General features: G+C 42.3%; 1 protein-coding gene across 1 annotated transcript; it reads right to left on the bottom strand.

The window, feature by feature from the left end:
* Positions 1 to 51,870: 51,870 nt before the first annotated feature.
* Positions 51,871 to 112,189, bottom strand: cdh2 (cadherin 2, type 1, N-cadherin (neuronal)). The gene is made up of 16 exons (XM_061084352.1): positions 111,937 to 112,189; positions 110,098 to 110,206; positions 74,572 to 74,792; positions 71,227 to 71,394; positions 69,925 to 70,080; positions 68,502 to 68,646; positions 68,016 to 68,188; positions 66,553 to 66,690; positions 65,884 to 66,069; positions 64,605 to 64,858; positions 63,331 to 63,473; positions 62,036 to 62,269; positions 60,933 to 61,166; positions 60,541 to 60,680; positions 56,045 to 56,209; positions 51,871 to 53,433 (listed from the first exon to the last, which is right to left on the bottom strand). Exons 1-16 carry the CDS (start codon positions 111,991 to 111,993, stop codon positions 53,227 to 53,229), a joined length of 2,730 nt encoding a protein of 909 aa, XP_060940335.1. The 5' UTR covers positions 111,994 to 112,189; the 3' UTR covers positions 51,871 to 53,226.
* Between the last annotated feature and the right edge of the window lie 31,990 nt (positions 112,190 to 144,179).

Here is a 144,179-nt window from a genome sequence, read left to right as displayed (position 1 = left end):
GCAAGAGAAACAGTTCCTGTTTGTAAGGAACCAGTGAGTTATCTATTCAATTTTGCACAATCTAATCTGGGTTCCTTGCCATCAATGCCATTTCATCTACTGCTGATTTCCTGCTTTATAAGAAATTAAATTCACTCTCCAGCGGGAGTACGACACTAATGTTGCTACAAATACGAAGGGCAAACTTCTGCATTTAAATCCAACATAATTATATTTAATCACCTGCTCCCAAATGCATACAACTGGATATTCATCCTCCCTGATTCTGCTGAATAAAGAAATGCAGCGGCATTGTATTTTAATTAATTCCAGCCAGCAGGGACACATTTTCTTACTTGTTTATGATTGTGCCATAATTCTCTGAGGCCCTGTTCGAACCCCGCCGTATGTCATGTTTAATCAGCAGTTTATGCCTTGAAAAAGATGTAGGTTGGTGCTTACCTAAGACAAATGGGGCCCCTCCTACTTCCTTAAATTACACCCCCCTGTAAGTTTGGCACTCAACGCTGCCATTCTGTGCTACGCCACGTTTTCCTCTGCAGTATGCACAATTATCCTGAGGCTCTTGTTCCCTGCCATAAAGTGTCTGAAAATCTGTCCGATATCATGTTTCACACAAACGGCAATTTCTTGACAGGACTTGCCAACAGTGACAGCGATGCCGCATGAAGATCAAAGCCGCGATCAGGATTTCAGTTCTCAGTAACGCTGTTTATGCTCCGACACAGCAGGAGAAGAAAGCTCGTCACGTCGTTGCATTTTGCCGAGAGATGTGTATTAGTTTCCCCATCATAGGAAAACAACACTGGTGCTTTTCTATGTCAACAGATGCATCTCCAGCATTTTAAAACACAAAAATCCGTTGAACTGTAAAACAAAAACAGACTGCGGCTTTAAATAACTCAACAGTAGTAATCCAAGCTAATTTGCAGCCGCACCTGTGACAGTATGAAAAGCTGGGGACAAATTAAGTATGATTTAGGGAGTTGGAAAAACACTTACTATCTGCTCTACTTTCCTCAGAATGTTAGCATTGGCTGTTGTTATGCCTGAACTCCCAGTGTAACGGTACACAAGTGTTGGAGTTCTTCTGTTGTATGAGGTTCAGCTAGAAATGACCAGGAGATGCAAAATGGATGGAAAGTCAAATGTTTAGGATGTGTATCTCAACCACAGAAGAAATGTTGTCATCTGATTTGTTTGTTGGTTGTTAGTTAGGAAGATTACATAATATCCTCTGAACTACTTCCCAGGAAACAGTGTGGAGGGCTGGGGCATGACCCAAGGAACGAGCGATTTCTTAAATATTGCGAGTGTCTTTCAACATTTTCGTTTATTTCTCAGAGAATAATTCATGGATCTTGATGAGAAGAAACAGGCAGGCTTAGGATCTTTTTGATCTTTGTGCAATTTGGTGCAGGTCCCCAAACAATTTTTGGAATACATCTGGTTTAATAGATATTTTTCTAACCAAAGCACAGCATCCTCATCACTATTTAAAAAAAAGAAGAAAAGTCTCTGAAAGAATGAATTATTCTGAAGTGATATGAAAATCCTCTTTTTAAATTCATAACACGGAATCGCAGCAACAAGTGGTCATTGATTAGTCCGCACAATTTAGTGCTCGGGGCAAATTTCATATCACAATGGAATGATGCAATAAAGAGTAACGGTGTTTTCATTATCAGTAACTGCTGATATCTAATCTACTGTATGAAGGTGTCGTGATTTCTCTACTTTTCATACACGAGTGTCTGATTAGTAATCAGTACAAGTGCTCAGTGCTGGTAAAATAAAAGAAGATGATCTGCAGAAGACCTTTCATTATTTCTCAGTTTTTTCTTCTTCTTCTTCTTCCATGGCTAAAGCCGGGGCTTTCAACAAAGTGCTGCTATTTAAATCAATACATCCCTCATTACAGAATGATGAATATTTCATCAGCAAGACTATTACTTCAAATGAATAATTTAACTGTGTTATATCAGTCAGTGTTGGGGGTTCAGTGATACCCTGGTCCCTCAGCTTTTAAACTCCAACCACTCATTATGAATCTGTTTTTAAAAAAACTGTGTGACCCATCATAAAGGTCCATGACGTTGTTCTCTCGGAAAATGCCAGGGTCGCAGTTGAGCCCGGCGACAGTTAAGGTATCTTCAGCTCCAATTAGCCATGACATATGCGTTTGTATTGGAAGCATCGCTCTTTATTATAATGAGCTCCATGCATGGGTGAATCCCACGTGGATGTATGGCTTTTTGTGTTGAATTATAAATACCAAAACCCCTCACGACCTAAAACGGTAATCTATCAAATATTCAGAGGATTGAAAGGAACAACGAGTTCTGTGAATTATCAGGGCTCTTTTGGTCGTTGTTTTCAACTTGGATTGTTGTTCATTTGTTGTTGGTGTTCATACATACAAATAGCATTTCCTTCAGGAGTTGTGGCTTTTGAGCAATTAGCAACAAGAATAATAAATTTCAGTTTTATTTTTTTCACTCTCTTCAGCCTAATTAAACACGGAGCAAATGAAACGATTGATTATTTTGAAAAAAGGATCATTTAGGTATTTAGATCCACTGACTTAACATTCGATGAAAATTATTGATTTAGTTTTTTATATTTATTGGTTGGTTTAGAAACACATAATATAATGTCATGCAATCATTATTTCAAGGATTATTAGGGCCCGAGCACCTCCGGTGGGAGGCCCTGTTGAAATTGAAATGATTCTTATTATTATTCTCCGCCAAGTTAAATTGGCTTTTTGAGGGCTTTCCCATGCTCAAAAAGTTTCTAAACTTTGCAGTAAATTAGAAATGTGTGAAAATGGCCATATTCTGTAGTATTTGGAAATAGGCGTGGCAAAATAGCTCAATAGCGCCACCTACGGATAAGCCCCTCATTTAACATTCACCGATCCTCACAAAAAAAATACCTAGTTGTGTATCATAACCAGATGCACAAAAAAGCCTCTCAGTGCGTTATGAAAAAAGCAACAGGAAGTCCGCCATTTTGGATTTAGTCGCCATTTTGGCGATATTCCACGTTTTTACTTTGATGTACTTGTCGTAGGGCTTTCATCGGATCAACTTAAAATTTAGACGAGTCTCATCACAACAATATGGAGTACTAAAGTTATCAAAAAAATCAACTTTTCGTCAGAGCCTGTGACCGTGGCGTGGCGTCAAAGTTTGATTAAACGCCATCAAAACACGGGCGTCTGTATCTTGGACATATTTGGTCTAATCAAGTCCAAACTACACACAGAAGACAAAAGTCGCAACCCGAAGACAACAACACAGAAATCGTGACTTAAAATCGCAGTGCCCCCTGGTGACAGCAGGAAATGTCTTGTTTTTGGTACGTCTCACACTTGGAAGTATTTCTCCTCATCCCCTTTGCACAACCATGTGAAACTATGTCAAATGGGTCTCAAGGCATTGATAATGAAGATATAAGATTACTGTGGCTTTTCGTCAAACGCCATATTAATGGCGTGGCATCAAAGTTCATCAATTCGCCATGACACACGAAATTGCTATAACTTCGGTGTTCAAGGTTCAATCTCCCTCAAACTACATGTGTGTGTCAACAGCCCCCCCCTGAAAGCTGTCAGACGGGTTTAAGGAATGGGCGTGGCAATATAACTGACTAGCGCCCTCTAAAGGGTAGCCCCGGCACTACGATTGGCCTACAGCTACGAAAATCGACGGGGACATGTGTCTTTTCATGACAAAGAAATAAGTCTCTTGGATAGATATGCTAGAGTAAACAGGAAGCCGGCCATTTTGGATTTGGTGGCCATTTTGGCCATATTCAGCATATTTACTAGATATACTGGTCGTAGAGCTTTCATCAGATCAACTTAAAATTAAGATGAGTGTCTTCACAAGAAGATGGAGATCTAAAGTTATTTGAATTTTAACATTTCGATATACCATGTGACCCTGGCCTGGCGTCAAAGTTTGATTGCACGCCATCCAAACACGAGCTTCTGTATCTCAGGCATATTTGGTTCAATCAAGTCCAAACTAGACATGTAAGACAAGAGTCACGACCTGATGACATCTACAAAGACACCATGACTTAAAATCACAGCGCCACCTACTGGCTACAGGAAGTGAAGCATTTAATTTGTGCGCAAACGCATGCAACGCGGAGACAAGCGCTTGGTCATCGAACGCTGTCTCTTCCCCGACCGCGACAGACTTGGAACGCGCATGTGCTCGGCCCGTTAGTGCTACAACGTAGCCCTAGTTATTATTATTTTATGTTACACTGAGAGAGCATAGGCCAAGGCCCAGCGGTCCCCTATGAAGCCATTTAAATTCACTAGATCCAGATTTTTAATTGGATTTGCACTTCGTTGCACACATTCATTAATATTATTCCCTTAAATATATCTGATTTTTTCACAACTCCTTTTTTTTTTGTGGTATTCAATCAGTAGTTTGTGTGTAATCCTTCTAAATAACAGACAAAAGCAAAGGTATTAAACAGTGACCAAACCTTAAGCATACACGTGGCAGATCAGATACATTAGGCAAATTGCATATAAATTTTGAAAGACACTGACAATAATACTGTCCTTTTAGAAACACTGCCTCGTAAATGACAAAGTGCTTATATTTCACAGACATATGCTCGTTTTATGCAGCAGGTCATACGGCCTAGCAGCTTGTTGAGTGCCGTAGATTGTGTTAGGGTTTTTTCTTTTTTCATTTTATTCCCCTGTCACTTCTTTTCTGCTCTTCCCTCTTTCTAACCTTTTTCTTCGGTTTTCAGCTTACACAGTCAATTCAGTGTCAGCTCATGAGCTGGAGAAGCGCACCGGGCTGAAATGAGGATTCTAAGGATGGGAATTTGAGATTTTAATAAATATCTTTCAGAAATAATCCCGTCTCTACCATTTCAGGACCAAATTTAGCAAACCCTGGTACCTTACTATCAGACCGAGCTCTGTAACACTACAAAAAGGATAGCTTTATTACCACTGATATCAGATTCACTATCATGCATTAAATATCGAGTGAGTAGATTTTAACCTTCAGGATTTCCATGGGGGAAAATGGATGAATCCACTTCCCCTCCTCTGAACTTCATCAAAATGGAGATAAGAGTTCTTTCAAGTGTTGAGCTGTGCTGGGTATTAAGTAACACAAGGTCAAAGTCAGCGTTCATGTAAGATTATGGAAATGTCAGTCTTCTCCCTTCCTCTCAACTCTGTGGTTAAGAACACTGACACAGCGAGCACAGTGGTTAAGCGTGTTGTACACAGATAGACATGTTGATTGTATGAGGAGAACCTATTTCAGTCACATGCCTGCTCATTTGTAGTCGTTCTCTCAGACAGGTTATAATTTCTGTGTAATTACTTCCATTAGCATGAATGGCTCTTCTGAGGCTGGAGTATGTAATGACATATTGTGAATGCTGATAGTGGAGCATGGGCATCACAAGTTCTGCAATCTCCTCCTCAAAAGGCTGCGCTGCCGCTCTGCAAATAAGACATTTATCAAGTTAATTCATCTTGTGCAATGCAGAAAAATCTAATATAATGTATCTGCAGATATAACTTCGTCCTTTGGGGCAAAATGTAGGCTGAGGCGGATACAATTCCCTCGCTGCCTCAAAAGCATGAAAAGACATTCGCATCCACGCTATGTTTTATTTCGCTAATATATGTATGTGCGTGTGTAAATATATCTTTTCGTCCAAACCCTGATCGCTGCAGCGCAAACTTCAGATGCACAAAGACGGCATCGCTTGTGTCGGAAATATTCTTGCCTTAAAGAATATTTTATACTTTATACCCGCTCATTACAATATAATAAAGCCGTATGCATTCCCGTCTCATGCACAAACTTCAAACATCCAGGGACAAGAACTAAAAGAAAGGGATTCACATGCATGTTGCTAAAAAAATAAAGAGTCTTGAGTCTAATTATTGACATTTGACTAGTTTGACCACCACCACTGTCACCTCACCCACAAAAACAATGAAAGGCTTGTTATGCTGCCTTCATGTGCGAAAAGAGATGCGTCTGTTTTAAACAACGTAACAGTCACGCCTCGTTTACACACATCCAGGTCAATCAGAAGTGCATTAATTCCTATGGCTAGCTCTGTGATCTCCAATGTAGGAAGTTATTGGCATGAAAACTTATTAGCTAAGAGGCTGTATATATCAAAATAAATGTATATATAAATCGATGCCCCTGAGGACTCTAAATGTGATTGAGAGCTGTTACTAAGGAAAAGTGACATATATTTCTTCTAAAGTGAAACTCCATCCAAAAAGTTTTTGAAATGAAATGTTCTCCCCCTTGTAGTCTCGAGAGCTTGGTTTGAAAATGTGGTTGTTTCTGCCTCAACAACAGTAGCAGCTGCGTGGAGCTTGAATTCATGTCCATTATATCAGTTACAACAGCTTCCAGGTTCTTCCTGTGGAAACCGTATCAAAAGGTCATAGAGTCGTCTCAGACCTCCCCTGCAGCGAGTGCAATTCTCCACTGTCCATCTGTAAGCTGCACTGTGTGTGTGTCTGTGTGTGTGTGTGTGTGTGTGTGTGTGTGTGTGTGTGTGTGTGGCAAACCATCACAGTTTCCTCATTGGCTGGTGTGCAGTAGAAAAAAGTTCTTCACATCAAAACCTTATGTCCTTCAGAACCTACCTTTTTAATATTTTATCGCTATATGATTCTTTTGTTCATTAAAGTCATTAGTTCAGCAAGTGTTCGGAGAAGAGTCTCACTTTCCAATGGCTTCATTTGCATATCTAGTGAGCTTCAAAAGCTTTTCATAAAATTTACATCAGAGGCATTTTTCTAAATGCAGAGGAGCTTCATATCGTCTGATTCGGAAGTCTCATCCAAGCATGTGGGGAAAAGGAAAATTCAACCCAGTTTCTTTTCCATGTCCTAAATCTAGACAAAAAAGAAGCTGCGCACATTTCTTATTTAAAAAGCGATGTGTTTTTTTTTTCTTTGCTCATCTGTGCCTGCCTAGCAGTTAAGACCTTTGAGCATCCGAACCAATGAAATTTAGCATTTCTGGTCAATCTCTTTTAGCAGCGAGTCATTCCTATCCTTCCTCACAGCATGTCTTCCTATACTATCCTGATAGCGATAGCGGAAGCAACTTATCTGGATCTGTCTCTCCCCGGAGTCTCCCCCCTATCTCTCCATCCCCCTGTCCGAGCGACCTACTGAATGACAAACTGTACCGCTCTCTGTGGATCAATGGCTCATAAGTATAAACCAATTTCCTTTACAAACTGCACTCTGGGAAATAAACAGACACAGCGCCTCAGGAGCCTGACGCTATGCGAGCTTCAGCGGCGCATTATTCATTTTAATGTTGTGGAACTTTAGGAGATATATCAAACTTCAGAGATTAGGTTAAAAGTTAAGAAGGTAAAAATCACATCAGAATAATGCTGTGGCGTCAAGAGAGGATCAAATAATTTCAAGACAATTACAACTCTAATATCTCACAGGACAATATATACTGTACATATTAATATGTGACAATAGCTCTGTCTCAGTGCGGAGCTGCGTCCTTCAGAGGCTGCATTCGAAGGGCGATTGCATCACCATGTCTACCTGGTCCTAGGAGACCTTCGTGGGTCGGGTCCTTCGAAGGATGCCGTCCCTGAATTGAGAGACTCTTAATGTAGAGATAATTTGAATAATATTTTTATCCTAAATTTTGTTCTACTTGCCTTCGTAGCACAGCATGAAAAAATACAGCTTTAAAGATTTAAAACTCTGTATTTCTTTATTTATCTCGTCCAAGTTTTGACTGGGTTTTCTCTTAAGGGACCAGAAACTGTCCAGAAAACTCGGCTTGTTAGTGTGTTCAAGGACGCCCTGATATTTGACTCTCACGTTATGCCTGCTGAATCTTTCAGTATCAAGAAAAAACAAAAAACAAGGCAAATTGCATAAGCTTCTTTCACAACGGTTTGCTTGTTTAGCCTTTGAATAGGATTTTCTGACAATGTAGCTCCTCGGTGCGATGCCTTTCCGCAGATAACGACCTGTTCTTGAGAACTGAAGAGTCCTTGAATGCACCTGGCAAGGATAGTTTCTGAAAAGTCTGTTTGCGGCTGCAAGACAGAAACACTGAAGATGTCTGTGTGCGTACATCTCATTGGCACCCGAGTCCAGCTGAACCCGTTCCTAAGGCAAAATAATGAAAAAGGCCAAAACAACAAGAATAGAAAACATGCAAAAAAGAAAAGGTTTTTTGATTAGATAAAACTCTTTCTGCGATTTCAGTGAAAACTGTAATAAATAAAAGAATCATCTCGACAGTGGAGAAGCTGCGGTGCAAGGGGAGAGGGGGAGAGCTTGATGTGGTTTGTGTTTCCTCTTCTTTCATTTGATGGGAAGAAGGATTTGGTTCAGCTCATCCAAGTATCTGCTCCCCAGTCTACCAATTGTTTCTTCTGGTGTCATCACAACAGACAGCTGCTGGATGTAATTGGTGTTTCTTTTAAGAAGCCATTTTATGGCCGGGGTCTAAATTATATACCATTTGCTGCTGGGTAGACATTAAAGGAATGTCCGTGCTTTTCAAGACTGATCTATTTTTTATTTTTTTTTGTTTTGTGCTTTCCTGCAGCGTTCTCTTGAGACAAGTCCACTGATGATGCAATTATTTTGGAAGAGAACTATGGAGGAATATTAAAGATTAAAGAATGGCTGAAAGACTCTGACATGCAACAATAAGGAGCAGTCGATAACGTTGTGTACAACGGTCAGCTGTCATGTCACAATAAAGACTTTTAATCTACCATTAGTTTAGCTTTGTTGAGGCTCATTTATTATTTTACTAGTAATAATGAGCTTTAAAATAGCTTTAACGTTGACGGTTAAAGCAAATTGTTGATTTTTGATGCGTTAAAATACTACTATTGTGTAATAAAAAAACAATTGTACGTATTCTCACACATTTATTTAACTTAAATTTATATTTTATCAAAATAAATCTAGTAAAATTCACAATGGCTTAAAGGGTAGGGGTTAGGGTTAGGGTTAGGGTTAGGGTTATGTTAGGGTTAGGGTTAGGGGTTAGGGTTAGGGTTAGGGTTAGGGTTAGGGTTAGGGTTATTTATGAAATTTAGGTTAAAATTTCATAATGCAATTATGGTAACTTCCTGTGGCACAAAGAGTACACGGTCTGTCCAAGATAAGGCTATATTTTTTTAACGTTTTGAAAAACATCAGAGATTGCGGCGGTTGCCATGGGAATGAATACATTTCCGGTTTCGCATACTGAGAAAAGAACTTACTCTATACACAGTGCCTTGAGATAATGTATGTTTTGAATTGGCACTTTAAGAATGAAATTGAATTGGCCTCTATCTAAATAAAACATTTTTAGATGCATGCAAATCACTTCCTGTTCTGTTATTTGGTTCCATGCAGAAGTAGAAGACCGTTGTGCTACAAAGACGAGAATGCACACAGCCGTATAACATTGTGATGAAGGGACAATTATCAAATGTGTTTTTAAAGACCAAAATCTTACCCTTTTAAATAAAGACTGATATTCAACACCTGAGGTTGGCTTCATCAATGCTCTTTCTCTGCTTCATATTGCTTAATGACTTCCACACTAATTGACGGGGGCTCTGCAGTCTTCAACATCCACCTACACTCATTATCTCCCCTTGAAGCTTCACCGTTTCCTTTTCAGTGTTTTACAACTACTAGTATTTCATTTCTCTTCCTCCTCTTTATTCTTTTTTTTTTTTTTTTTTGCCAATACTGCAGCATCAAATGCCAACGTTGCATCTGCCAGCAGATTTACTGAAGCTTTTCGAGTCCTTTTTCTCTTCCAGCTTTTTTTTTTCTTCTTCTCACTCTCTTCTGAAGAGTTTGTTGATTGCTTTAACGGCTGTTGCTCTAGTTCTCTTGGCGCTGTTGCTCTTTTTAAGAACAAAATTATCAATAACAAAAATCCTTGCCTCGACTAAATGAAACCACTTCATCCGTGCAGAGAGTTTGGCTTAATGCTCTATCCTGAATTGACATAATCAATTCAAGTTTTCAATTACTCGACGGATCCATTGGGTGCAGAATATTTGAAAGCATACGGTGCAAACATTTCCACTGTTGCACGCTATCACCTGCTTTTCCCACAACTCCATTTACATAAATCAGAAAAATACTTCCTTCTCGTTTACCTACCGCTGCTACTGCTAAATGATAAGTGTCGTTCTAACAATGTAAACCCAGGAGCGAAAACAGCGCCATCAATCCATTTTCCACTTGTTACATGCTTCAGAGCCTCGTATCATAACTCTGTGATCTCACGTTGAGCCCTGTGGTGGGAAGCTCCTCCTGAGCCCCTGGAAAAAAAAAGAAAAACGAAAGACTGAAACGACTCTAAGGACTTTACTTATCCTCGTCTGTCTGCACACAGCGAGATGGAAGTCAGGGGCAGATTCCCCATCTTACAGATCACAGGGTTTCCAAACGTACCAAGTCTGGGGTGATTGTACTTGCAGGTTTAATTCAATTTGCTGCTTGTTGAAAAGGTTTGGATGGATCAGACAGCGTTCCTTAGAAGTGACGGTCCAGACGGGGACAGCATGGGCAGCGCAGTCATTTTACAAAGAGACAAGACTACAATGTGGTTGTCCTGATAATGTGAGGTTCCTCCTTTAGATCTTGTTTTGTAGAATCTATTCAGGCCTGTGTTAGTAGAGCAGAAAAAAGTAAGAGGAAAGACAATGTCAGTGGATAGCTGGTGAACATAGACTGTAAAGATCCACAATGTTCACCATTTTCTCCCAGTCAGCTTTATAGCAATCTGGGGATGAAGCAGTGTTTGCAATGTTCTACAAATACACAAGCTTGACCAACTGCAAGTCAATCATGACGTTTCACCCTGATTTTTATCACTAATTACAACCACACTTCTTCAGATAAACCTCTGTTTGATAAGAACTACAAAATGACAGAAGCCATCTTGGAGAAAATTCAATCTGACTTGTGCTTTGGCTTTTTTAATTTGGTCCATGTCATATCCACTAACAGCCAGATTTTTTAAAGGTTTGGCTTCACACTTTTAAACTATGAACTATTTCAACTTGCATAGTAATTATCAGTCTTTTTCAGATTTGCTAAGTCCTGCCCAACTGCAAGTCAATCCTGACGTTTCACCCTGATTTTTATAACTAATTACCACCAGACTTAATTAGAAATACTTCAGGGTGATAAGAACTACAAAATGACAGAAGCCATCTTGGAGAAAAAACTATTTGACTAAACTTTTTGCCAGACATCAGGCGGCATAAAAGGTTTGGCTTCACTCTTTTATGGGGCTGTGTTGTCATGATTTGGATATGCATCTCTCTCAATCACCCACAGAATCACTCTTCATAAACTATGAACTATTTCAACTTGCACTGTAATTATTAGTCTTTTTCAGATTTGCTAAGTCCTGCCCCCATATATAGTGTTGCTTCACCTGTCAATATTTTCCATTTTCACTCTGCATTTAATGCACTTTACAATGAGAGTGGGAGCATACTGCAGCGAGCCACTAGTTGGCGATCAAGGTACTTTGGTTTCACTTTTGGGAAACTGTCATTTTGTCCATGTTTATATACAGTTTATGGCTGAACATGGTGGAGTTAACCTGGTAAAGAGCCAAATAATTTTGTCAGAATCGACTCGAGACCATAAAACGGAGCTAAAGGATGAGATTAAATATGTGGTTTAAATAAATCAGGTGGATTAAATAAACATCTGTTTCCGCTGCAGGTCAGAATTGTTGACAAAGTTTGCTGCCATATAATTATAAAGTTTCTAACCTGTTATCCTCAACCTATCGCTTTAAAAATCCAATGACATATGTGGAATGTTTTTTACTGTGGTGCATATTTACATTGTCATCTTCGTAAAACTACACTATGTGAGTGTAGAGGCTTGTTGTTTATCTTAGCACTCTTACAACTCCCGAGGGCATCGCTGATTATCTAACTAGTTTGATGCCAGTGTTTGGTCTGAATGTTTCTGTTGAATTGTTTTTCAATGACTCACACAAAGTCACTGGATGGAGAAAAGTAGAAGGGACAGACAATCAATTGAAATTAATGTAATAAGTAGCGCGTTTTGGTATTTTTCTCAGTTTAGAAATGCCTTTCCAGACTGAAACGGAGACGTCGGGGGGGAAACCAGTTCAAACGGAACACTGAGAGGTTTTGATCTCCAGCATGAGCCATTTTCTCTGAACCTCCTACTTAATGTTTTGACACTGTTATCCATGTAAATGCTCAGCACCGTGCTTATGAATACTGAGAGCTCTCCTTTGCACATGAATTGTCAGAGTGGTTGGAGATCATTTAATTCTTCGGAGATGGTGATTAACACATGCATTCATTTCAGGTTACGTAGCTCTTTGATGCCAGCGGAGAGAGAGAGACCAAAAGAGGGAGAATTGAGAGACGGGGCGGGAGAGAGAGGAGGAGGAGGAAGAGAGCGGAAGAGAAGGGAGGGAAGCGACGAAAGAATGAAATACAAAGAGACAGACGGAAAACCACACAGGGATGGGAGAGGCAAATCCCTCATAAAAATGTATTAGTGATGTGTGGCAATGTGCATGGAGAGTGTCTTCATTAACACTGTTGATACTAAGCGCAGCCTCATACAAAAAGCACAAAGAGCACTTTGCGCTGGCAGACATTATCAACAGTGCTCTTAGCTCGACAAAGACGGGAATGAAAAGTGGCAACGGCGTATTGTACACTAAGAAGCTGCCAGTAATTGCGTCCCTGTTTTCCTCTAACGACTTTGTCTTCCACTGACGTCATGCTCATTTAAAGGCAACATTTTAGCACATTTCAATGGGATGTTTGTGGCACGTGTTTGTCTGAGCGAGGGAGGGTCCATTTTAAACGCGAATGAATAGAAACCCTCTTTTTCCTCTTTCTTTTTTAAATAAAAGTACAGAGCAGCGAATGGGGGACGACATAGCAAATGGCCGGGTCGAAACAGAACCTGCGGCTGCTGCAAGAGAACTCGGAGCCTCCGTTAGCAAGCGCCCAAGATACCAGGTGAACTATCAGGCACCCCCACTACCAAGATATTAAAGTAAAATACCCCGAACACCACCATTCGTCATCATTGGAGACAGAGTCTGCATAGTGAGGAGGTTCGAGCTGCGGTAGCGAGATGACGTCAACACACGCACTCAATAGAAGCACTGCCCTGTAACTAATTAAAACCAAAAATACCGGGAAAAACACATGAACATACATCGATGTGATAAGAACTACCTGAATGACAGAAACCACCTTTCAGGAAAAATGTTACTGTACTTTTACTTTTTCATTTGGTCCAAGTCCCATCCATTAACATGGAGAAGACTTAGTATTTAAACAAATTTTATATTTTTCTTTATTCTAGTGTTTTGTCGTTGTGGTAGTCAAGATAACATTTCTTTCACCGTTTCTTTCTTGCTTTTGTTTTTATGACTGTTTATTTATTTGTTAAGCACAGCCAGCCACCAGGTGGCGATAGAGATACTCTGGCTTTGCTTTTGGAGAGATGTCATGTCGTCCATCTTTATATACAGTCTAAGATAAACATCTACTGTGAGAAGGTAATGCTGTACAGAGAAAGATGGATATATGAAACAAAACTGTCAGCGGCTATGCATTAAAGTTGCCAGATGTAACCATTTAAAGGGTTATTGACATGGTCGTTATCCTCCTCGTAATACCTTCAGACATTATGATACTGTATGGAGATAATTTCATGGCCTCACCACTGATAATATGCCAACGCCTTCCTTTGGGTAAATATCCCATTGTTTTTAAAGGTCAGGTCCCAGGTGATTCATAGCTCACGCGAAAGGGCAGATGTCGTTGAATATAAAACGCAACTAAGGTCATTTGCACAGAGCAGCTTTCATCCTGAACGCTGAATTTGTCCTGTAATCTTCAAAGCATCCCAGAATCTTATCATCTCTGTGGATCAGCAACGAGCAGCAGGTCGTCGACCGATTCCAGCAAAAAGGTTTGAGCCATGTTTACAACTTCAGCAGACAAATGAGGACTTTATTCATTCTCTGGTCTCTTGCTCCGGATTTACACCAGTAAAAAATGTTTCTGCGCTAAGCATAATCCATGTTAATGAAAACTGTGTGAAACTGTTTATGTGCAGCTCTTAAGCTTTTCATTCTGCCATAGTGCCACGATGCAGGACGGCAAGATTAACTATTTTATTTCCTCAAATCATCCCCTGCTCTTTTTAAAACCAACATGAGGGATAATATGAGTGGGCTTCACTTACTGAGACAGCAAACTGCAACTTTAAATCAATGGTGTGGTTATCTAAGTCAGTTTGGACTGAGTTTTTACCTTTTTATAGGAAACTTTGGAGGTTATACAAAGCTTCGAATTATAAATTGAATATACTGTCTCCACTTCCTAACATTGTGCCGCCATCTTGTTTTTTTTTACATAATTTGGAGCCTGAGTAGTGAGGTCCCAACGCTATATGAGCTTGAACAATTGCTAGGCAGTCTCAGCCGTCAATCAATACGTTTCCATCTTGTGTAGCATCAAATAACACTTTGCGATAATATATTTGAAGTTTTGTCTGACTTTTTTAGGTTGGTTCATGTCCCATTTGCTAACATAGAGGAGGCAGGGTCTAAAACAAATACTGCAGCCAGGCACCAGGGGGCGATCCAGATCTTTTGTCTCTCATTTTGTCCATCTTTATACACGGTCTATGATTGTATATTCATCATTCACAATTAGACACAGTGTCACTCTCTTACTGTGATACTGTCGGATCCCAATGATTTAAACTAGGAACGATTTCATCTTGTACAAAAATCCATCAGTCTTGATTTTAGTAAGGGGCATTTAAAATGAACTGTTTATTAAGTCCCACCCATGTAGATACTGTTGCTGCACCTGTCAATCTCTCCATCCTCATTCTGCACATAATGCAGTTTACAATGAGAGTGGGAGCACAGTTACCACACACACACACACACACACACACACACACACACACACACACACACACACACACACACACACACACAGAGTCCAAGTAAAATCTGAAACAATGGGATCTCGATGTCTGACAGAGCAGAACAAAAGCAGCCTCCTCATTTCCAGCTAGTGACAGTTTATTTTTGGAAATACTACACAGTGGGTAGTAAAGTTATCGGAATATTTTCCCTACTACTACTGCATGTAGTAAGCTAATGAGCCTCCTCATTTGTGTTGTGCTCTTTGAGCTCTAGGTCCAGAAAAGTAATAAAACAGAATTATTTAAACTCTTTAAAAACATGTGTCTCTCTTGTTACAGTTTGGCCAGTACGTGACAGGAATCTATAGCTGCAGCTGTGAGGATATGACTGCTGGGGGGGAAGGGGGGAAGGGGGTTTAGTGACAGGCCTGTCAAGTCACATCTTATGATGTTTCATCAGATAGAGGTTGTAGTCTTGGAGATGTTCATACCCAGTTAATATTTCAATGACACTGAATGTTTGTTGTTCTAGCTTTGGCTTCAAACACAGAATCACACAGATAACTAGAATTACCAGCCTGCAGTTGCATGCCTCCGCCCACCAGGGCAGTTTGACTCCCTTCAGGTGTTCATGACATATTGCATTCAGAATAATGTCAACTAACTGTGACCTTGAAACTACTGAAACTTAATCAGTGATTTTTTTTTTGTCCAATTGACTAAAATTTTTGTATTAAAATCCCTAAAGACGGACTTGAGATATTATGTTCAAGAGGCCAAAAACATTGACCTTCGACCCTTGACCGACTAACTCTAATCACTGGGAAAGTGATTGGGGCCAAATTTATATTTCCGGATTATTGAAGTGTTTTGAAGATAGCATGTTCTCAAGGAAAAACAAGGATTTGTGAGGCCACCCTCACCTTTGAGCTTCGACATCCCAAATCTAAACCCTAATCAGTTCATCCTTGATTGTAGATCAACGTTTGAACCAAATTTGAACCTCAAGGCATCGTTCAGATATCATGTTTATAAGAATGGAAGAGACGGACAATCCCAAAACATATTACCTCCACCCACTGGATGTTTTCAGTAGTTCGGCATAAAAGGCTTACATATGCTGTTTATAGGTCCTGTCATCTGGATCTTACCGTTCACAATAGGTCTGTTTTTTGATTAAAGGGACTCTTACCTTTGTTGCATTTTTACACTTTTTGTGGATAAGGTTAAATTGGTATTAATAAGGTAATGACACTCTAAAATGCAAGACAGACCCACCAGGAGTTAAAACAAACAATTATTTCACTCTCGTAATATTTAGTGAAAACTTCAACCAATAAAATTCTTCGGACCGAAGGACCTTATTGGCCGACAGACCTGTCTGTTTGCTGCATGGAAACAGACAGGAAGCTCGTCTGCTTCTTGTGGTGCATTCGGGCCCGCGTCATCAAGGCGCGTCCTCAACTATAGGGTTTGTTTTGATTCCACGGCAGACAGTAGCGAGTAGCGACCGTATCGACCGTAGCGACTGACAATGGCAGACCAAAGTGGTCGACGGCGTACTGAAACAGCCGCTCCCAGGGGGAAAAACAAAAGTTTAAAACACCACGGATGGGAACGAGGGGGTGGGGCATTGAGGAAGGCGGGATGATTTGAATGTGCTGTAATTCTCAAATGCAACAAAGGTAAGAGTCCCTTTAATACTTAGTAACTTAGTCGTCAGATTTAATCCAAACCAAAGGGCTAGCAGATGAAATAAGTCATTCAAAAGTCAATAAACTCTTGAAAATGAACCGAGGTTATAGGAAATGTGGTGTAACTATATTTCATGGATATGCATTTTCAGCTCCTCCTTGTTGGGGGGGAAAAAGCTCCACCAGTTCGCAAAGTCAGCTTAACGCACCATAAAATAATGTTTTATCACAACTTCAAAAAAGTCGCCTCTAGTCGTGTTGGGATTTCAGCTCTTCTCACTGCAGCTTTTTGCCTTGAGTGACTCCCATAAGATAAATATGTTTTTCCTCTGGATTGTCACTTTGAGCAGCAACACTTGACACTGTTGTGATGTCGCTGGGATGCTTGGACGGTGCCACAGAAGATTTAATGACAGATTACTCTGTAAATAAGTGTTGGTATTCTACCTAACAGCGGACACGCACTTCCAACCTTGTACATTTTGATCACGATCAAGAAACGACATTAAAATATCAGGATACTGATGAGACATTTTGCTCTCTCCACATAAAGCTGGTTCTAATTTGTCACATTCTCTGCAGAGCATTCACCTTTGTGTGTCACCCTTTCAATGGGTTGTGTAAAGTTACAAAAAATATCCAAAAGCGAAGAGAAAATCAACAGTAAACCTTTTGGAAACCTCTTTATATATACAAGAGCACTCTGACCACAGCGGTCTTTATAAATCGAATTACAGGTGTCCTTGAATGTTGATTGTGGCTTTTACAGACGAGAGCAAGTCATATAAATGCGGAAAAAAAACAAAAAAATGCCAGAGTGTTTTAAGTGTAGGACTCATTTAAGTGTTTATTTTGTTAAAGAGGATTCCATGCTGAATATTTTCATTACTTTAGCAAAGATAGAGTGCAATTTCCTTTCATCAGCTGCGCTCTGCGGTGCCAACGCGTGGAGGAAATAAGATAGCGATCGGGGACCTGGGGAGCAGGAGAGAAAAGGTGAGGGGGGCCACTGTCATCATGAGTGGCCTGTCGCTATGTGTGGACAAACTGTGTGGCGATGATGGGGGACAAAGAAGGCGATTAGCTGGACAGAGCACTCCTAATACACTCTCCGGGGACCAGTAAGTCAGGCGGCTCGATGCTGCAGCCAGGTTCACCGAGCAATTAAGAGAGCCGGGAGAGTCAAAGTGGCTTAGCCTGATGTTCTGCAGCTCTGCGCCAGTGTTGAGAGCAGAGGGTCACTTTCCCCCCCGATCACTCCACCTGTGTGTCTTAATGCACCCGTCCACACCGGCTAGAGGAGCCGAGAACAGAGCCAAAGGGACAAGTGGGGCCAAAGAGTACATGCGAGGAATTATTCTCCCCTTTCCCCATAATTGTGTCTGATATATCCTTTGGCTTTCCTCCCAGATCACTAGCAATACATATATTTTTTCTTTATACCCCTGTTATCCCCGGCTCCTTAATGAATTATTTATAGTGGGAAGGGTGAGGGGGTAGAGAGCATTTCCCTCAGAGTAAACATACCAGTAAAAGGAGAGATGACTGCAATAAAAGGATATGGAAGGCATCATTTGCCCTTTTACCAAAATGGATTTCAAAGTGTTCTCAGCTACAGATGATTTTTTTTCTTAACTTTGATAAAAAAAATGGAGGCAACCTCTTAAGCAGCACGAACATAAGAGCTGTGAGTGATGCCGTGGAAACCTTGAATCAAAAGAGCTTGATTAGTATTGCAAGGGCCCTTTGTTCTAAACTCAATCACAATTAATTTGCGATGCACAAGCGATTGATCTGAACTGTAATAATCCTGTCTGCTGCATAAACCAAATTGATTCAATCCTCTTAAATATTCCATTTTCTAATGCAGTACGACCTTCGCGGAGGAGTAAGTGCAAACACGGTCATTAAAGGGCTCCTCGTGGTTTCAGGTTCCTCCCAATTTCAGGTGTTATTCATAGCTACTGGCCAATCAGAAACACCAATGAACCAAACAACTTTACTGGAACTATTTCACCAGTGAGGCCTCAGCGACAATCCTTAATCTGTCTCTTTTCTTTGATTACTTGCTCTTTTCTTTTCACCGTCAGTCCACACGACGTGAGATTACAAGGTAGGCAGTGATGCCTCGAGGGCGACAGTTTCCGATTTACCGGCAGCACATTCACGAGCGCTCTCCCTCTCAGTTCTCCGAGTGAACGTGCGCTTCACTTTACAGCTTTTGCGGCGATGTGACAAATAAACGTCCCCGAACGAGGAATCACTCTCTTTGTTGAATTTGAATTCCAGTTCGGAGGAGCAGTCGTCCGCTTCGTGGAAACATCACAAGGTTGAAATTAACCAGCACTCAATGGCTCTTCCTCTCCGTAGGCACGCATGAATGTTCTGAAACCTTCATTTACAGCCATCCTCACTCGGCGTTAAGCCCCGCCCTCCATGTGAAAGTGGATTATTTCTCCCTGCGTGTGTGTGAATGTGTGTGAAGTTTCTTCGCTCACTGAGACACACACGCTTGCACAGTTCCAGCGTTGGAGAGGGCAGCGATAGGTCAAAGCCGAGAGGCTGTTAATTGAAGTTGTACATAATAAAAGAAGGGAGAGAAGTGAAGGAGGGTGGGTTGGAGGAGGTGGAGGAGGTGGGGGAGCCTGTTCATTAATAATTGATCAAAGAGCCGTTAAATTGAAATGTGTTTGCATCAATTAATCATCCTCCCAGATGCCACTAATCAGCCTTTTCCATCGGAGCATCATAGCAACACTGCAGACTCCACCAGTTGTTGCCGGGCCCGGGCCCATCATTCATCATGTCTCGCTGTGCTCTTAAAACCGGCCTCAGCTCTGTGACAGAGTGATTAAAACACTATTGCCATTGAGCGCCGCCGGCTCCGCTCGCAACCGCCACTGGAAATTGGTCGCAGTCTATACTGTGTGTAGAGTGTGAAACTTGATTACCATGTTTCTACGCTTTATTGATATTCTGTGAACTTTAACAGGGCGGTGCGGCGGCCGACTGCGGTGACAGGCTCTGAGCTCCCAGTGTTTGGCTCAATCACTGTCAGGCTCGACCAACCTGATCTGTTTCGCATTAGCGTTCAAAATTAAACGTAAAGCCGTGCGATGACAGAGGACAGCTTCGTTTGAGTTCCTGGTTCGGGCTGGCGGTCCTGAGTGAAGCAAACATTAGAACTGCGCTCAGCAGGGAACAGAACCACGCCGAGCGCCCGATAATCCACTCACACTCAATCAATCTGCACCAAATCTGCACAGTCATACATGTCAGTCCTCTAAACACGCTATAGATGCTGCTGTGCACACGTCTGTGCAGAGAACCTCCCGCTGTGATGTGCATGTGTCAAAGGCAAACTCTGGGTAAACTCCGTAGCCAATTCTCTGGATTTTACCCGGAGGTCATGTCTGAATACGGCTTATGATGCTGCTCTCTGGAATAAACTGCCTGATGACCTGACCTAACGACCCTAAAGCACACTGAGTTTACATGTATGAAATGTGCTATACAAACAAAATCGACCTGGCTTGACTCGGAGAAAACGCACACGGACACGGGAGAACAAGCCAAGTCTACACAGAAAGACTCAAACCCAGAACATGCTTGATGTGAGGCAACAGTGCAAACTAGCATGAGCTGATTCATTTTATTGCAACAGTACTTAGCTACTTTCGCTTCTATGTTCAGGGAATTCATATTTGATTTGGACAAATGACTCTTTGGAGCAATTTGTAAAGCATGTAAATCAAGATGGATGACATGACAGCCCCTCAACAGTGAAGCCAAAGCGTCTTGATCACTCCCCCTTGTGTAGGTCATAGATCCTGCCCACTCCTTCTTAGTGGATGGGGCGTGAATCCCACTAAAAATTCAAAGAACAAAGTAGTTTCTGTCACTTTAGTTAGTTCTCATTACAATGATGTTAAGTTCCCCTGTAAGTTTGGTTTTGATCAGTTATTTGAAGATTGATTATTTATTTAAGCCTCGGAAAACACATTGAGGAATAAGACCCTCATTTACAATGGTGCCGAGGGTACAATGAAGAGTAAATACATTGAAAGAAAAAATAAGAATGAAATAAATATGCATATATGTATATATATACAGTAATACAAGGGAAAAGGTCATAAACAATCATTTTTAAAGAATCAATAAAATACTATGGTTAGTGATTTGAAGATGTAAAAATGGAGTGGAGCAACGAATCAGTGGAACCTTGATACCGCGGCTCCTTCCTCCGACCACCACTGTGCAGACTCCGGCCCCGAATGACCACAGAATCTCAATACGTCGGCGTCTCTATATGTAATCTATGATCCTACTATGGTCCACAGAGATAAACACGTCGAGCAGCAAAGATCAGTATCATTATTTTGCTGCTATTCTATCTTTCACACTGTGTTTTTGTTGTTTTTTTTGCTGCTGATGTAAGTTGCCTGACGAGAGGGGTGTGACAAATGTGATGTGTTCCATCGAGTCACCTCCATCTAATCTGCCTGGAATCAGGGTCCCCATCTTTAATTAAGATGAAAGTGCCGACTGATGCGTTTTCATATTTACTACATCAGTGAACATCCAGGTTAATCTGACGACAGATTATGTCGGCTGACTGCGAGTGACCAAGACTCACAGGGGAGGTGACTCAGACCCAGACGACCTGCTATGTAACACAAGGGCCCGGCTATAAGTCGTAGTAGTCCGTATACCACCAAGCCACGGTAGGAAATGTCCCCATCATCTTTATTTAAAGTTTAATATCTCCAGGCTGTGTCTCAGGGCCCGATGTTGTTGACATAAAAATGATCAATGACAGTAGATCAGCCCCATGGGAAGTGCAGGATACACATCACATGATTAATGGCTTTGTCAGCTGTCATGAACTATACTGGACCAATACAGTGAAGGCTTCATAAATCATAAGTGTTCTGACACATGAAGTTTTTGGGCACTTTATAAAAAGTCAACGTGTGGTGAGTTATCATTTTTCTCCTTTTTTTTTTGATCTTTAGCAGTTACTCTCTGGAATGTAACACAATCGATTTGGCTTCCAATTTGATCTGTTTGTAGTTTCTGCATTGTGTTGACGGCCGTGTTCCATACTGCCTCCAGTCTGATGATGAATTAAACATGAAATTTAAGCGCACGCATAACACGTCCCTGAGGAGAGTCTGTCATGTGCTGCGGTACGTTAATGAATGTCTCTTAAACCTGCTTTAAATGTTTACCACCAGAGAGGAGAGAGCGTCCAACACAAACTCACTGGTACACCTCCAGCTTATCCAGTGCTCTGGGCTAAAGTTTTCATGGAAAACTGGCAGCTCCACCACAGGCCTCCCACTGGAATCTGTTTTTTCCTACCTGTCAAATATTTTAAGCCCAATATTTGCTCACATTTCATCCCTGGTTCGGTCCATGAACCCCTGAGAACATAATACTGGGATTTGGGTCAGTTTTTAGACCTAAAAGATGTGAACAGCTACAAATATATCAAGGCAGGAGTAGATTTTTTTTCAAGGTTGTAATATTCAAGATTTATTTCAAGGCCAGTTCAGTGGCACCTGTGGTCACTGTGGTATCAGTCGATGCGCTTTGATACCACAACTCATAGTATTCAGAAGGTAGCAAACACAACTTGACACAACTTTGTCAGAAATACACCAGAAAAGTAACTTGTCTGCATTTACAGCACAAACTAAAGAATGTTTTTCTGAGTGTAAACTGTTAAGTCCATTATTAATGCAACCACAATTATATATCACACACAAAGAGACCAGTTATCCACACAACACCTTTCTCCAGAGTTGTGTTCCTGCACTTCTTCATCACTGCATCTTGTTCCTGACGTATTTCTGCCAAACAAAGACCAAAAAAGGCTTTTATCTATTTTTACAGACACATTTTTGAAGAAAGTTTGCATTTAGAGTTAACTGCGGTAACAAAGTCTTTGCATTTCCTGCAGCTGCTTCACAATAAGAGACCTTGGATGTTTCATCAGTTGAAAAGGTTTTATGGTGAAGCAGCAGAGGAAGGAAATCTCATGTCTACATTAGCATGTTAATACAGCAGATGTTATCTATTAGGTACAATTACACAAAGGCATGATGCATCATTTCCTGAGAATCCATGTGTATCTGCATATTAGCGGTCCACCAGTAGTTTCTCGGTGGCTGACGCCGATGCAAATATCAGAGATCATGTGGCTCATAATGCAGATTTATGTGGCTTTTATTTTCTGTCACTGATAGAGAATACAAGAAAAATGAATAAGCATCACCAATGAGACACACATGAACTTAAAGAAGAATAAAAGTTGACATATGCTTTTTATTTCTTTGTCTGATGCCTTTTCTTATTTACAAGCATAAGCTACAAACATATTTTATTTTCTATAAAATAATCAATACTAAACTCTCTATAAGAGTTGTAAAAACATGGAATACTGCAAAAGAAAACAGTTTTAAATTGTATCACCAGTAGAGTTTGTTTTCATGATCGCCTAAATCCTTTCAACTTTCCACTGATTAGCCGTACAAGTTAATGAAGACACCTCATCACATTACACGAGTAAAGTCCTTTGATTCAGCGTAATCAAATGTATCACTTGATAGAGATTTAAGTGTGTGTGTGTGTCTGTGTGTGTGTGTGCGTGTGCGCATGCATGTGTGTGTTTGTAAGTGCCGCTCCTCGGTGCATGTTAATAAACTGGTGATGCATTTTTACACATTTGCATTCCCCAAGAATCATTAGGGCTGCCATGTGGTCCCAATAACTCTCCTTAATGGCCATATTAGTACGACGGGTCACCGAGGGTACAACTTGGGAATGATTACATATCCGCCCACCACCCACCTACATGTATGTATGCAAAAGTTCATTATTAAAACATGTATGTGTGTGGTGCGCACAATCTGCATGGACACAGACAGTAGGAGGTGAAACAGAGCGAGGGAAGAAGTAAAACGGAGAGTAATGGAGGTCAGACTTAATAGAACACTGAACCTTTAATAACACTGTACAATGGTGAGGCCATTACCATTATAATTATGCTCATTAGCTTAATATCTCCGACATCCTGCCCAGGATGACGTGCGACTACTGAGATCCATCGGCCTCGTAGCCGCCGGGACTCTGTGAGCATATGGAGCTTTTAACAATGTGAGGCGGGTGGGGGGAAATAAATAAATAAAAACAAACAACTTCACATAAATCTAAAATAATTGTTTATCTGACCATGCCTTCGGGGATGCATGGTATTTATATTAACTCTGAGAAATGGGAGAGGATACTCATTTTGTGCTCAGCTGCTCATTCCTGCACAAACCAGCGAGCCCTGGCATCACTTTCCAATGTCTTGATTGTATATAATACATTTTCTAGCTTAAACAGTTAAATACAACATTTCTGTATCATCACTATGGACTTTGTAAGGGAAGTATAACGGGCGATTGTTTCAGTTGAGGAAGGTTTTAGGAAATGCTAACATATAAAGCATCTACAACCAATTCCATTACCGTCCGTCTGCCTGAAGGTGTAACACATCTCACAAACTGTTTATCTAATCATCAGTTCAGTGGGGGCATCAGTGGGGGGTGGGGCAGTGTCACTCCAGTATGTGGAACGAGATAATAAACTGTGGAATGAGTTTAATGAGTTGATAAACTACAGCAGTTCGACAAACAACTTCGACAAACCAAGGGTCAAAATTGCAACTTAGTCATTTTGATAATTTCAATTTCACCATATTGGACTGACACAGTATTTAAGGGATGTACTGCAGTGCTGGAGGATACTGTGAAGTCTGTGTGTTTACCATACGTTTAATATCACTGTATGTATCTCAGATGTCAGCGGCTATTTTTATTTTTGACCTGTATATATTTTTAGAGCCTTGTGATAGACCTGTCCAGGGTATATACATCACTTCAGGCCAGTGCATGCTGGGAGAGGGATCCAACTCTATCGGGACCCTAAACGTGTTAAGCTGCTGTAAAAAAAAAAAATAGATGGATGGCTGGATGCAGTGGAATCTCCCTGGAGAAATGTACACTTTCTGTTATGGGAATGACAGGTAATATGTTTTATCTGTGTGCAGGGCCCTGGTCCCTCCCAGCCAAAACGTGTGCATGCTGGTTGTTGTTAGCACAAACAGGCAGCAGTTTACGTAGAATAAACTGGGAGACATCGCCTAGGAGCAGATCTGCTGTCAGCAGTGTCGGCAGCCTGCTGAGTTTCTGTTATTGCCACACACACACACACACACACACACACACACACACTCACATACTGGAACATGGAACAGAATGACACAAGCATATTAGCCCATGCAGGCAGGAAGCAGTTTGATGACGTGAGGTGCTTGTTGATGCAAAGCACTGATCTCTGCCATCTCAGCAGAAAACCATCTGATGGAATTTGATCTCAAACTGCTACGGCACAGAACCGAAGCTGTGCGTGTTTGAGAGGCGACGGAAAGGACAACCAACACATGCACATGGAGACCTCAGCAGAAAACAAGAGGCAAACAGTATTGTGTCCTCCGCAAAGAACCATTACTCCCTCCTCAATGTCACCCTGAAACCACATGGCTGAACTCTCGGCAGCAGTGGAAGCGGCAAGTGCTCCAGCCGTCTGAGCAGATGAGCGGCGCAGCCATAGGCGGCGATTTCGTGGCACCCGCCGAGAATTCCAAGCAGCCATGTTGTGCCAGCTTTCAGCCTGGGCTCAATTTACATTGATTTGATATCAAACTCCACCATCTGTGCTACAGTGGATCAACTGCAGGAATTCTTTTTTCTATTGGACTTTTACAGTACAAGTCACATTCAACCATTCACACACACACTCTGGTTCACTGTAGGCACAGCTGTCAGGGGGCAGTTTGGGCTTCAGTATTTCTCGAGGATAATTCAGAATCCCGACTGGAGGAGCAGGGATGGGATCGAACCACTGAGTGGACGACCCTCTCCCTCCTAAGCCACAGCAGTACTCTGATGAATCCACATTTGAATTTACTAGATCCAGATTTTTATTTTGATCCACACTGAATTGCACACACTCCTTAATATCAGTCCCCTAAATATGTCAGATTTCAATCAACATTTTCCCTGAGAAAACAACAACAATATTGAAAAACAGTGTTGCAGAGAGTGATACAAAAAATCCTGCATCCGCCTCCTGATCCTGAGCCGCACCCGAAATTCTGCAGCATTGGTTCTTTCCTGATCCAAACTGCAGCCTTCCATAAGGTTTCGTGGTAATTTGTCTTGCAGTTTTCGTGTAATCTTGCTAATTAACAAACTAACTAGCCGTGGTGGAGCTGATAACCAAAGGCAGAGGTCATAAGAAATAAACCACATAGCAATTAGTGTTTTGTGTGAATGTCTATTTCAATCAGAAGAGCAGGTCGTGTATACAGTAATTGAATCTGTCTGATGTTGCTCGCTTGTTTCTGAAGTGATGTGAGTTAAATAAAAAAACGTCAGATTCTATAAGAAGACCATGTTGCTGTGGCTATTTATTGCCCATGAGTCACAAAGCCTTGCATTCTGGTTTTTAACTTTAGCTTCCATTATTGTTCCTGGTTTGATTATCATAATGATCAGTTTATCCACAGGAGGTTTGATATTTTTCGACATTTTCTTTAAAATTTGTTGTTGTATTTGTACATAAAAGACTTCTTGCACCATACGATAAATATCAAGGTGTTTGGATCCAGCAGTCTAACAATCAGACGTCTATAGCATCAGAGATCAGTGAAAACTGGGAAACAAAATGCTGTAATCAGCGCAGGGTTAGTGTGAGTGAGGCAGCCAGTGCACAACATCCTCATTAAGCGCTGTGTCTCGGGCTGTGAACAACAAGGCCTGACCCTTTGATTACACCCGAGCCGGGGACAAAGGCAATCCAACAACCCTCCCTCACCGCCGTGATTAATGCTGCAAGAGCCAGGGCTTCCCTGGGCCTTCTGATCATATCACAGAATTTCTGTCATCGCGGCTTCCAAAATAAATAAATCAATAAAACAGAAAAGGAAAATATAAAAACACTGTGAACACCATTAGGCGACATGGGAGGGAACCGAGTGCATGTCAGTTGAGATGAAACAACTCTCCACAGCAGTGGACACTCGACTGTGTGGAACCTGAAGGCAGAAAGCTGAGGCTGTCCACACATTTTATACATTAGTCATGTTTTCTAAGTGGACTCTGCATGTCAGCCGTCTTAAATAAGGAAAAAATCTTCAATGAAATGTCGAAACACTACAAGATCTATGTTCTATATTGTATTGGATCGTTATCCAACATGTTTCCAACAATGTTCACACCGTTACGTCTTTTTCAGAAACTCTCATGATCCCACGCTGCTTCATTACATGTTGAAACTAGGTCTTTGTTTATGTTTTGTTCGGCCAGAGTAAAATATTTTGTATATTTCAATTACAGCAACATAAATTCTACATTTTTATAGATTGGAAACAGATTTTACTCTGTAAAAACATCAGTTGTGAACATTGTAAGAGTTTAGGTCTTTGTTAATTTAGTTTTAGTCATGCCTTAAGTTCTGTTTTATTCTTTCATTAGGGAAGTCCTGTTTTATTTTTTACGGCCTTTCAAACCCAGGATGATAGTCAGAGGAACATTATCTAAATCTATCACATGTGTGTGTTGTAATACTTTTCTCTAAGGAAGCAGCCGTCAGAGGCAATTTAGGGTTTGGAGTTTTGCCCAAGGACACTTTGGCAGACTGTCAGGGATCCAACCAGCATCCCTCTGGTTAGTGGCCGACCTGCTCTAACGCCTGAGCCACAGCCGCTTGTTATTAACAAAACTTTAGTTATTTGAAATTGTTCTATGCTATAATAATAACATTCTTTATCCTTGATTAAAAATTGTATCACATGTGCCTGTAGTAAATCTTGGATCTTTCTTGGTGGTTTCATCGTGTTCTCATATAAAAACGAGCCGCAGCACTTTACTCACTCACTCCACTGCTGCAATTTATTATTTCTCTGTTGTCACCGGCTGAGGCCATTGTGCATCCATAACTCCCCTTTGATCATCCCCCCTCTGAACACTCCTCACAGGAGAGACGGCTGCATAGGCCGATGTCTGTATTGTCTATTCATCATTGACTCACACTGCAATTTACATTCACAGACACAGAGTGTAGGCAGGCAGCGCTGTGCGGATGTGGTCCGGTAAATTGTGTCCGCAGAGAGCGAGGGAAGAAAAGAGGCAGGCGTGAAGGAAGGAGGGGGAGACGTTCTGTTCATTGCTGTGAAAAATCATCTGAGGACCTTCTTCTGAAGGCAGACTAACACATTAGAGCGAGCTGATGGGAAAAGTGTCAAGGCTAATGCTATGGATTGTTAGCACTGCTGATTTTGGGGACCAGACCCAGCCCGCGGTCGACATGTGGCTTTGATTAGAGGAGGCCTTGTGGTTTGCAAAGGCAATGACCCAAAGTGCTTAAAAGCTGCAATGAATCAAGGGACGAGGGAATATCCTTCCCAAAATGTTTATTTTGCAATTGCTGCTCTGGCTGCTCTGAGATATCTTAATATGGTCATGGAGATGCTCTAAAAGCCACACAGCATATACAGTTACTGAACACATTAGTGCGCAGCATCTGGAATCATTAAATCTTTCTTTCTTTTTTTTTTCAAACATTTGGTGAAAGAGTTGTTAAAGTAACCAGTGTGGTGTAAAACTTGAAGTAAGTCGGCAGGTGGATGTGACATGATGTGTCGGCCCTCCGCCCGTGCAACATGAATGAATTTGAAATATTGAATATGGAGGAGTGCCATCACGCCGGCTGTTTCAGGGCGCACCTGGCCATTACGCTGCCACTCAGAGTTTCATCAAGGTGGCTCCTGTGCTGCAGCCGTCCTCGCTCTGTGCACATCACCGAGGCGCTAAAGCACATATCAACCTACGCAATCCATCTCTCAGAGACGTGTCGGCTGAGCAGCAGCAGCAGGAAGAGGAGGAGGAGGAGGAGGAGAGGCGACTTTTGTGGCTGAAATTTTTAAAAGAGGGAAAAAGGGATATGGATTTTTTTTTTACACATTTTGTTTGATTAAGTCGTCTCAGGATAGCTACTCACTACCCGTCATTAAACAGGCCTCAAACCAGCAGAGAGAGGATCTGAAGAGTTTGAATGCAGTGGTGGCATGTAACCAAGTACATTTACTACAATACTAGACAGTCAAGTTTTTTTTTTTCTAACTCCAATACTTTTTTTACAATGTTTACGTGACGTCTTCCCATTTTTTCACAGATATTTTTAATAATGATCAATAACGAGAAGGGGTGGAGAGAAGTTTGGAAACAATGCCGGGAACATTTTAACCTTTTTATTTAGGATGTAGCCTTCGCTGATTGGTCAAGCTCCCATCACATGACTCCTTTCTGGAATAAAACCGCGTACTAGTGTAGAATGCGACATGGGTTCATGAATTCCAGATGTTTCTGACCCGTTTGTCTTTGCTCACAGCTGCTGTTCCTTGTTTGTTTTCTCACTTGAGGCTCAGCTCTTTCTGCAACTGACGTCCTGTGCAAACAACATGTGCACGCACAGTGTACGTGAGTGGAATGCATTGTCAGGCAATAGTATGGACGGAGATTCAATCTGAAACCGAGCCAAAACACAGAGATCGTTTTAGTTTGAAAACGCTGTTTGAAAACTAAATCTTAGTTTTATGGATTCAGCCTCAGCCATATTTAAAAGAGGGACACTTTGTGTGTGTATTGAAAAGTGTTATTTTAAAAGCAAGCACTTACTTTTACTCAAATAGGAAAGTGAATGTGTTACATTAACTTTTAGTTGAGGACATTTGTGTGTACAGTATATATTAGTACTTCCACTAAAATGTTTGAGTACCTCCTCCCCCGCTGTTTGAATGGAAGCTGAAATGTAGGCGTAATTATCATGGTTCTGTAACTTTAAAGCTGAAGCTCAGACTTGTCAGCATCTCTCCACACTGGGGCAGGTTGCTGTGCAGGAGGTAGATGGACTTTGTGCAGTGCACTGTGCGTCCCCCCCCCCACCTTATTTACGGATTCCCATAATCTTTCCAGCACGTTAATTACTGTCTCACAGCACAGCGCTCAGGATTTTTTTTATGGGATGGGGGTTGGGGGAGTCTTTTTGATGATTTGAATTATTAATTAAGAGAAAAGCAGCCATTTTGGCCCATAGTTAAAACGCCGCAGTGTGCACGCAGCAGGACAAACGAACGTACAGATGCGTGGGAACGATCCCAAAAACAGACACGCGATGCAGACGCAGGAACTTGGCACCGCTGATGGGTCCAGATTCCCTCCTGATATTCTGTCAGGTCTGGCTCGGATGCAGGACTGCAGCATCCAGTGAGCGGTGCCCTGCAGCCGGCGCCGGGAGAGGCCCCTGCCAGCCCGGTGGATTCTGCTCCCAATCACAGCGCACTGAGTCACGGGCCAGTGGAAAATGTCAGATAAACATCACACTGCGAATGAGTTTCCTCTCTCTATCTCTCCCTCTCTCTCACTCTTTGGCTGTATACGTGGTTTAAGAATAGCACTAGAGATGGAGCTGCTTATTTCAAGTGACACCTAAAGAGTCAGAAGGTCAAATGAAATATACAAGGTTAGTGTGAGCGAGCGAGCGCGGTGCTGAGTAGATCAGATGACCGAGGTACACGCCAGGGTATGTTGTGGGTTTCGCTGTGATTCAAATGGCGGGTGTTATTCTGTCTTGCGAACATCTCCGCTGTCATTCGTTGTTATGTTCAGTGAAATAAAGGAGGAAGCAAAAGAGAACAGGGGGAGGAAGTGATACCTGAGTGAGGGCGGCGGGTTCTGTAGCAGAAAAGCTGCAATAAGACTGAACCGGAGAGCTGGCTCGCTTTCAACCATCCAATTCACACCTTCTCACAAACATTCACAAAGGCTTGTTGTAATTTCCTGTGAGACCTCAGGAAAGAATAGAACGCAGTCAGGAACAGAACAGCTCTCACTGCAGCCGCGTGCGGTAAATCACATGAGGGCAGCGCCGATATTTCATTTTCGCTGAACATTTCTCTGCTCATCGACCAGTGGGAGAAAGTGGCCTGTGAAACATCTCTTCCAGTTTCATGACGTATTACACTAACTGTGTGCTGTGCTGCAAGTGGGACTTACACTGTGTTAGATTTTTGTCAGATACAATAGCTGTGTACTTGTTAAAGTGGTGGATTAAAGAAAAGAAAAACAGGAATCAGCAGACTTCAGAGGTTTTACACACCGAGGTGGAAGCACATTTACTCAACTACTGTAATAACTCAGGAAGTTGTTCTTCACTCAATGCTTTTCCTTTGATTCTTTTTAATAGATTTATCTGTGCAAATGCAAATTAATAGAATAAATAATACAAATTGTGGGATATACTGTTGGTGACGATAACAGTGATTTTAGAAAAATGAAATAGTACCTCTTAAGTGATTTGTGTGTCTTGTAATACATTTTTGCCGAATAAGAGACAGACCAGAATGCACTCAGTGGAGTCCATTTAAAATCAAGCTGCACCGAATATAAGAAAATCATAGATATCAGTCCTCTAAAGATGCCGGATTTCTTTCTTCAAGATCCATTAATGATTCACTGAGAAATCAATGAAAATGTCGAAAACAGTGAAAGAAAGAAAGTGACATTTTCAGTATCTTGCTTACAGACAAGCAGACAGCCTCCTTGGTGGAGCTAACAAAAGATGAGTAGAGATATAAAGAGGAAATGCCCGGTCACCTTTAAACCTCTTTTACACCAAAAATATCAGGTTTTTCAAGATGCGGGTATAAACTCCATAAAAAAGGTGATTAACTCCTCTCCCATTACCAGTAGAGGAGTTTGCCTTTCTGTTTTTTTCCCCTGATGCATCACGTTCGACGACACAAATGCAACAACAACCGAGGCGCTCTCTTCTTGCCAAATAAGTGCGCTCCCCCGTGTGTCATGTTTCCATCACTGCCGATAGGAGCCAATTAAAACCTGTGTTGTTTGAGCTGGGAGTGAATGCAGATTGTATTTATTCCCATTGCAGTAAAAGGCCAGATGTCATCGGGTGTTAGTGAGTGTTTTGACCAGTGGAAAAAGGTTCAAGCCTTGATTTAGGAACTACTATCAAGTGGTGGTTGGAAGATCTTAGATTATGGCTTGGAGCATAGGGAGTTAGTAGCTCTGTAATAAAACTGGGGGCCAGTTCTGAGCTTTAAAAGTTATTAAAAGAGTCTTAAAATCATCCTTAATCTAACTGGCAGCCAATGAAGGGAGGGGAGGATTGGAGAGATATAAAATACGAGCAGTGGACACCGAGGGTTGACTGGTGCATGTAGATAGTGCAGGGTAAATAATAATGATCAATTATATAAAGGAACCATAAGTGAAGAGGCCACTGAACATGTACTGTAGGTGTGTGTTTTCAAACATTTCATATTGGCTTCTTGGACTAATAATTCATCTTCATTACATGGGTGTACTGTGTAACTACACATGTTTTAATGGAGACTGAATTCAATTGTTAGGCCTCGGCATTCACTCTCCATTCCTCACTGTGATCGCTGCATTAATTCAACTTTAATAAAACAGCAGCACAGAACCCCTGTTGCATGCTCTAGAAGACTTGGCGAAGCCTCACGTCAGCTTCCTCGGCCCCAAAACCAGTTATCTCTACGCCTCTAATGATTCCCTCCCGATGGTGAAGGATGAAAAAGCAAAGTTCTTGGTCCATTTCCTCTATTACTGTGGAGCTGCTGCGGCACAGAGCAGGGATGAGCTACTGTCGGTGCCGTCCACTTCCTCCTCCTCCTCCTCCTCCTCCCCCCTCCTCCTCCCCCTGAGCCTCCCTGGCATTCACTCGTGGAGGCAACCGGTGATCATGGCAACGGCAGGGTCTTTGGCGGGACCAGTCATGTCTAGACTGGTCCAAGCTGCAGTATAGTCTGCTGGCTGCAGTGCTAAGGCGCTATGTTTAATTAGGCCCATCCTGCTGAGCCGCTGCTGTTTATTTCCCCCGTGACACTCCGCTGATCTCCACTGAGCAGCCGGAGAGAGAGAGAGCGAGAGCGGGAGACAGAGAATCATTATGCATACACTTCCCTGCAAGAGCACCTATACACCGGCTGCTGTAAAAGACACATAAAGCAACTCGCACACATATATTAACAAACGCACACAAACACACACTCACAGCACATCAACACCCTCATGTGATGTGACTGTACCTTGTTATCTACACATACATTTACTGAGGAGTTTCATTGTGCACAAACACGGCCACTTTCCCACTGGACTCTCTAGTCACCCATCGTGATCTGAGCCTATACCCTTGAGCTCCACACATCTCAGAAACCACTTCACATAGTGCACGAGATCAACAACTCTTTGTCAAATAATACGATCAAGGAATGTGTGTCTTGCCTGGAGAGAATACCTTGATTTAGCCTCATTAAAAGCCTTCGCTTGACATTTCGGGGGAATAAGAAATTCGCCTTCTTGCTGAGAATCGGGGGGGAAAAAATTAATTTGCACTCTCACATCTGTGCGGTAAAAATCTGCAGCCGGTGAGCTCGGAGCAAAGACTATAAATAAAGAGACAGCCAGTCTGGTTCTGCACACAGGTAACACAACCATGTCATCACCTTACGGCTGCGCGGTGACGGGCAGCTGAGTCCAGAGCTGAGTTTGGACAGGTTGAAACATTTTTAATGCCCCTTTGGTTCTTTTATTTGTGGTTCTTTAACATGTCTACCTTTCGGTTTAGTAAAAGAGTGATTCTTGCACACAATGAATCCTGGGATAGGTTGGTGCAGGCAGGGATACACTCAGGGAGGACTTAATTTCTCTGGATGAAAGGATGCTTTTTTTGGCCATATTTAAAGGAGCTTTCGAAATGGGACAGCGTAGTTGTGCCACAGCATCCGAAGGATCCGGCCCCTGAATTGAGACACAGATTATGTGCGAGTGAGTTTGAGAGATTTCGTTGCCTTTGAGCCAAGACTGCTGCTTCCCCCTGTTTCCAGTCTTGCAGTATCAATCTTCTCATCTACCTCACAGCATGGCAGAAAAATAAGCATATTGCCCTTTGGCAAAGCAGCGCATGAACATCATCATGTGAGTGAAAGCAATATGATGATGGAAATACACAACTGTTTTTTCTTGTATGTTAGGATGCACCGATGTCACAAAAACTCATTCACAGACATACACAGCAGAAAATGGAGTATAGCCTACATGTCATACGGGGGGAAGGGCAGTAGCCGTGACTCTCCTGCAAAAATCAATCCAAACAACAACAACAACAAAAAGCACTGGACCTGACAGAAGTTAAGTTGAGCCTGTGAGTTTGTCAGGATCCCCGCAGGGTAGAAACTCCACCAAGTTCTTTTAAACATTAGCTGTTTAATTTAAGTGCGGCTCCAGTGAACTGGAAGAGAGTAATGTTTTTTTTTACTTCCAGCAACAGGGAGAAGCATCAGGTCAGCACCACCAGCGGCCAAGTGGAGAGACAGAGATAGATGGATTGTCAGAATACCTCAGCGCCGAACGGCTCATACTGTCGGACACGTTTTCCCTATGTGCAATTTAAGCTGCTTAGCTAAACAAATCTGAGAGGAGCAAAGATAGACAAGCAGGATAATGTGCTGGCCACACATTTTTCCCTCCCTCCCTGCTTTTTTTACTTTCCTCAGTGTTTTTCATGAGCTGCAAATTGAGAACAATTGGAACACATGGCATGTTAGAAATCAGTTTGACTACCCTGGCACCTACCAAACTGCGAAAGTAGGACTGGCAGAGCAGCCATATGCCGGGTGCCAGATCCTTCTCGTTACACAAACACAACTCAACACACAATCGCAGACACACACCCTCACAATCATTTAGGGGAAATATGATTAATTTCCTGCTGATATGAACATCCCCCTGCTTCATATTCTCAGTTTTTTTTCTCTTCCTTTTGTCAGTTAAACCTGAAGTTTGATGTGGGATGAAAAGCATAGAAATGGAATACGGTTATAATGGTGTAATATAAATACCAAGGCCGTTTAAAGGTTCGGATGTATATCTTGTGAATCGACTGTATAGCTCCAGGAGCTTAATTGCTCTGACATTATAAATTACACTTTTGTTTCTTCTGGCGGCCACTTCCCCTCAGCCCATGGCATAGGGAGGGAATATTTTACTTCTTAAACGGAAAAATTCTCCCTCTTTAGGCAACATATATGTGAAGAATAATTCATGAGACACACTTTTACATTATCCGCCTCGGCAAGTAATTCATCGGCCACGTGGCGTCATTGTGTCTGGATGATGAAGTGAGTGAAAGCGGCGAAAAGGACACCTAGGAATTCTTGTGAAGCACACAGCTGTGCTCATATCAGTCGTATATGGCAGATAATGAGGGAGCTCCGTGTCACTGTCACCTGTGATAGACTCATCAGACTCCACATCACAGCTAATGGAGAGATCACCCGGTGGGAGACAAAGGAGGGACATCGTTGTAGCAGGTAACAGAGGCGCCTTGAGATGAGATGCATAGCGGCAGATGGATTTATTTATTTATTTAGAGTTAATGCATTAAAGAGGAGATCGTTTGTCTGTCAACACACTTGACTGGAGAGGATGGAGATTAGCTGGGGAGTCAATGTGACCTTTCCGTCTGTCGTTCCTCTTTGCTTCTTGCTATCTGTTACACCAAGCGTATTGACCATGAACTTGGATTAGGGAAGGTTCCCGGCAGCAGCAGCGACGTTTCTGTACAATGACAAAAAAAGAGTTAATCTCTAAAGAGAAAACGCGTCTTGATCCTCTGACGAGCATATTTGGATCTATAATGTGACGCCCAAGGTAACCCAATGGCAAGTTGAGAAAACCTTCAGATGCAATGGTTAAGTCTTCACTGAAATAAATGTTAGCAGTGGTGAGAGGAAAACAATAAATAAGAATAGTTTTAGTATATTAAAAACTAGAATAGCACTCAGTAGAGTGCAAACCTCTGCCAAGACTTAACAGTCCCCCCCATGAAACCACAATTAAATTCACTAATTCAAATTTTAATTTGGATCTACACCAACATGTACACACTCATCCACACACACCTCCTTAAAGGGATAGTTCACCCAGAAATGAAAATACACTCATTATCGACTCTACCACTATGCTGATGGAGGGGTGGGTAAAGCGACTGAGTCCACAAAGCTCTTTCGGAGTTTCAGGGGTAAACAGTGTTGCAGCCAAATCCAATACAATTGAAGTAAATGGTGACCACTTCTTCAAACCTACAGAAATCAATGAAATGTCTCCGTACTGCTCCTGTGGTGTCACTCATGTGTCCTTAAGCCCAGATATTTAAAATTATTTACACCTGAGTGATTTTAATTTTTGGGAAAATCCCTTTAATATGTCTGAATTTCATAAAGATCCATGAATTACTTACGAAGAGATCAATGAGAAATGCTTAAAAAACTTTCTGTATCATAATGTTCGTCCCCTGATCTGGATCCACACCAACATTTCATTTCTCCTGTATGGGTTTGAACCTGATGTGTCCTGTAGTTTTTGTGTAATGCTGCCAAATAACAAACACACAAATATAAACATAAACTCTATGGAGGAGGAATATTTGGATCTATTATGTGACACCCAAGGTCATTTGATGAGATAATACAATGACACAGTGATGAAAGGTTCTATCACACCCAGTTTATCTAATGTTTGTTTGCTGACAGGCATCAGACTCCGGTGCCAAATCCGATTCGGAGCCACGGAAACCATCTTGCCAAATGTTTGTAAAGATTATCCACAGTCTAACTGGCACTTTAATCATTTTGGATTGCACATTATTAGCGGGGATCTCATCGCACACATTTCTGTTTCTGTTGTCTGGCAAATGAGGCCCATTGTTGATTCCCCTTTTTCCACCGTGTCACCAGAGTTCGGGACAACACTGTTGGCAACGGGGAAATGATTGGAAGGAAAAAAGAGAGCAGTGACAGGCTTGAGCAAACAATCTCAGCGTGATCAAAGCTGCTGAGTGGAGGAGAACACTGTGTACAATAATTGGCGAGGGGCAGGGGGAGGGCGGCGTAGTGAAACAGATCACGGCGACACAAAGTTGCTCTGACACTGCAGTTCATGGGATGGAATTGGGGGGGTGCGGTTACAATCCATTAATCATAACCGCCGTACTAAAGTCAGGCAACAGCAGCCGACACACTGACTCGTCCAAATTTACAGCGAGCGGATTGCTGTGACTGCAGCACAATTAAAGAGAAGCCCGTGTTTCCTGAGTTCTCATCTTATTACCTGCGGTTTGACAACAGGCGGCAAACAAAACACGTGTCAGAGTGTGAGGTCCGGGCGCGTCACCGCACATCGCAATCAAGCTGATAAGGTAACAACCTCCATTCTGTCTCACACTCCCAATCTGCCTACTCGCACATAATTACCACATCTCTCCCCTGCAGTGAGCATCGCCGGAAGGAGCTGCATCCCCATGGAGGGAGAGAGGCATGTGACATCCATACTCACCGAGTGCCGTCATTAGACACTGAGTGGAGGCAAAGTTCAGTATGCTCCTGTATGAGGCCTAATCGTCGGCCATCGGGACGAGGAGATGATTGGGGAGGGGAGAAGTGAAAACATATAATGGGGCGGTGGAATTAAATGGAGGTGGGGATGTGGGTTGGATTTGGAGACTGGAACGCTCCCTGATGTCAACCTTCCTCCTCCTCCTCATCATCCAGCCGCTCGGAGGCTTTTCTGATCATTACACCGGCCACACAGTTTGTCTCGCTTGTGCATTTGTGTTTGTGGTTCTGTTAAATGCAAAACAACCTTGAATCAAACAGATAAACAAATTCAAAACACATAAATGGATTGTTCTTTGATACAAAAGTTGACTGACAGCTTTGTTAATAGTTTCATGGACAGGATGCAACGACTCACTCTCATCTTATCTTCAAAATATTATAGGCTAGTTTGCATCAGTAACATTTTCAGGTTTTTATCTTGTTTTGCAATCTGCGCAGAAATGCATAATGTGTGTATATATATCTCATGTTGTGGACAAGAAGCACTGCAAATAAATGTTAGCAATGGTGATGGGAAAACAATATATATCTTATTTATCTTTTATGTGGATCTGCACCAAATTGTACACACTAATCGATACCTACCCCCTTAATATGTCTGATTTAATCAAGATCCATTCATTATGAATAATTTTGTTGAAAAACGATATGGTTATGTTAAAGAAAGTGAAAAATTGTGGATCAGCCCCTTGATCTGCATTCACACCAAACTTTTTTGAAACCTACATAAGCAGAACAATGTGTTTTTACTATTCTGTAGTTTGCTAATTGACAAATATGCAATTAAACTGAAACGGATTCATCTTGAATCTACATAATGCTTGAGAAAAAAGTGAGTGTGTGTTTGCACGTGCATTGTGTGTCCCAGTCTTTATGAATGTGCTTATAAACTCGTGTCTAGTGGACACTTCTGGGTCAGTTCCTTGGCAAGATCCGAATCCAATCTGTTCCCTCCATGTACAATTAAAAACACCGCTTAGGAATACTTCGCTGTGTCCCAATTATATTTCACCAAATGTTCCCGGCAACATTTCTGCAGTGTTTGCGCTCTGCTCCCACTCCTCCCACTTCTTAGATTGGGTGACAGGCATCTGAAATACCTGGTTTGTCTGTAGAGCTTTTCACAATGCCCCAGATCCATCATCACAGGGCCATCGAGGCCCATTGTGTTCATCCATTAACCGTATCTATGGTGGACACGTACAAAGGGCCAGCCTGAAGAGGGTCACTGGTGCGTGGGCCTCTGCTAATCATAAATCTGGTGCAGTCCAGGGCTGAAACTCCCCTGTGCTCAACTAATGATGCTCTAATCGCCGGTACCACTTCTTGGGTGGGACGGAGGGTTTCTGTGAATGTGGGTGAATGTGGTGGGGGTTGGCGGCTTACAGGAACACAGGCGTATAAAGCATTACTCACTTGTTTCCAGGATCAGAGACCGACGAGCCTTAACTTACCACCAGGCTTTTTTGTATTTTGTACAGAAGTGTTTCCGAAGAGCACAAATTGGCCGACTGCTCTAGAGTCACTTCCTTTTGACCACATATTGATATTAATCGTTGTCTTTACCCAGACTCCAGCACAGTGTTAATATCTATATGAATAAAATATGGGCCGTGCACACATGGTGGTCAGAGCCCTTCCCTCGCTTGCTTTCGGATGGATCTCATCGTTCCTCATTATTGAAGTGGGTCAGTGGCTCTTCACCTCTCTGCTCACCTATAGAAAGAGGTGGCTTTACAGAGACCTGCAATATTAATGCCGTCATAAAGCAGGAAAGACCTTCTCAGCAAACACACCTTTCCATTTATAGGTTTATGTTTTGTATTTTTTAAGCTCTATATAGACGTTTCTAATAATCCTCTGTGGTTGTAGGCAAAATGTTACACAAAATAACAAGATCGTTCACAGCATCTACAAGAGTCAATGCAGTGAATGTTGATATAAACACCTACGATGTGTCATAACTGCACGGAATTTAATAAAAAAATATTCTGAGCATGATATCATACCCAGAAGCAATTAAATAATGAGAGCACTGTAGAAATAGTTTTCATATATCATACAAAGCTAAAGAAAAAGGGCATTTTTCCCACTCTAATTTGTTAAAGAGGGAAAACTGGCACGCAAACTAAAGTCTTAACTGGTTTCGAATGCCGAGCAGCATCCCTGTAAGCATTGCCATGCAGGGACGAGTGTCCCACTAATTTGCCTGCTAGGCCCTGGGAGTGACTAACACGCCCATGCTGTATAAATTGGGTTATTTTGAGGAGATGTATGCACAGATTCCTTAACGCCCGGTATCCTACTGTTTGTCCTCTGTAGATTGGGCAAATAATTTCGCTTTTTACTTTTGCTTCTTCTTCAATCCACCTCCGGCTTTGTAGGCAGCTCAGTCAGAACATCTCCCACTGGAGTCTGTGGGTGTCCTCTCAAGGAAGAGACGCTCCTGTTGGTTTTTCGTACCGCACCCTACCCACACACATGCAAAGGTTCTCTTTCTTCACCAACCGGTCCCAGCGCGTCCTGCCAGCCTTCGCAGCGTCTGAAACACAAAGGAAACGTGTTCACCTTAATACCGTCCCTAGGTGCTGAGAGATGCAGAGTGTTGCTATTGGAAATAAAAAAAAGAGTAGCTCTGCTTAAGGGCCCTCCGGTACCCCCCACGCCCACCCCCTCCTTCATATGGTGGATGATCAAACCTCAGAGGTAGATTCGAGTCAAGCGCTCAGAAGACAATGGCTTCTTTCCTGCCAAACACTGCAGGGCCACTGCTGGAGTGGAGCCAGTCATATTCTCACATCAATTATGCCATTGAGTTAATAGACTGTATCCAGGGCTTGATGTCCGGGCATGTCTCTCATTTAGCCCCAAACAAAGGCCTCAACGCTGGACAAATAATTACATGTGAGTATAAGGAATTGTATGAATAAATTGTGTAAATAAATCGATAACTCGTCAAAATCGAAATGTTAGTTTATCGTTTAAGCGAGAAAACCTTTGTTCTAAGAAGGCTTTTTTTTAGAAGCTTGGATTTAACAAGTCACATTTTCACAATCTTACTAATGTTTTTATTTTACGTGCATCATGTTTTCACTTCCCCCTTAATATTTTTAACAAGCTCGCTCAACAACTGCCTCTAAATGTTTAACATTTCTCCTGTTAGCTGGAGCAACAGCAATGTTGAAGTAGTTCTGATCCAATCAACTCCTTTTATCACATTAACTAATTATTTATTTAGCTTATTTGGTTAAACAAATTGTTAACTGACCAGCTAACTAACATTACTTACAATTCCTCTCTTGCTAATACGCTAATAAAACCAGCCTGTAGAGAGCCAGGTAGCATAGCCTTCATAATCTAGAGAAGTGTTTACTGTTGTATATGTATATATACAGCCGCAGCCTTGAGTCGGATGGTTCAGTATTTATCGGTGGAGCTAACTTGCTTACTTTGCTAAATATAGCAGCAGCTATAAAACTGAAAACGTCTGGGTTCTGCTTTAAAATCAAAATCCTGTTGTCATTTTCTGCTGCTATTATGACTGAAAATGAAGCCGTAATTGGAGCTGGGATGTTGTTATGGATAGGAGGGATGCTAGGTTATTTTTATTTTTTTTAAGTATCGAAATTGGTTGGTAATCCAATATTTATGTTTTTGAGAAACTTTTAACGAACACCTCCCATGTGTCCAGGAAGTTTGCAGGCTAAATGTCAGAAGAGGTGAATCCATCGGACAGTTCAGGGGTCACGGTTAGTTCAGATATGTTTCCAGCAACAGCAGGACAGAAAGTGTAGAACACTGTAGAACAACAATGTAGAGCAACAATGTAGAACAACAATGTAGACTCAATTTAAACAAAGGCGTTGAACTTTTTTTACTGTAAGATAATGTACAATATAAAGTTTAATACAAAAATAAGAATGATTAAAATTATACAACAATGTATTAGTTACTTTATAGGCTATAAAGAGTACATTTAGTTAATATTTAATCACTGTAGAAGTGATAAGTCAAGTTAGGTAATATAAATTATGTTGAAACAATTAGTAGTAAATAAGCAACCTGTTATGATTGACTTTCATTAGATAATCAATTTTAATTGTATATGGATAGGTCCATATAGTTTAGATATTTTGACCATAACTCTACTGTGTTTTGTTGATAAGACCAAACCCATCTTACCATCTTAGATCCAGTATCTTTAATGACGCATTATGTTTAAGAAAACATTTGCTCTAATGTAATATGTGGCGGTGACACTTTATTATCAGCGAAGCGTACGGAGCACCAGAGAAAATCATATCAGATATTCATCTGAGGTAATTTCCAATGTGTAAACATGAATGTCGTCCTTGATAAGGTTGTGCTCAATAGTCCAGCGATGATGATAGATGGCCGGTGCTCCTCCGGACGTGCTCATCAACCGCAGGGATTATTATTCTGCTCAGGTCCGTCGTGCTCCGTGCACCGGGACGGAGGGCGGAGGCCTCACCACATATTAAATACATATGCAAACAAACGGTAAACAAAATAAATAGAGGGAAATATTAATGGCTACCTGTTGAGCGATGTTCGGTACTGATTCCAGGATCATTCATGCAGAGAGCGCCCTTTAATAAATGGAATTCCTAGTGTGTGCTTAAAGGAATTTCACCGTGTGCATTCACTTGGAGATAAGATTATCCGTGGTTGTTGTACAACGGCTCATTTTGGAGCTGGTGTATATTTTGTCAAAAGAGATTATATGATTATAGGGGTAATCCTTTGTCCGTCCCTCTTCTTCTGTGTAAAATACACTAAGCCTAAATATACATATCATATGCCACATTTGTGGGGTGAAAATATGGAAAGAGTCAACATCAGAGTCATTTCCCTAAAGAAGAGAGATATTTACCAAAGTGAGGTACATGCCATGACTTTGGATTTTATTTGTCATTCAGCTGAAGACAATAAACAGCGAAAGTCACTGTAGAGTTTCTTTTTCCGTGAAGGAAGTTGTGTTTCCCTTTGTGTGTTTGATTTTTGGTTGTGTTTTGGGGATTTATATACGCAAAAACTACTGGACGGTTTAATACGAAACTTGGTGGAAGGATCCATTATAGGTCGGGGGGTCAGCACTCCAATTTGGGTGCGGATCCAGGATTCCGACATGAGATGGGGTGTTTTCAACGTTTCCCTTGATTTCACCGAAAATAATTCATGGATCTTGTTGGAAAAAAGTCAGGTTTAGTGGACTGGTATTTATGAGTGTGTGCAATTTGGTCCGGATCCAAATTAACGCAGTGAATTTAAATCTGGTTTCAATGCGCGACTGTTGGGCCTTTGGCGGAGAGTTTATACCTCCTAATAATTCATCACCATCATTTTCTTTCGTTCTCTTTGAATAATCCCCCTTCTTTTCAAATTTACTGTCATCCCTCCTTCCAAGCTCACATTAATACAAAATGTAAGTGACCTGCTAATGGAAGCTGGGCTGCGACTGAAGACCGCTCTCAAAATGACAGCAGCACCTCCATAAAAAACGGTGGCATAAGAAATATCGACTTATTGGTCAAAGGGAAAAATCCCTCCGCAGTACAATAAAAGTATAAAAGCAGCTTAACGTGTCAGAAAGGAGACGGAGCGAGTGAAAGTGGGAATCAGGTAAAGGACTGAGACGAGATTCACCTCTCTCTTATTATAAGGTGTGATTGATCACTGTATCATGCCATTAATGGTGTTGAAGCTCCCACTGAGCCTCCGGGATAACAAGGTCACGCTACCACATCATTGTGCGGTTCCTCGACACGGTGGCAATATTCATCTCTGAGTCTTTCCATTCTGCTTCAGCTATTATTACACAATTTGGATTCTTCACCATATCGTGACAAAGAAATCTTTCTTAAAGGCTATTTTGCATATGAATGTATAATGACTATATCTGCCGATCAGCCAACTATAACCAAGGAATTATTGGCTTCGCAGCACCGTTTCATGACTAATGTATCTTAATGACATCTCTATGGTTCCTATTTAAGACGCTAATGGGCAGTAACAGATCTCAAACTGCGGTGTGTTATATTAAATTAATTATTGATCTCAGTCTCATATGCAATTGATGTCTCAGTCCTTGGATACCTTGTTATTGATGTATTTTCAGCAAGTCTGCAAAGCAAAGCGTGTCTGGAGCCGCGACGCGTCAGGCCACGGCTTTGTGCCGACGCACAACGTGCATGGACATCTTCAGCCGCAACGATGCAATTTGCAGTCCACGCAGAAATGAGGCGGAATCAATAAACATCCACGTGGAGCCGCATCTACAATGAGCGACCGGGCTGTTGCGTCGATAGATGGGAATAATGAGTCGAAATTGCTACATCCTGTATTAATGTCGGGCATCGCTCCTGCCATGTTACACACTTAATTAGAATGAATTTGTGTTATTGTTACAGTACGGCCTGTCTAATTGAACAAGGGATCGTGGATGTAAAGGGGAATCACCAGGTCTAACAAGCGATGTCGTAAATTTCCGAGGCGGAGGATGAAATTAGAAGATTAATAAACAGTTCCATTTGTTCATTTAACCAAGCATTTCATGTTCTGGCAACTATCTGCGTCTACTACACAATGTGCAGCACTGCATGTACAGTGTGTGTCTGCTGCATCTTTGTGTTTCTTGACTGTCACTATACAGCTGACGGAAGCAACTTTACTCAAACGGCAATATTAAAAAGGAACGTGGGCATTGTTGTTTGTTTGTCAGGCGCATCGTGGTTGTTTGTGTCCCTGACCCAAACCACTTCCACTACGTTCTGCATACTGATAATAAAGTGATTTCTGAGTTCTGTGTTCTGGGCTCTAAAGCCAAGAGGATGATTTATCCGTGTTGGCAGGCGTGTTTTTCTGCTTGTTTATAAACTGAGGAGTTTATAGGGCTCATAGCTTTGGCACTGCTGTCTGCATCTGTCTTTTGGTCATACCGCTTTTTATTTTTTTTAACAGAGGGAATATCTTATACTGCATGAAGAAAAAGTGACTGGCAGCACTTTTCCCTGAGACACGAGCAGAATGGAGTGAGGGAGATTGCACCAAACCAGCTTGATAGAGAAGATACTGTAAACGTTGATATCCCAAGAAACTATAAATGTTGCTCTTTATAAATAAATGTGCAGCTATAGCAGCGGCACAGTGAACTCCTTCCCCGGCACTGCAGTGGGATTGGGTCGCATCTGGCTTGTCTGCGTACTTGTTTGCCCATGATACGATTTTTCCGAGCTATAAACAAGTGGAATGTGGCAGTTCTCTCACTGCTGCGGCTCAGGATGCTGCTTTGTGATGCTAGTCGGCCCTGTTCTATTTTTTGTGCTAAAAATACATGTGTGGACAAACAGAAAACAAAAGAAGGGAGAGAGAAATATTTTTTGAAATATTTGGGAACTGTGGAGCAGCCACAGATAAGCGTGTTCTTTCTTTGTGGGGGTTATTAAGGTGTTATTACAGCCATAGTAAAATAGAAAGGTAGTTCATGAATGCTACATAAAAGGTCATTAAGCTCGATAATGTGCCGACTGTACACCGATACGAATCAACCCCTCTGATTGATGGTTTCATCTAAAGCAGCAATAACTGGACAGTATATTTTTTTATTTATCTCTTCCATCCTCAAGAGACATGCAAATGGGATTCCGGGTGAGCATCAAGGCCCAATGTGACACTTCTGAAACCTCCCCTGAGTGAGAGTCTGCGCTCGGACTTCTAAAGGACACATCTTGTTGGGTGGGGGGGGGGGACTTTCTACACCAGAGTGCGAAGACGTTCCCAGTATAAGCCACTCTGCTTCTGAAGCTCCTCTCCACTTCGAATTGAGGGTAAGGGGTCAAATCAAGAGAAGGAGGCATTTGTAGAAACGACGACCTGAAAAGAGATTAGTCGGCGCCGGATGGAAACTCATTTGACATCGGCGAGTCTGTGTGTAAATCTGTTTTACACCTTTCGAGAGTCGCTGTGGCAACGTAGCATTAACATGAAACACCAGTAAGAACTACTGGGCCGTTATATCATAGAATAAAAAAGGATTATCGGGTGCTAACAATCGCCATGTTTATCATGACTCAACCCATCACAGGGACGTCTGACGTACATGTCGGAGCGGACTGATGATTTTCAGTCACTAATTCATCTCTATGGTACAATAATGAGTTGTAATTCATGTAATTACTGACATTTTACAGATGTCAAATAAATAATAGGCTGATTAAAACACACTGGAATTAATGTTCACTCTGGCATCACATCGAGCATTCGGCGACAATGTGTGAAAGAAAGCTGATGTTCTTTGGACCGACTGCGCTCTGGAGTTTTTTGTTCCCGCGCGGCTGACGGCTTGTCACTTTTGTCACTCTCCCCCTCGGCTATCCATACAAATGGGTGACTACAATAGAGGCAGTAGACGGGAAACACTGGCCTACCCCGTGGCCTCGTTTCTGCTCCACATAGACAACAATGTAACGACCCCCATCGTACAATCAGCAGCACATTGATCTGAGGGCCGTCTCGCCTTCAGCACATTTATTAGCCACTGATCACGGAAGTCCCTCACTAGTCAGCAGCAATGCCGCAGCAACTTATTTGTTCTCATTGGAAGAAATTATCCAGTTATTGTGTGGATGTGGCCGAGGGAAATAAAGCCTTAATGACAAGAGGGTGATGGAATGTCAAGTGTTTAAAAGCAGGAATAAATCTAAAGGCTCTCGGGGGAGCCTTTGTTTCCCCCGATTTTCTCGCAATTCCTTTTTTCCATCCACTCTCCATCTTTGCATAGTTTTTGTCCAGGGGGAATATTTACAAATTCCTTTACAGTGTGGAGGTGCTCAATGTAATCGTTTTTATTTCGTCATTTTCAGGACGGTATAAAGAAGGTTAAGTGAAGTGTGCTGGGGAGAAAGAGGGGTGTGTAGAGACAGAGGCAGAAACAGCCGGCCCTGTGTGTCTGTAAATGTGTGTGCATGGTTTATGATTACATGTCCTTTGTGGAGCACATCAACCATTCATGCAAGAGAAACCACGGCGAGATGAGAAATGCCTCCCGAGCACTCGCAGGCAGCAGAAAGTGACATTGAACGTTCGTATACAAGCTGGAAATCTCATGCTCGGCCGATATGCATCTTATGAAAGTAACGGCGTTCATCATTTTCGTCTGGTTGCACCCCCGCCCTCTCACCCGCCTCCCCACCTCCCCAATCCGGGGCCGGGCCGCGGTGTCACAGTGGCGGCGTTGACCGAGAATAATGGCGGCACGGGGGCCCTGATAAATGAGAGCTGATAAATCAGCATCGCGAGGAGAGGTAGAACAATATCTGCTGAAACAGAGGGCTGAGGCATCGGAGAGATATCTGCCTGCAGACAGAGGGAAGGAGGGAGCCGTAGATCAAGGCTGCACGTCGGTGCGAGAGCAAAAAACAGGTAAAGGGCCCGAGCAGGTCCCTCTCACGCTGAAGCAATCCAAACAAATTGATCCAATATTACACTTATAGGGCAACAGAGAAGAAATTAAATTGATTGATTCCACACAGGTGACTATAGGCCCATAAACAAATGCATTAAAGACCGCATGTGCAGAGTGTGGGTGTGTGCGTGCGCCTTCTGTCATCCAGCCTAATAACTTATTCATTCGGAGGTAGCATGCAGCGGCTGGGAAACCAGAAGGAATTTGCTCTTGCTGCTGCAGGCCAGAAATTTCTATCGATAGCCCGGGCAGCATCCATCTTCCCAAAGTCCACCAAAGGTCAGCCGCAGCATAACTTAGAAAACTGGTTTGCATCGGATTCTGGTCTGTATTCTGCATGTTTACTGACAGTCCCCCCCCCCCCCTCCCCCCATGGTGGCTGGGTCGCTCTGTGACACTTGCTCAGACATCCTCTCTCTCACACACACACACACACACAAACACACAAACACACACCCACAATCACATACAAACAGTGAGGAGCTGAATGGCTGTCTTGTAAATCTGCGCTGGTGAGGGGGTGTTGGTGAAAGCATTGTTTCATAGTCAATAAAAGAGGCCCTGGGGTGCTTGTAAGAACAGCAATTTGCAGCCATTTTCCAAACAGAACATCTCGGGAGTACTTGGGGGGTTATAAGTTGAGTTTCTCCTCCTGTTTTTTTGGATCTTATATTTCAAATACAAAATAGAAAAAACAATAATCTGCCCGGAACATACTGCAGTATATAATGTGGAAAGATGGAGGATCATTGGGAGGGAGATGTGGCCCGTGTGAGACAGATTTCAGCTCACAAATCACAGCATATGGATTATCTATAGAATTTTTTTCTTGAGGTGTTTAACAAGACGTCATGACAGATGCAACCGGTTTCATTTCCCATCCAGCTTAATTAGCTTTGCCATTAATTCCCATGCATATTCAGATTCCCTTGCACTACTACTTTTATTCCATTTGTCAGGCAAATAAAATGTGCAAATGAGATACTGTTGTGGGCAATTATTCCACCCGTCGTTGCTGGACCATATGGCAAATAAATGATAAAAAAAATACGCTCCTCACACAATAGTCGGTCCAATTACTGCTCAGTCAGTCAATGTCAATGATTAGAATCCTAACCATATCTTCTCCTTTTAATTTCCAATGGAATATATTCCGGTGAGGCAGAAGCAGACCTGTTCCGGTTTATTGTGCACCACTGGCTAATGCCACATGTCTATAAATGGCACAGAAGTAACCAGTGTATTTTGGGTGTGGATAGGGAAGGAGTTGTGTAGCCGCTGCCTTTATGTCCGGGGCAGCGCGCTAAGATTGCCAGCGTTGCTTCGGGGATTATCCATGTTGTGAAATTGAAGAGCAGAGCTGGAATATCAATGCTTTCTTTCCCCTGCTGAGGGTTGAGAAAAAATGAAACAGGACTTGAGTGCTGGGTGGATGTGAACCCGTCAGAGCAATCTGAACATCAATATGACAATACAGCAGGGTGGAGGAGCCTGTAGAGGAGTTAAGCTGCGGAAGAGGCAGCATTAAGAAGTGGACAAATGTGCACTGGAGTTTGTGCTGCTACCATGACGCCTCGCACCTTGTTGCATTACCCGGGGAAGTACTGAAGTTTGACATTTGGGTGGAAAATGCTAATTTGCTTCCCAGCGGCGAGTTAGATGAGACGGCTGATACCGCTCTGGGATCTGCCCCTTTCAAAATAAGGCCACGGCTGACAGTCTGTTAGCTTAGCTTAGCCCAGAGGCTGACAATGGGGGGAAACTGCTAGCCTTGCTTTCACTGGAGATAACAAAATCCATGTTGTATCACATTTGTTTTATCTGCACAGAGCCAACTGTTTTATCTGTTTAAAATTAAGTGTGACAACGATAAGTGTCCGATCTAAAAAAACAGTTTTAACAGTTTGGAACAATGTAAAATGCACATTTTAGAAGCGTCAGGTCCTGATAGACATCAACAAATAAAGTGGTCTGGGGGGAAAAAATTGAAAAAAGCCGGTGGCCCTAGCAGGACTGTAATAATCATTTGGTCCTAATGAAATGATTGGTTGCTGTCATACCTGTACTAATGAATATTGAATTTTAATATGTGTAATTTCTTAATTTTTGCTGTTATCTGTCTGTTTTATTTAGCTGCCTTTGTAAATCACTTTGTAACTTAGATTTAAACACCTTTTGAGCTTTTATGACAACTGAAGGCTACCACATGTTTGGAATGGGAGGGTGAAGTGGGGGGTATTCAGCTGCAGCATGCAACTTCACCACTAGATGCCACTATATTCTACACACTGAACCTTTAAGTGCAATGCGATTTAGAAAATTAAAAAAAAATTAACAGCCCAGCCACACCAGGAGAAGAAAAGACAAAATACCTGTGCAAACCAATATTGATGAAGAGAGGAGAACTTGATGAGTTTCTCTACTTGGTTCTGGAGCTCTAATTGGATCACAGACGCCTTAGGATGTATTTCAGGAAGCCACTCAGACAGTTTGAAGAACTGCTGCAACAGCTGGCACCAAAATCCTGTTTTTTCTTTGAGTATTTAATTTGATGAAGGTCCCAGTGTTTGCACATTTGGTTCATTCACTTTCTTTGACAGAAGTAAGATTCAACATTTCTTTTTTAAGAAAAAAGTAACTGTGAGCAGTGACTAACGACAAACCTATTAAATAAATCTGCAATCAAAGGAGGAGGAAGTTGTTCTTTTACTACGACTGCTTCAGGATGTCAACAACTCACAGTTTGCCGTGTACATTTTGGGAGTCGGAAAAATAAAAGCTATAAGCGAAAGCAAAAATTCTGTTGCTGATGTAAAAGCTTGAAGAAAAAAAAAGGTGCCCAGTGTTGGCAACGTTTATTATCCTCAGACAAAGCGAGGATGGCCCCTTCCCCATTTCCAGATTTCACTGGGCTAACGGCTGCGGTACTGTAGGACAGCGACATCAGGACTGGTAGTGATATTATCTGTCTGCAAGAAAATTTTTGTCCCAAATGTCAAAGTATTCCTTTAATGGTGTGAAACTTTCCTCTGAAACAATGTCCTGCTGCGCTGCACAGTTTTTAACTGGACCCATCTAAGCTGTGAAAGGGATTTGATGAGGACTTTTTCAGACGGTGAGTCATCGACCACATCTGTGTGCTCCCGAGTTCAAAGCAGAGAAAGTAGTGAGATGGAGGCTGACTCTGTGTAACTCCTGTATGAGCAAAACAGAGACAAAAGAAAATATATGAATAACCAACCATCGGGTTTGAAAACCTCAAAGGTAGAGGAAGTGATTTGGTAAAACAAATCTAACTGGGAGTCAGACTTTCAGTTGCAGATGAAACAACGCCTCAAGGTCGGACCATTTGTTTTTTAACACTTTATCCGACTGGGATCTGCTCAATTTGATATTGCATCTGGCAAATGGAGTACACAGCTATGCACACTGCAAGATGAAGTGATATTCTCAACATAGAATTTTCCTAAATCAGGGGCCATAATGGGGCCACAACTTAGACAGAGGGAAAGATTATATGTCCACAAACACTTCCTGATTTAGTAAGGTCCACATTGAAGTCATGCCTTGTTTAGCTCTATAGGTTTGAGCAAAGCCACACATCAGTGGATATATTTTTGAAAATTGCTCCTTCTATCCCATGGACTTCCTAAAAGCTTAGAAAATAAAAGTTCTTAACAAATTGTCACATTTATTATCGGTACTGTTTGTAAGAAGCTACTTATTTTTTGGAGGGGGCCAATCAGATCCCAGCTAGGAACAGTGACCCTCTGGACCCACCCTTTGGATCTGCCCCTGCTTAAACAACAGCTCCTGAGCTCATTCAGGAGGGTGCTTGAAAACTTACCAGTGTTGTTAGGAGCTTACAGGATGTGGTAGTGATTAAGCTACACCGATTACACCAGCTGGAAAACAAAAGACTTTACAGTTCACTAGTTATTCTCTAATAGACCTTCATTTCCTTTTGAGTGAGGACTACGAAGCCAAACTGGCTCTTGTTTAATTTGGTTGAATTAATAAGCCTTGTCATTGTCTATTCAACTGGGTGCAAGCGTTGAATTGACGGGGGAAGAAGAGTGACGGCTACACACTGAAAACATAATCACTGAATCACCTGCACATATAGGACTCACACAAATACACAGACGTGTGTCAGTCCTCATCCATCTTTGAGTCCCATGGACGAGTGCCCCTTGGGTTAGAGGTCCAAACCCATTCTGACTTCAGCCACTCTCAGGGAAACTGTCTGTAAAACTTGGTCTAGGCATTCTTGCCTTTCATTTATCCAGAAAGCAGCAGGAGAAAGTGTCAGACACATTCAACAGCAGGAAAATGGGATGTATCATTCAGGTGAGGTGTGGCCTCCGGGTACAGAATGCAGGATGCAGATAAATCCTCACGTGTTTTCGGTCCTTATCACCAAAGGCTCTCCAATCTTGTTGTTTTAGCAACTTTTTGGCATCTTCTACACACAGGAGCGTCTTTCTTATCCTGAGATATTTAAATTACACCAGTTTCTAACCTGTTGCAAGCCCAGGTGGTCCCTGTGAATTCTGTGGACATTTTCTTGCTGTATTCTCACCTGGACTCACTCTTGACATTTTACCAGGGGTCTGGCAGGAAAAGTTCAGTTATTATTTGTGTTCTCACTTACTAATAATTTCTGGGGGAAATTCTGAAAGCAGCACAATAGTTCTCCACATTACATATACCACATAGCAGACCTGTGCTGTAGTGATTTTGCGTCTGAGTTTTTGACCTTGACGTGTCTCAGGGACGCCCAGATATCATTTACAGAATGAACGCATTGTTTTCTTCTTTGCCTGCAGGTCCCACAACTTGTCATCCACAAAGTTGTATGGGCCTGAAGCATTTTTCTTTTCTATAGTCTGTGCAACAACACAAAAATAAGCTTATAAATGATTTATCCTCCGCCTCTGGTTGAATATTGTCCAGTGATCTATTGTGTTTGTATGAAACTATTGTCCTTTGAGATAAACTGCACAGATCACAGTCTAATTTAGCCTCTGCAGCAATGCTGAGTTTGAGTATAGACAAATAAATAAAGAGGCGATTTTAGCTCCAAAGTTAGCATTTTATTGGATGGTTGGGGTCAGAGATGTATAATTTGTTTTTCCAGTACACATGTTATCCACAAGGCTGAAGTCCAAAACCTTTTCCAGTCTTAAAGCTGATTCATTAATTAATGTCTAGCATGTCACCCCCCCCCCCACACCCCCTTTTTGGTACAAATTCAACAGTTGTGCTGACAAGATCACTACTTTTCCATTTTTATCAGTGGTTTTTTTTTCTTCATGTTTTATACAAAAAACGCTCTTAACTTCTACACATTTAATGTCACCCAGATTTTTATTATTTTTTTCACTTTGTAAATAAATTTGGGAAACAACATTTTTCATTTTTGTCGATAAAAACATGCAAAAAACTTTGAATTGGTTGTCCAAATTATACATTTACAAGTTTGGAACTTTTTGCACTTCTTCATATACTACATCAAAAAGAAAAAAAAAGAGATAAAGAAAAAAAAACATTATGTACACACATCTTTTTACAGTGAAGTAAAACTTGAAAATATCAGATGATGACTAAGGCAAATGAAGTGTACATAGATTAGACCCAAACAGATTTTTTTTTGTTGTTTTTGTAAAATACTACATCACCTCAAAAAGAAGGAAAAAAAAACCTGCTACAAAAGTATTATTCATAACTCCCTTTATTTGCAACCAGCTGCATAATTTTTAATTTTTAGTGAAAAAGTCAAGAAGTCTAGCGTTCTGTACAGTGCTGCTCTTAATTGTTTTTCCTCTCCGTCCAACCAAACCGATGATCCTTCATTTTCTTTGCAGTCTATTTAAATAATCGTCAACAAGCAGGAGCATTGTGTAACCAAAGGAAAAAAGCATGTAGAAGCATACCAGAGTGTAACATACGTTTGAAATCACTCCAAAAGTCAGTACCATTAAAGCCTTGAACATAAAACTAATCATTTAGATCCAAAAAAAATGTACAAAAAGGCACATTATATCCCAGTGCTTCTGTACTGTGAAATTCAAGTGTAACTGAGCGCATTCAATACCAACAATCCGAGTGGTGACAATCCACCTGTGCTCCCGACCACAGCCACCGTCACGGGACCACAGCCTATGCCTAAGCTTTCAACAAGCATATGTATGCGTAGACTACAACAATAAGCCTAGGTTGGTAGATTTTGAAAACATTTTTCTGAATCATTGTTTATTTTTATTTTTTTTTTCGTTTTGTTTCTGTCATAGTTCCGTCACTCTCTCTCTATCTTTCTCTCTCTCGGGGGGAATATCAGAAGCCGTAGATGTCCATCAACAGGAAATCACTCCTTTTCTTCATTTTTTTTCTTCATCTTTTCATCCTTCAAGGAGCTGCTGCGTGTCCTTTAGTCATCACTTCCACCGTACATGTCTGCCAGTTTTCTAAAGCGAGGGCCCCAGTCGTTGAGGTAGTCGTAGTCCTGGTCGCCCCCGCTGCTGGAGGAGTTGAGGGAACTTAGGGAGCCGGCCGTGGAGCCGCTGCCCTCGTAGTCGAACACCAGCAGGGAGTCGTAGGGAGGAGCGGTGGGGTCGTTGTCTGCCGCCTTCAGTCCCTGTGCAGGAGGAAATAAAAACGGCGGTTAGATGGAGAGATTAAGCCGCGAGCCGACACCGTCTGTAACGAGGAGCGAGCCGTATGAGCGCAGGCTGCCCGCCCCCCCGCTGCTGCACACAAACAGGCTAATCTTTCCTTAAAACCAGTCGGAGCTTCTGCCTCCGCTCGTTCAGGAAATCAAGCTTTAGTGTTCCAGCGAGTTTCCTTTGTCTTTCTGTCGGTATTCTCCCGATGTTTCTGGGATGTGGGATTATCCACGTTTTTGATCAGCAGCCAAGATTGAGCGTGACCAGCAGCCTCAGATGATTGGAATCATCTCCCCCTCCCCCACTGACCCTTGTGCTCCCCCTTCCCTCTCTTTCTCTTCTAGGCCGTTGCACAGATAGTACAACTCCACAACAGTTGTTATAATCTAGATAGCATTATCTTTAATATTTAATATTTATCTGACTCCTGCCTAAACAGTAGCAGACGGTGAAGGGCTCGACAGCAGCAACAATGAGAGGAGCATGACGCGAGTGTGGGTCTCTTTGTGTTAGCTTGAGGCTCATGGGGCTGGTTGGGCAGGAAGGGGGGGCAGGGGGGGGGGGTCTATTTTGAAGATTGTGCTCGACATCATCCTTATGGACTCTTATTGATTTACAGCCTTGTTCCTTAACGGGACTCTGGGGATTAACGGATCGCTAATCGAGGGGTTGAGCTGTGTTTCGGCCATGAACCACTTTGGATCCGCCCACCAGCCAACATACAATAAATGAATTAACACAAGTGGTGCAACACAACACATAGGAAAAAATGAGACATCAGCTCATTGCGAACTTGTCAAAGATTTATTGTTTCCTCTGCACTGAATAGCTCTCAAATAAAAAAAGATGGATTGAATTTAAGCGCCTGGGCACTTAGCGATCATTTTCCACTTGTTAGCTTTCGTTAAGTATCTGCTCAGGGCTGTGGTGCTGATAATTTGGTGGGGAATATGACAGCTGGATTATTCATTACAATTGCAACCATAAGCGCCCTGCTGGTTATAGCCCCCTTTATCTACAACTAAGACCCCACTGGCAGTTTCATGAGGTTAGTCAATCACAGAACTCTGCTTCATGGTTTTACTATAACCGAGTCACTTGCTGCGTTAGAGACGATCGCGAGCTCTCAAGAAGGATCTTTTTCGGGAGTTGCTGTGTCCCGCAGTTAACAAAAGATGTGTAATCGAACCCGCTGGTATTTCTATTCACACACAACCTGGCCGAGGCTGAAATGAGGAACTATGCAAAACTCTGAAAGCAAATCACTTCACTTCAGTGTCCACCTGGGGCCACCGGGGGTCACATCGGTTTGGCGTTAATGTATTTAATGTTACCCCCCCCCTCTGTGGGAACAGACCAGGAGTTGACTAATAGACCTTTGTTTGTCCGACTGTTGGGTTAAAGCACTTATGCAAGCACTATGCTTAATTTTTTTGTCCCTCTAATTTAATTAAGAGCCACAAGCTCCCGTGGGCGTGTACACATTTTGGGATGAAGATCAGACCCCCCTCTCTCTCCCTCCCTCCCTCCATACACCCACTCGTCTCTGTCTCCCTGCTCCTCTGGCGGCTCGCCCTTATCAGTTAGGTCAGATTCCAGCTCCATGGGAGCGCCACAGCCGCCATGACTGAGCTTTAGCGACAGTCAAATCTGGGACTAAAAAGCAGATCAACATTGCCTGGTTGCAGCGAGTGTTTTCTGGGTCAGGATGCTCAGACTTGAAAAGTCCCTGAGGTCTTGTGGGGATATTAAAAATCTAAAGTCTGTTTGGAGGAGGGTGTGCATTTTCAAACTGCTCTTTATTGGACGGGCGCAAAAAACATTGAATTTCCCCTCATATCTACTGTTACAGCAAGTGTGTTCGGTGTATTCCTGACACACGGCGAGAGTTGAAAATGAACAGAGCCGGAGTAAAGGGATCTGAGAGCTAGACGGTTGGGGAGCAGAACTAAAAGAGCAAGTTCTAATCTAAAAACATGGGCGCCATCCAAAAACTAGGAGAGAACTCCATTTGTAATGCTGTGAAACTCTTGTCTGTTGGAGCTTGTGAAAAATACATGACTGCTCTTTTCATTTTACATTCTCCCTTCATGCTGCAGTCAATGACGGCCTCAGGCAAAGGAGGGCACGCTGAACAGTGCCGTGCGATGGAAAGCCAATGTATTGCTCCTCTCATCTCCTATTTCTACGCTGACACGTCTATAACTCTATTCTGGAGGAGAGTGAAGAGAAAAACAATTATGTGTAAGTGAGTTAGCATCATGTACTTTTCTGACTTGTACATGTCTGAGAGGATATAGGTGCAATGAGAAAAGTTTCAGCTTTCTGCTGGGAAAAGATCAAAACAATTCTAATAATTGATTCGATTTAAAGTAAGTTTTTATTTTTCTCTCTCTCTCTCTCTCTCTACAAGGAGCCTATTATTCTCCTTGATACTGAGACAAATTGTTTATTTAGATACAAATTCCTCATAAGAAAGTCATTCAACTTGAAAATGAAGAACTCAAAGCTTTCTGACAGCGCTGATCCTCTCAGTTGATTTGTTTTCAGTTTTCAAGTGTTTGCTGGCCGTTGGGTTTTTACCTCATTGATGAAGTCTCCGATGTCTCCAGGGTGGGGTGCTGCTGACCTCATGGGATACTGTGGCTCGGGGTGGAGGGGTCTCTCGTCTAGACGGCGGATTCCCACCGGCTTGATGGCATCAGGCTCTATCGTGTCCGGCTGCTGGAGCTGACTGAGATCATAATCCTAGGAAACACACAGACAGATGGGAGTTAGCTGAGTGGTGCGACAAGACCCCAGAACCCAGTGAGATTATTTAAATAGGTAAACATTTCTTGCGCTGCACGGACGGAGTTCAACTGAGTCGAGGAAAGATTTTTTAAGTTCAGAAAGCGGCGAGGAGAGCTGAGGGAACACGAGGGAAACTTTAATCTTCTTGTCTGTGAAGCACCAGCCCAGGGACAATTTGACACATTAAAAGAGCCGGCACTGATGGGGGGGGCCGAGCTGAGGACCACATCATACGCTGCAGAGTGTTTGTACTTGTGCAGTGTGCTGCAGGAAGGATGTGCAGGCGACTGTTTTGCTCTAATCAATGCCCAGACACGGGATGGTGGATATGCATAAGCCATTGCTAATCCTATTAACATTACCAAGGCAACCTGAATGGCTCGCAGTTTGTGCAAAGTCATGAACAGGGAAGGAGGAGGAGAGAAGTGCGGGGAGAGAAAAGGAGTTAGGAGAGAGACAGAGGCGCGCCGAGCGGAGCTGAATGTCTGGATGGTATCACAGTGACAGCAGATATGATAGAGAAAATGCCATTTGAGAATCAGGGTGTGTGCCTAATAAGCGTGCATGATGGATTGTCCCTCTTTAGAAGATTTTCAGTAATCCATCCATCTCTAATATCCCCCCTTCAAAATTGTCTTTGCTCAGCTGCACATGTACCTACACACAGGCACGTGCACGCTCACTCCCAGGGAAGCGGAAAAAAATAAAATACGTAAAAATAAAAAAAAGGCTGCAGACACTCCGATGTAAAAATAAATTTCTGAATAAATATAAACCCTGTGATGATGCACAAACAGCCGAGATATACAAACACGGCGAGGCGAGCAGGCACTTGACAAACACCTACTCAGCTCCGCACTAATAAGTATCATCTCAAATCTAAAAACGAGCGCATTGATTATTCATGTGTAATCTGATTTCATGGGGGATGACAATCACCCTGGGGCCGTAGCGGCAGAAGTACAACGGTCAGCGTGCGGTAACATCATCCATCATCTTGGGTCTCTTTCCGTCTGCCTCCTGTTTGACCCTCGGTGAGGTCGCACACCGGGTCAGCAGTTGGTGATGGGAATTGCAACGGAACTGTATAATGGCTGAACTAAGCGGGAAGGTCTAATGACATACCAGCCTCCTTCGGGGGATTGACTCCTCACTGTACACTGGCCGGGTGAAATGGCTGCCTCGGGCACTCATGACCCACATTCAAACATGGTAGACTGAACGTTGCTAAGCCTCATACACTTTATCTGTAGTGAGACACAGAGCCATTTCAGAAAAAGGAGCTGAGTTTATTTATCATCGGGCCACCAGGGTACTAGGAGACCAAAACCTCTTTTAAGAGATAAGGTTTCCTTTCACTTTATTTTCATAGTTTATTCCTACTGGTAATAATAACATTATACGCACTAATTTAATTGCCGGGATCTGGCAAAGCAGCAGCATCAAAAATAAAATTCAATAGGGCATGAAATATCATCAGTCATATGATCCCACACGTCTTAAACAAACACTGGTTTATCAAGGAGAGGAAACAGAGGACAAGAGAACTGTTTGTTGTGTCCACTGAAGTTTGTAAAACGACTAAACTAAGTTAAAGGTAAGTTGTTCTTTTTAATCTTATTTGTGGAAATCTATTTCACGCCCCAATCGCCGTCAATGAATAAAGTGGCCTGAAAACAAAGACCCTCACAGGACTGTAATGACACTTTGGACCAAAATAAACGATTGGTCGGCGTAGCTGTTCATGGACAGTCTTTAGTTGGAGAGACAAAACGCTGAAGTAGAGGCGAAGGCCAGAAGTTAGTAAATGAGTCAGACAAGTCGGCTTTGAGCAGTTGTCAGGCAATGCATGTTAACTTGTTTTGCATGTTCCCTTTGCAGTTGGAGATAACTATTCAAAATGTTCAGCTCTCGCTCTTAATTTAACGCCCAACAGATTAGATGATTTAACAAAAGTGCTTTGAAAGAATAGTTAGACATTTTGGGAAACGCTACCACCCATTCACTGCCATGCTTAAAATTAGATCAGAAAATTTGTAATATTGGATGTCTGTCTGTGCAACGAAAGACTGGAGCAAGCAGCCGTTATCTTAAAGACAGACATTGTTTTTGTGCTAATTGAAGCTTAATATTTATCATGCTAACAAAAGCCAAAGCATTAAATTTGTCATCTAACTCAACAAGAAAGAAATGAGGCATATATTCCATATTTATCTACTTCTCTGTTAAATCTGACTGCTTGGTTTTCTTGTCTGGTTGAGTGTAGTAGTGGCAACGTTACCATGATCCCACAGCTTCCTTCCTTTCTCACAGTGTAAGAGAAGTTCACTTCCTCTGACATGAAACCTTTATACATCTCTAGAGACAAATACATGAGGCACTTATACTCTCTGTATATTGCTGGGCCTTCAAAGTTAACCTGCCTCAAATTATTCTGAGGTCACATGAAGAAGCACATGACTCACACTTTCTCTTTTCCCCCCTGCGAACCAGTGCACAGCTGCGTCTCAATTTGCTTTTTCCTTTTTGCATTATTTTTACCGAAATCCTCTGAGAGCAGTCAGATCAGCTGTCGCCGTTTGTTGAAATGAGTGCTTCTCAAACCAATACAAACCAGGGCGATGGTGGCAGCCACTAAAATCATCTACTTCGAGAGCGCCCAATGGTCTGACACTTCAATTTCCTCCCCGGCGGGAGATAGGGAGAACAGAGGTGGGCAGTATAAAGGCCACATCGCTGGGAAAGTCGGGTCCATTTTTTACCCAACGCTGACTCCCCCCAATTCTGCAGACAAGACTATTTTCTCCTGGCGCCCTGCCCTCCTCTGCGCCACTCAAAACGGAAGCTTGTTTTCCCTCAATAAATTGCTGCAGGCGTTCGATTCGCCTTTGAGGAGACTTATATCAAGCAACACTTTCCTTCACGACATGTTCTGGCCCACAGATTTGTGCATTCTGTGCGTGAACGTGATGATGTGAATACACAAGCGGCTGCGCTCCCCATTGCCTAATCACTGGCAGATGTGAAATGGCTTTCCAGTCATATTGTTACCTTAGACAGAGCTTCATTATTGCGCCACAGCAGATGTCTGTCTCCAAATGACATCAGCTTACCAATTACAAGACTCAGAGGCTAATTTGGCATTGCGCTGGGTCAGGCCGCGGTCTCCTGCTCATTGCTGCTATACCTAAGCCACTGGAGCACTTCAGCCAGCAACAAGAAAATAGCCCATTTGCTATATTACAGCCTTTGTGATGAAATGATTCCGTTATGCTAACAAGGGGTCATTAGGACAATTGAATTTGTGTCTGTATGTGCCTGATCAGTGTAAGGGGATACCGAGATGTGGCTGTATTGATGCCCGTGGCACTGCATTCCTATTCTAGTGTGTGTGTGTGTCTGTGTGTGTGTCTGTGCGTGTGTGTTGGGGTTGTGGAATAGGAACCAGTTCCAGTCGAGAAATCATTTCCAATATTTCCAGAATCATGTGTTTGTCTTATTGATCCCAGTTTTTCGAAAACTAGCTACTCTCTGAAGAAAAAAGTCGAACTCCTCATTGTGAATGACTTCAGGTTAAATCGTAGAGCAGCATTACGAGCAGAGCAGCGTTAAAGAATGCATTCTAAGAGTGCAGTATGTATGTCTGCAGAAAAAGACTAGGCGGTCCTCTTTGTCCTTAAGCTGCTTCCGTTCTACACAAACTGCTACTATGCTGCAAAGATGTGAACGTCTCTCCCTTACAAAGACCACACACTCGCCTTATGTCACCCTGTCAAAGAAATGTCACTCTCTACTGAGCGTAAGTAGGAAAGCACCAAAAATCTGCTTCTTAAATATTTGCCCGCAAATGTAAATATTCATTTCGAAATGAGTTAGTTTAAGTTTATTTTTCATGACTCACATTCAAAAACTTATCTGCTTCAGCAGGATTCTGCAAGTTTGATCAAGTTTGATTGGCAGTGGCCTGGCGAGAAAAAAGTAAACACCCACACAACTGTCACCAGATTCTGATTGAAATGTCAAATATCTTGCCTCATACGACTGAGACTTCTCCAAACCAGCGAGACAAAAACGAAGCAGCACAGACCAACAGACAGCATTCTGTTTTCAAGGCCTTTAACTAATTAAGACCTTATGCAACATATTCGTGTGTTTACCTTTTAAACCGGCTGGGACATTTGCGTGCTTCTACCTTACGAGCAGTATGAGACTTATGAGGCGCAATTCTTTGGTCTTAATGGGTAAAAATAAGTCAGTGTTGTGTATATTCACTGTGGGATTCTTACCTGATCCTCCTCTCCGCCACCTTCCTCGTCATACTTGAGAATGTTGTCTCTCACATCGTCCTCGGGGTCGATGAGGAGCTGCTTGGCCTGACGCTCCTTGTCGCGGCGCTTCATCCACACAACGAACAGCAGCACGAGAACTGACGGACAGACACAGAGGGAGATCTCGTATTACAAAACATAATAACTTACATATTTTCATACAAATGCAATCGGATCTGACATTTTAGGGCTTGGACGAGGGCCTGATCAAAGGCTATCTTTTTGGTAATCCTACAGTAATCTAGTGGTATCTCGGATAATGTTTAGCTGTGTTTATAATCCCTGTGTGTGTGTGTGTGTGTGTGTGTGTGTGTGTGTGTGATGTTTGAGAGAGCCACTGAGACACTCACTGAGGAGGATGATGATACAGAGGAGGATGGATATGATAGCGCCTGTGCCCAGGCCGGCGGCCATGATGTGCTGCTGGTCGGTGCAGTCGCCGTTGATGTCACACTGGCACACTTTGATCCGCAGGTAGGAGGTGTTGGACATGGGCAGGTTGCCAGAGTCTGTGATGATGATGGGGATCTCGTAGAGGCCACTTTCAAGGAAGCCGATCTTCAGGCTCATCTGTGCGTAGTCACCTGAGAGAGAGAGAGAGAGAGCGAGAGGGGAAAGAACACGAGAGTGAGCGATTGATCTTTGATGGCTCCTTTTCAGAGACGATCAATACCAGGAGGTGAGTGTAGAGATTAGGCAAGTTAATGTGCAACATCATGTTTCCCAGGCAGGTAAGTTTATCAGAGGGTATTAAATCAAAACTCTGAATAGCCGTTTGTGTAAACCATGCTCACAGTACGATTACACGACACAAAAATGCAGCGCAAATTCCTACCTGGAAGTTGCATCAGCATATCTAATCCAAAACATGGCCAGGATTTAGATTTGGAGCTTACAAATCTACTGAATACCTTTTGATAATGCTGCTTACGCTAAATTCCCGGCCGCCATAATCCAAATGCCATTATCCTATTAAGATAGATGTATATTCACTGAATTTCAACTATCTAATAACAACAGTTCTTCCAGCCAGTTATTTTTGCTTGAAATTAGCATAAACAATTAACAAGTGCTTGGTTAGGTTAGCATATTTTAGCACTGTGCATCTCAGCTCTGCCTGACCCCTCTGCAGTGTGTCACTTATGTATGAAGTGTTAGCTTTAATTATTGAACAACAGACTGCTGAATATGATATATACTGCTACGGTTTACACTTTTCTTTCTAATTATTCAATGCCACAGATTGAAAAAAAAAAAGAGGCTGAAAAGGGTCATCTTCTCGCCTCTCACTTGTTCCCAGTAATGAATACAAATGGAGGCCAGCGTCAGAAAAGATGAAGCAATGTCCTTGACAGGTTATCGAAAGGCATTTCACAGCCTGAGCCTTTTGCATTAAATGACAGTATAATATGAATCTGATGAGTTGCTGATATGAAATTTGTGTTCGTCTTACCGCTGATTCTTGTGATGGTCCAGTTTCTCCGGACGTCAGTGGGCCTGTGGGCTAACTCAAAGGCGAAGGGCCCCGCATTCGGGTTAAGGTCTCCGTCAAGTGCGGTGATGTTGATGGCGTTTGGCTCCGGCTTTTCGCATATCTCCGCCTCCTGGGGGAACACCTTGGGAGCGTTGTCGTTGATATCCATCAGGAAGATCTGGAGAGTGCCTGTGCCACTTGCTGGAGGGACTCCTGCATAGACCAACAGATACACACTTAGCTCATACATATTTATTAGGGGGATTATTTTCCTTTCATTTCATATGGATAGGAATATATACACAATTAGAATTCCAGTTCTCCTTTTGCACTCATAATGAATTCAACAGGACAAAGTAACTATGAAGTTTATCCTTTGAGTCCAATGGTAAAAAAAGACTCTCTAAACAGCTATTTACTCTAGCGGGAGAAGAACCATTCAAACTGCATACTGATCTGAGAATTTAATCTCGAGTGAGGAGGTAGACAGAAAGAGGGAGATATCAGAACATTTGGGTACTAAGTGTGTGTGTGTGTGTGGGTGTGTGAATGTGTGTGCCTAAAGAACGTCTTCCTGACGAAGGACGCAGGACGGGAATACTAAAGCAGACAAACAGAGCCCAGTGTCGCTCCTCTCAGGCTCCTCTATGTATTCACTCGGCTAAGAGGCTTTTTTACCATTCAGGCCACGCTCAAAGGAGCTAGTCATCCAATCCTGACCCATTAATGCCGAGAAACCTCTTTAGTGGTAGAGTTTTTAAGCCTATTGGCCTAAGCCATGCTCCGGAGAACAGGGTAAACCTGAACAGAGGTAAATCCCACCAGTGCGGGGAAGAGGTGAATATATCCACATGCTGGATGATGGTTCTGGGATTGCTAGTACATTAACCTTCAGCTAAGGTGGTCATCGTTCCAGACAGGCCAAGTGCCTGGTAAAAGGTTGACCTTCAAGCATGGCGGTTGTCTTTGTGGCTGTAACAGAGGTAGTTATTTTTCTGCCCCCAACAATAACAGTGGGCTTGTGCACTGGCTTAAGGTGGAAAACATCACAGAGGTAGTCGGTGACCTTTCAGATGTAAGCTACATTGGACATCCACTCGACTTCCTTTTGAAAAGGAAGCATTATCTCCTCCTGAATGCTCTGACAATAATGGCCTGGAATAGAGTGCTCGTGTATCAGCCTAGCTAAAACACCTAGACCCTGTAACAGCGGAATCACAGGACATCAACAAGGTATTTTTGGCCACCGCAGTGCCACTTAAATGGTTACATACCACTGTCAGTGGCCAGGAACGTTGCATTGTATAAACTGTTCTTCACAAAGGACGACTCTCGGTCCAAAACGGCAATTGTTGTGATACGGCCGGTGTGAGGGTCAATCCTTAACCAGCCTGCTGGATCTGAGAGCTTGGAATATCTGAGGGAAGAGAAGAAAAAGAGGATTTTACTATAATTCATAATCCTTACTTTTCATTTGGGTGTGAGAGTGAGACAGATTAAAAAAAAAGATAATCTAGATGATGGATTTAGTCTCTATTGCCAGTTCGGCATTGCTTTCTTCTCAAAAAGCTTTTTGTTTTTATTTATTTACAGCGAATAAATATTTTAGATTTCATAAATTTTACATAATTATTCTAAAGTTTTGAGAGCAGCCTCTCGGGGGAGACCGAACTGGCTTGTACTTATCATTAGCTCCAACTAATTTGTAGGACAAACCGTGGAATTACAAAGCGAGCGTATTTCTCATGGACTGTTTTCAGGCAGATAAACTCTTCCGTGGCCAAACAGCTGTGAGGCAAAAAACGCCTGATGATGAAAAGGAGAAAAATGGGGCTCGTTCAACAAGCATGAGATGGAGACTGCGGCTTCGTGCTACTTCAGCAGAGACAGTGGAGAAAACCACCAGGATGTAGATTATCCTAACACATCATTATATGCTATACGTAGGGCACCGCATGAACAGTAATGCATCCGCTAAAAGTTTAATTGAATATTTTATTTAAACATCTGTGTTTTATCTTGAAGAGGTAACAAGCAGTCAGTTTAATTATGGACGTTTTCACAACGGAAAGTCTTAGTTACATTCTTTATGTTTGATCACCCATGTGGGCTTTACCTGAACTTCACATTGATTGGTTTGTAGAAGAGCATATATCTGACTTTGGCATCTTATCAATTTGGCTGTTGTGTTTGCTGCCGTTTTTTGAAGTACATAGAAAAAAAGTTTTATCGTCCCCTCTGAACTAAGAAAATTAATGGAGCAGTTAATTTCGTACATTTTTATTGCTATTGTAATATCATTATGATTTTACTACCAGCTAAATAAATATATCCTCATGGTTCAATCCTTACGATGAAAATTTGGTCTATTGATCTGGACAGTGCTCCGAGGCACCTTTCTCACACAGGTTATTTAGGTTCAACCAAACAAAGTAGATGTGAAAGTGCCCAAAGTTCATGTATATATGGTAAAGTTTTTGCATCTTGGAACTGAACATGATTCCTTATGAAGATATGTAACATTTGAACCAAAATTAGCAGAACCAACCTGATGTTTTGCTGCATGAAGCGATCGGGATCCTGCGCGGTGAAGGTTGTCAGAGTCGACTCTGGCATCATTCCCTCTTCCAGTTTGGTCAGTTTGGGGTTGGGCTCAAAGTACGGGCTCTCGTTGACATCTGTCACTCTGATGGACACAGTGGCGGTGGACTGACGAGGAGAGTGGATGCCTCTGGCCAGAGGGACCTCGTTCCTTGCTTCCACTGTCAGCACATATGTCCTGCTGATTTCATAGTCGATAGGCTGCAGAACAGGAAAAGAGAGAAAACGCTCAGAGTGAATCGCACATCAAAAGGCAGAATGGATCTAATCGTATTACACTTTTCCATTACAAAGACTGGAAGCCGTTTCTTCCCCTGTAGACAGTCAGATTAGATGAAGTGACTGTCTCCTTTTGTGGTCAGTTGAAGGATACACACCATTAGAAGTGCTGATGTAAGAATTGTGCAACGAAGTCATTTCCCCTGAAGTGTGTCCTGAATCTTTAACCGTTAACATGGTTTGTATAATGTCAATTCATTTAAATTTGCACATAATTTCCTCCACCCAGGAGGTTCTGTTTTTGCCTGCATTTGTTTGTTAGTTAACAGAATTACGCAAACACTACTAAACTGATTTTCCATGAAGTGTTTGGGTGGGGCGGGGCCTGACCTGAGAAGGAACCCATTACACTTTGATACAGATCTTGATCAGGGGGCAGATCCAGGATATTTCATCCCAGTTTTTTCACATTTTAGTTTTTCCATTTTCTCAGAAAATAATGAATGGATCTTGATGAAAATCAAGGAAGAACCAAGTACGTTTAGGGGGCAGATATTTATAAGGGTGTACAATTGTTGCAGATCCATATAAATATCTGGATGTGTTGAATTTAAATGCAGTTTCATTAGAAGACAGTATCATGTGCCACTCTAGGGTCTTACAATACAATTAGCTTAACTAAGTCAGTTTAACATTGCAAAACTTTCCAAAATCAACAACACATTAGTACTACTCTTTTATGAGCAACTACATAAAATTCTTTGACCCTTCAAAAAACTCAGCTGGACAGTTGAATTATTAATTTGTTTTCTTCATCAACAGGGAGCAACATAATATATACAACCTCTTCACCTCTATCAACTTCAAAGTGCTTAAAATATAACTAAGCAGATGTTATAAATATATAATGACAGAAAATAACGAGAGCAATACCTCTCAGTGAAGCATAAAAACATGTTCGCAGCTCTGAGGGATTAAAGCAGTGGAGTAGAAGGAGGAGGCCTCACCTTGACGACCGTCACCAGGCCCTCGTTAGTGGTAGGATCAGTGGGCACAGAGAACCTGCCGGTGGGGTCGCCCCCGGTGATTTTGTAGACCGCATTCCAGGCCGGTGTGTTGGGCTGGTCCTTGTCAGTCACCGTCAGGTTGGCCACGATGACATTCACACGGTTTTCATGCACCTCGCCGAAGAACTGCATGAATAAAACATGAACGTGCAGAACAGTGAGCTGTTAGTGATACTGCTGTGGCAGCAGAACGCACACCAGGCCCTTGCCTTACACTGCACAGCGGGACCAATCTTGAGTAAATAGACATCTAAGGTAACTTATCATGTCGTCATGGTCAACTCATCCCCTGTCCTCCCCTGATAGCACCAACAGGAGCAGTACAAATTTCAGTGATTCGCAAACACAGTAAGTGCCGCTTTCACTCGGGCAGACACCCACGTAGCTGCATGTGTCAACATTTGTGGGGGGATACACTTTGCACACGGCTGCCTACTTGTATATCTGTATGGATTTGGAAATGCTGGGCAAGCAGAACTAGGTTAAGTGAGCAGAACTGATGGTTCAGTGCATATATCCACATTAGGCTGAAATGGGGGGGATACTTGTGGTATTTTCCTTTCGCTAACATTGCGGTGTAGTTGTCTTACATATCAATTTCTTTCTTACCGTCTCAGCAGTAAACTCTGGCGGGTTGTCGTTAACGTCTGTGACTCTGATGAGAGCCGTGGCTGTGTTGGAGAGGCCGTACATGGGGTTGCCCTCCATGTCAGTGGCCTGGATGATGAGTGTGTACTGGGGCACTTTCTGTTGGGGAGGGGAAGAGAAAAAATGAAAGGATTAAAATACAGTTTCTCTGTATAGGACTGGTTCAGCCATTGTTTACTGTTATGTTATGTTGAGCCCTCTTTGTTCATGCAGATGAGGACAGACAAAAGATTAGACACACTGTTTATCCACTATCATTTTTTTTAATACAAAACTTCCACAAACTACAAATGACCACAAGGTTAAATTAACACCTCTCTGAGTCAGTGTCAACATTATAAGCTCCATGAAGATTTATTTCTGGAATTACAGCTCACTTTAGCCTCCCTGATACACTGGTAACTCAATGTGCATTATTATTTATGTTTTCAACTAAAAGGCAACAAATCTGAGCTGGATAGGTTATTAATTATAATGACTAATGATGGCATTTTATATAAATCAGATTTATTCCCTATGGGGACATGTTGGTTTGTGGGTAGATGTGTGAAACTCACACCTCTTCCACATACGCACCATCATGAAGCTAACAAATGACTCTTTTCACATTAAAAGCCACTCAGGTGACGGACCAGTTGCTAGGTAATGAGAGCCGGGCAAATTACTTTCATGGTGGCAACTGGCAGACATAAAACTGCGCCCCCAGGGTGGAAGTGATTGAACAGCCACCTAGCCAGATTGCCCTCCCTAGGATTGCACCAACTGGCTCAGGCATTCTATATTATTTTATTTATTTGCCCAAATAGCCGTACGATCCAATTAAATGAAAGAGAGGTCGCTTTTGCAGCACGGGGAAAAGGCGAGAAAGAAAAATGCAAGTAAAGCTTCTGCTTTAGAGGGGAAAAAAAGGCGAGAATGAGGGAAGGGAAACATTTAGCCGCTCGGTGATGCACGCTGCCTCCTTGTAAGAGTAAATACGTGTGAAAGAGCCAAGTCCATTTCTACTTCTCATTTAGTTGCTAATCTGCAAAATTCACTTCCAATTTAGCTCATTAGTTCTCAGACAGTCTGAATATCAGCAAAGCTACTCAAGCTGTGTTTTGTCGTCATATAAAACATGCGCCGTGCATTTATGTAAACATGGGAAATGGATGTGCTGATCTACAACAAGCAGCAAATGCAAGACAGAAAAACTAATTGATATAATGGATGGCCTCGCTATTGAAGGTTTCACTTAAAATGCAAATTTAGGTTTTTAATAATAAGTCTGCATTCATAAACACTGAGGGAGTGTAGTGGTAACAACAACCGAGCTGTATGACATAAGGAGAAAGAGAGCAGATGTAGAGGAACGTAAAGAGAAGGAGAGAAGGAATGAAGGAGGACGACAACAAGAAAAGAAAGAAAGAAATGATGGGAGTCACCTCTCGGTCCAGGCCCGCCGCCACCGTGATGATGCCTCCTGTTTGGTTGTTGATGGTGAACATATTGGACGTCGGACTCTCTGGGTTCTGAGACAGGATCTTGTAGCGCAGCATCCCGTTGTTTGTTTTGGGGTCGTCTTTATCGACAGATGTTACGGTCATAACGAATGTTCCTATGGGATAGAAAGACAGAGAACACATGTAAATACTATGATGTTTTCTAATTCTTTTTTTTTTTTTTTACTGAGAGCTATTTTATGTTGTTTTGTCATTTAGACATCAGATTGTTCTTTCTTGTGATCTTTTAAGACTACCTAGACTTTATACAGCAGAAGCAAAGTTAACAAAATGGCCGCCCCAGGAATGCCGTCGATGCTGTTCGATCGGCTAATGCTGTGTCAACACGTGGAGGTGGAGGCTCAGACTGCAGCCAATCGTTTGCTCATGCCATGTGGTGCTGTGCTCGGCTTTTGTGGTATATATTACCTGGCTTGGAACCCTCTGGAACACTGCCGTTCCAGATCTGATGGGTGAACTCGGGTCTGTTGTCGTTCATGTCGATCACATTGATCACAATGTCGATAGGGTTTTCTACCTGGTTGCCGTTGAGGTCCACTGCATGAGCTCTCAGCTGGAGGACAACACAAACACATCTGGAGTGTTAACTGTGCAAACAAATACACTGGGAGAAACCACTCACTGAACGTCGCCCATTTAAATTCTGCGACAGTCTACCCCTGAGAACATCATTCAAATATTCCAATGTGCTGAATGTGGAAAGCAAAAGAGCACAAGTTCAGAAAAATACACTGTTTTCAAACCAGTGTGACCAAAAGAGGAATTCTCTTTGTAAAAAAGATTTTCCAACATCTGGCTCCTGCACGCGAAGAAAAAAAGACAAATAGTGATGAGATTCAATCTGATACCTGACAGAGTCGACAAAAGCACAAACATTTTAGCTGCATTTTTATGTTTGTCTCTTGAAACAGATACACTCTGATTTTATTCACCACTGTTGCCTAACATGAGGTCAGCAACGATTCAGCTCTGTTTTACAAAAACAACTTTGATGTGCCAGATCTTTCTGCACTTCAAGTGTGTGTGTTATTTCCTGCATAAGTGCAAGTTGAGGACTCGTGCGCTGGAATAAATACAAGTAATATATTGAAGAATATGTTGAAAATCTACGGTATAAATCACATGCCAGTGCATGTTTGGTTTACGGTGTAGTTCCAGTGTATACATGAATCTATTCTTGCAGTGTCAAGTGCATGCTGCAAAATCAATTGACGAAATTAAAGGAAAAAGACGGACGTTGGCGAACTTACATATCGACATACTCGAGTAACACAATACTGAGCTGCGTCTGTATTTCTCTCTAGTTTACAGTTCACATCCGCCTTTATCTGTGGAGCTTCTTTGTCTCGTTTCAAAGATAGCTTAAGTAGTGTCTATTGAATAAATGCATTGCATTATTTGATCTTAGCTACAACTGTGACATATAAGTGACGTTAAAGCACAGGAATATATGGCTTTAGAATTTAAAATCCGTAGAAGTGTAAAGACAATATCACTAATGAATAAAGCAGCTCTAGAACCGCTAGCAGGGGTTCTCGTAATGTGTCTAAAACAGACACACACACACAGACACATATATGCACAATTCACACAAAACCATCATGTTAAATCCTTTAAATTCTCAGACGGATCAGTCAGACTTCCTGTGAGACCCTGGCTTTGATTGAGTCTGAGGAGGCCATTTAAGCTACACATGACCGTTGAGCAGATGCCAATTGGCAGGAATGTCAAACCCTGCCAGGGAACACACATTTCTCTAGATAAACTAGGCCGGGAAAATCATTAGCACATTACAGGGATTCTTTTAAAATAAAAATAGTGTGTGACTTACGTGGAAGTTGGAGATGTGCTCCCGATCCAGGGGCTTGTTGACTGACAGCTCCCCAGAGATGGGGTCGATGATGAAGATGCCGGTTGGAGGCTGGTCAGCTCCGGGGCCTGTCACACTGTATCTGAGGGAGCGGTTCTTGTCATGGTCCGACCGAATCTGTTTTTAGATGAGAACGTGTTAGTTGACACTTCTCAACAGTCTGTCATCATTTTTTTGTTATTTTTTTAAACCTGAAAGCATAATCAAGTCTTTTAGTACGCAATTATTTAATTAGTTGATATAAAATATACATCAAATAAGCCAATAATGGTCACAGTGTATCACAGCTACATCCTTATTTTCTAATTATCAATTGATTTTTAGTTTGATTTTCTAGAAACTTCTTTCAATTATATAGATTTCTCTTTCTGATCATCAGTCAAAACCAATTGTTTCTCATTTCTAATAATAAAAAAAGCAAATATTAAAAGCTATAAATTCAATTATTTATTAAATTAGCCGATAATTGCCCGTAGATTGACTCATTTATTAGCTAATCATTTCAGCACTGGTTTAAAAGTAAGTAAAAGAGTGCATATTAAGAGTGTGTGTGAGTATTGAAGTTCTGTCTCTGCCGAGCTGTCTATCCTGTTTGCAACGTAAGCTGAGACCCTCTGTGCATACAGCCCAGATCCATGCTGAGCAAACAACGAATTTTGTCCAAGTGATAACAACCACCAAGTCCCAGGAACATCCCTTCTAATATGGTCGGGTTTAATATAAAAACGCCATGTACAGGAAGGAGCGCTCAATAAGGAAGCCATCTTAATTTGCTGAAAGGGGATCTACTTCTTCTTAGCCGTCCCTCGTATTGTGTTTCCTCTGTCAGCCACCCACACATGGGCCCGACCCGAGAGTTGTTGTAAATGAACTGGGCCGTGTGCGTCCTTGAGTCATGACAAAAGGTATATAATATCTGGACAGGCAACCAAGGAGCAGCTGCACTCGTGAGCACTTCAGATTTGTCTGTGCTTCTAAATAATATGTTACATCGGTACAGACTGGCCCCTGAAACAAGAGATAAATAATACAGTGTAAGAAAGGAGGCCCGACCTTTAGCAAAGTGCTGTAAATATGAAGCATATTGTTGAAGGCACAAGCCTCATGTCTGTGACCCTCTGAGTGGGAGCTCAGGGCAGCAGGGACCTACAACGTTGTCAAACCCACCAAAAAGCATTTTCTTTGAAGTTATGAGTGTAGTGTGTGTGTGTTTGTGTGTGTGCCTGTGTGCGTGTGCATGTGTGCTTGGGTGAGCAACGTTACCCGGACAAGCTCCTGCGGAAAAGGGCCTCGTGAGTTCTCCGGGACATTGATTGGGGGGATGACCCAGTCTCTCTTCATGCGTTTGAGTTGGCTGTCCGTGTGTCGTGATGGAAATACTATTTCCTTCAAATCCTTGGACATGACTGGAGGGACAGCCACTTCCTGGACCTGTAAAAGGGAAATGATTTAGTTTGAGAGGCGGGCAGTGATCACATCTACGCTGTAAAATACGAGTATGTGTATTTTTAGCCACGCTGGCGGCACGGCTCTCTTGAAGGCAAGGTGAAGTCTTTCCAACAGCCGAGTAAAAACTTTTAACAACTTTTGAATCGATCGTCATTGGGTTCAGTGGCAGGTAGTAAATAGTAGCATGTTGCCAGGGGCGGAACCAGGTGGCACTGGTCCCAGCTGAAATCCGATTGGCCCCTGAAGTGCAAAATGTGTTTAAGCAGAGAACAGTTTTCTAAATAGCTTTAATGATGCGTGGCTTCTCTCACAGCTAAAGGGCTAAACGTAAACAAGGAAAGACTTAAATATGCACTTAACTGAATCAGGAACTGTGCATAGGTGTTTGACATATGATTGTCCTCTCTGTGTAAATCGGGGCCCCTTTATTGCCCCTTTTTTTAAAGGTTCTTGATCTGCCAATGTGAAGTGCTAAATTAAAATGGTAAACATCAGTGTGTTAGCATTGTCACTGTGAGCATTTGTGGTTTAAAAAAAAAAATCAACGGTAAAATATGTGATGATGTGCCATGAAACACTCCGGTGTGGCTACTGCGGCAGCCGCACAACACTAGTGCCGGTTTTATTTTAAATGTCAGGCCTCTTCTTATGTGCTGATATAATGCACCCACACAGACAGACCAGCTTACATAATGGATCTGCCATCCTCCCTCGGCTGTAATGAATGAGATTCGAAACAAAGGAGGATGGTACCTGCAAGCCAGACACTAAACACACAGATGGCTCAAATTGCCTATGCTGCTCCAGAGACTGGGAAGACTGAAATGGTGCCATAGAAAGTTAAAATAACCTTGAACAAAACAAGGAAGGAAAGAAAACAGAACAACAATATGTGATATATGGCAATGCCAACGACTGATTGCTGGGAATAATATTTAACTGTCACATCTCTTGATGCATCTTCCTTACGGTTGCCTGTAATTATCTGAATGTAGATTGGTTCGGATGTAGTCAAGGCTGACAAACCATTACAAACTGCCCTATGCAAACACAGAAATTAATTACCACTTTGTCACCTTATATCGTGACCCATATCCCAAAGTCCCGCTCCTCTAACATCTGGGGAGCTGTCGGGGAGCTTCCACTAATCATGTTTGAAATCCGATTATGCTGCTTTCACACATTGGAAATGCAGAGAGGCAAGCGGACAGATAGCACAGGGGCATGCTTCAGAAATATCTATTACCCTATTAAAATGGGCGCGAGTGAGTGCAGTAATTATTTGCAACCTGCATCTGGAATGATGAATGGCACGGCGGGTTTGTTCAGCCCCAACACACATCTATCTCCGGTGCAGTGGAGGTCTGCGCCCATCCACGCTCGCCGAGCGCCCTCCATCTTCTGACTGGGAGTCTGCTTCAGAGTCCAGGAGGGTGTTCGGCTGAGTGATGGCCCGAGTGTTTGTGAGTGTGGGGAAAGTATATGCATGTGTGTGTGGTGTGTGTGTGTGTTTGCCTTTTTTAGAGAAATTCTCACTTTCAGATTCAGAAGACATTTTTAGCTCACAGACTTTAGTGGAGCCGAGGTTCCAATAGATGTGCAAATGGAGGCCGAGGACACTGTCATGTTAATGGGGATATTGTTTGGCTGCCATTGATTAAAATGTTTCCCCAAGGCTGCCGCATTCATGGCACTAATAAAAAAATATTTAATCGCTGAAGTGATTAAGAGATGCGTGGTGATTCATGACAATAATTGTACTGGGGGGAAGATAACCAATCATGACCTCATAAATGATCCGGATACAGGAAAGTCAATCCCTGATTTCATTAGATAGCAATCAGGGTAAATTCACCACCTATCAACTGACACAGATCAGAGCTATTGATGAGTTGATAATTTGTATACATGTGGAGAATCAATGTTTGCCTCTGTTAATGTTTGAGGAAGGTGCGTATTTGCGTTTGACCAACCGGCCCCAGTGACTAATGGTATCATTAAAATCACATACCTGCAGTGGTCCCTGTGGTAAATGACTGTCAGATGCAAACAATGGCGTTTTGAAAAGCCGTGAAATCATTACCTGTAACAGGTTTAATTTCGGCCCAGCAGATCACTGCGCCTGCAGCACGGCCAGTAACTGCACATAGCTGTCGGTATTAACTTTTAATCTGCACCCACATAAAACATGATGGCTGCCTTCCCTGAGATTATCTGCTGCAATACACACACACTCCGAAAATGGCCACTTGTGACCATTCCTTTAAGTGTATTACAGGGATTAGGACAAAAAGCACATTGGTCTTTGTAAAGCAAACATGATTACTGCATTTGGGGGTGTTCATTAAGACACCAGACAGCTTGTGATTTAAGATCTCGATGCAATGATTATTAACACATGCACACAGGCTCACTTATGGCCCTACAGAGTGAGTTGGCATGCTGAGACTAGCATGTGTGTGCAGTGCCACGGTGCAGTATCCTGTAAGTTTAAAGCAACAGATATTATCTAATTGAACAGTAGCACATAAGCTACTGGCACTGAGGTTAAAACCTCTGCAATAACTCAGCCTTCTAGAGCTTCTTTTCATTTCCTGTCTACAAGGCAGACGGCTGAAACATGTGTAGAGCAGTTTTTGTGTCTGCGTGCACTTCCTCTGATCCTTGGCCAACCACAATGTTGACATATGAGCACATGGTCACTCTAACTAATTGCCGATGAATGCACAACACGTCCACTGGAACGGTTAGAGCGGCACTCGACGGCACAGACAGATGCTTCCTGTCAAAGCGGTGAGAGAGGTGCGTCCCCTTCTGGATGACAAGGCAATAACCCCCACAATCACGAGGCACGCTTGCGGAAATCAACTTTATGGGGAGCTATTTTGCATCTGCTCTTGCTACCCGCTGACCGTGTTGAGTATATGTTTGTGCTCCTTGTAAATTGACACATTAAGTTTTAATTAGCAAGCATCCATCCAGTCTCTCGGAACACCTGCTACAATTTAGGGAACTAGTCATCTGTGAATGCGCGGTGTGCCTAATAACCGTAAGTTATTTGATACGAGGGCAGAATTGATCGTTCCGCTTTCCTACATCAGTCACACAATCAACAAAACAAATCCAAAGTGTTGTAAAAAATGGTGGAGAAGCGGTCACCTGCTGGCTGGATGCAGCGGCGGGTGTCAGCCTGACTTGGGTCACCCATTGCTCCTGCGTGGTGGAGTCGCTGGCCTTGATCAGCAGCGGCGATGCAGGGAGCGTAGAGGGCTGAAGACTCCTGGCAGCATAAACGACTCCATCAGCCGCTATCCGGAAGTCGGAGGGGTTACTGCATTCAAGGCGCACCAGACCACTTCGGCCACAGTCAAGAAACCTCACTGCAAGAGAGAGAAACAAATGGGTTGAAGTTAGAAATCACCCTAACAGTTGGAGGAAAAACTAGAGGGGAAAAAAACTGACACAGAGAAAAAGGGGTGGAAGACAGACAGTCAGACAGACAGAAGGTCCACAAAGGTTTTCTGATTCTTCCTCTCACTCATGCATTATTCACTTCAAGCTGTGCCCCAAAGGTATTGCTCAAAACAGGTGCAGCAGAGGAGAGAGTTGGAGGGAGAGAAACCCCCCAAAAAACAAGGAAAGTGTTCCCCTTCAGGGCTATTAAGAAGAATCCAAAAACAATACATTTAAAACCTGACGTGTACATTAGACTGTCTAAATGCCTCACTGTGTGTTTGGGTTCTGAAAAAAATTTATTCGGTGTGTATGAAAATTTCCAATTGCGCTCGGCAAGTCTCATTTTATTTCGAGAACAGGCCGCCGCATGCTAGCTTTATCCCCAATGATGCACAGGGATGCCTACCACGGATGACTGCCGATCCTCGAGAGACAGAAGTCGGTGCATGAGATGTTCATTTCATCAGCGTGTTCACACAGAAAACACACAGAAAACTCGCAGCACACATACAGATACTATAGACAGGTGGCTCATGGGGGCTCCGGTCCCACAGGTGCTTCAGTGGCAGTGGTACAACACCGCTTCATGTTACAACTTGAGTGACAGTACAGCACAACCTACATAGCACCTACATGTACACATATACACACACACATACGCTAAGAGCTTTGTTGTGTGATCCTTTTGTGTGGATGGATGTGTTTCCCTGGCAGGCCCACCTCATGTTTATAGCACACAAAACGGCATAAAGGCAAAGATAAAAATACCTCCCGGCCAAAGAGATCACAACGTTACCATATATTGTTTGTGTGGGGGGCTCTGCTGGTGCCGCTTTGAATTATTAAAGCAGATGTGGAATTACTTAACAAAAGCCTTGAAGCAGGGTGCCTAATCTTCCTTTGTGCTGCTACCTTGGGGACTCACTGATGTCTTCAGAGTATCATCTGCACTGAGTGCAACGAGTTCCTCTGGGCTTGGGGAAAGGATGCAGCCGACCAGCTTGTGGCCTGAAGGAAGTCATACATTTACTCCCAGGCCTATTTAATATTATCACCCAAACACTTGCAATAAATTCTGCCAAAGTGCACCACACCCTGCCACTAATAAATCTCTCCGTGATGACAGGGGGGGAATTTAACAATTTTCTTTGCCGCTTGTTACTGCAGGCAGGGTGAACGTTTTCGGACCCTCCTTTCCACCATCACTGACAAAAACATACCTGGTTTTATGTGGCCAACTAAAGGGACAATGGCTGAACTCCAGGCAACATCAAGAAATGGAAGGCAAAACTTCCTCTAAAAAACGATTTAATGGTGAATATGGGTGAGGGGGTGGAAAATACATAACAAAATTACCCTTTACAAACTAACATGTTTTTGAATTGGAGTAAGAGAAGAATAAGGCGTTGAGGCTGTGAATGAAAAGTCTGGTTGTGGGGAAAGTTTGGAAATCGACATAAAGTGTATTCTCAATCTATTCATCCCCAAGAATGACAACACAATCTTACTCCGCTTTATCAAAACCCAAACACAGAGAACAAATCTGCTGCAAGGACCATGCGCTGCATTCCATCAGTTTTAAACCCTTGAAAAAAACAGAAAGCAGCTCCGCACACTGGACTTTTTCTTATCCTGAAGAATTGTCATTCATCTAAATATTGCTCAACGGCACACAAGGTGAAATAGCGGTGCAGCCGAGGCAGCACTTCCAATAATGAAGACAGAAGATGACACGCTCTTTCTTCTACAGCAGAATACACTTGATACAGAGCATCTCTTTCCCATGAACCCCTGGTTCAATTATTGGTGACCAATTAGCCTTTTTTTCCCTCTTTGAACCTGGAAACGCTGACACCAGGTAGATGACCTTCTCTCTCTGAGGGGTTTGCCTTAAAGTCAGCCACCTGTAAAGTCAAAGCCTTCAAGCAATCAACCCAGCCAGCCCAAGTCAGCAGATAGTCAGACAGAGGTAGAATACAGATTGAGGGCGACTGTCAAAATAACTCACACTTCAGCACAAGAAAAGCCCATGGATCTAAGAAGCTTCAAAATGTTGCTGCTGGAGAAAGTCTCGCTTACTATTTTAACTTAAGCATTTGGTTTAAGAATGGTACATAGTTACATTTCTTTAGTATTTATTTAGTGAATGCAATTGAAAGTATTGTAATAAATATAGATTATTTAAATTAAGACTGCCAGGTATTAGAAAGTTCAAACTAGTTTAGATAACCAGAAATTATTGTTTTCAATATACAATTACTCACAATTCCCTTAAACCAATAATTATGTAAGAATTATGTTGTTCCCACCCGACAGTCCATACTGAATAAAAATGTCATTTACTTTAATCATGATCATAAATCTGTATTTATTACAATTCTTTCAATATGGCAATCTACTAATGGTTTCAACTCTAGTCTGGGTGGTGCTTTTAAAAAACCGTCCAATAGGCATAGTTGTGACTGTTTTGTCCATAATTAGCAGCTAAAGAGAGTAACTATCACACATATGTCCTTTCTTTCCCTCAAAGCTGCAGCGCATATGTTTCCATTTTCTGTCCTACTGGGATTTTGTAACTTTACTTTTTGTGAGCTTTCCACTTGACAGCACCATTCCCATGTGAGCTATTTTAGACTGAGCCCCTTTTTGAGCAGAGCACCAGCTCTTTAACACTGCCTGAAATGTAGCCATCCGGGCACCTCTGAGAGGCCCTTCAACATTCGGCCCCCACAGCAATCACAAGAAAAACTCCCAGCAGGCACCACCATTCCCAATGATAATGAATGGGAATGTCCGGGATGTGTCTATTCATTTATAAGATGGATTCTTGTGGGCTTATAAAAACACAGAAATGTGCCGTATGGCTTAGCTTAAAAACGTAGCTGCTGCAACTTATCTAGATGTATGGGATCCCCACGGCACAGGGCTAAAAGAAATCTTGGCTGCCACGCCCCATCAGACATGTCGTCATGGGCTCAACGATAAAGGCCTTTGGTAAGAGCAGAAATGCCGATGCAGCAATGGGGAATTGGGGGTTGGGGTTAAAAAAAAGAAGGGAAGGGAGAGAGGGGGGGAGAAACAAGCCTGTCAGCAGAACGGCCTGTCCAACTAATGCCCTGCACCGGGGCCCAAAATTACGTACGACTCAATGATCCCATTCACGGCTTAGATACCCCCCTCCCTCGCTGACAAGACACACAAAAACCCAAGCTAACCTCTCCGTAGTGCCAGAGTGCCCCGCTATTGTCTGCTTCCTCACGTGATAACTCTAACTCAGACAGACACAAATAGTTAGAGAGCGAGATAGGCAGAGGCAGGGAGCGATACATTTAATTTGGAAATGAAATGTGGACTCTGTGACTTCGCAGGCGAAAAGAAAATGTTCCACAATCTTAGCCTTTCCGTCTGCCTGCCAAATCGACTGGCTGCAAGTGAGCAGGCAGAGAGTCCCTCTAATGTCCTGTAAATGTGACAAGACCGAAACCCCTCATGTGAGATCATCCCAATACCACCATCATTCACTTCTGAGAAGTGAGGTCACTGGCAGTTGAGAAATACTTAGCGTAGGTGTTTCATCAGTAGCTACAACTAAATGCAGACCTAGGCAAATACCCCAGTGGCAATTCTCCCCACACCCAATGCCGGGAAATGCTACAACACCCCTGACAAAACACATTATTCACAAATGAATGTGACCAGGTTTTGTGCAGTGGCCTGCCCTGGCGATGAAACAATGCAATGCTCCAACTGAATGTGCTGTGTGAGACATCCATGCCAGCGCCACGACTGTGAAGATCCTGTTAAGCCTCGGTGGAGTTCACACTCCGCTACCACGATTCGAACTTCTCTGACATGTATTTCTAATCCCATCCTAAACTTTAGATAACGTATTAAATTAAGTCAGGATCCTCTAACAGCGAGCAGACTTTGTGTCCAACAACACAAATATCCTCCTCAGCGTACTCTATAATTGCCCAATTATTGCACAAACTGCTAAAAGCACAAAACAAAAGTGTTTTCTAAATAAGATGACTGCTTGCTATGTGTAATTGTGCATCCATTTTTTCCCTCCGATGCTATAAATATGAATGCCTATTCTACAGCTTCAAGACTGGTGAGTAAACAAATGCTGTTGTGCGACTTATTACATTGCATTCTTCACAATTATAGTCATTTGCATGCAGATATTAAAAATGAAAGGATACTATTATATGTAAATTGTTGTTTTGTTGCTCTATGATCTAACAAAATCTATGAATTATTTTGTCTTTTATTACAAATACCTAAATTTAAACTGATGATCTTAACCTGCATAGATGTATCAAGAATTATGTCAATAAATCTGGGTTATTGTGAAAACATCATCAATCCCTTATAATAAAAAACAACCATCGCTGTAACAGGGAAATCATGTGCTGAGATACTATGTTTCATTACTCGTCTGAACCGAGACATTTCTAAATATCCATTAATTCAGTATCTGTGATGCAGAGACTATGGTGCGTTTTCTGTTTTTAGAAAATAGGGTATTCTTCAGAGAAAGCATGCCTTTTGCCAGACTAAGCCCTTGAAGGCGTTTTACTAATGCACTGCACTTCAAACGCGAGAAGCATTCCATGCATTTATAGCTGCTCCTAAAATATGTAAGGGATTTGCATGAAAAAAACATGCAGTGTTTGTACTCGGTTCAGTGTCTCTAGAAATTAAGAAAAACTAAGAGGAATTGCATCAGAGCATAAACACAGTTAACAGGCAGCTGGCTCATTTTCCTGGCTTGATTGCAGTGACCGTTCCCTTACCACTCGGGTTTGTGTGGTTTATGCATATTGTTGGAGCTTTCAGAATCTGCTGCTTCAATTATAGAATTATAAACAGTCCATCAAAAAACATATTGGTGCTACCTTCTCTTATCACAAGCCCTCACATTGGTGTCCACACTGAGAAACACAAGCGCTGTGGATGTCTAAGCGGCTGGAACCATCTGAGCTTACTCAATCTCAAACACAGACGTTTAAGCTTCCTTTATCTAACAGACTGGGAGGAAAGGAGAGGGAAACCATTTTCTTTTCCTTTGACATGTTCTTTCTTTTCTTTTTAATACTTGTATTTATATCACATTTGCACATGGTCATTTGCTGTGCCAGGACACTGCAACCCCCTTTGACACGTTGTATTCACAGTTCAATTGCAAGATGAGCAGACTTCCCCCTAGACAAAATTCATTGTCGGACATGAATTCCAAAAAACGCCCGGACAATTGCGTGCAGACATTTTATGGTGTTTGCTTTTCACATATGATGAAAGCAGCAGAGATCGTCCGAGTCAGGCACGTTCCAAACAACAGTAAAATATCTGGAGCTTTCAGGCGAGGGGGGGGGGGGGGGGGTGCCTGGGTGAATGATGCAGGAGGCAGGACACAATCTACAAATTCTGCTATAGAAATGAGATGTTTTTGTCCACACTCCACAGCACATTGAAACTGGTGTGGGTTCTTATCACCAACGACTCTTGAATCTCATTGTCTTTCCATGTTCACATCATCTTCTGCTTCTTCAAGGTTAATGGCACCTTTTTTTAATCCCAAAATATTTGTATTCTTTTAGCTTCTGCTGATTTCTTACATGGGCTCACTCGGACATTCGCTGGACATTTTACTAAGGGAGAATGTGACTGACTCAAGGGAAAGTCCGAAGCTCAGTACATGTCTAAAAGCAAAACTAGAGTCACCTCCATTTCCTTCAGGGTTCCAAAGCATCTCTGTGTCGCTCTAAAGTACAAAGCTTCTTTTATGTTGTGTCTCAGCAAAGATCTGCCTCAAAGAAACCACCATTACGTCTCCAATGGTTGTCCCGTGTCTTCACATCAACGTCATGCCTAGTAGATACCTGCTGGGTTGTCAGTAAAACACGCTAGCCAAACGCAAGCAACAGCAGTGATTTACACGAAGTGACAATCGGTTGGAGCCTTCTATTCCAGTGGCTAAACAACAAAAATGCATGATGACAGTTGGGCCGTTTTGAATAAGTAATTGTTGGCCTTTGTAAATTAGCAATCTCGATGAGTTAACGGCGGGGAGGGGGGTGCACATGGGGACATCACAATTATTCTTGCACCTTTGTTGGGCAAATGAAATGATTCAGTGTTTACCAGTACAATGACAGCCGAGCATTGTGTGGATTACTGTGTCACTGGAGCCAAGAGCTGATAAGGCTAAGCTACATCCTGCTGCAGTTATCAGCGCACAGCTACTGGGATTTTCTGAGTTATTGAGACGAGCAGCTTGATACGGAGGCTTTGGTGGGGTATTAAACTGACCACATTACCAAGATGTCAAACACCCCTGCTCTTTATGATGTCTTTCAGCAAAAGCTCCGTGACCCCTGCGAATGTTCATAGGTGAAGCTCATTATGGAAGGCATCACATTAATATGCTGGTAAATCAAACAGGAAAAAAAATCATAAATGCTGAAAGATTTATAGATTCAAGAAAATGAAACGCCAGGAAGTGCTTTACTGTCCCCTCTCCTTCAGAAAGGACAATAATGGATACCTTTTGAAGAAAAAAACTCAGAATTACAATTATATGGTGGGGCTAAGTGTTGGGTAAATGTGACCTTGCACACCAACACAACCTCCTGTCTCTAAATCTTAAGAACTACAGTCGACAACGCCTCGCTGGCAGAGCAGCTCAGATGTAAATCTGAGTTATATGAAATGAGGTGCTGAACTTCGTGCCCATAAAAGACGTTCCCTGACCTCATTGTGTCCTCTCATAAAAGGTCACAGCATGTTAATTGCCCTCTACACCCTAATTCACCTTAAAATTACTGGCACTGGTCGTTTTGTCCACTCTACAAAGGCTTCAATGATTAATGGGGGGGTAGTGAGTGGAGATGGAGAACAAAAGCAGGTAGGTGAGTGAAATAAAGTGATCCGGGCAAGGTTGGAGGACAGAGGCAGCCTGAGACACTTGAGATGCCTTTTAGAAAATAGGATTGTGAATAATAAGGCATTTAAGGATGGCTACATGCATCACTTTTTATTGTTTCTGCATTGCTAGCTCACTGTTTGGCGGTAATGCACCACAGTAATATACATCTAAGGAAATGCTCCACTGCACTGTGCAGGCCTCTGCCTGGCCGGTGCTACTGCGTCTCAGGGACTTTCAGCTGGACATTAAGTTAACTAAGCTCTGTGGTGAAGTGAATATATATCAGATATTGATTGCTTTTGATTATTTTGCCTCTACAAAGACACTAATTGAATAAAAGAGCCTTTTAAATTTAAAAAAAACCAATACATCCATGCCATCACTTTCATGCATTCCTATAGTGATAATAAACACAAAAGTCAAACACAAGCCTATTTATACATACAGAGAACAACTGGATTGATTTAGATGAAAGAGCTGATGGTTTGAAGGATTATTTTCTGAAGAATGTTTTTTTGGGCCGGAGACAAGACCAGCATAAAAGCGAAGCTGCCATTGGCAACATCAGCTGATAACTGCGAGCCCTGCGAGCCTGTGGTTCTGAGCCGGTCTGATATTTAGTGAAGAGGCTGATCACGAGGGGCCGGGCAGTAAAACTCCCTCAGTGAAACCTGTAATGTGACATTATTAGCTTCGTTTGATCTCAAACGCACAGAGTCAAAGCTGTTTAGTTCATCCCCTTGATCATTTCTGTCGAAATACCATTGAAAAATCAAAGAGACATGGAAGGAGGCACTGACCAGAGATGATGCAGTAACCTCTGCTGGAATGTTCACTGGTTGCTATAAGATTATTTTTTAAATCACACCAGCATAAAAGCACAAACACGTCTCTCTAGCCAGGACTGTGCGAGCCATTGTTCCACAGAGACGGGGGCTTTTGGTGGAATAACAGAATAGGTGACTTATGCAATTATGTCAATGTCTCTTTCTGCTTTCACCAAGTGCAAAACTAAAAGTGTTTAAGTCATGCATACTTAGGCTGTGCTCCGCAGCCTCGCTGTCTCCGTCTGTAGTAAACATTATCCGTCAAACACTGCCAGCCGATGCCAACGTCTCAGCGCTAGCCGAGACAATACTTTTAAAGAAAGAGCCTTTTAGATGCTATGTGTCAGCACTGGCACTGCAGCTCCCCCATTTTGCAGAGCCAGAATTGCATGTTTATGGAAATTATATCAACAATCACTTAAGGCCGGTGTGCAACAAGATACTCACTGAGAAAGAGAGGAGAGTTGTTATCAGGGCTGAAAACACACTACTTGTGTCCCTGTGGTCGAACGTGGCTGGTGCCAGACAGAAATGCACCAAAAACCAGTTTGTTTTAGGAAAGGATGGAAAAAAATACTGTGTCAATCCAATCCGGACGATTCGTATTTGTCCTTTCACGCAGCGGAAAGAGAAACAAACAGAAGCTGTGTATTCAGCTGCATTTTGACATACACATTGACGGCGGAGAAATGAATAACGCTTTCAGATCTCAGACGTTTCATTTTGAAAACTTCTTATCTTGTCAGTTTTCAAGCAAATAGCAGCTGAATATTTTTGATACTGAAATATTAGGTGGTGTATCCCTATTAGGATGAGCATCAACAGATGGGGTATCACGTTTTTCAAAAGGAAAAAAAACAGGGCTAGGATTTTCAGAATATCTTGATTTGTGTTTAAGATCAAATTCACACTATTATGCTTTTATCTAAAAACCTGCCTTTTAGCTAGGTTTATTCCTGGCATCCACACTACCCCTAAAACTGACCATTCTGGAAATTCCACAAGTTTGCAGGCAGCAAACTAAGACTTTTTGGAAACAGTCGTTACCTCTTTGTCACATGAGCCTTTTGATGAAGAAAACAATATGGCATCAGTCTTAACTTCTTGTTGTAAATACAATATGGATAATAAAGCACAAGCATTTTAAGTACTTTCGGTACTTTCCTGTTCCTGTTGTATTTTTTATATGAAAATTAAACAATAGCTTTTGTTTCAAAATAAAAATTGAAAAAGAAAACAAGGTAATGTGGCTGCGTTTTTGATATACACGGTAAAATTGAATCAATAAATAAGAGCTTGATGTTTCGTTGTCATGTTTAATGACTCAGAAATAAATTTCATCTTTGCAAATGTCAAATTCCACCTGGGATATGTACCAGGTTAAAAGACAGACAGGACCTTTCGTGGGAGACGACCACACAAACCACACAGTTCATTAAAACCATGATTCGCACCGGAGAAAGGTTGTGCCAATTAATGTTCAAGTAGACAAAGGCATTTCCCAGAAGATTGACCAGCCGAGGAAGCGAGTTGTACGTTATCAATTTGATAAAATTAGCAGAGTTGTAAATTAGGATGTGATTAAATTCTGAGAAACAGTCTAACCTCTTGAGTCCCTGTTAGACATGGGGTTCATTTGATGCTGAGGGGATCCAGCCACGGATGAAAAGTGTGTGCGACAGTGGTAGGAGGCGCCTTCTCTCCATATCTGCATAGCTAGACAGCACATACTAATCCTACAGTCTCGCCATCTGGATGGCCTCAGTACATTTAAACCCCCCCCCCCATTCCTTTAAAAAAAAAAAAAAACTCACTGGATCTACATGAAACACTTAAATGACCTATTTTGAATTCAAATTAGATTTTCAAGTTGGCATAGTGAATATGAGGAATGTTCCAATTTACATGCACGACCCCCACTAGCTGTTCAGTCAGTCACAAGTGACAGGTCGTCATGGCAGTGGGTGTTAAAAAAAACAATATCCTGTACATTAGAAAAAACATGATTCTATGTAATAGGAATAATATTGCACTGCACTGTACAGACCACACACACACATACAAATGGGGTTAATTTGTTTCTGTTAATTCCACCTCTGTGCGTCTTTAGTCTGTAGTAGATACATCCGTCCTCCTTCTTTGTTGCCCTTGTTAAGGTGGACTTGAAAATGTGTATGATTCTTACAAATACTTCAAGCTTGATAACGTCATTATATTAACAGAAAACACCCACAACACTCAACCCTGAAGTGAAGTATAATCTGTCAATATTAACTCAAACACGCCAGCAGACAGACCAGGGCTGCAGTTACTGAGCCTTCATGCGATGGGAAATTCTGCCATTTTCTTAATAATTCCTAATAATTCAGTTCCAATTAACAAGAACCTGACATCGATTGAGAAAAATGCATAATTTGTGCAACCTCCATTTTGAATACTTCCTCTGCCTGCTTTACATACAGTCGCTCTGTTGTCAGTCAAATCCCTGCAAATGACTGGCCTGGGTCAAGATTGATACACTCCACTGCATCCAATTACAAACCTAACCACACACACAAACATGTCGTTCCTATTCATTTTACACCCCCCCAACCCTTTTTTTTTTAAACACACACACACACACACACACACACACACACACACACACGGATTCGCAGACACAGACACTGAGACACGTGCTCACACATGTACATTGTTCATCCAACTGAAGAGATTTAAAATATGTGGGATGGGGATTTCGTACAACTCAGCCCATCAGCAAGAAGAAAAGACATGGAGAGTGCTGCACTCACCTACAGTATGAGATGTAAAATAAAAGCTGTAGAGGAATGCATGAGGATCTGGGACCAGTTCCGGAGGCCATTATGCCGTGTGTGGCACAGTCACAAGTTCACACTGAGCTTTTGAGAACAAAGCTAATAGAATTCCTGCTTCTCTGTTTTTTTTTTCCCTTTGCAGGAGTCGGGGCACGGGGAGAGACAAGGAGAAGGCATGTGAATCCTCTTTGGTCGGGGAACAAAGCAGCAGACAAAGGAAGATGAGGCTGACAGCGGCTGCTTCTGCATCTCTCTCCAAGTAAAGAAAAAAATGATTTACCGAGTCATTAGCACATATACAAACAATATAGCGCATGTTCTGCCCTGCTGCTTACACCAACATCCTGTGAATTGTATATCTACATTCTGCAGAGGTGGTAATCAGTTAAAATACTCCCAGAGGTGTGGAAGAGGAAATGTATATTATATTTCACAGCAAATGATTTAAAAAGAGGAGGAGGAGGAGAGGGGGTAATACTCTTATGATGAAGAGGCCATGACGACATTTCAAGGATTCTTTTTCTGTAAATGAGTCATCGTGGAGGGGAGACCATTACAGTCACGGCCACCATCCGTTGTCTTAATTTTCCTCACTTGCTCCATTTAAAATCCCTTCACAGGAGCAAAACAAACCAACATACAGAGGGAAATAACTCACGGCTGTAGAGTGTAGCCCTGCCTCCTCTGTAAGGTTGGGGAGAAGAAAAAAAAAAGAAAATCTTGACGACAATGACAGCAAGAAAAATAAAGCTTCTTCAAAGAAAAGGATTAGGGCAGCTGCCAATACACGGGGTGTGTGCATTTGCCATTGCACATTTGAATCAATACGTGTCAAATTCCACTTGAAACACAATTAGCTCTTGCTTCAAGAAAAAGATGAAAAATACACAGCCGGAAGATTAAAGACAAGCCCAGTGTTCTCCTCGCAAGCTTTCATATCTAACACATGCGCAGCTTCCCAGACGCATGACAGCTCGTTATGTGCTGCTCCAGTCAAAGAAAAGCAAACATAGAGGAAAGCATGCATTTGTATGAATTTACAAACGCTGTCTTAACGTGTCAACCGAGCTTATCCCCCTGTACTGCGTCGGTTCCTGGAGCTATAGAAGCTACAACCGGAAAAGACGAATGCATCTCGCTGCTAACCTACATTGACCTGCTTGACCCTCCCCCACAAGCAGTTTGAGCTCAAGAGGGATGAACTGCGTGGATCAGAAAAAGGGGGAGGACGCAGGTTTTTCTACGGATGGATGGAACTGTAACAGCTATCTGTGCAAAGCAATTAATTCCTATATCTTTGGGTTGAATGAATCAGTTTTTTCAAATTAATAGCACAGATTTGTGTGCAGTGCTACACAAAGACATATGTTTAAAAGCTTTTTTGGAATGCAGTCATTATGCAGACTTTGAGAAGTTGAGTTGTTTATCTGATTTGGACAGAAAGCTGACATGTTGTGTGATACAGGCGTCTCGTCCACAATTCCCTGCTAGTTTTATTTTCTTTTTTTTTTTTACTTAATGCAGATGTTCAGCCTCTGACGCTCACTGCGGCATCAATTTGTAGGAGAGACACATCCTTCTATTAGGGCTTCTCACTTTCATATGCATGACTTCTTTTTTATTTCTGAGCAGAAGCAATTTAACACAATCCAGCCTGACAAATTGACATACTGCATTGGAGTCTCGCCTTCACATCATGCAGTGTGAGCAGCATTAAATACTACACAAACTATTTAAAATTTAAAAAAAAGGTTCTCTAGTCCAGAATTCCTGTCGATTAAGAAATATGTATGCACATCTGAAATCTGCGATACAGATTTGAACAGTTCGTATAGATAAAGGATGCAAAGGGCATCAGTGACAAGGTTTACATGGAGACCTATATTCTGATGTTAGCCCGATAAAGCCAAGAGTATGAATACTGTACATGGCTGTCTTGGACTATTTTAACCGGAATAAGGTCATTCTCAGACTTGAGTATTCATTATTCATATGATGTAGACATACATAGGTCTCAAAAGCATAATGTTCTATTAGGAGTTTTCAGAGGATATATATTCGTTTTGCTCTTTTTGCCCAGTGTTTTGTCTGTGTATGTGTTTGAAATGCCATTAATGCGCCTACTTGCTTATGGTGAATCCTCTGGCGAATCTCCTGCTCTGTTCTCACATGGGCTCATTCGGACATTCTCCAGAATTTTTTCTAGGGGGCTGGCAGGAGAAATTTCAGAGAATGCCCGGAGCCTCTGACTCGGCCATTTTTGTTCTCACATACAGCCCCTCTGGGGGATATCAGGAGATTATCCAGAGTTCAGTGCATGTCTGAAAGCTGCTATAATCACACTATGCTCTGTAACCTATAAACAGGAATATACATGAAAACGGCACCATCAAAATAATTTCTACATCTGAATAAGCTCTATTTTTGTAAATGCAGTCACCACCAGAAACATATCATGCAGTCCCTGCACTGTAAGTAGTAATAAAGACTGAATTCAACAGCAAGTGTTAACCATTAGTCTTGGCATCAGACCAGCACAAGGAAGCGTCTCCTCTCCCATGCACCGTCTGTGTTGAGGCTGCAGCGTTGCCTTTCGGGTAGTGTGGTGTGTGTGTGTGTGTGTGTGACTGGACTCTGAGTGAGGGAGAGCCCTCTTACTCCCATGTAATCAGCTGAACTGAGTGGGTTCAGAGAAGGATCTGTGCAGCTGTGCTTTATTACTGACACAATGAGTCCCAGATTAAGGGAACGGGAAGGAGGGCGGGAGGGAATAGAGGATCATGGGGGTAGGAAGGCGGAAGGGGGGGCTAGTGAGACTGACTCCCAACACATCTGTCCTCGGTTTGTCTGCAGCACAACACCAAACCACAAGCATGGTCATGTACAAATCTGTCTCCGCTTGGAAAGGCCACCTGCGGAAATGTTTCCAGACCTTGGGTTTTTAACACAAGGACTCGTGGGAATGTGCTGTCGCCTCGCAGTGATAGCGATGTTCGTCAGGGTCACACTAACATCGACAGCGGTAGCACAAACAAGTAGGTGGCACCAACATGGGAATCACCATGGACAGCTTCTGGTGCTGTTGTGCGGCTCTCTGAGTGTGTCTCAAGGAAACAATCAGTAGTGTTTTTATCGTGACCTTTCAGTTCTACAGTGAGTGGCATGCCACTTTTCATTTCTTTCTTTTGGAATTACACAAAAGCAGCCTGGTGTGGTGGTTTTTTTGTACTCAGAGTAATTGTTGCCCAATTACACAATGCTTTCAGGCCAGGGTTGACAGTGCATGTACACACTGGTGAAGTGGGCTTTTAGGCTTCAAAAATGCAGGCGATCATGGTGCCTTCACCCGAGTCCCCCTCACAAACCCAGAGAATGAGCGGGACGAACAGATGAGAGGGAGAGAAGTAAGGCGCTTGTGTTTGGTCTGTACTGCCCCATCATTCTGCTTCACTGGAAGCTCTCAGGCAAACCAAAAAATGTGGGTTCACAGTGCGTTATGCCAACAGAGGCAAGATTCACCAGGAAGACATCCCACTGCCATTAAAGCTGACTGAAAAGCCTTTCTATCCCCCTTCGAACGGCTTTGCGCGTAAGGAGTGATTAAACATCAAACCACACTGTTGCACCCTAATCCACCAACCAATTCCTGATGTGCCGCCCTGTTTGCCTCGCTTTCTTCCTTCATATATACATAAGTAGAGACAAGTTGATTCCGAAAACCATTCCGAATTAATCCCACAATGAGATTTTGTGTTTGTGAAGTGGCAGGAAGACTTTCTTACAGAGCTGAGATGATTTCTTTTGTTACATTTTACAAACCAACAGGAAAAAGGTGCAACTAACCTCACGGGGAAAATGTAATTTCGGTTTTGATGGACATTTATCTGCTTTCTCATTACCAGGGAAAGGCCAAAAGTTGGGTGAAATTGACAACAACTAGCCAGCAGGCATATGATACAGCACTGCTTCTCTGTTGAAAATAGTTAGAGGATTAAATTGTTCCAGGTGGGGTCCTATTTTCTTTAAAACTCCTCTGCTCGGGCCTGCAGGTATACGAATAGCAATTCCCCAGACTGGAATTGATCCTATTTTTTAAAAGCGCATGAACAGGCCAACAGGAATGATGGGGGCTGCATCACTTGGGTCTGTGGCTGGTTTTTATTACTTACACCGCTCCTCATCTAAGCCTGTTCTCTCCACTCAACCACATGCCTCTGATTCACTGGAGTGGGCAAAGGAATTATGTTTTTTCTTTTTACTGGCTTAATCTCATTACTTTCATTGGCTGATAAAACTCTGCGCTTGTTATTTACTGTTTTTTTTTTTTTTTATCAAAGCCTATGTGCACCAGGAGTATGAGCATGTTCAGATGGATGGGGACACTCAGGCAAGCAGTCGTGATAATAATGATAATAATAATAATAATCATCTTTATTTGTTCCTATCTCCTGTAGTCAGGGTACGGCACAGCTGCTTAATAACTAATATAATCTCCTACCCAACTCTATTTCCTCTAGGACCTCATAGGACAGATGTGGCAATATCCACGGACGCTCAAGATGTACGGCCTAATAATTCACATTATATGAATTCAATAACACATGTCTATACCCCTGCATGGTTGTTGATGGGGGCAGTAAAGCAAACTTTAATATCCCAGTGTGTTAGAGCTGTTAATGATCAGTGCTGAGGGCAGTTGGGCTGTAACTCACTGTCCAGGGCCACTGCAAAGTTGTAATTCTCATGCTAACGCTATATGCAAGAGTCACAGAGATGTCCCTCAGAAACACGCAGACGCAGCATCCTTAAATAACATTCAGCTGGCGGTTTTACACGCTTACCAGCTCTGTGACGTCTGCACTGAACTCGTGGAGGCCTTTAACTCACCACAAGATACAACCCACCAGCTCCCATTGTTTTCTCAGAAACGCGTGACTCTGACCACTTTTGAAGGTTATTCGTCAGCGTCCGATTTGGCAGCCGAGGGCAAATAATTAGTTAGCCGAAGTACGGCTTTGGCAGGGCTCACGAGGGCAGTGAAAATATGGCAAACATGGCATGTTATGAGCTCACAGACCGCCGGCCAGCTGTGTCTGTTGTTGATGCTGCTGATGTTTCAAGCCCCTCCAACATATGGTTTGAATCTAGAACATCAGAGTCCTACTGAGTTTTAAAAACAAGCAGTGGTCCTGTGCGTTTGCAGATGCCGGACTAATTGAGAACACAGAAAAATGCATCATGAAATGAGTCCCGACATGTAGAAATGCTGACACTGTACTTATGTGGCCACATTATTAAAAAGAGAGAGAAAATATGAGCAAAGTGTAATCCAGCAACGGTTGTACATTGAAATTTTACTCTTTAATGGGCTGCTAGAATATACTGACACTTTTCGACCTCTAGTATTGTTCAGGTGAGAAATATTCAACGATTTAAATGGTTCAAATTAAACTATTATGATCACATCTCATTTTAATGAGCACAGGAAACTCTTGTCAATAGAAGACCTTTCAGCGTCAGAATAAAAGCTTTTCAGAGCCCCACACCACGGCCTTCTGCACATGGTCAGACGCAGACATACATCAGCCAATCAGCCAGAGGTAACATTACATTAGCTTTGTGGGATTCAAGGCCGCTCTTTCTATCAAATGCATTATTCCGTTCTCAAGTGCATTCCTTGCAGAGTAAAAAAATCAACATAAAAGCAGGAAAAGAGTAAAAAGACAAAACTGAAAACAATTTAGTCCAGCTGTGCAACTTCTCTTACTTATCCACAAGAGGCTGTAGTTACACTGATTAACCCTTCACTGAGAAGGCTGTGGAAGGGGGGGTTCCAGTTTCTCATTAAAGCAAACACAGCAAAATGGTAAATAGACGTGCTTCACATGGGAGAAACTAATAGGTGACTAATCGGAGGGTACTGTCTCTTTGACCCTCAACAAACCAAAATTGTTAAGCAGATACTGAACAGTTGAATAACTGACAAACAGTCAAAGCTCAGCTCTAACATTGCCTCACAACATCAAACTACAGCCAGACTGATATGACGCTTGGCCAATACAGCCATATCGACATTCGTTTGTCAATATGCCCCGATTTAAAAAGACCTCTGCAATAAACAATGCAGAAAACATGTGCATTAATGTTAACATTTTACATAAGAAAAATGTATATTCTTGATTCAAGTTCTATAAAAACAGATATTAAATTTACATTGGTATTGGAATTTTTACTTGCATCAGTCCCCAAACATTAATATCAGTTTAGCTCTACATACGACACCTACAGTATATTATACCCTCCTATGTGCTATGTATATATATATATAAATTTCCCTCTGGATCAATAAAGTATATCTATCTATCGATAACCTGCAGGAGCTAATATTAACTTGCGGCTCACAAAAGCAGCCATACTGCAACACAATAAATGATGATCAGTGTTCACCTGGTTCATATCCAAAGCAAACAGAATCCAGAATTTGGAAGCAGTTCTGAAAACTCTTTTAACACCGTTCGCACAAAGAAACCTGCATTTCCCCAGTTTGTGTCTCAGGTGAGAAATGCAACACTTGTAAGAGCAGAACTGGTCAGCTGATACACTGAGATACAGTCTGGGAAAGGGCGTTGTCCATGAACCTCAGCGTGTTGCTCCATCTAGTGTTACACATCCCCCCACCCTTTGTGCACAGGGACAATAACAGCATTTGGGAGGGAGAGGGTGGGATCTGGTTACCCCCCCAACCACTGCCATGACAACATATGGAAGTGGCTCAGTGCAATGACAACAGGTCCATCTTCCTATATTTCTCTCCATGCTGCCTCAACAGATCAGGACAGTGGGTGTTTGGGAGCAGACACATACACAGGAGAGAGAGGGGGTTTTGTAAAAACGACGGGAATTTTCTATTCATAAGCAAAAAAGGTCTGATTTACATCCTAAGTATATGTCAAATTGACTTTGACTCACAAAAATCTGTGTGTGCAGGAAAATAATTATATCATTCCTCTCTTTTGTATACTAATTTACATACTGTGGGCGTAGAGGGGTCAAAGATCAGCCCCATCACAAATCCCTTGGAGCGAGGACTCACAATGGGTAGGAGCTGAGAGCTTTTAGCCTAGCGGCAAAGGGGCGAGTGGCTCCTCCCTTGGCGCTGTGTTCCTCCATCGCTATGCCCGCACCTCCACTACATCCCGTTATTCATCAAGTTTCAAAAGTATCTCCCTGCCTGCACTGTAACCTGAAGCGGTTTGTTGCATCTCAGTTTTCAAATGTTTTTGGCTGTAAGGAGAGCTGTGTAGGAGAAGAGAAGGGAACACAATAAGGCGGACAAAACCATTGTGAAACAAAGGGGAGGGGGTAAAAAAGGGAGCTCTACTGGTAGCTGTTTTATTGTATCCAGGTCTATGGCAGAAACCGTGGGGCTTCTTTCAGCTGTCGCATTAAAAGACCCATCCATCAGAAACAGAGCTCGGTGTAGTCCCTGCAGACTAGCAAAGAGGGGACACTTTCCGTTGTGCTGGCCAACACCCCTAAACCCAGCTAGTGTAAATAAGATTTCCTTTGGCTCCCATTATGACTAGCATACAAACAAGGCCATAACATCCCATGAAAAGGAAGGTGATAAAATTAAAAACATGGTGGAAGGGGTGGTTCCTGCCCGCTAACCAAGTGTAGCTAGGAAGAGAGTTTTACCCTGAACAACATTCAGAGTGTGTATTATCTAAAGATGTTAAGTTCCTACAAAATGCATTCAGCACTAATGGGAGAGCATGGCGTTATGAGGGCATTAAATCGGATTCCTTTCTTGAAAACTACAGTTGTTGTTTTCCTGTTGGGACTTAAGCCTCAAAGAGGGCTATTGTGCCGGAAGCCTAATGATTAAGTATGCAGGCTTCTGTCAAAATACAAGCAGATTTCTTAAAGCGTCTGCAGCTGGGATGCTAGCAGATATTGTGTTGCATTCGGAGCTGGAAGGTCTTTGCAGGAAGGGGATAACATGACAGCTGTAGCGACCCAGGATACCAGGAGGACCTGGAAGCACAAACATTTGCCTTTCTGCCTCACTGGAATTCACATTAGGAGGTCATCGGCATTATAGAACTCCCCCCGCAGACATGCGCTGGTGGCAGCTGTGCACGGGGGTTTACAGCCCAAACACAAACAAGAGATAGGGTGCGCAGAGAGGGATGGGTGCTGCCATGCATGTACAGTATGACACTGACACACCATCCCTGACTTTGGGCCTGCAGTAAATTAAATTATAATTTCATGACAGCCAGTTTCATGGAACTAAAATTGCACATTTGCGTGCATTTCAAAAGAGCGATGGGGTTAGGGATGAGAAATGAGCCGAGTGGTAACACGAGAAACCCCATTTGCATCATAAATCAATCGGGATAACATCACCGGGGTCATGTGATCTTACACCAAATACTGAAATGTTTGATGTTGTCCTTGCATATGTCCCACTCAATCAGGCTAAGGTCTCCTGCTCAAGTAGACCAGTGGGAGCCGAGCTTTTAGGATCAATGTAACATATGGAACACACCAAGCTGAGAGGGAGTGGCGCCCAAGGGTTGGATTTAAACACGGACAGACAGCTGGTGCCAGGAGGTACGACAGCGGAGAATTCATACGGAATCTCATTCCCTTTTTTACGGCGGTGGAATTGTGGGCAAATAGTGGAGTTTCTCTGGTAAGAACATTAAAGGGTTTCTTTATGGGTCTGTTAGCAGAGAGCAGGTCACTTTAATGAGGGGCAATGTCCAGCCATGCTTCTCCTCTCTTTAACTGCATGCTGCGTCAAGAGCCCGCATTGGACCCTCAGCCACATCAGGGACATCTGGCCCTTCCATCTAGGAGCACCGCCCTTAATGGACAATTACGAAGTCCAGGGCCTGGGAATATGCTTCGATTTGTAGATCCAATGGATCCAAACCAAGAATCTTCTGTCTATCATGACCACATTAGGTTATGTGAGACAGGAGGCCCATCAGACCTAATAAGCCTTATCCTTTCCAGAGGATGGCCATTAAACTCCCCCTTACCATGCCAGCCCAGCCATCAGTTCCCAGTCTAGTAAATTAAACAAATGAATGGCGTCCTCAGCATTACAATTAAAGCATAGAATAACATGAAACTATGAAGCAAATTAAAGTGCTACTCCATCTACACTCCTTGCAGAGCCCGGGAAAACTCAATTATAAATCATTTATAAGGCAGTCGTCCAATGAGTGTATTTCGTTTCATCCTTTCAATGTCAAGCTCATATTCAGTCCTACTATATGTCTGCATGTGAGTCGAATAGGGAGGGTAAAAAGAGAGGGGGCAGGTTACACAGGGGCGTTTTAGTTGCCCATGACAACCCCTTGGCTTTTGCCAAATTGAACCCTCTTCTTTTAAGTTCTTCATTCCTATACTAGTCCCTCCTTTTTTTCAGTTGGGGGTCTCATTGCTTTTATTAAGTCCCTTCCCCCTTTCATTACAAACACAACCACGTTATCCATGTCAAATCCATTGGAGACAGCCCGAGGAAGTCAATGGAAACCGATAGCTTCACTGCATTCCCAAACACGGCTGAAACTATGACAGACAGCTCAAAATGTCAAAAGTTTCAGGTATTTTTTGGTAAAAACTGGCATTTGAAAATAAAAAAAACACATTTCCGGCACTATTTTCCTCACAAGTCTAGATTCATTCAGGTGTGACAGAGATGTTCCTGTAAACCGTTTTCTTCCCAGCAATGGGCAAGTAAATGAGATTTTTTTAATGTTCCCATGGTGAACTTATAAGATGGACATGAACGGGAAAAGAATGAGCTTGGGCAAGATCGCAACGAATAAAAGGAGCTATTTGGAAGAAAACCATAAATCTGCATGGTTTATTGAATGGTTTGAGCAAACAGACGCTAATGAAAAGCAGCCAAGGAAGAGAAAATAATCGGATTGTGAAATAAATACAATTTTTCTTATTTTGGTGTGGATAAAAAACACTATTCAGAAAGAACAATATTAACAGCCAGAAGAGGAACAAGCTCAGGAGACAACAAAGAAAAAGTGTAGCAAAGAATACTACACTATATATATATACACACACACACACATAATGCAATGCCTTGTTTCCCTCAGGCTTTTTTTTTTTAGCAATTAACACCTGCCAACAGCCTTTCACCCTACTGTCCTGAGACGCAGGTGTGAGCAGACCAATGTGTGACCTGATGAAAGGCACACTGCCAGTGTAGTGTGTAACAGTCATTTTCCCTCACTGATAGGCCATTCTTTATTTAGCGTTGCCTAAGGAGGTGTGCTTAGCCATCACGCATACCAACACACACCGGCACTGACGCTAAAAATAAAAAACCGCTACCACCAGCACGGCCCGCTAGTCACACATTAACCACAGCAAACTAACTATCCATGGCCCGAGGAGGCAGGGTCTCTTGGCATTGAGCACTGCAGACAGAAAACAGGAGAGGGGAGAAAGGAGTGAACGTGGTATCAAAGGTGAAACGATGAATCACCACCTGTACTTGGCTATCTCTGCTGGTCTTCCCTCGGCTCGCCCAATGGCCGGATCTCTGGTCGGGAAAGTGAATACTAACAACGCCAGCCAGTGTCTCCTGGGCGTCTGTACAGCCGGCGCGACGTAGAATCATAAGTGAGCGGCTTTGACAGAAGACACATCATCTTCGAGAGAAAAAGAAGGGTGAAGGATGAGCAGCAGAGGAGGCAATGAATTTAGAGGTTGGGGGATTTTCGATATTACATGGGGTAGTTATTTGCTGGCAGCAGCAAGCTCTTTACCAACAAAGGGCCTTTCATATTTCCTGTGAACAGAGACTCCCATTAATCCCGGAGGGAGGGCTCATCTCAGGCTTCTCCTCCACCCATAAATTACTCTTCTTATGCCCTTCCTCCCATTACTGCTCAGTGTTTACACCATAAAGAGTAAGGGAAGAAAGTAGATGAGCCAGCCACACATCTTTAATGTGTTAGGCCACTCTTTAAAACAGTTATGTCGGCGCTAACTCATAACACATGCGGCAACATTTGCTTTGCTCCAAGCCGCAGTGAGGAAGCTGTGGCTACCCCGCAATGTCCCTCCTCTCATTCTGTCTCTTTATGTCTCATTCTGTCCGTCTCTCTCTCTCTCTCTCATATGGGAGGAGTGAAAAAGCTCTGCCCAGCTGTCGCACTGTTGAGCAGATGAAACTGCTCCGACAGGCAGAGAACATGCCAATCCCCACTTATCCCTCACAGAGTGGAGTCTAACAGTGGTGCACAGCTGCCTGTGTACACGTGCTTAGACCCCTTGGTGGTCTGGTGGAAGGCATGATAAGCGGCTAAGGAAACACTTCGCCTCGCCTGTGTGGCACGCCGAGAATGGACTCGTAAGAAGGCAAGAGGGAGAGAAACAGAGAGAGAGAGGACTGAAAATGGAGAGAGAGAGCAAAAAGAAGAGAAGAAAGAAAAGCTCCCACTTATGCATGCGCCCAGGGTCTGGACCGCCCTATTTCAAATAGACACAAATCAATGGTGGTGCAATTGCATTTTCCAAGCGCACCAATAAACGAAGGCCTTGGATCAGACGATATGCTGAGGGGAGGCGAGACACTTTACTGTCTGTGGCCAAGTTTTAAAGAATGCTGTTCCAGCTGTCAGGGGGGTCCAACACCTACACAAACACACCTACACACACACTCACGCCTTTTAATGCCTGTAACAGCCGTGTTCATAAGGTGCTCAGCCTGAGGGGACTTTCGTTGTTAGATTTCTGCCATTAAAAGCAACAACAGCCTCCCTGTTTTTCTGTGAGAATGTGCTGATTTTAGTTGTACGTGGTGCAGAAAAAATGTGGATGAATCATCGAAATAATGGAATGATTTGTTGACCTTGGCACTCAGGACATTAATGTACACAGATAATCAGCTTCTGGATTCCACGGCATAAAAAAAAAAAAAAAAAATCACAATCTAAAAAAGAACAAGAGGATTTCATCTTGTATCATTAAACAATTAGAGAAAACTACAGATCTCTTTATCAATACAAATTCATTATAGATCCAAAGTGGGGTTTTATTGTTTTATGTCAATACAAAACTAAATCCTAAATCTTGGCTGTCAAAAATACGTAAAATGAACATGCAGCATTAATCCTCTTAACCCAAAAACCTGCGGGTGGGCTAAAAAGAATAAAATGCCAATATTACTCCATTAGTCAATGCCAGAAATTAAAAAACAAGATGTTTTTCAAATTTCCACTCCTGTCAGGAAAAAAACAAACAAATCTAAGCTTTTTGTTGTGATATATAATCATAATTAAAATACTTTAAAAAACTTAATTTATTTTTAAAATGTACAAAGCGTTTACTATATCAACATCTTTGCTGCTTTGCAAAAGTGTGACGCCTTGATTGATTCAAGTGACACCAAGCCTCCTGAAGAGATCAATGCAAGGACACTTGATTATCTTTCATCCTCACATTGTAAATTATATGGGGAAATGCCTCAGTATCTATAGCATGTGCAGCCACAGAGGTGCAGGACTTCATAATGCAGTGAAGAATGAGCCCACGTTGAGTAAAAAAGGAAAGACTTTGACAGGAGCAAATAAAATCCATAAACTGCAGGGGGCTCGGAGGGTTAAAGCTTATGAATAAATATTCTCTCGCAATCAACTACCCAATGTTTCAACCCATTTAAGAGAACAATGTGTGCCAGTGTTGCCCACTGTAGGTCACTCTGAACAGAATACGGCTGGTAAACGCAGAACAAAGCCTCGGCTGTGTTTTTTTGAATCCGGCTCTCCCAGACAACACATTCTTGGTGAGACAGAGGGGAAACATTCAGGCCGGGTTCACCACAGTTGTTTTTTTCCCCCTATTTATCCGATACGATCCCCTTTAAAAGACGAGGTGTGTGTATGTGAGTGTGTGCAGAACGGGGGTGGGCCGGCTGCTTTAAACAAACACTGAATACTGAGGTAATATTGTCATGTCAACCTGATGGTTTATGTTCTTGGACAGCCACCGCAACGTGCGCTCTCAGCTGAATAAGTTCTTTGATCGCTTCCCATGGGATTTCAAACATTAATCCATTAGTTCATTTAATCTAAATTAAATCTATCAAAATGTTTCATCACAAATTGTCTCGGGGACGAAAAGACAGCTAACACCTAATTCCCCATTAAAACTGACTGGGTGTCGAAACATTTCTCAACCTCTGATGACTAATGGTCCACGGGGCCGGCCCTGATCCTCACACCGACTGTTCATGATTGACAGCTCTTTCAACCACTGACAGGGGTTTCAAATTATTAAACACTAAATCGGAGCAGAGCATGGGCAGTATAAACACAAGTTACCACAGCAACGCTAGCACAGACCAAATATAGTGTTTCCATGAAGACTGTTTTTCAGCTTGACTTGATTGCTCAAATAACCAAAGGTGTGAGATTTTTTTTCCCCCCATCACGCAGCTATAAACCGACAGTGATTTCATATCCTCTTCCTCCAGACACATTTAGCAGCTCTAAGCAAAGTGCCAGGCGTAAAGTAACGCATCGTTTGGTCTCAGAACACAAAATGACCCACGGGGAGAGCAACTCCAGTGGAAAGTCAGTGACTGGGTTGAAAATGTGAGGGTGCTGCATCTCATCTCATCTCTGTTCCAGTAACTGGCATCAAAAAGAGAGCTCACACCTTAAATAGGAAGGAGTGGAGTGTACAAAAAAAAGGTCAGGCTAAACCTCAGATGTTGGCAAGCAACGCAGCTGTCCAATGCAGCTTCATTACAAAGTGCAGATTTTCAAATAAATGCTCGGAGAAATTCAGCTGCAATCTTCCGAGCCGTCACTTTACTTTTTCAATATTCGGTGGTCATCCTCTTTTATATCTGACCTGTGCGTGAACTCCAGATTTGAACGGAAGACCATATTAAGCTGCAGTGTGCCAATACCCCGAGTGCATGTCTTTTCCTTCAGCTGGCACCCACTTGTCCACAGTCCCTGCTCAACGTATAAGCTTCTGCGATACGGAGCCATTCAGGTCCAAAATAGCCCTCTTACACTGAAAAGCCCTGGTACCCTCAGGCAAAGATTTATTTTTCCATACTCTAAATTTTAAAAGTAGTCCACCTGAGCAGGTAAATAAGTTCCAGCAACACACAAGTATGCACTGTATTACAACCAGCACACTCAAGTGCACAAAATCCGTATGCATTAGTCTTTTTGTCTGGCTATGTGGTTGCAAATACACAAACACTTGAGAAATTCAACAAGCTTGGCAGAGGCAGCATCAGCGATTCGGTGTCTGTTCTAGCAATGTAAATGAGGTTATAGCTAAGCCCACGTTATAGCAGAGGTAAATGTATAAATGGAACAAATGTACAGTATTAAAAAAAAAACACATCTATGGTACAAGTTCTCATTTTTTTTATCTATTGCTTATTTCCACCGGGATGTGATTGTGGTCCTATGTACAAACAATACATCAGGCACAGATAAGCTTCTCCAGAGTCAATAAAAAGGCTTTAGCTGAACCCCATAAGGGACTGCACATGATTATAAACACAAGTAGAGGAGCTGGAAAAATAACATCATAGCATGTTGATCCAATAAAAATGCATGCCTCCCCTTGCCTCCCACCAGGTTTTTAACAGACTGGGAGGGAGTTCCGAAGGGGGGCTGAAATAACATGTCCTCAATCTTCTCTATCCATGGATCTGTTTCTCTGCAGTCCAGCCAGCATTCTTTACATGCTTCGTTTTATTCAAACGGTTTTCGGGCCTGTTCAGCCTTTGAGAAAATGTAAAAGTAAATCCCGGGCAAAGATCCGCAGAGACAAAAAGATTTGTGACTGAAATAAAACTGCGGTGTCTGCCTAGAAGTTCAAATTGCATTTGCAGGAAGAAACATTTTCATTAAGTGATTCTGAATCTACAAAATCCTTCATCTGATAATGATGACCTCAGTTCAAGATGTGCTGCTGTAATGCGTTTTGTGCTCCGAGGTGTAAATCCTTCAAGCAGCTCACACATCGCATTTCTCCACGTTCACAGGAGCATTATGATGCAGAGTATAACTCCTGCTGTATATGTGCTCTCAGTTTCCACTTTAACAGCAGACGATTGGTCAAAACATAGTAATATAAAGTAATGATTTAAATGAAAGAGAAAACTGGAGAATAAAGTTGCCACCTCGGTTTGACTCATAGCCCAGCTCCTTAATAAGCCCAATTCATTCTCCTCCTGGGTCTGGCTCCCTCTATCACTAGTGACAGGCTTGAAAGGTCAATAACCTTGGCTCATAGCCCTCATATGGTTAGCAACGCCATAAATTAATGGTTAGGGCCGTTATTCCAAACTCTTTAAGTCAGCCGAAGGAAGCTTATCTTCTACAAAGGTCACGGTGCTTGGAACACTTAGTGTGAGAGTGAAGGGCTGAGACAGGACCTTATAAGATTGAGTGTATTGCACTCAGTTGGAATCAGATGAAGGTGGGATGCAGCATTTGGAAACCAGCGTTACGGTTGTCGAGCATATGCGTGCATAGAGTTATGAGAGAAAACACAAAGATCAATAAACAGGGTTTCGGCAATTCTTTCGGTTTACCAAATAAAATGCGTAAAAATAAGTTTTCCTTTATTACCTCGGCCAGGAGGTTGTTTTCATCTGTGTGTTAGTTCCGAATACACACAAACTACTCCACCAATTTTCATGAAATGTTGTCAGAGTGTGGGGCATGACCCAAGGAAGAACTCATTAAATTTGGTCCAGATCTAGAGGCTGATATAGGATTTTTTTTTCTCACTTTCTGTAACATTGCAAACTTTTTTTTCTTCCAGTTTCACTATTTTCCTAGGGAATAATTCATGGACCTTGTCAAAGATTCAGGAATTTTTAAGGAGTAGATGTCTATAAGTGCGCACAATTTGGTGCAGCTTAATTAAATATCAGGGGACTGTTGGGGCTTGCACTCCACTATGTGACATTCTAAGATTTATTTTCATATAAACAATGAATCCATGGTCTGGAGAAAGCATTTTCTTATCTTGCATTATCTGTTTTTGTTAAAACTGAGAGTAATGGTGACCACAAATCACCTGGTCTGTGTAATGCACTGCATCGGTCCTTACTTCCTTTTTGTTGAGACCCCCTCTTCTCCAAATCCCAAGAGATTAAGAACCTTCAGCCTGCAGCCTTGATCGCTTAATCGCTTTTAATAAATTTGTGCCGTTAACTTCTAATGTTGCAACAGTGATTTGCTAGCCATGTGCTTTTGGTTGTCATCTGCATCTTAGAATCTAAAAGTTATTATAAAAAAGGATTTGAGGACAGGCACATTAATGTCAGCACTGCCGTGGATATATTCATTTTTCTTCCTCCCAATTAAATTTTCAATTCATGGAGAAATTCGTTGTGTTTGGGTTAATGCCGGTGATCTCCGGTTAATCCAAAACTAGCAAATCACTGTCATAGGACTGAGCTTTCAGAGTTATAAATGTAAATATTGATTTTAATACAATTAATCGCACAGCTTATATGGACACCTGCTCCTGGCTTACAGCCTCACCCAGGCAGATTCTTATTACCGGGAATAAAATGGCGCGAGAGAGAGAGACGGGAAAAAAAGTTCAACATGGAGCAGGGGAAAGAGCAGATATTTTATTCAGGACTCGGAAACTTGACATTTTAAAAAAGCAGACAATATCAAGCTCACATTTGACAGGTGGCAAGAGTCTATTGGGATGCTTGTGCTGCTCTAACTTCTGGTTGGTTTATAAAAATGTTTGCTAAGTATAAACAGTGTTGCGAGGTTTGTGTTGGAGTCTTTCAGGCCCGTATGTGTTCAGAAAGCTTTTGGTTGAGCCACTGTAGGAACTGACAATAAAACCATCGGATTGTATCCACAAGCTGGCTCTGTGTGTTCACAACTTGAGACGGAAAGTACTTTAAGAAACAAGAGAAATTTGAATCTGCCATATGTCCCAATATACATAAACTGCTACACCATATGCCTTTTTCTTAGCCACCTCACCTGTGCATATTTGCAAAGAACAAAAGGTTATTCTGTGCACATGGCTGAAATTAACAGACCCTCATTTTGCAGCAGCAGCTATACCCTTCAAGAAGAATCTACCTATCTCCAACCCCTGTCCTGCTGAGCAGGCAGTGCAACAGGAAATAAAGTGGGAACATGCTGCACGCTCTTTAATGCCTCAGTAAATATCGACAGAGGCAGAGATAAAATAAACTCAGACTACACGGGCTGCAGAGCGATATGTTGCTTACTGCCATAGTGTGCGCTCAAATGGAGACTGGTAATTGCTGGAGGTCAATCATAATATACCATGTGGCGATTGCAGACACTGGTGTCAGCAAGGCCTGGTAACAGTAGATCACTTGGGACAAGTATTACACTGGGCCAGGCATGGTTATCTGATGAGCCAACAGTTTGGGATTGGGTGGGGGCAATATCACCAATCACCAATCTTTGCTATAAATAAAAGTAATGATGCTCTTTATTTTGTAAGACAAGCAAAAAACAGGACTAACCGTTATCCCAGAGGTCCCTGGAATAATATCATCAATCAATAGTGAATGGGGATACTTTATTCATATCCAGCGACGACAGGCGCAGATACACAGAACACAGGTTAGCGAGACAGAAATCTTGTCGCAAGGAACTATCAAAAATCCACATGCTTCACTAAACCTCCGACAGCCATCTATCAAAAATATTAGTAAGAGCACTGAAATTGCACGCCACACCGAAGCCATGGAGCAATCAGGATCACTCTGAGAAACAACCTTTGTTGTAGAATAAAGCACTAAATGCTTCAGTACTGCCCTTGCTTTACTCAATTAAGGCACATCAATCATAATGTAGAGCAAAGGGAGCTCCTCCATCTTAAAGCTAGCGGGTGGCAGAGGGGGAGGGGACTGATATAGGGATGAAGAGTGGTGGAGGTGATAAAGGGAGGGCCGAGTAAAAAAAGGGGAGGATGTATGGAGAGTGTCACAAGATACGGGTGAGCCACTTATCAGAGGCTAGTGGCCAGAGAAGAGCTGGTGCGTTGAAATTGAAGCCCCTGTCGAACACAATAGTCGGCGTGGCCCGCAGGAGGTAGACGTCTCTTCCCAGGCAGGATATTGGCCTTTGTGAACATGGTTACGGTATCTGGGTCAATTAACGTGTCCCTGCTTCAAATTTCTCTTTTGTTGTCAGAGAAAAACTAGTGTGCCAATTCATGTGGCCTCATGAACACAGCACGAGGCTCGCAAATGTGAGCTATGTTTGTCACTTGCCTCCATATAAACACTAAACAAGCCGCATGCATTTATTCTTACATTTGCTCAAACTCTCATTAATATATTCATCTGAGTATTAGCTTTCCTCTTTGACCCTGCACACAAAGACACAGAGTCTGTCTGCTGTCTGTCGCTCTCGCAGCCACGTGAGACAGGTAACACTGCTGAATTTACAGCCGGGCCGTCACTGAATGGCCTCTTGTCTAAAAGCAACAAAGCTCAGGCTGAATGTATTGCCTCACGAACAAAAGCTCGGAAAAAGTAGCAGGGGAGCAGGAGCGGCTCCCCTTCACGTACCTGTCGATGTGAAACGCAAGTACAAGGCTCGCTGTAGTCTAATCAAGCTTAACATGTTTTTTTCCAAGTATGGCAAAGAGTCAAACTGGGCAAAATCAAATGACCGGATTCCACTATAAACAACTGGGGTGACACTGCAAACAGTGCTTTTTTTTTTGTCAAGACAGTATCCGTGAAAGAGATATAGAGCTGTGTGCTCCACCAACCAAAACAGGACGACCCACTGAAGAGGAATGGCACTAAAATCTACAAATCAGCCCCTCGAAAAGTAAACAATTCACTCCATGCTGCTGATGTATTGTCTGCTAGGTGCAAGCTGGCATTTTTCTTCCCCACTCTGGTTCTAGCATTTCACTTGTGAAAAATAAGCCTAGCCTAGTTATATAGTGGAGGCATATATGCAGAAGAGTCAGGTCAATATGGCTATTTATACGCGGCCTCATTATATATAGCGGGGTCATCTTATTCACTTTCTGGGTGTTCGTCGCATTAAATTAAACACATCAAGAGCAAGTCTGCCGTGCAATGATTCGGGCCTCCCCTCTGTATCACAAGCAACTGGGGAATGACTGTTTAACAGGGATAAATAAATCTTTTCTCTTTTGGCAGTCTTTCAAATGGAAGCGCAACTCCATTTTCAAAACTTTATGGCGTTGAGAACGGACGGGCCCAGGTGTGATGTGCAACCAAATAACCTATAAAATCCAGCTAACCTTCACATGACTCTGTGAAGGAGCAACGCAGTGAACGGTCTTTCTTTTCAAATATGTATCCAGTCACTGTGGATAGTAATAGACAATGACATTTTGATTAGGCACATAAAGTTACACGCAACCTTTCGAGAGACAAATAATCTACATTTAACTAGACTCAGATAATATAGCGAGGTCTGACAGCTGTTTCCTTTTTTGTTGCTAAACCTTTTGTTAATAGAGTAGGTCTCAGCATCTGGATAAACAAGCCTCTGTTACCAGGAGCTGTCCGCGCATTTGTCCACTACCACCACCAAGAGGTACAGCAATCCTATTATATAGCAAGGGCAAACATCCCCCCCCACACACACACACACACTAACTGCCCTATGTCAGAGGCATGCAGGAAGGTGCCAAGAAGAGGGCAGGGCCTATAGCTGATAAGAGCGATATGAACAGAGGTGATGAGAAGCGGCCGGTGCAATGTCAGTCCTCTACAAAATACTTAATCTACATTTAGGCAAATGCACAAGTACCTTCTATCCTGCTTCGGTTTGGTTAAAAGCTTGGAGCCTAAAAAAAGGTCAGACATAAATAAAAGATGCCCTATCCTGTCAGGCCACCCAGCAGGCTGGGAAAGCACACACACAAATTAGCCACAAATGAGTGCACTTGGTCTAATATGCTTACATTATTATTATTATTATTTCCTTTTTATGATGAAGCGTTTGGGCACCGATAGAGCGATCTCCTTGCAAATGGCTCACCCGTACACTGCTTCCTAGTTATATCGGCAAACTGCATCAAAAGTTACTTTTCAAAACCACATACTGCCAAGATTCAATCTGTTGTCACAATATGTGGTGGTTATCTAGGCCACGGCGCTCCCAGGAAGAAGAGAAAAAAGAAAAAGACACAGAACGGAAGATGAAAATAAATGTATGCAGGCTGATGACAATAAAGAATAAAACAAATGCAAGCCCAGGCGGCCAGTGACGCTTTCACTGGGAATTGGAGCGCAGCCTTCATTACAACATATTGATCACTGCAAACAAAGACCCTGGATTTATTGATCCACTTCCAGATAGAAAAAAGGAGAAAAAAAGGGGGGGTTGGGGTAGAGGCGAGGGACTGCCTCTTATGAACAAACTTGAAATGAAACTGCTGCCTTAGCATGAAGAAATGAAGGAGCGCTGGGATTTGAACCCCAACAACAGGAGAAGGGTGGTCATGGGGTGGCTCTTGATGTCCCACGATGACAAAGAGAATATGTAAAAATACTATTAAAAAGGGAAGACTTTCACAGTATGTCATGTTGCGCCTCATTCTTCTCATCTGCTGCATGATGGCTCCTCTGCTCTTATGGATCTCATCTCGAGCAGGGGATTTGAATATTAAGAAAGTCATGTTTGACTACTGAATTATTCAGCACCGGCACAGACATCAGTGCAGACATCGTCTACCTCAAACACAGAGATCTCCACAGCAGACGCTCTTATTCTGACACTGTGGGCTTCCGCAAATACTATTTTTCAAACTATTTCCCAGAGTTACCGCTGAGTATATCAATAAACCAAAGACTTATATAAAACTGTACTTCTGTTCCAGAGATAATCACTCACAGTCTGTGGTTCGTACCACAAAGGCCATAATGCTTATTTACCGTCAATTATGTTCATGGAGGAAAATTAGGAAGAAACTGACTCTGCAGACTATCAGCCATGCACTTCCCCAAAGTGCATGATGAACGATTCTGTAGGTCAGGAGAACATGCGGTATGGGTGCTATGCATCTGTGGCCCCCCCGGTGAGGGGTCAGGACCTGTTTGGCTGGTGTCCCATTCATCTACACCTCGCAAGGGAAACCCCCATTGGTCTCGTTTCCAATCTGAGAGCAGGAAAGAGGTTGAGTATGCTTCTGAGCACTTGGCCTGGTTTACAGGAGAGGGTCGAGCAGGGTCACGTCTCACCAAACATTGGGGCCCCTTAAACACATATGAGTGGCCCCAGCTGGACCCAGGGTCTATCAGAATTTTAACAGAGCGCAGAGACCCAGAGCGGCAAAAAATAGGGTTTCGGTCGCACGCAAAGTTTTGGATTTCAAGAACATGTTTTTCTTGTCATGGGGGAGAAATTTGGTTTGTTTAAAAAATTTTTCTTAAGGAAGCACAGGAAGGAGAAGTAATTATACCTAATGATAGATTAACAGAGAAGTCTAAAGATTTAGCCTGGGTGAGCTTTTGAGTTCCTGTTCAATCGCATTATTAATCTGGTCAACTGTAAATCCCCCCCACCCCCAACGCTTCTATGGAGCCAACGCACTAGACCCTCTTTACACACTCGCATTCAAAGCACTTGAGACAAGGCGAAAGCAGACTGTAAACATGCGTCTCTTTCATCAGCAGAGCTGGCGTAATTGTCGGCAGAAGTAAAACACAGGGATGACGGGTGGAAGAAAGACAAAATGAAAGCACAATAGATGGTTAGGGGGAGGGTCGGAAGAACAGCAGCATAAGAGGGTGTATTAAGCTCAATTAGGCTTTTGGGCTTTTCATTAACCCAGTTTTTAGGGAGGGAAACCTCTGCTGAATAATGCTCTGACTGACTCACTTTGCAACCCTGCTTTAAAGGCCTCATCTGGAGGAAAAGAGCTGCACAATGTGTGTCAGCTCTCCAAAGCCACCAGAATTCTATTAGTAACCCAGGGGCCAACCACCCGCAGCTGCAGCCCACCTGAAATTAAATGCAATTTAGTAAAACAAGTGACACTATCAAGCAACCAACCAAGATAAGGGGAAACGCGGTACACTTGTTTGAAGACTGCTTTCAGCTGCGCAAAGGTCTGATAATAAATAACAATGTGTGGCTGTTCCACCTCAATCCGTATCAGGCCAGAGTAAATATCGCAACCTTAAAAGCAAGGTCATATGGTCCCCAGAGGACACCGAGTGTAACCCTCTTTTCCTGATGCGGTTTAGCATCTGCAAACAATGAGTGTAACCTCCCTTCAATGGATCATTGGAGAGGAGTTCTCATCGAGCTATAATTGCCCTTCCTCGCTTTTCTCTGAGCTGCTCCGCCAAGCAACATGGAAGAAATGCATCTGAACAAATCCATTGTAAATCAACGGGGCATCACTTGGCCAGCCAACAGTTAAAAGTCCAGTATACTCCCCCCGGGAATGTGATTAAATCTCAAATCAAATGACTCTGTTAACAGTTAACTGGCCACAGTTGGCGCCATCTAATCCACAGGATGTCTTTAAATTAGCGCATACAATGTCAGCTGTATGCATGTAAACTGTCACCATTTCCAGGTTTTGCAGGCCTCAGGATGTGTATTCCCACAATCAATAGCCAGGAAGAGACAGCAATTAGATGGGACAAAGATATGTAACAGCTCACCCCTGCTGCATCTCATGCACATCAGGGGTCAAAAGCAATATAATACGAGCCAGGGAATCTTATTACGCACACCTTACACAATCTAGTGATATCATCACCCTAAAAATCTGGCAGATCTTATTTCAAATAAACTACACCAACAGACAACGGTCAACACACACCGATGATTTGAGGGAGAAGTTATAGCCTTTCAGCTTCGGTTACATGGTTATTTATAACATGGCAAAGCAGAAGTGCTCTGTTCTGACATGGTCAGACTTTCAGGTATTTCTAATAAAAGATTGACGTAACGGCTGAAATTGACAATTTAAGGGAACAATTGAGTGAGTTAATGAAAAAGAGTATTAGCCGGCTACATGCAGCTACAGTCAAAGGCAATATTCTTTACGGGCACAGTGAAAGCAAAGTTGAAAAACTTAGGCCACACTCTCCACAATGTGGGGGCTTTGTCTTTCCAAACATGCCACAGGAGCTTTTCATTAGAGAATGCAGTTTCATTAACATCATCCCACACTGCCGAGCCCCGCTGCATTACAATGACACAGGAGTGCCCCTCACTGTCAAGGAAATCTCCACAGAGCAACAGCTCACCAGGGGGGGGAGGGGAAGGCAGAGAAAAGAAGAGACAGGGGGTAGTGCAGGGAAGACGAGGGGGGGGGCAAACAAAAGGGAACCTGATTACCCCCGGTCACGGCTCATCCACAAGCCAACAGAGGGAAATCCATCACCTGCAGGATCAAACGGAAACTTGTGCACAAGGTACAGCCCAGTGAAAGCTGTACCCACCCATCTAAGCTCTCTCTTCCCTTTCTCCTCTCCTCTCTCGCCATTGCTACCTCCCCCCTCTGCCTCCTCTGACTCACACAAACGACAGCGTGTAAGTTTTAGGCACTCACTGTGAAATCCAACACAAGTGAGAATGTTTTCGGGTCCAAACGACCTGAAGGCCCCGACCTCTCTAATGGCACGATGGTGATATATTCCAGTTTTTATTGCCTTCTGTAGGCACAGCATACCATTCCAGTGCAGCTGAATCCTCCTTTGGCCAAGATTCAGCTACGAAGAGGCTGTGTTGGTCATGCCTGCTGCAATGTCAAGGACTACTGCAAAACATAATTATTTTTCACTTTCCTGTTTGCACCAGGTTATGGAGTATGTTAGAAAAAGACACCTGGTACAGTCCGGTTTCTGACAGGGCTACCGCTGTCAGAAACTAACTAAAATTGCTGTTATTACTGCCACTGACTGGGCTTAGATGACTCAAGCAGGAACCTCAAGAGTGTTTCAAGTAATGGGCCAGATATGTACTGCCTGAGGGGATCTTATACTGGGACAAGACAAATGCGTTCATGAGGTATGGTACAGGAAATTATACAATGCACCAGCACTAGGCTTGGAATGTTTAATAGCTTTGCTATTTGCTTGATTTAAGTTGTGTTGTAATTCAAATCTGTGTGCAACTGATTTTAATTAATTGCAACAAGAAATATCCCCTCGGCAATCAACAAAGTTTCTACACTTTTAATGAACAAACTCAGCAATGAACATTTATCTCGACAAAAGCCAAATTAGGAAAACAAAAACTGTTTTGCTAGAATGTAAGATTGAGCTTCTTTTTTTTTTGGAACAATCTGTCTACGTTTGTGACTGCTTTGAACGGAAAGAGGGAAAAAAAACAGCATGTAAGCAAAATGGGAAGGAGCTAAATAAATTTGAACCACATTTGAGCTGGTTTACAAGGCAAACTACACGACTTGCTGTGCCACACAACTACACCGAGGCTAATTGTTTAAATATGTCAGGCTTGTTCAGTTCCTCCCTCGAATGTAGCACATGCAGGCGAGCGCACACGCAACCGATGCACATGCCGACACACACTCAGGCAGTCAATCAAACGCACACGCAACAAGGATCCACCGCGCAGCAGCACGGGAAATATTCCCCACTCACCGTTGAAAAGGGGCTGTCCCTTCTCGGCGATATCTGGCACCACAACCTTGTATACATCTTCAGAGAAGCCTGGCCTGCATGGTGTGGTGCCCCTGCACTCCGCTGCAATCTGTGACGGTGGAGAGAGAGAGAGAAAGGGGGGGGTTCAACAATGAGTCATAAATCAACCTTCAAAAATGCACTGTTGCCTCCAAAATAACCTCTTGGTCACGTTCTCAAGTCCTCGCAGTCGCACAAAAGCATCTGTTGTTTTTATAGCCGGGACTGCAATTAGGATAATGAGGCCAAAAGGGTTAAGCATTAGCCAAAAAGCATGGCTAGGCAAGAACAAGACCCATTTGTGCCCCCGGAGGGGCCCAGGCACAGGGGTGGGCTACGACCAACGTTCACTGGCGGCCCCTCTGATCAACACACCACTCTGGACAAACACTCCACTTTGAAGTGCGGGACAAGGGAATAAAAAAGTAAATGCTAACGAGCCACTGTTGCGGGAATAAACACCTATGTGTGAATGTCTGAGTAAACTAGAAATGCTGACATCTGAAGAAACCACGAGGCCATGACTGCTATCCATGTGAAGCTTTGTGTGTTTTTAAAAGGGGAAACTCTTAACTGCTCTTAACACAAAATATTTATAGAATAAAGGGGATGTTGTAGAGAGAGAGAGAGAAAAAAGATGATCTGTAAATGACTGGGGCCGGTGTTTCCTTAAAACATGAATCTAACCAGGAAGAGAGAGAGAGAAAAAACCCATCACAGTGAGAAATCACAGATGGAGCATGACTGAAGCATAACTCTGATGTCCACGAATATCCAAATACACTCCATCATCACACAGCCCCAGCATTGATTCTGCTGTGAGGAAACAGACGCCACCAGCCACTGGCTCCTTCACATGCACTGCTCCTCCTCCGAAGAATGTAAAAGCAGAGGAGAGGAGTCCCTGCTGGAAAAGAGCATTGTGGGTAGCCGTGCCACTTGCCTTTCTTAATCATGGAAATTTAAATGGGAAAAAAAAAATGCTGTGAAGGGGAAGAAGCAGGGGCTTAAAGAGGAGGAGCTGGGGTGCTTGCACGTTTACAACAATAGCACCAGGATGCACAGTGGAATCAGGTCTGGTTTTTAGCATTTAAATCAAATAGTTTTTTCAAAAAACATCAGAAAACTGGGTTATCTGCTCCTGGGGGGGGGGGGGGGGGGCTCAGTTCGGACAGTGGCCCCACAGTCATAACAAAAAATAAATTGTCTCCAGCACATTTCATCCTCTCATCGGTAGAGTTTGGACAACACTCATTATCCCGTCGCAGCTAGCTTGAATGTACTTATATAACCCGGCGCTTCCACCACAATAATAATTCACAGCATGTTACACTTTTCATTGTTGCTCATACATGACGTGATTTCACCCGGAGAGGGAATTAACCAGGGGGCTGGGGGGGGCGCAGTAGACACGCTGCAGCAATCTACATCAATAATAAAACTAAAAGACATCCTGCGGGTAGTGATAGCAATAGCGATCGCGAATTCGCTAAATTCAAATAATTCGCCTATAAAATCGTACGTCGTTTTTTTTTTTTTTTTACCAACGCAGCATCTCGTGGGCGTTGGGATTTAAAAACATGGGGACCGTTAGCTAGTCAACGCAAGGATCTACTTTCTGATCCGAGCGGTCGTCCCCCGCACAAAGCGGCGTGTTATTAACGGAGCCTAAATGTAAAGTGCCCGTCGGAGAGGCTCGAATAAACCCCCCACCCCCAGCCCAGCACCGGACCTGTCCCCGGTGTGACTCCGCCGAGCTAAGCACCGCCCGGGTGGTGGTGGTGGTGGTGGTAGCGTTACCTGCAGTCCGGCTAGGACCAGCACCAGCAGCCCGCTGCCCTCGTGTCGTGGGTACATCGGTGCGGCCGTTCTCAGCTAAGTCCCCGCTTCCAAAATCCGTGTGGCTTCTCGAGAAAAAGGGGTGAAAAAAGATGAAGAGGGGGGGAAAACGGAAGAATATCCTCGCGTCCCTGTGGTGGTGGTGACGGTGGTGACGGTGGCAGCCTCCTCCTCGGTGAGTCTCCCCAGCTCCAGTCAGCAGCAGTGAGGCAGAGCAACTCGGTGCCTGGTACTGAGGCTGCTGCTCCCTCCCATCCAGTCCCACTCAGACACACAGTCCCGCTGCACAGCCTGCACACTGCCCCGGCTCACTGGCTCGCCCTACCGGTCAGTGAGGCAACTACACCCCCACCCCGTGTTAACCAGCAGCCCACATAGATCAGGATGTTAGAATATTCACACACCATCCTTATGCTCATCATTCACAGTGCGCGGGGGAGGGGGGAGAGTGACAGGTATACACATCCTTATATCTATATATACGTGTGCGCCTGTGTGTGTGTGCGTGTGTACATATTACTGTTTATATATAAACAGTAATATGTGGTTGAGTGGATATATACATATGATCGTATTCCATTTAGGAAGTTATTATTGAATGACAGAACATATACAGTGAAATGTTTACAATGAAACTTTAACGTATTGAATTAATGTAAGAATAAATGTAATGACAGCGTGAATATGTAAAATGATTTGGATTGAATTTATCAATCTATGGAATTAACAAATAGAGTGAATAATTAAACATACCATACATTGCCCTATATCATAGCCAGGGTATATAGAAAGGAATCTGAATATATGGATTGGATGTTCGAATTTGTATAATGCAACTTGAATATATGGAACTAAATGTGAATATATATATTTAAACTTCAGTTCTTGTCACTCTAAAATAACTCTAATATGCAAAACTACTGATCAAAGGTATATAATAACAATACAATGGAATTACAACATGACTCCCATTTAAGCAGTAACTATCTTCCCAGTCAAAATGAAATGGCGTTATCTTAGCGTTAATGTCTTATCAGCTCCGGTTACAACAATGCCCCACAGTAGTTTTCAACATTCTAAGGCCAGTTGGTTTGAGGTCATCGTTTATTTGCTCACTGTCTGGTTTCACTTACTCATGCACATTATATTTAAATGAGACCGACAGAAACACAAATAAAGACAAATTATCAAAAAAGGCATTCCCCTCGGCCATGTGATTGTCTTACAATATGAATCTCTTCATTATTTTCAATGTGGGTTATTTACAATTGTAAGTAATTTAGTGTCATATTTTAAAGTTCAATTTGAAGTTGTGTTTTTTCTCAAATGTTTTGTATTGACATCTCCAAGCTTTTGTTTTTCCCCCATTTTAATTCCCGGATTATTAACTCCAGACTCCACTGAGATAAATGCTGATCGAATGTCACGGCGTCAAGTAATTTAAGATTCAGCCAGTTGTCTCTGGACCTGCTTGAAGAGCTCAGACTCTATTGATCATTGGCTGGGAGATTCTGATCACATTGCCCTCAGATAATTGCTGTTTACCGCCTGTTTGATCCTGAGGATTATTATTTGTCAATGCTTTGGTGCTAAATCTGCGTGTGTGAGTGTCCCCCCCCCCCCCCCTTACAGTCATCATCATTACTTTTTAAGCTCACTGTTTCAGAAGGGGCTGGAACGCTGTGGAGTTTTGGATTCTGTATTCCGTTCATTCATCTTCACTAAAGCCCAGAGTTTGTTAATATAGATTTCTTTGTGTTCCATTAAAATATGCAATGAATTATTCCCTTACATTATCTTCTCATGTGATACAGGCTGATGAAGGTTAAATTACCTCGGTTGGGCTGCTGACACCTAATTAACTATCAAGGGATGGCTCTATGGAATAGATTGTAACTGTGATACAGAGATATTTCAGTCTGGCAGATGAAAAAAAAAACAAAAAAACTTATTCCATCTCCAAATAATAAACAGGGGCTGACTTTTGGTTCACCTCCTCCTGGGCAATCTGTTGTTTTTCAAGTTATTGGCGTTTTGAGGTGCAGGCAAGTATGTGATGGGAGCGGTGCTGCTCCCCTCCTACTACAAATCAAACCATCCGCCCCTGAGAGTGTGTTGTAATCCTAAACAAACAGTAAGCACTTTCACATCCCACTTATAGTCGACAAGCACACACACAAGACGGGGGGGGGGGGGGGGCTGAATAGCACTCGCTTCCCGCAAGAAGTGACTCATGTCACTTCACACTCTTGTCATTGATTAGCACGCCTGATCATCCATCTTTTAAAATAATTACACTTTCTCTTTGATGGATGTGAAAGCAAACAAAAGAGGGAAAAAAGGAAGTGAAACAAAAGTAAGATAAGCCCATTAAAACATCTCTGGTGATCATGGTTCCTCATCGACAGCCAGTTACTAAGAGACGTGGCAAAATCCTGTTTTTGACGAGAGGCAGACGGATTCGATGTGCATCTCTTTGGTTTGTTGTGGCAGAATACGGCGCGAGATCAAACCGAATGACCTGCTGATAATTGATATCAGATTCTGTGCAAATTATTAAATATATGTAATCTAATCTAAATTAGAGTGGGATCACAATTCTCCATCTCTTTGATTAATGCAGAGGCGGTTATCTTTCATCAGTACTCGTCCAGGCAGGGGAGAGGAGGAGCCGTTAGAGGGAATCCAATTTGGACTTAGTGCATTCAATCAAACAATATCAGGTTGCATGATTCATAAGACCAATCTGATACACCGAGAACTCTGTGTGCAGCATCTACCTGAATTTGGCATGGTCTAAAATGTGGAATCAGAGGAGGGATTTTCCATGAAGGGCGCCCTGCTGTCTGTGGTTAATGTATTCTCAGGGCTGCACTGTCTGTGGAGACAGATAACGTTGTTTTGCAGGCGAGTGTGTGAGGCTGCCGTATGATGCATGTCGGTTGCGGTGCTGACACTGCAGTTGACTCTCATAAGTGCAGGTGTGCGAGGGCTCTTGCCCTGGACAAGCCCCCCGATTCCACACCTTTAACTCGGCACAATTGGATGCGGCGGGGGGGGGGGGGGGGGGGGGGGCATTGCAGCGTGGTGGCCTTGATGGCACTGGAAGAAAAATGGACGAGGTCAGCAGCACTTTCACATCCGCGGCACTTCTTCATGCTGACTTTGTGTTGATACAGGAATATCATACAGTTCGCCCTCCGCTCCCATATATTGTAATGCAGAGCTCAGTCATTTCTGCACGAAGCCACACAGGACGATATTCAGTGACTCACACACACACACAGCCCTTTCTCTGTTGAAGCTATAGTCTCTACCTTTTATGTAAATTAATAGAGATGGTATTTTTTTAAACGCCACAGCGCCTCAACATTCAATTATAAAGGGAGAGCATTTTCTCTTCTGGTATAAACACACATATTTTGACCCATCTCAATAGTTGGCTAATTAGCCTGTCATTGCCAATCCCTTGCATGTCAAAGGTTGCTTTGGAACAAATTAGTCAGTGGAAAGGAGCTACCTAGTCCTCAAAGCCATTATCAATTCCAATCAAGCTTCATTGTGATGCATTCAATAAAGGATCTCTGAGGACCACAGTAGTGCTCTGATTATTCTCTACTCGTGCCAAATCGGCTCATTCAGTCTTTTATATCATATGAACAATGGAGCCAAATAGAGTTGTGCATGTATTAAGGTGCAAATACACACGTGTGATGTGCATCTATACGCTTGAAGTCGTTGGTGGCTTTCAGACGTATTTTATAGCGAGGTGATGGAATGCCATCTTCCATAAATATAATGCACGGCATGTTAGAAACGTAAAAGTATAGAAAATGTGTAACCTTCAAGGCGATCTAATTATATTGTATAGTATGCAGATAGACAAACAGTGAAAAACACCTTCAAGAACGTTTCCACCGAGTTCTTTCTCTGTAATTTCTTGTGAAAAGACATGTCAGCGGAGCAGATTGGTGCCCTCCCCTTGTCAACAAATAAAGGCAAAATGCTCTTTGCAAGCTCTGGCTGCAGCTCTGGCAACGTCTCCTGCGTGGCAGGGCTCATACATGTGTGTGTCTGCACCAATTTAGGGTTTGGAGTTGGGGCCTCATCTGCCTGCTGTGTCCTGGTGTGGCACACTAACAGTGATTGATTGCCTGATTAAGGCAAATTGTGTTGAACTCCAGAACAAGCCAAGGAGAGAAGAAAGCATCTTTAGTCCTTGATGCAATAAAAGTGTGGCTATTGATTTGCGATGGCACATGTGTGCAAGAAGGCAGTTGTCTGAATTATTTATTGATCACTTGGCTTCCTGAAAAAAACACCCACAATCAAAAGGTGTTCGTCGGTTTAAAACTTTATAAATAAGTATTAAAAAACGACAGAATTTGTTCTGAGCAAAGCAGCATATTGGGTCTTATTTGATTTGACCAAGTATCTAGCTTCCATCTAACAGGACCAAGTGTAGGTCATGGCTCTGTGAGGCTGTTCTTAGCGGTGCTTTAAGCTAAATGCTAACATGCTAACATGTTAACATGCTCACAGTGAAAATGTTAAACAGGTAGATGGCAAGATGTATGAAATCAGAGCTGCCCAAAAGTGAAGCCACAGCCTCTCGATAACCCCCCTGTGGCCAGCTGCATTATAGGTCATAAAGCCTGCCTCCTCCATGTTATGGGATATGACATGGACCAAACTACAAAGTCAGGGTGAAACATCATGATTGGTTGGGCTTGTTTATTGGCAGGACATCCACAGCACAGCTCCACCCCCTGATAGCTAATGCATAGACCCTGGCTCGAGGAGTCTTCAGTGCACGATGGCAGCGTTATATTTTGGCCTATTTTCTGAATAGTGGTAAGAAGCGGAGACGCATCTCTTATCTTTGTCGATTGTTCATCTGTACAACACGATCGAATTACTTGTTCGCATGCTAACATTTGGTAATAAACATTTGGTTATAACTATAAAACATAAAGCTGGTTAATAAATCATGATGTAATCATGTCATGAGGACTGAAGATATTTGATCATAAAGTACAAGAGTCATACAGATTATGACCTAAGGATGGCCCTACAATGAAGGTCAGGGCCTATCAACTGAGTACACTTTATTTTGAGGGAGACATAAACAATCCATTTGGTAGTTGTTGAGATATTTCCATTTGCACCACAGTCGCAAAACACACAATAAATAAAGCCCAGCCACGAGTTAAAATACTTAGCATACAAATTGCTATGACTCTGACGGCACAATAAGAGAAGGGAAGTGAACAAGTTTCTGCTCCTCTCTCCGGCACCGAATGAGAAAATAATAAATGGCTGTGGTGCTGTTATCTGAGCTTTCAAGGCGGATGTGAAAAGTTTTGTTTTAATATAATGCTTTATCTTCATGATAGGTCCGCCAATGAAGTGTGCGCACACACACAGACTAACACTCACTGTCGCTTTGACTTACAGGTAAACCTACACCAATTTCAAGTTATTGTTAATATCTTTTTTCTTATTACTTGCACATGTTTTCAATCAGTCCACAGCCATATTCCACAAGACATCAAACAAGTACAGAAAAACCATAACGTCTCAGAGAGAATGGCTCATGGAAAGCGGCCTATCACGTTTTTCTTTTTCAAGCCTTCCCTTGATGTTATCTTCATCATGAGCAAAGTCGCCCAAATCATCATCACAGCTGTCACTGCCCTATATTTCCACTGTGATATTTAAAAATGCACGAGAATACGCCTATGGAGCTCTTTGAGACCTCAGCGCCTCTTTGGTGCGTGCAGTATTTGCAGCTGGAAATTTATTTTCCCTTATCACCATTGATCTGCAAGAAGACAAGGTCTCTGGTCGTGACAGTCTGGCCTGTCTGATTTAGGAGCAGACCAACAAGCCTGTCTGAGCACAGGAGCCAGGGATGGATTTATGAAGGCTGCAGCGGCGGCTGATCCACCCCTACGTCTGCCTCTGTCTCAAACCAGGATTTCTTATCTAGAGCTTAATTTCGGGGCAGCCAGGGAACAAGACACTTTTTTTTTAATCACAGAGGTAATGAGATTGGAGGTTACTTCAAAAAAAGCTAGATTTTTTTAGGGTTATCTTAATGTTTTCAGCAGGGAGAGTTCAATTTTCACATTTATTAGATTGCTTTCATGCAAATGGCAGAGAGGCCTGATTACCAAAAAATGTGTTAGCCTAATAATACTGTGGGTTTAAGATGGTGGCAAATAGCTTCTCTGTCAGATTGCATAAAGAGGTAACATGTGATCGTTGTAAAGGTTTAAAGACATAATGGAAAGTTGTTATATGATTATATGGTTAAAAAAACAAAAGCATAAATAAATAAAACATGGAATATTGAGTTCCTTTATCATGGTGGTTTATAGCCAATTGATCTAACACATATCTAATATAAAAAATGGCAAACCTCCTAATAACTAAATTAAGGACATTATCTCGTTTAGAGTAGACAGCATTGTTGATTTGACACAAGATACTGTGTTTTAATGAGATTAAAATATGATCCTAATTCATGCTAATTGCCTTGGTACCTACTCCAATACACATGCCCGCGGGTATTAGTATCTGTTTTCTTCCCTGTTAATGTGAACAGGATTATTATATAGTGCATAATGGTGGCTCCACAGCTCATTAGCAGTCAGCAGGTTATCAAAAGCTTAAGATGTTTTTCTTTCATTAATTCAGAAATTGATGCTGCTTTTTTCCCATCACAATCAGATAAATGTTAAGAAAAGACACAAAAACCACCTGAATAGCAACAATATGCTGCATTTAAAGTTTAATGTTGCTGCATTGCAACATTACACTTCCCACTGTTAACCTGCATCTGTTTTCACTAAAACAATCCTGCCATCCTTACAATAATCATTGAAATAGAGAAAAAATAGGAATTATTAGAAAGCGGAATAGTATAGACTACGCTGTACAGGATTTATACATAAGGGCATCGCTAAGGGCATTTGCGGCCGAAGCAGCAGATGTTAGTAGCAGGTTGCTCAGAGCGAAGGGTGCCTCATTTGGCTCGCTCAGGAGGTGATCATGAGACATATTGCATTTACTTTCGCCCTCCACACAGACACATGACTGCTCTCTTCACCCGCTGAGGAATTCTGCAAGATTAACATCAAAGGCTCGGTACACTCGAAAAAAAGATATTTAGGCTAATATTTAACCAATACTTCATGAACAGTATTATAAATTCCTGTTTAAACCTGGTTAAACTCATGGCTTTATAAGTACCATTGCATAAAACTTATCGTTACTTGTTTCATTATATGTTTGACTGACAAATATGCATCACATGAAGTCAATTTCTTTTGTGTTGCATTCATCCCCTAAACCTACTTGCAATTAATTGTAAAAATGTATAAGAACAACTAGACTTAGGTTGCATATTTTGTTGACTTGTGTACTTACATCAGCCAAACCTAAGAATTTCCCAATTTTATTCAAGGCAACTGAACACTTCATTCTTGTTGCCTTTTTAATTGCTTCATATCTGCTTTACCCTTGGCTTTGTCCATGTATGATGAAGTAAAATCCCACTGCTGGCTTTTAAGCCAGTTGACTATTTTTCCTCTTAATGCATCACAATTATTTATTGCCATTTGCTGCTTGACGTGAATAATTGATTGATTTGCACCTTCGTAGCATTGGATAGATTTGTACCTGTGATGGTGGTAGAGACAACTCCCATAATCCCACGCTGCTTCCTCGACATCATCAAACAAGCTCTTTGGTTACTGCTTTAATTCAGAGCCCCTTTTTGCTCATTTAAAAATAAGCTAATTTCCTCGAAGATTGAACGTCACAAAACGTCTGAAGTCTGGAACAGTTTTCAGTAATGACATCACCCGATGTTTGTTTATGAGAACTGTAATATCAACCGCTCCTCATAGCCTAGCAGAGCTTTATTTGGTTTAAGTGAAGCGGGGTGATGCATCAATGTGACTCACACAATCCAATTTTCTGCAGCATGCACCACACAACACTTTGGAGCCTCCCATGAATTGTGAGCGAAGCTGTATTCAGATATGTCATCTTTGATATCAGGTTTTGCACAGTCGAACATGAAGAGCACTCACACGTGTGTCACTATGGTAGAGATTTTACATTTACTCGTTGGTATTTTCACAAAAAGCCTCTCAGTATTTTTTTGTCTTTTTTTTTTTGTCTAAGTCTGTGCTTTTTGAGAGGCTCAATTCTTCTCTCACCTTTCTCGGTGTCTAATTGGCTTTCATTGATTTACTCCTCCATGATGCTGGCTTGGCCAACTCTCTGCTGACCCTGCAAAAAAATATCTGCCCGGCTGTCTAGCAGGCACTGTTCCGACTGCACACACACGCACACACGCACACACATACACACACACACACACACACACACACACACACACACACACACACACACACACACACACACACACACACACACATACACCCAGCACTACCAATGCAAGTGCTGAGTGATTGTGTCAGTGAGCTGGAAGTGCGTCAACCTGCCGCTCCTGTGGCCCTCACAGCAGAACCATAGATTAGTGTCGCACTGGAAAAACAAAAGGCTCTGGGGGTGGGTGTTTGGACCCACTGCTCAGGGACTTTAGTGCGGTTATAGAGGGGAAAAAAGCAAGAGGGGGCCAACTGGCGGTCGTCAAGAGGCCGGGGACACAGCCACTCATCTGCGCCTGAGCAGGCATGTGTCACCTTGAGCTCTCTGGAGGAGGTGTCCGGACACAAACCTGCTGGGCCAGACGGCGTGTGAAGAAGGAAGAGGAAGGATGAAAGCAGGAGAGGAAGCGGGAGCTATAGCTATCCAGCTTTCCATATGCGACATCTGTGCCTGGGTGGGCAAGAGGGAGAGCTCCCCAATAACTTTGAGAGGAGAGTGTAAATTAAAAAAGAATAGAAGAACAAGAAGAGGAAGAACACCCTCCCCCGTTCAACTCTCCGTGCAGCAATAGAGAGGATGAGAAGAAGAGGATGTAGCACAGACAGAGCTTTGATACCAACTGTGTCCTCGTTTCCTCCTCTCGACTCCTGTCCCCCTTCTGCCATGCATTATAAACGGCTGATTATGACAGTGACAGCTCCTCAGGTGTGCAGTATGCTAGATTTGTTATTCAGCTCACAGGCATCACGGTCCCTCCCTCCTACCACCTGCACAGACACACACACACACATACACACACGAGCAGAAGTGCACACGTACACACACACACCCACGCGCACACGTATTGCTCACAGCTGCTGTGTCAGCGGGACTCTGGAGCCGGAGAGGGGGGGGGATATTACATGAATCAGCCTCACGCAACTGTTGTATCCTCTGTGCTCTGATCCAAGTTCGCAGTTTAAGTTGGGCTTTTATTGTTTGATTTGCATGGGCCACTGGTGATTTCATGAACGTGTATTTCTTTGATTTGAGAGATTATTAATAGACTTTAGTGGACCAAATGGGGAGATTTGCATTCCCGGAGCATGTTGTAAAGAGGGCAGGTCTTACAGCGATACATTTCCTATCCTGAACAGCACTGTGGGACGACTAGGTACATGCAGAATGATTATGTTCCAGTCTTTAGTGCAGAAATATCTCATATCAGTGCTTTTGATTTTAACGATTAGTGAATGTGGGCTCTACTGAATTACATATATATATATTATTGCAGGCATCGCAGGCTAGACATATTGTTGTTGCACCAATCAATAGTTTTATACGAAGAGTTGCAGACATACCATTTTAAAAGACTCACAAACAACTGCTTTCAGACATTGAAGTCCAGGCACGCTCCTTAAATTTTACAGAGGCGCTGTGAGAAAGCAAACATCAAGCTGCTGCTTTCTTCATATGTGAAAGACAAAGGGCCCAGTTGTCCGGACATTTTTCCGGAGTTCATGTGTTAAAACGGTTTAGCAATTAGCAGATCCCCCTTAGCTTGGCACATCCGTTTAGTGCTGTTTGGTTCAGTGTTTTGGTTTAACAGGCAACTTCAATATTTCAGTTGACTCACACTCTTGTTTTCAGGCTGCATCAGGCCTGATAATCAATCATTTAATGAGATCATTCTACACAGAGCTCAACCATGCTGCAGTTGAAGCAGAACTCCCCAGTGCTTTTCCAGGCCTGTTGCTTGATAACTATACGACCATGTTGAATTAGCACGTTCACTCTGGTGTCATTTTTGCATCAAGCAAAGCTGATAACAACCTGTGTCTACTTCATTTGTAAACCCGACTGGAATGCTGATTATATCCATTCTCATTGCAGACAAAATCCAGTTATTTTTTAGACCAGTAGGAAAGTGGCACATGTGAAGTGAGCTGAGCTGCCATATATTTCATGGTGTAATTACATTGCAGGGAAATAATTCATAGTAAACATCAGTGGTAAACATTTTCTCACCTTCAATTTGAAACCTGAAAGCTAGAGCCACTTCATAGCCTCTGTGGCTACGCTGCTTGGGGTTGTTGTGAACCCCCCTAACAGAGTAAGATATATTAGTCATTTATAATTTTAAGAAGAAGTGTAAAGTAAAACTATTTATTGTACTTCTAAATGATACATGATATAATTGTGCTGTCAGATGTCCTAAATATCCCTGGATATCTGGTACGTATTGTATTAACAATAATAATTGCCCATTAAGATCGAGGTAATATTACCAAGCATTTTTCAAGTTAAAAGTATATTTAGGATAAAAAATGAGCAAAGATGTTAAAAGCAGCTGTGTAGCACAAACCTGGCGAGCATGGTAATGATTTCAGGGCGTATTAAGGTTAAAAATAATGTCTTTCCTGAGGTGCTGATTTTTGGACGTCTCCTCACATGGCATTTCTTCAAGTGCCTTTTATTTCAGCACCGCCCGTGGCACAGCTCTCTAATTTGCTCCAGCTTTGGCTTCACTCTACCATGTAAATGCAATCAAGTTGCTGACAAAGTATTTCTGTTGCCAGCGCTGCCGTCTCCCCTCTACATTAAAAAACAAGAAGGAAATAAATAAGGAGGAAAGTGATCTAAAAATAGAAAGATTAATCACTTTGCTCGGGCCTTGCTGTGGGAAGCAGGGAACTTACGGAGGGGTTAAGACTTCACCTTTAAAACGCACATCGATTTCATTGCGTCGGCCGTGTGTGCGTTTCTGGATTTGCAATAAGTATTTTTAGCCTAATCTAACTCGACAAGGTTAATTTTGTGAGTGCCGGTGTACAGTTAGGCAGACTGCTGACCTTTTGACCCAGGTTCACTGCAAATTTTAATTAGGCTCCACGTTCACCTCATTACTTTGCTTTTCTAATGCAGGCAGATTGCAAACGGCAGATATATTAGATGTGATGTAACCTGAGTAGGTTAACCGAACTTCGCACCCCCTACATTGAGACTGATTGCCCAACCTTACACATGAAAAGGTTACATCAACCTTCAATTAAAAACCGTCTCCACGATTCTCGTTGTATACGGGAAGCACTAATGTAAATGTTAGCGTAATAACCGCGAGGTCAAGAGCTGAGATCTTAATGCCCTGGTGCCTAATTTACTTTGTTTCCTTGAGGGTCAGAAAATTACTTCTCATAAACGCATCATTACGCCTGTTTTTCAGCTCTGCCTTGAGGGCCAAATTAGACAGGCGTCACCTTGATTAGAGGTTACAGTTGCAAAGTTTCAGCCTCCTAGGTCGGAAACGATATTCAGCTGTAGTAATCAATACGCAGTTATGGTTGCATATGTTGATGTTTTAATCAGGGGCTAGCCTATGAGGAGATGTCATTATGTTATGGATATGGCCAGCTGTTAGTCCGGGCCGTGGAGACTCGGCTTACTCAGTGGCAATGAACCTTGGGGACACTGTGGGTGCGCCTGTGAGAGAGATATGTCAGAGCCCAAGAACCCTTAAAATAAGACTGAAATTGATACTGACAGAGGCGCTCTTATGAATGTCATGGGCTCCTCAGTGTGATGACAAATTGTATTGTGGGTAGAGTTTAGGATTCTGGTGACAAAGTGTCATCTTGCATTAGCTTGCGGAAGATTGGCGGATCAGGCTAAACAAGGTGGCAGCGAGGAGGAGAGAGGCAGGCGCCAGATGAGCCCGTTCGCTCCTGACAAGCTTATACTGTCCAATGACTGAGATGAAGGCCAAGCTAATCGATTTTTTTTTTGCTCACATTGAACTACAATGAACAATTTCACATTCGTTTTTACTTTTGGGATATAAAAATAAAATCCATTCAACCAGAGTATTTCTGCTTGCATAGCTGCCGTCTCCCTGCTACATTGAAAGAGAAAGCAATAAATAAGAAGGAAAATCTAATCTTAAATGAGTAAGATCGGCTTTGCTGTGAAAAGTAGGAATTTACAGATCCATCCATCCATCCATATCATCCATGTAGTATCTATACCGCCAAAGTTTGTGGACAGTGGAAGGTCACCAGCGTATCGCAGGGCCACCAGAGACAAACAATGATTTACACCTACAGTCAGTTTAGCGTCTCCAATTAACCCTAATCCAAATCTGCATTTTTTGGACCATTTGAGGAAGCCAGAGTACCTGGAGAAAACCCAAGCAGAAAATTGGAAAGCGTACAAACTCCACAGAATCGGCAAGCTGAGATCCAACCTTCTTGCATTGAGGCACTTACCACTGCATCACCGTGGCAACCATAACACAATACATTTTGGAAAATCTGCTTTATTTCTCACATAAAAATCTGAAAAGACCTAAAAGCGCTTGTGTTTATCAAACCTCGCCTCTCCACAGTATGAACTTGGAAGCGGTCTAACATCCAGTCTCCCCATGCACAGCAGCATGTTGGAATCTGAAAATAAAGCAGAGAGCAAACCACAGTCGAGATTTACCACCTGCCATTACTTGCATTTTATTTATAACAATTTGTTTGAGCAATTCTGGATGTAGAAAAGTAAGGACAGGTTCTGTATGCCTCACTCTCATATGATTCCCGTTCATTCAATGCACTCTGTTCAGCCCTTTTGATCACGGTTACATTAGCCTCTTGTTCTGTGTTTCCACACGCAGGTTCGCTCGCTGTCATCGTCCTTGACTCTTTGTTTCTTTTCAAATGCAATTCTGCTCTGTGTTTCTACTGAGTTTAATTAACTGTGTTTAATCACGTTTTTATTTTGAGCTCATTTTGTGCTATTCTGATTCGTTCCATTGAAACGCTGTTGTATGTGATGTGAATCACCTTGTTTCAACAGGATTAAAACGATTTATTTCAAAGGCATGTTATTGCCGAGGATATAATCCCCTTAAATGTTTTCCAAAAAGATTGTTTTTTCTCATAATTGATTGTTGGAGCACAGTGATGAGATGATGAATCTTAGTCAGACAGGCGGAGACGAAAGTATGTGGCTCTGTGTGCTCGTCATCATGTGGCTCCTGCTGAAGCTTTGAGCCGAAACGCTAAACATGTTTGTTGTCCTTCTTTTCCCAACCTTTGCTGGGAAATAGGTCAAAAATGTAGCTGAAGATTTGCAAAGAATGACAAAAACTACCACTTCATTCTATGTCGTGCATTACTGTGTCTGTCCTTCTTGTTTGCTCGAGGTAAAAATAACAAATACGATAAATGGGATGCAGAAAATTGCCCTTGCAGTATTATGATGTTAATTTAATTTGTATTCCCGTTTTATAATTTGAAAAGGACAATGCGACATCTCGCTGCGTGCAGAGGAGGAGAAGAAGTGTTATCTTATAATAGCTAATTCGATTTCTTGAAGTGAATACCGACATGTTAAACAGGTTTCTCCTAGCAGTGTCCTTCATGGGCCGCACTCATGTTTATGATGATTATTAATCCTGCCAACGGAGTGGAAACTTCTCGCTGCCTGTGTGTCGGCAGAGAGCTCCTCAGTCGTATCGAGAATAATTTGTTGTGTTGATCTATTGATGTCGAGCATTTGGGATGAAGTTATTTCCCAATGAAGACTAATTTTCTTTTTTCCTGTAGGAGACATCGCTGTTTGCTAAACTAGTCAGGCTAAACAGATGCTTTAATAAGTATCGAGTGATACAGAGCCTGACCGATTTATCAGTTGGCCCATATGAAGCTTTTACTGACATGTAGCATTTATGTTTGTCTATATAAAAACATTTTACATAATAAACAATCTAGAAAACATGTACATTTAGAGGAATTAATAAAAGATTATCTTAATAATAATTAATTTTATCTTAATTCAAGTTTCTTACTTTGTCTTTATGGTTTGATAACGACATCTTTTAACAACTATCTTTGCCAAGTTATTATGTTTACATTAGGGCTGGGCAAGTTAACTCGTTTTAATCGAGTTAACTCAAGTTTTTTTTTTTTTCCTGTTCTGCAGCAGTCAGCAACAGACTTTCACAAAATAAAAGCCTGACTTTCACAATAAAACTTTGAGTTAACTCGATTAAAACGAGTTAACTTGCCCAGCCCTAGTTTACATATATCTTTGCTGATGTTGATATCAGGAATGTATTTCCCCCTAACATTGGTATCGGCCTCTAAGAACCCTTATCAATCGGGTTCTACTATTCACTAAAGCTGTGCAGTCATAAAATAGAGATAAGATTTCTGTACCTGATACCTGTTGTTAACAAAATGCCTCTTGTGTGCACACACGGTGAGAGGATGTAAAAGGCCCATTAAAGGATTAGTTGTATTCAGTATTGGTTTGTCAACTTCTCTGGAATCGTCGTCCACACACTTTCTTTCTGAACTTTCTTTAGGTTTGCTGCAAGAATAACAAAGTTTCCACATTTCTACAAAAAATATTGAATCCATCCTTGTTAGTAGAAATGTGGCTGAGACGCTATCAACACCATGCTGATCTATTGATGATCCCGTCCATCCGGAGCGCGCCGCGGTCCACGCTTGTTTGTTGTTTTTGCTCTCACCCGCTGTTCCGTTAAATGGGATATTGCAAAAGCTGCTGCGGTAACAAATTACCTGGTCAATTTACATACTGCTGGTTGCAGCTTAAATCCATTCTTCCGATAATCACCCCTGATTTACTAATGGACCTCTACTATAGCATCTCTCCATATTTGTTTGCAATTATGTATGTGGTCATTAGACTGAGGGACATTGTAGATTAGAAGCATAACTGAAATACACACAGACAGCCCACTTTACCCACTATTCATTTCATGAAAATGTCTCTTGCACATTCACACCTACAATATGGTTATAATCAGAAAGTGAAATATAATGCTGGTTTCCCTGGAATGAGAGTGTTCACCTCCACCGGGTGATACTTGCTAGCGGAAATGTTTCTTCAAACTCTCTTGGTGCCACAAATCTGACCCAACATGCCATAAATAGAGAAAATTAGGTGGCCCCATGCTTAGCCTATAAGACTACGCCTAGGATGGAACACTTAATTGCCCAGCACACTTGTAGGTGATTATTTCCCAGCAGGGGAATAATAAAAGTTGGCCTATTAGAGAACAAATAATCCAGCCCTGCATCAGTGCAGCAAAATTTTCCATTCACCATTGTCTAGATGGAAAGTTGAAACGACCACTTGCACTTTAATCGAGTGGAAGTAGGGGGGGGAAAGCACGTTAATAGAAACACTGTAGGCACATTCCTCTGCAGAATATATTTACTATTCTTATACTCATAAGCACCAGATTCCAACTGTAGATATAATTCCCACATTGGCCTTTCCCTCCTTGAGACAGTGCAGCTTCTGGGAATATGTAATAAAATAAACACGTCGGCAGTAATCTCGCTCAGATAGGCTGAACAAATACTTAACACCTCACTGGCCTGACTTCAAGTTCCGGCTGAAACTACTTCTGCTCAGCGACTGTGAGACTTAACCGCGCTGCTGGCACTGTTTCAGTTTCACCCGGGGATATCGGGAAAGGCCTTGGCCTGAGAGGCTTCTTTGAAAATGCCTTGGCCCAGCAGTGACACATCCTCCCTGACCTGGCACTACCCTCGCTAACAGTCACATGTGTTTTATCTCAGTGTGATGACAGGAGGGGAGTGCAGTAACACAACACAGGAACCGTTCCTCTGAAGCCAGGGAGGCTCATTTATCTTTAAATTCTGGATTAATACACGAGACACACACAAACACACAAGCATGCACGCACAGTTGCACAATCTAACCGAAACCTTATCTATTAACCATGACCTTTCACCTCATTAGGACCTCGCTTTTAATAATAATGTAATAATATTTTGTGGTATAACAATAACTGCTATTATTATTCATATTAGTATTATTAGTAGTAGTAGTGCTGGTAGTATTATTTTGCCTCATTATGACTGGGATTCTGCCCCCATGAGGTTTACTGGTCCTGACAAGGTCAACCCACACAAACACACAAACATACACACACACACACTCACACACACACACACACACACACACACACACACACACACACACACACACACACACACACACACACACACACACACACACACACACACACACACACACAGGCAAAGCATCAGAAGCATGAGCTTGTTATCAAAATAAAAACTGAAATACATGAATTTACTACCTATGATGGTCAATGGTCAATGTACTTTCAGCTAGCTCGCTAACCTTAAAAGTAGATCAAGGTAAACAGATGCAACACCCCCCCCCCCCCCTCCCCCCATGGGGTCAACCCGGGGTAGTGCAGCCACTGAGGAATACTTGGTCGGGGCGAGTGCAACAAGTGTGGACACTGAGCCACATAACACCTGTAGCCTCAGAGGTATCGTTCCTCACCGCCGGGCTCTGGTCAGGTGCCTACCCTCTGGCCCCCCCCCCCCCCCTCCTCCATCCCCTCAGGCTGCTGCTGCTGCTCTGCCAGAACTCGCTGCTCTGCCCCGCGGGCCCTGGATCAGATCACCAAACAGTCAATTAACAGCGCTGCCCACTCCTTGTGCACAAGAGAAAAATATGCTGATGATTTCTGAAAGGGTTCAATGATTGAAACGCTTTCAGTAGAGGAGGCATTTTGTTTTCTCCTCCACTGTCACTTGAGAAACATTTTATTTTGTTCTGTATGTGTTTTTCTCAGGGAGTATTGACGTGCCATTCTTTACACTCCAGCAAGAGGCAGCTCTAACATCAGGCCCAAGGACACTTATCCTCATCCACTTCCTCCTGTTACTCTAATGGTGAGTGGTGGTTTGTTTGATTTTGCTCTCGATGTGCTGCTCTGCTGTAGGTGAACTTGTGCATCACACATACTGCTGCTGTGCTGTTTATCCCCGCTCGCTCTGATTTGTTTTGCCAACACTGGATTTCCATGGTGTTGAGGCATTTAAGTAATGCGCCAGCAGTGGTGTGTCGGTTGTGCACAGACGTGTCGGAGCTCTGTTTACACTGAACAGAAATATAAATGCAAAATTCAAACCACACCAGTTGTGTCCAGAACAATATAGGTGCTATATAAGCAGCATCGTCGGTATTCACGCATCGAAATTTTTTGTTCTCAATGATTCCCCCTTTCCACTGGTGAAAAAACCCACCAACACCCACTAACATCTGGATTTTGTCTGCAATGGGAATGGATACGATTGGCGCTCACTCCCAGTTCAAATGGGGACGGGATGTAATCGGCAGTAATGGAAATAAGACCCCCGGGTGAGCATGCTAGTTTGGCAAGACAGCGTGGTTGAGCGAGAGCCTCAGCTTTTGTTATGCTTGTGACGTCAAAGATGATGCACAGGGGGAAATAAACAGAAAGGCAAGAGGAATTTATACTTTATATTTTACTTCCTTCGTGCTCTATCGTGGACCCGCCCCTCGCCTGACTGTTACAGGCATTTTGCTACGGACAACCTCCTGCTGCTATCATCAAATATAAAAGACAAACTCCGAACAAATGTTTGCTGACAGGCAAAACTGGAGAACACCCAGCCATGGGGCGTTAGGTGTTAAGGTTATGACATGGAGGAAAACAATCGTCGAGGTTGGAACCCAGAACCTTTTCCCTGTGAGGAAGAAGTGCTAACCACTGCATCGCCATGCTGCCATTCCCTTTTCCACTGAGACTATATAGATTCACTTACAGTTGACAAAGCATCAATATTTGCATCAAATAAAGCAGAATTCAACATGACACCTCAAGAGGATAAATCAGCAATGACAGGTGGAAAAATAAACTTTTGTAAAACATGTGCATGCAGCCCTGTGAGGAGGCTCCTGAGATTTCACTAATATCACGTCGGTAACGATGAAGAAACAGCCCCAGCTCCAAGGCGGCTGATACAGATGGAACAGCAGTGGTTTTTATAAGCCCTTTAAGGATTATTGGAAAATGCCTCACTTCTGTTCTCACACCAAACGTTATCCTCATTACACTCAAAAGACAACAAAACAGCCAGAAGAAGCTAATTAACAAATCAGTGGAGTTTTGCTTTTGATCTGTGGGTTTAATTTCCACGCTGCCCTGGGAATTATGACCTCTCATTTCTCTGAGTAGAGATTAGGTTTAAAATACAGTTTTCACACAGAACTGACTTGGGTTAATAAAATGTCAAAGAACTTAGAAATGGACCGACCACCCTTGGCTACGAGATATATACTTCATTGTATATCTCCACTGCCTTTTGGAGTTAATGGGCGTGTGCGTCCTATTCAAAGGAGCCGCAAAGCATTTTGATGCCTAAATTTAGTTTAGCATGATTATCATCAAAGGCGTTCTGATACGAGAACCAAAAACAAGGGGCCGATTGTTGAGAGAGGACTTTTTGATGAGGGGAACAAAGCGTCTTTTGGTGTCAAACTGTCACTGAGCTGTCCCGATGAAGGCGTAACAAAAAAGATGATGTTCTCAGACTACAACGTGGATACCGGTGCTGCTGTCACATGCAATGACAGCTGTGATCTGGAGGGAGCGATCATGAAAAGGATATTGCTGTTCACCGGACATGGGAAATCTACTCACCTCATAAATGATATCATTAAATTCCCTAAAAGAAGACACATTCAATCAAAACTTGCATTTTGAGAGAGTAAAGGCCCCGACCTCTACAAAGCAACCAACAGTAAGCCTGTTTTTGGTCTTCAAAGAAAGAGGGGGTGTATTTTGCAGCTTTTTAATGTTTGTTGTTCGGAGGGAAACGTTTTAGACTCCTTCATTTCCGTGCAGATATTGTGTTAATACTAAAAGGATGGCAGGCATTTTCCTTTTTTTCATAGAAATGGAAATGAGTGGAAATTGTGCCTTGTATGCTTTTGTTTTTGTGCTGATAGATTTAGATTCATTTACCCTGAAATATAACATAATTATCTCCCAAGCGTTTCTGCAAATTCATTGCAGTGGGTAGAGTGTTGCTCTCCGTAGGGAGGCCAACACTGCATCATTTTCCACTTATTGGGACTGCATTTTCAGACCCCTGAAATCAGATAATATCATGTTACTGCTGTACAGGAGGAGCTATCGTGTTGACTACATAGACAAATCACAAAGTTTATCCCTACTGTTGGAAAAGTGGAAAACCAATTTCTAAAAAACATTAAGTTAGTTGAGTGCACATGTTTGCATGAAGATATTTCAGGGCCTTGGGTGAAGTCTTTTTTAGAGGATTTGATGGTATTTTAGGACATTCAGATATTAAATTATACTTAGGTAATAGATAATTCTGTCATAGTTTTATGACATACACTTATGATTCTGCTACCACTGCAACTTTATGACTTTTTTATGTTTTAAGTGAGTAATTTCATTACCTGACTCAAATGCATCCATTGGAGTCTTCAACTGAAATGCTGTTCAATAACTTTGACTTCATTACTTGGTGAACTGCATTGTGGGTCCGTTGCATTGCTGCATACGGCAGAACAAACAGAGCTCATTCCTTTATGGTAATGGAGGCTTAAGCCAATCAAATCATGTTTGAATAAACACTTGAGTGGAGGCGCTAGCCAGTCAAATCCTGTTCATGCGAAAAAGATGGCTAACCTGGTGTGTGTGTATTTTATTTTCTTCTCTTTAGCATCGCATTTATAGCTAGCAGGGCACATTAGCATGAGAGCCATATGTTGAGTGTCCCAAGCATGTGACTGATTGTTATTGCTATGACAAACGCATCTCCACCAAGCACGGGACACCCCCACTGTCAATAATGCAATGCATCCGGTGTGAGCCCAGTGTTTATGTCCTTAAACCAGATCCAGCAGCTTTTCTCATGTTCAGATTCAAAGTAAAGGCTACAGCTGTGTGATCGTCATCCCGTTCATCAACACGCAGCAAGAGTTGCAGAAGAGATGCAGAACAAGAAGCATTACATCATACTTGTTGGTATGCAAAACACGATCTACAACAGCTTTTCAAGTCTGTTTCTTATGTTTGATTAAATATTAAGCAATTTCATGGTAAATTTGCAGTAAAAACACAGAAATCAAGCCTCAAACAGACAGCAGGTCAGTGACTGGAGTACTCAAACATACAAGACTGCAGGATGAGCCCAAATTATACTCCTCAGTCACTGCTGATGGACCTGTGGTGCTTTGTGTGTGTCTTTATATTCTGCCCACATTTCCTTTTGTGGGACAGGATGTGATGTTTTCTCTTCCACGTCTTTGTCGAGTTTCTTATTTATTCTCAAAAACTCATTAACAGACTTCATAGACATTTTATGAATTTTTCTATCAGGAAAATATAGTTTGTAAAAGCAACACAGTCTTAGTCTCTCGGTCTGTGAAAACTATTTTGGTGACTATTTTTGATTATTTCTGAGTTTCTCCATGCCATCCCGGAGCAGCAGCCAATCAAAGGAAGCAGACTGTAAAATCCTTTGGCTCTGAGATAAGCTTTTCACCTCGCCAAATCAATTCTTGTTCCGAGCCTCTTACAGTCAGATATAGATATATGAGTCAATGTGATATGAGATAATAGGTAGGTATAATAATAGGAGGTATAATAATTCACTCACTTTTTCATTTTGAGACTATATGACTCATCATAATTACACACGGAAGGCTTAACAAGATAATTATATGAGACAAGTTGACCGAAACGCATTGCAGCAAATGGATCTAAGGTATGTGAAACTTTGAGCTATAGGGAACCTGCAGAGGAAAAACACAACTTGGACTTTAGTTTGATTAAACTGGCTGCAAGCACAAGTGCAAGGGCCCAGGGAGGAGTTCTATTTGACTGAGGCGAGGGTTGTACCCAAGTGAGGATTTTTAGAGTTTACTCAGTCAGCACTTTACGCCATAATCTGGAGTCTGATGTTTTTTCTGTAGCTTCATGGTGTGATGCCATATGGGAAAACATACCATTTTTTCACATAGTCAGACCATTAACGGTAGATGATATAAAGATGGACGACATGACACTGGCCCTTAAGTGAAGCCGAATCATCTGGATCGCCCTGTGGTGGCTGGTCGCAGTATAGGACATCAAGTCCATCTCCTTCATATTAGTGGATAGGAAATGGACTAATGTCAATATTTATTTTAGTAGTTCCTTAAACAAGTGTATGTCTAAGTTTGTTTTTCAGGTAAGTTTGGTTTATAGATGGATATTGGATGCTGAAATGTCATGATTGACTGTGGAAATCTCACTTCCGGATGAGTCAGGCGTGCGTGTCAGAGGAATATTGATGCTACAGCTCCATCCCTGTTTGTTACAGCAGAGACACTGGCGCCAAATGATGTAAAAAATTGCAGGATACTGGCCTTCATCTGGGATATTTTTTTCTGAAAAGATGCAGAGTCTAATATGAAGGCTGTTTAGTGTCTTGTGTGTTACCCACAGGCAAAGGATTGATATTGACAAATGAAATCAGTCCTTTGGAAGAAAACAAGTCTCTGGCTAGAAACATCGTATGACTACACCAGTGGGACAGGTTCCATTTGTTAGCAAGCTGCTAGTGGAACTTGATACTAAGTCTCTTATTTCATGGGGAAGGTAACTTGTAATGGATATGGGCTGAGTAAACAGTGTGAACCGTGGTTACCCTGTAGCAGCTGTGTGATCATGTAATATTGATGTTGTGGAAAACAGACCATATTTTGCCCTGACATAGCATGTGTGGACTTAACTGAACTGTGCATGGGTGATTGAAAGGAATTTGGCATTGGCCCTCTAAAAGGAGTTTTGTGGTCAGGATGTTAAGAGCATCTCATCAGTTATTCCAAATGAGGAGGATATGTACCGTATTTCCAGAGTCCCTCCATAAATGTGTACCTCTGAAACTTCAATCGTTTCTGGAAATAAGCAGCTGTCATGGAATTTGTCAGCAGAAAGCAGCAACTTCTAACTGTTACCCTAAGGAAGCATTTATTTGAATTCAAACAACAATCAAAACCAAACCGAGTTGTCAAGGCTTTAATGTTTTTACGTCTTTAGTTAATTTGTTGGTTTATTTGAATTTCCACAGGTTTACGCAAAGTAATGAATACCATTCTAGTTTCAAATGTAACCTGATCATTGTGGTGATTTGTTAGTATGTGTACTCTTCCTCACTGTAGCACTGTAGATTTTGGCTCCGCAAACAAAGTTGACAGTAAAATGTTTACGACGTAGAAATCTTGCCAATATGCCCTCACTGTTCCAGAAGCCAGGTTTGCCATTTGAAGTATTGCGTGCCTTCGGGCAAATACGTCACTGAGTTTCAAATGTGGTGAAATGCAGTAATCTCTTTATGGGGATTTCAGATGGAGCCTGTTTGGAGTTGGGGCTTCCTATTCATTTATTCTGTCACCATTGAGCCCAACAGCTGTATTACTGAAGTGATGAACTGTGACAGTCCTAAGCTATTTTTATCTCCCTCCTCCATCGTGTTGAGAAATTACAGCTGATATACTGTGCAAAAGTCATGGATTTCCAACAGCACCGAACTGAACTTGATATAGCTCATAACACCATCTAAGCCTGCGTATTGAGTTTTGTTCCTCTGTGACCTGTAGCTCAAAGTAATGGACTATTGGAGGCTCTGCACTCCAAACTAAAGAGGCTGGAGCTTCTGAGCAGTTTAATGGTTTCGGGCAGTTTCTTAATTATACGACAGTTTCCCCTGAGTGATTCCTCTTGTTATGGCAGCGCAGGGCAATGGTACATTTTCACCTGATCAATAATATGAAGATATTTGACATAGGGCAGATCAGTGGAGACACAACTCAGACTGACAGCGATACGATGCATTAGCTTAATATGACACAAATAAAGTTTGAGTAATACAATTAAATAACAAACATACAAAATCCAGACCTGATTACCTTCTGACATTATTATTATTATCGCTTTTTCAGTACGAGTTCAGTCTAATTCAATGATATGAATTATCTTTGCAGGCACACTACACAGTAAATTGATTTGAGGTTTAAGAGGTCAGCATTATTAGATGGTGGCTAGCGGCCTTTTCTTTACTACCGGCTGCAGTCTCCGAGTCCTCAGCAAGCGGCACTTAAAGGTCTTTGCTCGTTCCCTCCGCCGTTGTAGGGGCATCCTATACGAATGCTCCCATAATGGTTTGAGGACTTTTTGTTCCAGCGAGTTCAGCGGGTCATCCATTTTGCTTTGGTCAGAGCTGGTATTGATCCCTCTCCTAAGTGTTGCTTCTTTTTCTCCCTTAGTGAGGATTTTCTGTAGCAGTGACAGAAAATACTCCTCTCCCTACTTACCTGGGCCACACGCCTTACACCCAGACAAGCTGTTAACAGTGATATGGTTGAGCAGAATACAGCAAGTTAATGTATTTTTTCTCGCCGCATGCCAGCACAGTGAAATAACGCTGACTGTCACAGGTGAGATGCTTGAATACACCACTCTCTTTTAATGTGCAGCTTCTCATTCTGGATCTGGACTGCAGTCACTGACCATGACTTGGGGGTTTGTTTAGAGAATTCAGCTATAGGTTTGTAGACTCTCATCCATGGTCACTCTTTGTTCTGTTTAACAGGATTCTTACGGAGGTGCTAAAAGAGGTTAGCAGTGAATTTGTTTCTGTTGTGGCCTTATTTCCAGACACGATTTTCAATTTCCATGTGACTGAAGCAGCCCCTCTTTTAGGTAAAGCTTATCGTTTTGTCTCGGCCCATCAGAGTCCTTCTCCGGTTAGGAATTACACCTTTCTGTGTCCCATTCGCAATCCGCCATGTTTGTTTGCGTTGCCTTCATGCAAATGTTCCTACCCTCCCTGTAGTGTGAGAATACAAAACCACCAAGTGGTGAAATATTGTTGTTAAGATTGATTATAGGAAGCAACAAAATACACAATAAACCGTTATATGAAACAATGTTTTTATATTGCCATATTATATATCTTGTCATATTTCACAGCCCTAATAATAATGATAATGAAGAATTGTAGTAGCAAGGAGCAGTAGTATAAGAGCAAAATTACTTCAACTTAATATGATGCACACTATGTTATAAAAAAAGAAAAGCAGATATGCCACATCCAGATATGTGCATGTTGAAAAGGAGATGTTTAAAGAATAATAGGCACTATGTCAATAGCACTTGGTGCCATGGAAACTGGGTGGAATGTTTTGGTGCCTTTATTAAAACCTTGGTATGCACATGCTTCACATTCAATATTATGAAACATTGTATGGTTTTGCATTCACAAGCTAGTTTATCAAAGGCTCTACACGCACTCAAATTGATCAGTCTTTACAAACTACTGCATTGTCGAAGTCCCTATCTTCGTGTGCACTGTAGAATTCAAGCAAATGAATGGAAAACTTTGACAGATGGTTTTATTGTGTGTAAAAGAGATGTTCTTCCATGTGGATCACAGTGACGTTAAGGTCTTTCTTCGCTGACTCTGATTGCTTTAAGACATTCAAATAACTTCTTTGCAGAGACATCTTAAATGGAAAAATATAGTGTTGTATAATCCATAAGTTCTAAAACACTACTTTTAAAGGCTCTTTCCATGTCTTATTGTTTAGAATTCCCAACAAGTGCTTAGTATTAACATAAAATCTAATTGGATACCTGGCTGCATCAGCTGCCACCAACGTTTACCACTTTTTGGAAACTGCTGAATGTTTCCCCCCCCAGCTTGCAGGGCTGTGAGGGGTGAGCAGTGTCTTGTTGCTTCGACAATTCTTTTATCATTATGTACAGCGTGTTGTGTGGCCTCTTTTGAGGGCCCACTCCCCTTCTCACACTTTAAAACGCACATTTTTCCTCCAAAACAGACTGAATAATTTAGTTTTTAAGTGGGATTGCCGTGGAAAATCAAAGAGCGAGCCTGTCTGGAGTGTTGAAGTGCCTTCGATGTGCCCACATTAGAGCTGCTCTCTGTCAGCCCAGTGTAGTGTGCCTGGGAAAAAAAGTCATTTTGCAAGTGTTTCATCAGTCATGCACAATTTTTCTTTGATGCACATGGCCGACGACGGTGAGTAATGTTAGTCTGACGTTAATGTGGGAACACTGAGCGAGTGACAAGGTTTTTCTTTGCCTGCAGATAGACAGACTTCTAGCTTTTAAATCTCTGTACTGTTTTTCTCTTTTTCAGATGGGGAGGGGGGGTTACCATGCCCTCCAGTCTTATTGGATCATATTTTTGACTGATAAATGAGAAGAGACATGAATAATATATATATAGAAGTAAGGATATGTCTTCACATGTACACGCCACACTGCTCGAATCCGCTGCTTTTGCCTCCTCGGTGTGTTTTATATGTAAAATGAAAGCATGTCATTATGATAAGCAACAACTTCAAGCATTCTCGGCAACCCGGGAAGAAAAGATATGCTGCTGTCACCCAGCTCAGAGGAGAGCGAGTTGAGACAGTCAGCTCACTCTGTGACTTTGAGAAGTTTTACAAGACCTCACCCAGTTTCGCTACGGGCTGAGCTGGATGTGAGCGATTGGAGGCAGACGGAGATATCATCCATCACCCACTTCACCTGGGCCTAATGGCTTGCCACATGTTTGACTCCGTGTGTTTGTTATGTGCATACCACATACCCACTTACTCCTTTTTTCATGTCAGAATATCAGCAGGCAGCACAGTGTCAGGCCTCACAAATGGATTCTCTAATCCACTTGTTTGCTTGAAGTTCTTTCAACCCCCAGTTCTGAGGCCCAAGCCAAAAATGTACTTAAACACAAGCGTAGTGGTAGACTCCTGTCTGTCTCAGCCCAGCTGTCATTGTGCGCTTTCCACTGAAAAACGGTGAGATAGAGATGCAGGCGGGGGAAGCGAAGGACATCAGGAAAGCTCAAATAATGAGATGTCAAGCGGGGCAGGCCATAATTGTTAATTACATTTATTCCCGTGCTTTTGGAATGCAGCCATGATGCTTTCAGGAATATAAAGTGGTGTCCTCAACATGTTCCAGGTTCAGACTTTTAAATGGCTCTGAGTGATCAGTCCGGAAATTCGATAAGTGGCACCAGTTTGCAGAGTCTACAAACAGGCTTCTCATGGTCGTATAAAGAACAAAGATTGTAAATCCAAGATAGAGTCTCGACAGCATTAAACTAAATGAAACACTGGCTTTGTTAAAAAAGACCACAGAGCTGCCAATGTGCCATTAGTGGACTCTGTCATACACAAATATGTTTTTTTTTCCATTACAGGGAGTGTTTGTTTTTCATGGGTGACCAGCACAGGGCGGAATAGTTTGACATAGTGTACATCAAAATGTTTTATGTCAACTGGAAATCACTCCGCGGCTGTTTGCTTTGACTCGGTCATGTTTGCTTGTTCTCCTTTTTAATTGACGCATTAGTTGACCTTGCCTGAGCCTTTTGCCTCCACTTTAATCTGTTCCACCAGGTCTACAGGCAGTAATGGTCACTTTTCATAACATCTGAAGGCAATTAAAAATGTGCTGGACAAGACCAGTCTGTGAAGTTTAAAGTTCATGAGTGTCTTGTCGTGTCTGTGACTCCGTAATGTCTGTTCTCCCTTCATCTCCTATCCGCATAATAGGAGGGCTTCTTGTTAGAGCTGGCTGAACATCCCGCTGGCCCGGTGCTTTAGTTAAATTCCAAAGAGAAACTGTCAATCATTTGACTTTTCTGTCACTTTAAAGCAGTGGCACACCACATTTTCTGGCATGTCCCATGTAGAAGCCAAAAAAGGTTTCTAATCTTTATCAATCTCTACCAACAATACGGGAAGTAACTAATAAAAAAGGATCTAAGTTTCATTTTGGTGAAGAAAAGGTCAGCACTATAGCAGCAGCAAACTCTTTTTATGAGGCAATATGAGCCTTTCAAAGACTTAAGACGTTAATATAAATTCATGAAAACCTTTAATTTACAAGGAAACTAATGCAGAAATTATGTTTATTTTTTCATTCAAGTTTTAATTCATTCATCTCAAATGCATGTGTGGGATGCATATGCAGTGATAACGAACGATCTGTGACAGTCATCCATAAAACCGTACTTACATTTTTCAATGTATATATATGGTAGTATTTGTGTTTTTTCTAAGGTAACGGTTAAAATGTACAATATTAGGCCTCAATTGCATTTATTTGTCATAAGGCTTTGAACCACATCTTAGAAATCATTGCCCTTTCCTTAGTTTCATATATTGGACAATATATTAGTATCGGAAATAGTTTACTCTCTAATTTCGGTATAAACATCGACCTTCAGAAACTCCATATCAGTTCAGGCTCTGCTCTTGTTTGTTTGTTTCTCCTACATAAGTGATATTTATTCAACTTAGTTTACCTCTGTACGTTCCCTTGGTGACCCAGTGAGGCCGGTTCCCTATTTTGAGAACCGCCGCCTCATTGCACTGCTGCTGCAATGAAAAAGTGGACTCGGGAGAACTACAAATAAGCCTCTGTTTGGAATCAACAACTCTTTCCTTTACACGCATTCACAAAGCGCATCCTCTGTTGTACATATACCTTCCCAGTTTTAACTTGCCACCCCCAAACCATCTGCTGTCAGACACTGGTAATTAGTTTTATGATGTTCTTGGCAGCCACAGTATGGCTTCACGATAATTACCCTTTTATTGTTTCGTATTCTATTGTTAATGTTGTTGTTGTTTCGTGGCTTGTCCTAATTAAAAGTTTGGAGCTTCGTGGAATTAACACAGGCTGCCCTTTTTGTCCTTCTAAATTGCTTATCCTGCAAAGCTAACATTAAAGGATATGATGGATGCGGAGAGTGACTCGAGCAGATACGGTGTGGGACGGTGAAGCGACTCAGTAATGGAATAGACCCAATCTTCTGGACTACAGTACAATACACAAGAGCAGCCATTCTCACAACTTGTAATGACTGTGAGGTTTACCGGTCGCTGGCACTTTTTTCCAAAGGAAAAACGAACGTGATTATTTTCCTCTACAAGTCTTGTCTTAAAACCCACCAAAGTATTTCCAACTAGCCCCGTCTTCTAGAAATGACGTCTCTAACAGTAAGTGTAAAAAGTATTTACCTATTAACCAGTCATACAGTAGTAATATGTGTAACAAAGAAAAAAAATATTTAATCAGAATCAGCTTTATTGGCCATGTATTCCTACACGTACTAGGAATTTGACACCGGTTTTCAATTGCTTAATGTACACAAATAGAGAAATAACAGGACAACAAAGCAGAACAAGGCTCAGCTAATATTTGTCTATGTACAAGTATGCAATATATATGTATGATAATGAGACAGAAATGACGATAACATGGAGAAATAGTGCAATGATGCAGAGTGCAGATGCTATAATAAATATGGAAAGGATGTCTCTAGATACTTTATATACATGAGGTAGGTGGAATATGTGTATATATATATATATACCGTATATGTAAAATGTAGAATATATAGATGCCGGCTTATTGCTCAAGGTTGTTCCTGAATTAAGTGTTCATCAGAGTAACGGCCAGAGGAAAGAAGCTGTTCTGGTGTCTGGTAGTTTTGGTGTCTCTGTTATAATGTTTGTAAGTTTTCTCACTAGCTTGAAGTTTTGCTGTGTTGTTTAATTTGAGTCGGGGCTCCACTTATGTACACAATTCCCGGAGGAATGTGATATTTGGCTTTTCACGCCCTGGTCTGGCCCTTTTCATCAAATCACAATGCACGCAAGAAAATCAATTTAGAGAAGTAAAATGAAAAACTTAATAAGCTTTGTAGGAAATGTGTTCATGGTCAGAGAACTGCAAAATCTGATATTTTTGTGGAAAGTAAATACGATGTCTGTGAACATTTTACTGCTACGTTCAGTTTCAGCTCGTTTGCCACATGCGTCATTTTGAAAATATCCTTATTATGTTGGTAACAAACATAATTTGACTGCAATTACATATCCTCAGAAACATGTTCTCAGTTCTGGGTATAGAAGTGTAGACAGAGCTGTCTAGGTTAAGAAAACAGTGTCTTTGCCTCCTCAGATTTCTTTGACATCCCGCCATTTCCTTTCTGCTCTGCCGTCCCCTGGGTAAAGAGCAAGTCAATATTCTCCCTGCATCCCTGCGTGCTGTTTGTTTTAAATGGCTTTTAAGTTGACAGGTGGTCAGAGCTGGCTTTCCCCTGGCCCCATACGTGTTGTCGGAGAGACATCTCTGGTGCGAAGCTTTGGTCATCGTCACAGCTAAATCCATTTAAACGCAACCCAATAAGGTCTCCCATTCAACAGCACACATTAACCTGAAGTAAAAGTTCTCCTGATTAAATGGAAGCCTTAACTGGGAGTGGAGAAAAACTGACTGCATCTATTTATCAATGTGCACAATCCCAGCTTGATCTTTGGAGAGTACAATTATTCATTGATCGCACATATTCAATTGATCCAAAAGGCATTAGCTCATAAGCAATACTGGCAGGGTTTCCATGGTCTGACAAATTGATACTTGAAAAAACTCTGAAATATATGTTAAAGTAGTACCAGGTCTTAAATACGTTTAAGTAGGTCTTAATTGTGTAATTACTCCTTAAACGCAACAATTATCTGTGTTATTTTTGTTGGTATGCATAGTTTTTAATGTCTCTAGGTGAGAGTTATAGTTCTTTCTCAAAGATATTAGCATGCTGTAACAAAACTACAAACAATACCAATGTGGAACGGGTAAAAGAAGTTAAGAACATCTGATCTCAGTACAATTGGGTTGGCTGTGGAAATACACTGTGGATTCCTATTGTCTCTGTAGTTTAAGAGAGGTATTTTCTTCTGGTTCTAGTGAAGCTTCAATAATTCTGGGTCATCAATATTCTTTCATATCAGTCATACTCCATATAGATCTTGAATTTCATGCATCTTAAAAAAGTCTTGAATTGATCTTATAATAACCTCCAGAAACCCTGCGTTTGAAACGATGCCGGAGTTGAAATCGACAACTCTTACCTTGTTTAAATTAAAACATGAACTTCAAACTTACTCTGAACCTCATTTTCTTTTCCTGCCGAGCTGGATCTACCCTTAGATGCTGCATTGTGTGATACTGTGTGTCACCGGGAGGATAAACTTGATGAGCTTGTAGTCAATAAAATATTTATCGCCCTAAAAAGTGGCCTCACATTTAATCGCTGAAATATTAAAATGAGCTGCGCAAAGTGAAAGTAGCAAATAGAGTACGTCCCTGTGTAGGATTATCAACCACATACAAACCTCTTCCTTCCTAACAACTGATCATCACTTGTTATAATTAAATTGCCTGTGACATGTAATCAAAAACATTACTCCATGACCACAGGAGCATGATCTGACATTAACAGTAAATTCTCTTACTGTGAATTTGACTGTTCTGACTCTTTCCAAAGGTTAGTTCTATATTAGATGTGATTTTTGTCCATAGGTTAAGCATGGGAAGACTATATAAATACTGGCTTGTCATGATTTTCATTACATTTTCGCACATTTCTCCTTTCCCTCATTATCCAAAGTCTAAATTTGCCTTTACGTTATGTCCGGTCCCTTAGCCTAAATGTCAAGAGCGTCACATATAAACACTGGCTAATGACCTGTGCTGACAAGAGAGAAGGGGGCACAGCCATCTCTTTATTTAACACACGGAGAGTAATGATTTGCACTCAGAGGGGGCTCTGGTGAGGGCCGGACATCTCTGCCTGTGTCCTTTAATAGGGCCTGTCTTCAGTGATTAGGGATTGTTGACAGGGGAAGTTGTAGTGCCTAGCACCAGATGGAGCGCTCAGTTTCTTTTTCCCCATTTATTACCACCGGCCCCATCTATGCTTGCTAGAAAGTGCAAGCCCCCCCCCCCCCCCAACACACACACACACACACACACACACACACACACACACACTAAGTCACACTCGCACACTCACACACACATTGCTCATTATGTCAAATATCTGATGGTGAAACAAACATTGTCAAGTCACGGGGGAGAGCTGCCTTTCCTCCCACGCCTCCCGAAAACTTTTGGGTCTCAGGGCCACGCCGGCAGTCACACTCCGGCTCTCTCATCATTACACCCTGGTTCACAGCGCACTAAGCGCAGCATCAATACTTTCTATCGTGAACCAGGCTGGATCCAAACTAATTAGCCTGTCATCTCTATTTCTTTGAGGCTGCTGGATTTTTTTTTTGTGATTAGTTTCCTCCATGTCATTTCTAAAATGGCTCAAAGGCCGCACACTCCTTTCTGTCTAAATTAATCAACAGCGTCCTTTCTTCTCCTGGTAAAAAGGCCAGACCTTGAGCTAATTGCAAAGGGATGGCTGTCTCAATGTCTTTTCCTTCCAAAAGACAAAGACGCCTAATTGTCTTTTTCGGATCACAGCCCTGGCTACGACGGTCTGCCCAATGTTTCCTGTCTTCCCCTTTGCCTCTAGAGATCAAACCCCAGGTCATGTAGGGCTGCTTGAGGTTGGAACTGCCTTTCACCTTTGACCTGTGTGTTTGCACAAACTGTACAATTACAACATGCATACTGAAGAGCTGCGTCTTCCTCTGGCCACTGAAGGCTAAATTAATTTGTACGAAAGTCAAGGATAACTAATGGGCAGCATGGACAAATAATACAATAAGAGCTCCATACCACACAGTTATTCAAACACACAAGACTTATTTGATTATATATTCCTGCCAAATGCATCCCCATATGTAGAAAGGGGGACGTAATGGCATACTAATGCATAGTGTTAGCTGTTATGCATTAACCATTTCATTCTAAGCTACCATGAAAGCAAATCCAAGCATCGCCTTCCAAATTCCACAATGTGCCTTACTTTTTCTGAACAGTTTATTCTCCTGAAATCAGCAATTAATTGTGCAGAGTTAATTGCAGACTGAACTGCAGATGACCTCTACCGCTCTGTTGCTGCAGCTTGTATACCCTG

This window comes from Limanda limanda, chromosome 13, assembly GCF_963576545.1.
Source record: "Limanda limanda chromosome 13, fLimLim1.1, whole genome shotgun sequence".
Classification (NCBI taxonomy): domain Eukaryota; kingdom Metazoa; phylum Chordata; class Actinopteri; order Pleuronectiformes; family Pleuronectidae; genus Limanda; species Limanda limanda.
Note: the sequence above shows the minus strand (reverse complement) of the source record. Positions and strands in the feature narration are given on the sequence as shown.

Excerpts from the sequence above, each read along its gene's own strand:
- cdh2 (XM_061084352.1), bottom strand. The coding sequence starts at position 111,993 with ATGTACCCACGACACGAGGGCAGCGGGCTGCTGGTGCTGGTCCTAGCC. Across the intron at positions 64,859-65,883 it reads GCCTGGTGACGGTCGTCAAG|CCTATCGACTATGAAATCAG; the intron begins GTGAGGCCTCCT and ends CCTGTTCTGCAG. Across the intron at positions 60,681-60,932 it reads CTGTATCATCATCCTCCTCA|TTCTCGTGCTGCTGTTCGTT; the intron begins GTGAGTGTCTCA and ends TCTGTCCGTCAG.